The sequence below is a fragment of the Heterodontus francisci genome, chromosome 50 (genome assembly GCF_036365525.1).
Source record: "Heterodontus francisci isolate sHetFra1 chromosome 50, sHetFra1.hap1, whole genome shotgun sequence".
NCBI classification, from domain to species: Eukaryota; Metazoa; Chordata; class Chondrichthyes; order Heterodontiformes; family Heterodontidae; genus Heterodontus; species Heterodontus francisci.
The window spans coordinates 9,921,983-10,066,161 of NC_090420.1; positions in this window are offsets into that span (position 1 = coordinate 9,921,983).

Below are 144,179 nucleotides of genomic sequence, written 5' to 3' on the forward strand. Positions count from 1 at the left end.
ATACACAGGACATGGCATTAGGCGAACAGCATAAGTGAGGAGAGTATGTTCCCCTGATGTTTTAATACACACGGGACATGTTACCAGGTGAACAGTATACGTGAGGAGAGTGTGTTCCCCTAATGTTTTAATAGACACGGGACATGTTACCAGGTGAACAGTATAAGTCAGGAGAGTGTGTTTCGCTGATGTTTTAATACACACGGTACATGTTACCAGGTGAACAGTATAAGTTAGGCGAGTGTGGTCCCCAGATTGTTTAATACATACAGGACATGTTACCAGGTGAGCAGTATAAGTGAGGAGAGTGTGTTCCCCTGATTATTTAATACACACTGGACATGTTACCAGGTGAACAGTATAAGTGAGGAGAGTGTGTCCCCCTGATTCCTTAATACGCACTGGACATGTTACAAGGTGAACAGTATAAGTGAGGAGAGTGTGTTCCCCTGATTGTTTAATATACACAGGACATGTTACCAGGTGAACAGTATAAGTGAGGATAGTGTGTTCCCCTGATTGCTTAATACACACTGGACATGTTACAAGGTGAACAGTATAAGTGAGGAGAGTGTGTTCCCCTGATTGTTTTTTATACACAGGACATGTTACCAGGTGAACAGTATAAGTGAGCAGAGTGTGTTCCCCTGATTGTTTAATACACAAGGGACATGTCACCAGGAGAACAGTATAAGTGAGCAGAGTGTGTTCCCCTGATGTTTTAATGCACACAGGACATGTTACCAAGTGAACAGTATTAGTGAGGCGAATGTGTTCCCCTGATGGTTTAATATACACAGGACATGTTACCATTTGAACAGTATAAGTGAGCAGAGTGTGTTCCCCTGATGGTTTAATGCACACAGGACATGTTACCAGGTGAACAGTATAAGTGAGGAGAGTGTGTTCCCCTGATTGTTTAATGCTCACAGGACATGTTACCAGGTGAACAGTATAAGTGAGGAGAGTGTGTTCCCCTGATGGTTTAATATACACAAGACATGTCAGCAGCAGAACAGTATAGGTGAGGAGAGTGTGTTCCCCTGATGTTTTAATACACACGGGACATTTTGCCAGGTGAACAGTATAAGTGAGGAGAGTGTGTTCCCCAGATTGTTTAATACACACGGGACATGTTACCAGGTCAACAGTATAAGTGAGGAGAGTGTGTTCCACTGATAGTTTAATAGACACGGGACATGTTACCAGGTGATCAGTATAAGTGAGGAGAGTGTGTTCCCCTGACGTTTTAATAGACACGGGACAAGTTACCAGGTGAACAGTATAAGTGAGGAGAGTGTGTTCCCCTGATGTTTTAATAAACACGGGACATGTTACCAGATGAACAGTATAAGTGAGGAGAGTGTCTTCCCCTAATGTTTTAATAGACACGGGACAAGTTACCAGGTGAACAGGATAAGTGAGGAGAGTGTGTTCCCCTGACGGTTTAATATACACGAGACATGTTACCAGGTGAACAGTATAAGTGAGGAGAGAGTGATCCCCTGATTGTTTAATACACACGGGACATGTTACCAGGTGAACAGTATAATTGATGAGAGTGTGTTCCCCTGATTGTTTAATACTGACGGGACATGTTACCAGGTGAACAGTTTAAGTGAGGAGAGTGTGTTTCGCTGATTGTTTAATATACACGGGACATGTTACCAGGTGAGCTGTATAAGTGAGGAGAGTGTGTTCCCCTGATTGTTTAATATACACAGGACATGTTACCAGGTGAACAGTATAAGTGAGGAGAGTGTGTTCCCCTAATTGTTTAATACACACAGGACATGTTACCAGGTGAACATTATAAGAGAGGTGAGTGTGTTCCCCTGATTGTTTAATATACACGGGACATGTTACCAAGTGAACAGTATTAGTGAGGCGAATGTGTTCCCCTGATCGTTTAATATACACAGGACATGTTACCATTTGAACAGTATAAGTGAGCAGAGTGTGTTCCCCTGATGGTTTAATGCACACAGGACATGTTACCAGGTGAACAGTATAAGTGAGGAGAGTGTGTTCCCCTGATTGTTTAATGCTCACAGGACATGTTACCAGGTGAACAGTATAAGTGAGGAGAGTGTGTTCCCCTGATGGTTTAATATACACAAGACATGTCAGCAGCAGAACAGTATAGGTGAGGAGAGTGTGTTCCCCTGATGTTTTAATACACACGGGATATTTTGCCAGGTGAACAGTATAAGTGAGGAGAGTGTGTTCCCCAGATTGTTTAATACACACGGGACATGTTACCAGGTGAACAGTATAATTGATGAGAGTGTGTTCCCCTGATTGTTTAATACTGACGGGACATGTTACCAGGTGAACAGTTTAAGTGAGGAGAGTGTGTTTCGCTGATTGTTTAATATACACGGGACATGTTACCAGGTGAACAGTATAAGTGAGCAGAGTGTGTTCCCCTGATTGTTTAATACACACAGGACATGTTACCAGGTGAACATTATAAGAGAGGTGAGTGTGTTCCCCAGATTGTTTAATATACACGGGACATGTTACCAGGTGAACAGTAGAAGTGTGGAGATTGTGGTCCCCTGATTGTTTAATATACACAGGACATGTCACCAGGTGAACAGAAGAAGTGAGGAGAGTGTGTTCCCCTGATGTTTTAATACACACGGGACATGTTACCAGGTGAACAGTATAAGTGAGGAGAGTGTGTTCCCCTGATGTTTTAATACACACGGGACATGTTACCAGGTGAACAGTATAACTGAGGAGAGTTTGTTCCGCTAATGTTTTAATAGACACGGGACATGTTACCAGGTGAACAGTATAAGTCAGGAGAGTGTGTTTCGCAGATGTTTTAATACACACGGTACATGTTACCAGGTGAACAGTATAAGTTAGGCGAGTGTGGTCCCCAGATTGTTTAATACATACAGGACATGTTACCAGGTGAGCAGTATAAGTGAGGAGAGTGTGTTCCCCTGATTGTTTAATACACACTGGACATGTTACCAGGTGAACAGTATAAGTGAGGAGAGTGTGTTCCCCTGATTCCTTAATGCACACTGGACATGTTACAAGGTGAACAGTATAAGTGAGGAGAGTGTGTTCCCCTGATTGTTTTTTATACACAGGACATGTTAACAGGTGAACAGTATAAGTGAGCAGAGTGTGTTCCCCTGATTGTTTAATACACAAGGGACATGTCACCAGGATAACAATATAAGTGAGCAGAGTGTGTTCCCCTGATGGTTTAATGCACACAGGACATGTTACCAGGTGAACAGTACAAGTGAGGCGAATGTGTTCCCCTGATTGTTTAATATACACAGGACATGTTACCATTTGAACAGTATAAGTGAGCAGAGTGTGTTCCCCTGATGGTTTAATGCACACAGGACATGTTACCAGGTGAACAGTATAATTGAGGAGAGTGTGTTCCCCTGATTGTTTAATACACACAGGACATGTTACCAGGTGAACAGTATAAGTGAGGAGAGTGTGTTCCCCTGATGGTTTAATATACACAAGACATGTCAGCAGCAGAACATTATAGGTGAGGAGAGTGTGTTCCCCTGAAGTTTTAATACACACGGGACATTTTGCCAGGTGAACAGTATAAGTGAGGAGAGTGTGTTCCCCAGATTGTTTAATACACACGGGACATGTTACCAGGTAAACAGTATAAGTGAGGAGAGTGTGTTCCACTGATAGTTTAATAGACACGGGACATGTTACCAGGTGATCAGTATAAGTGAGAAGAGTGTGTTCCCCTGACGTTTTAATAGACACGGGACATGTTACCAGATGAACAGTATAAGTGAGGAGAGTGTGTTCCCCTAATGTTTTAATAGACACGGGACAAGTTACCAGGTGAACAGGATAAGTGAGGAGAGTGTGTTCCCCTGACGGTTTAATATACACGAGACATGTTACCAGGTGAACAGTATAAGTGAGGAGAGAGTGATCCCCTGATTGTTTAATACACACGGGACATGTTACCAGGTGAACAGTATAATTGAGCAGAGTGTGTTCCCCTGATGGTTTAATGCACACAGGACATGTTACCAGGTGAACAGTACAAGTGAGGCGAATGTGTTCCCCTGATTGTTTAATATACACTGGACATGTTACCATTTGAACAGTATAAGTGAGCAGAGTGTGTTCCCCTGATTGTTTAATATACACAGGACATGTTACCAGGTGAACAGTATAAGTGAGGAGAGTTTGTTCCCCTGATTGCTTAATGCACACTGGACATGTTACAAGGTGAACAGTATAAGTGAGGAGAGTGTGTTCCCCTGATTGTTTTTTATACACAGGACATGTTAACAGGTGAACAGTATAAGTGAGCAGAGTGTGTTCCCCTGATTGTTTAATACACAAGGGACATGTCACCAGGATAACAGTATAAGTGAGCAGAGTGTGTTCCCCTGATGGTTTAATGCACACAGGACATGTTACCAGGTGAACAGTACAAGTGAGGCGAATGTGTTCCCCTGATTGTTTAATATACACAGGACATGTTACCATTTGAACAGTATAAGTGAGCAGAGTGTGTTCCCCTGATGGTTTAATGCACACAGGACATGTTACCAGGTGAACAGTATAATTGAGGAGAGTGTGTTCCCCTGATTGTTTAATACACACAGGACATGTTACCAGGTGAACAGTATAAGTGAGGAGAGTGTGTTCCCCTGATGGTTTAATATACACGGGACATTTTGCCAGGTGAACAGTATAAGTGAGGAGAGTGTGTTCCCCAGATTGTTTAATACACACGGGACATGTTACCAGGTAAACAGTATAAGTGAGGAGAGTGTGTTCCACTGATAGTTTAATAGACACGGGACATGTTACCAGGTGATCAGTATAAGTGAGAAGAGTGTGTTCCCCTGACGTTTTAATAGACACGGGACATGTTACCAGATGAACAGTATAAGTGAGGAGAGTGTGTTCCCCTAATGTTTTAATAGACACGGGACAAGTTACCAGGTGAACAGGATAAGTGAGGAGAGTGTGTTCCCCTGACGGTTTAATATACACGAGACATGTTACCAGGTGAACAGTATAAGTGAGGAGAGAGTGATCCCCTGACTGTTTAATACACACGGGACATGTTACCAGGTGAACAGTATAATTGATGAGAGAGTGTTCCCCTGATTGTTTAATACTGACGGGACATGTTACCAGGTGAACAGTTTAAGTGAGGAGAGTGTGTTTCGCTGATTGTTTAATATACACGGGACATGTTACCAGGTGAGCTGTATAAGTGAGGAGAGTGTGTTCCCCTGATTGTTTAATATACACAGGACATGTTACCAGGTGAACAGTATAAGTGAGGAGAGTGTGTTCCCCTGATTATTGAATACACACCCGACATGTTACCAGGTGAACATTATAAGAGAGGTGAGTGTGTTCCCCTGATTGTTTAATATACACGGGACATGTTACCAGGTGAACAGTATAAGTGAGCAGAGTGTGTTCCCCTGATTGTTTAATACACACAGGACATGTTACCAGGTGAACATTATAAGAGAGGTGAGTGTGTTCCCCAGATTGTTTAATATACACGGGACATGTTACCAGGTGAACAGTAGAAGTGTGGAGATTGTGGTCCCCTGATTGTTTAATATACACAGGACATGTCACCAGGTGAACAGAAGAAGTGAGGAGAGTGTGTTCCCCTGATGTTTTAATACACACGGGACATGTTACCAGGTGAACAGTATAAGTGAGGAGAGTGTATTCCCCTGATGTTTTAATACACACGGGACATGTTACCTGGTGAACAGTATAAGTGAGGAGAGTGTGTTCCCCTAATGTTTTAATAGACACGGGACAAGTTACCAGGTGAACAGGATAAGTGAGGAGAGTGTGTACCCCTGACGGTTTAATATACACGAGACATGTTACCAGGTGAACAGTATAAGTGAGGAGAGAGTGATCCCCTGATTGTTTAATACACACGGGACATGTTACCAGGTGAACAGTATAATTGATGAGAGTGTGTTCCCCTGATTGTTTAATACTGACGGGACATGTTACCAGGTGAACAGTTTAAGTGAGGAGAGTGTGTTTCGCTGATTGTTTAATATACACGGGACATGTTACCAGGTGAGCTGTATAAGTGAGGAGAGTGTGTTCCCCTGATTGTTTAATACTGACGGGACATGTTACCAGGTGAACAGTTTAAGTGAGGAGAGTGTGTTTCGCTGATTGTTTAATATACACGGGACATGTTACCAGGTGAGCTGTATAAGTGAGGAGAGTGTGTTCCCCTGATTGTTTAATATACACAGGACATGTTACCAGGTGAACATTATAAGAGAGGTGAGTGTGTTCCCCAGATTGTTTAATATACACAGGACATGTTACCAGGTGAACAGTATAAGTGAGGAGAGTGTGTTCCCCTGATTGTTTAATACACACAGGACATGTTACCAGGTGAACATTATAAGAGAGGTGAGTGTGTTCCCCTGATTGTTTAAAATACACGGGACATGTTACCAGGTGAACAGTATAAGTGAGCAGAGTGTGTTCCCCTGATTGTTTAATACACACGGGACATGTTACCAGGTGAACAGTAGAAGTGCGGAGATTGTGGTCCCCTGATTGTTTAATATACACAGGACATGTCACCAGGTGAACAGAAGAAGTGAGGAGAGTGTGTTCCCCTGATTGTTTAATACACACTGGACATGTTACCAGGTGAACAGTATAAGTGAGGAGAGTGTGTTCCCCTGATTGTTTAATATACACAGGACATGTTACCAGGTGAACAGTATAAGTGAGGAGAGTGTGTTCCCCTGATTGCTTAATACACACTGGACATGTTACAAGGTGAACAGCATAAGTGAGGAGAGTGTGTTCCCCTGATTGTTTTTTATACACAGGACATGTTACCAGGTGAACAGTATAAGTGAGCAGAGTGTGTTCCCCTGATTGTTTAATACACAAGGGACATGTCACCATGAGAACAGTATAAGTGAGGCGAATGTGTTCCCCTGATTGTTTAATATACACAGGACATGTTACCATTTGAACAGTATAAGTGAGGAGAGTGTGTTCCCCTGATGGTTTAATGCACACAGGACATGTTACCAGGTGAACAGTATAAGTGAGGAGAGTGTGTTCCCCTGATTGTTTAATATACACGAGACATGTCAGCAGGTGAACAGTGTCGGTGAGGAGAATGTGTTCCACTGATAGTTTAATAGACACCGGACATGTTACCAGGTGATCAGTATAAGTGAGGAGAGTGTGTTCCACTGATAGTTTAATAGACACGGGACATGTTACCAGGTGATCAGTATAAGTGAGGAGAGTGTGTTCCCCTGATGTTTTAATAGACACGGGACATGTTACCAGGTGATCAGTATAAGTGAGGAGAGTGTGTTCCACTGATAGTTTAATATACACGAGACATGTTACCAGTTGAACAGTATAAGTGATGAGAGTGTGATCCCCTGATTGTTTAATACACACTGGACATGTTACCAGTTGAACAGTATAAGTGAGGAGAGTGTGTTCCCCTGACGGTTTAATATACACGAGACATGTTACCAGGTGAACAGTATAAGTGAGGAGAGTGTGATCCCCTGATTATTTAATACACACGGGACATGTTACCAGGTGAACAGTATAAGTGAGGAGAGTGTGTTCCCCTGATGTTTTAATACACACGGGACATGTTACCAGGTGAACAGTATACGTGAGGAGAGTGTGTTCCCCTAATGTTTTAATAGACAAAGGACATGTTAACAGGTGAACAGTATAAGTCAGGAGAATGTGTTTCGCTGATGTTTTAATACACACGGTACATGTTACCAGGTGAACAGTATAAGTTAGGCGAGTGTGGTCCCCAGATTGTTTAATACATACAGGACATGTTAGCAGGTGAGCAGTATAAGTGAGGAGAGTGTTTTCCCCTGATTGTTTAATACACACTGGACATGTTACCATGTGAACAGTATAAGTGAGGAGATTGTGTTCCCCTGATTGTTTAATATACACAGGACATGTTACCAGGTGAACAGAATAAGTGAGGAGAGTGTTTTCCCCTGATTGTTTAATACACAAGGGACATGTTACCAGGTGAACAGTATAAGTGAGGAGACTGTGTTCCCCTGATTGTTTTTTATACACAGGACATGTTACCAGGTGAACAGTATAAGTGAGCAGAGTGTGTTCCCCTGATTGTTTAATACATAAGGGACATGTCACCAGGAGAACAGTATAAGTGAGGCGAGTGTGTTCCCCTGATTGTTTAATATACACAGGACATGTTACCATTTGAACAGTATAAGTGGGGAGAGTGTGTTCCCCTGATGGTTTAATGCACACAGGACATGTTACCAGGTGAACAGTATAAGTGAGGAGAGTGTGCTCCCCTGATTGTTTAATACACACAGGACATGTTACCAGGTGAACAGTATAAGTGAGGCGATTGTGTTCCCCTGATTGTTTAATACACACAGGACATGTTACCAGGTGAACAGTATATGTGAGGAGAGTGTGTTCCCCTGATTCTTTAATACTGACGGGACATGTTACCAGGTGAACTGGATAAGTGAGGAGAGTGTGTTCCCCTGATTGTTTAATACACACGGGACAGGTCACCAGGCGAACAGTATAAGTGAGGAGAGTGTGCTCCCCTCATGGTTTAATATACACAGGACATGGCATTAGGCGAACAGCATAAGTGAGGAGAGTATGTTCCCCTGATTGTTAAACACACACAGGACATGTTACCAGGTGAACAGTATGAGTGAGGAGACTGTGTTCCCCTGATGGTTTAATATGCACGGGACATGTTGCCAGGTGAACAGGAAGGCGAGGAGAGTGTGTTCCCCTGATTGTTTAATATACACGGGACATGTTACCAGGTGAACACTATAAGTGTGGAGAGTGTGTTCCCCTGATTGTTCAATTTACACGGGACGTGTTACCAGGTGAACAGTATAAGTGAGGAGAGTGTGTTCCCCTGATGGTTTAATATACAAGGAACATGTTACCAGGTGAACAGTATGAGTGAGGAGACTGTGTTCCCCTGATGGTTTAATATACACGGACATGTTACCAGGTGAACAGGAAGGCGAGGAGAGTGTGTTCCCCTGATTGTTTAATATACACGGGACATGTTACCAGGTGAACAGTATAAGTGTGGAGAGTGTGTTCCCCTGATTGTTCAATTTACACGGGACGTGTTACCAGGTGAACAGTATAAGTGAGGAGAGTGTGTTCCCCTGATTGTTTAATATACACGAGACATGTCAGCAGGTGAACAGTGTCGGTGAGGAGAATGTGTTCCACTGATAGTTTAATAGACACGGGACATGTTACCAGGTGATCAGTATAAGTGAGGAGAGTGTGTTCCACTGATAGTTTAATCGACACGGGACATGTTACCAGGTGATCAGTATAAGTGAGGAGAGTGTGTTCCCCTGATGTTTTAATAGACACGGGACATGTTACCAGGTGATCAGTATAAGTGAGGAGAGTGTGTTCCCCTGATTGTTTAATATACACGAGACATGTTACCAGTTGAACAGTATAAGTGATGAGAGTGTGATCCCCTGATTGTTTAATATACACAGGACATGTTACCATTTGAACAGTATAAGTGGGGAGAGTGTGTTCCCCTGATGGTTTAATGCACACAGGACATGTTACCAGGTGAACAGTATAAGTGAGGAGAGTGTGCTCCCCTGATTGTTTAATACACACAGGACATGTTACCAGGTGAACAGTATAAGTGAGGCGATTGTGTTCCCCTGATTGTTTAATACACACAGGACATGTTACCAGGTGAACAGTATATGTGAGGAGAGTGTGTTCCCCTGATTCTTTAATACTGACGGGACATGTTACCAGGTGAACTTGATAAGTGAGGAGAGTGTGTTCCCCTGATTGTTTAATACACACGGGACAGGTCACCAGGCGAACAGTATAAGTGAGGAGAGTGTGCTCCCCTCATGGTTTAATATACACAGGACATGGCATTAGGCGAACAGCATAAGTGAGGAGAGTATGTTCCCCTGATTGTTAAACACACACAGGACATGTTACCAGGTGAACAGTATGAGTGAGGAGACTGTGTTCCCCTGATGGTTTAATATGCACGGGACATGTTGCCAGGTGAACAGGAAGGCGAGGAGAGTGTGTTCCCCTGATTGTTTAATATACACGGGACATGTTACCAGGTGAACACTATAAGTGTGGAGAGTGTGTTCCCCTGATTGTTCAATTTACACGGGACGTGTTACCAGGTGAACAGTATAAGTGAGGAGAGTGTGTTCCCCTGATTGTTTAATATACACGAGACATGTTACCAGGTGAACAGTATGAGTGAGGAGACTGTGTTCCCCTGATGGTTTAATATACACGGACATGTTACCAGGTGAACAGGAAGGCGAGGAGAGTGTGTTCCCCTGATTGTTTAATATACACGGGACATGTTACCAGGTGAACAGTATAAGTGTGGAGAGTGTGTTCCCCTGATTGTTCAATTTACACGGGACGTGTTACCAGGTGAACAGTATAAGTGAGGAGAGTGTGTTCCCCTGATTGTTTAATATACACGAGACATGTCAGCAGGTGAACAGTGTCGGTGAGGAGAATGTGTTCCACTGATAGTTTAATAGACACCGGACATGTTACCAGGTGATCAGTATAAGTGAGGAGAGTGTGTTCCACTGATAGTTTAATCGACACGGGACATGTTACCAGGTGATCAGTATAAGTGAGGAGAGTGTGTTCCCCTGATGTTTTAATAGACACGGGACATGTTACCAGGTGATCAGTATAAGTGAGGAGAGTGTGTTCCACTGATAGTTTAATATACACGAGACATGTTACCAGTTGAACAGTATAAGTGATGAGAGTGTGATCCCCTGATTGTTTAATACACACTGGACATGTTACCAGTTGAACAGTATAAGTGAGGAGAGTGTGTTCCCCTGACGGTTTAATATACACGAGACATGTTACCAGGTGAACAGTATAAGTGAGGAGAGTGTGATCCCCTGATTATTTAATACACACGGGACATGTTACCAGGTGAACAGTATAAGTGAGGAGAGTGTGTTCCCCTGATGTTTTAATACACACGGGACATGTTACCAGGTGAACAGTATACGTGAGGAGAGTGTGTTCCCCTAATGTTTTAATAGACAAAGGACATGTTAACAGGTGAACAGTATAAGTCAGGAGAGTGTGTTTCGCTGATGTTTTAATACACACGGTACATGTTACCAGGTGAACAGTATAAGTTAGGCGAGTGTGGTCCCCAGATTGTTTAATACATACAGGACATGTTAGCAGGTGAGCAGTATAAGTGAGGAGAGTGTTTTCCCCTGATTGTTTAATACACACTGGACATGTTACCATGTGAACAGTATAAGTGAGGAGATTGTGTTCCCCTGATTGTTTAATATACACAGGACATGTTACCAGGTGAACAGAATAAGTGAGGAGAGTGTTTTCCCCTGATTGTTTAATACACAAGGGACATGTTACCAGGTGAACAGTATAAGTGAGGAGACTGTGTTCCCCTGATTGTTTTTTATACACAGGACATGTTACCAGGTGAACAGTATAAGTGAGCAGAGTGTGTTCCCCTGATTGTTTAATACACAAGGGACATGTCACCAGGAGAACAGTATAAGTGAGGCGAGTGTGTTCCCCTGATTGTTTAATATACACAGGACATGTTACCATTTGAACAGTATAAGTGGGGAGAGTGTGTTCCCCTGATGGTTTAATGCACACAGGACATGTTACCAGGTGAACAGTATAAGTGAGGAGAGTGTGCTCCCCTGATTGTTTAATACACACAGGACATGTTACCAGGTGAACAGTATAAGTGAGGCGATTGTGTTCCCCTGATTGTTTAATACACACAGGACATGTTACCAGGTGAACAGGATATGTGAGGAGAGTGTGTTCCCCTGATTCTTTAATACTGACGGGACATGTTACCAGGTGAACTGGATAAGTGAGGAGAGTGTGTTCCCCTGATTGTTTAATACACACGGGACAGGTCACCAGGCGAACAGTATAAGTGAGGAGAGTGTGCTCCCCTCATGGTTTAATATACACAGGACATGGCATTAGGCGAACAGCATAAGTGAGGAGAGTATGTTCCCCTGATTGTTAAACACACACAGGACATGTTACCAGGTGAACAGTATGAGTGAGGAGACTGTGTTCCCCTGATGGTTTAATATGCACGGGACATGTTGCCAGGTGAACAGGAAGGCGAGGAGAGTGTGTTCCCCTGATTGTTTAATATACACGGGACATGTTACCAGGTGAACACTATAAGTGTGGAGAGTGTGTTCCCCTGATTGTTCAATTTACACGGGACGTGTTACCAGGTGAACAGTATAAATGAGGAGAGTGTGTTCCCCTGATGGATTAATATACAAGGAACATGTTACCAGGTGAACAGTATGAGTGAGGAGACTGTGTTCCCCTGATGGTTTAATATACACGGACATGTTACCAGGTGAACAGGAAGGCGAGGAGAGTGTGTTCCCCTGATTGTTTAATATACACGGGACATGTTACCAGGTGAACAGTATAAGTGTGGAGAGTGTGTTCCCCTGATTGTTCAATTTACACGGGACGTGTTACCAGGTGAACAGTATAAGTGAGGAGAGTGTGTTCCCCTGATTGTTTAATATACACGAGACATGTCAGCAGGTGAACAGTGTCGGTGAGGAGAATGTGTTCCACTGATAGTTTAATAGACACGGGACATGTTACCAGGTGATCAGTATAAGTGAGGAGAGTGTGTTCCACTGATAGTTTAATCGACACGGGACATGTTACCAGGTGATCAGTATAAGTGAGGAGAGTGTGTTCCCCTGATGTTTTAATAGACACGGGACATGTTACCAGGTGATCAGTATAAGTGAGGAGAGTGTGTTCCCCTGATTGTTTAATATACACGAGACATGTTACCAGTTGAACAGTATAAGTGATGAGAGTGTGATCCCCTGATTGTTTAATATACACAGGACATGTTACCATTTGAACAGTATAAGTGGGGAGAGTGTGTTCCCCTGATGGTTTAATGCACACAGGACATGTTACCAGGTGAACAGTATAAGTGAGGAGAGTGTGCTCCCCTGATTGTTTAATACACACAGGACATGTTACCAGGTGAACAGTATAAGTGAGGCGATTGTGTTCCCCTGATTGTTTAATACACACAGGACATGTTACCAGGTGAACAGTATATGTGAGGAGAGTGTGTTCCCCTGATTCTTTAATACTGACGGGACATGTTACCAGGTGAACTGGATAAGTGAGGAGAGTGTGTTCCCCTGATTGTTTAATACACACGGGACAGGTCACCAGGCGAACAGTATAAGTGAGGAGAGTGTGCTCCCCTCATGGTTTAATATACACAGGACATGGCATTAGGCGAACAGCATAAGTGAGGAGAGTATGTTCCCCTGATTGTTAAACACACACAGGACATGTTACCAGGTGAACAGTATGAGTGAGGAGACTGTGTTCCCCTGATGGTTTAATATGCACGGGACATGTTGCCAGGTGAACAGGAAGGCGAGGAGAGTGTGTTCCCCTGATTGTTTAATATACACGGGACATGTTACCAGGTGAACACTATAAGTGTGGAGAGTGTGTTCCCCTGATTGTTCAATTTACACTGGACGTGTTACCAGGTGAACAGTATAAGTGAGGAGAGTGTGTTCCCCTGATGGTTTAATATACAAGGAACATGTTACCAGGTGAACAGTATGAGTGAGGAGACTGTGTTCCCCTGATGGTTTAATATACACGGACATGTTACCAGGTGAACAGGAAGGCAAGGAGAGTGTGTTCCCCTGATTGTTTAATATACACGGGACATGTTACCAGGTGAACAGTATAAGTGTGGAGAGTGTGTTCCCCTGATTGTTCAATTTACACGGGACGTGTTACCAGGTGAACAGTATAAGTGAGGAGAGTGTGTTCCCCTGATTGTTTAATATACACGAGACAATTCAGCAGGTGAACAGTGTCGGTGAGGAGAATGTGTTCCACTGATAGTTTAATAGACACCGGACATGTTACCAGGTGATCAGTATAAGTGAGGAGAGTGTGTTCCACTGATAGTTTAATCGACACGGGACATGTTACCAGGTGATCAGTATAAGTGAGGAGAGTGTGTTCCCCTGATGTTTTAATAGACACGGGACATGTTACCAGGTGATCAGTATAAGTGAGGAGAGTGTGTTCCACTGATAGTTTAATATACACGAGACATGTTACCAGTTGAACAGTATAAGTGATGAGAGTGTGATCCCCTGATTGTTTAATACACACTGGACATGTTACCAGTTGAACAGTATAAGTGAGGAGAGTGTGTTCCCCTGACGGTTTAATATACACGAGACATGTTACCAGGTGAACAGTATAAGTGAGGAGAGTGTGATCCCCTGATTATTTAATACACACGGGACATGTTACCAGGTGAACAGTATAAGTGAGGAGAGTGTGTTCCCCTGATGTTTTAATACACACGGGACATGTTACCAGGTGAACAGTATACGTGAGGAGAGTGTGTTCCCCTAATGTTTTAATAGACAAAGGACATGTTAACAGGTGAACAGTATAAGTCAGGAGAGTGTGTTTCGCTGATGTTTTAATACACACGGTACATGTTACCAGGTGAACAGTATAAGTTAGGCGAGTGTGGTCCCCAGATTGTTTAATACATACAGGACATGTTAGCAGGTGAGCAGTATAAGTGAGGAGAGTGTTTTCCCCTGATTGTTTAATACACACTGGACATGTTACCATGTGAACAGTATAAGTGAGGAGATTGTGTTCCCCTGATTGTTTAATATACACAGGACATGTTACCAGGTGAACAGAATAAGTGAGGAGAGTGTTTTCCCCTGATTGTTTAATACACAAGGGACATGTTACCAGGTGAACAGTATAAGTGAGGAGACTGTGTTCCCCTGATTGTTTTTTATACACAGGACATGTTACCAGGTGAACAGTATAAGTGAGCAGAGTGTGTTCCCCTGATTGTTTAATACACAAGGGACATGTCACCAGGAGAACAGTATAAGTGAGGCGAGTGTGTTCCCCTGATTGTTTAATATACACAGGACATGTTACCATTTGAACAGTATAAGTGGGGAGAGTGTGTTCCCCTGATGGTTTAATGCACACAGGACATGTTACCAGGTGAACAGTATAAGTGAGGAGAGTGTGCTCCCCTGATTGTTTAATACACACAGGACATGTTACCAGGTGAACAGTATAAGTGAGGCGATTGTGTTCCCCTGATTGTTTAATATACACAGGACATGTTACCAGGTGAACAGGATATGTGAGGAGAGTGTGTTCCCCTGATTCTTTAATACTGACGGGACATGTTACCAGGTGAACTGGATAAGTGAGGAGAGTGTGTTCCCCTGATTGTTTAATACACACGGGACAGGTCACCAGGCGAACAGTATAAGTGAGGAGAGTGTGCTCCCCTCATGGTTTAATATACACAGGACATGGCATTAGGCGAACAGCATAAGTGAGGAGAGTATGTTCCCCTGATTGTTAAACACACACAGGACATGTTACCAGGTGAACAGTATGAGTGAGGAGACTGTGTTCCCCTGATGGTTTAATATGCACGGGACATGTTGCCAGGTGAACAGGAAGGCGAGGAGAGTGTGTTCCCCTGATTGTTTAATATACACGGGACATGTTACCAGGTAAACACTATAAGTGTGGAGAGTGTGTTCCCCTGATTGTTCAATTTACACGGGACGTGTTACCAGGTGAACAGTATAAATGAGGAGAGTGTGTTCCCCTGATGGATTAATATACAAGGAACATGTTACCAGGTGAACAGTATGAGTGAGGAGACTGTGTTCCCCTGATGGTTTAATATACACGGACATGTTACCAGGTGAACAGGAAGGCGAGGAGAGTGTGTTCCCCTGATTGTTTAATATACACGGGACATGTTACCAGGTGAACAGTATAAGTGTGGAGAGTGTGTTCCCCTGATTGTTCAATTTACACGGGACGTGTTACCAGGTGAACAGTATAAGTGAGGAGAGTGTGTTCCCCTGATGGGTTAACATACAAGGAACATGTCACCAGGCGAACAGTATAAGTGAGGAGATTGTGTTCCCCTGATGGTTTAAGACACACGGGACATGTTAGCAGGCGAACAGTATAAGTGAGGAGAGTGTGTTCCTCTGATGTTTTAATACACACGGGACATGTTACCAGGTGAACAGTATACGTGAGGAGAGTGTGTTCCCCTAATGTTTTAATAGACACGGGACATGTTACCAGGTGAACAGTATAAGTCAGGAGAGTGTGTTTCGCTGATGTTTTAATACACACGGTACATGTTACCAGGTGAACAGTATAAGTTCGGCGAGTGTGGTCCCCAGATTGTTTAATACATACAGGACATGTTACCAGGTGAGCAGTATAAGTGAGGAGAGTGTGTTCCCCTGATTGTTTAATACACACTGGACATGTTACCAGGTGAACAGTATAAGTGAGGAGAGTGTGTTCCCCTGATACCTTAATACGCACTGGACATGTTACAAGGTGAACAGTATAAGTGAGGAGAGTGTGTTCCCCTGATTGTTTAATATACACAGGACATGTTACCAGGTGAACAGTATAAGTGAGGAGAGTGTGTTCCCCTGATTGCTTAATACACACTGGACATGTTACAAGGTGAACAGTATAAGTGAGGAGAGTGTGTTCCCCTGATTGTTTAATATACACAGGACATGTTACCAGGTGAACAGAATAAGTGAGGAGAGTGTTTTCCCCTGATTGTTTAATACACAAGGGACATGTTACCAGGTGAACAGTATAAGTGAGGAGACTGTGTTCCCCTGATTGTTTTTTATACACAGGACATGTTACCAGGTGAACAGTATAAGTGAGCAGAGTGTGTTCCCCTGATTGTTTAATACACAAGGGACATGTCACCAGGAGAACAGTATAAGTGAGGCGAGTGTGTTCCCCTGATTGTTTAATATACACAGGACATGTTACCATTTGAACAGTATAAGTGGGGAGAGTGTGTTCCCCTGATGGTTTAATGCACACAGGACATGTTACCAGGTGAACAGTATAAGTGAGGAGAGTGTGCTCCCCTGATTGTTTAATACACACAGGACATGTTACCAGGTGAACAGTATAAGTGAGGCGATTGTGCTCCCCCTGATTGTTTAATACACACAGGACATGTTACCAGGTGAACAGTATATGTGAGGAGAGTGTGTTCCCCTGATTCTTTAATACTGACGGGACATGTTACCAGGTGAACTGGATAAGTGAGGAGAGTGTGTTCCCCTGATTGTTTAATGCACACGGGACATGTCACCAGGCGAACAGTATAAGTGAGGAGAGTGTGCTCCCCTCATGGTTTAATATACACAGGACATGGCATTAGGCGAACAGCATAAGTGAGGAGAGTATGTTCCCCTGATTGTTAAACACACACAGGACATGTTACCAGGTGAACAGTGTGAGTGAGGAGACTGTGTTCCCCTATGGTTTAATATGCACGGGACATGTTGCCAGGTGAACAGGAAGGCGAGGAGAGTTTGTTCCCCTGATTGTTTAATATACACGGGACATGTTACCAGGTGAACACTATAAGTGTGGAGAGTGTGTTCCCCTGATTGTTCAATTTACACGGGACGTGTTACCAGGTGAACAGTATAAGTGAGGAGAGTGTGTTCCCCTGATGGTTTAATATACAAGGAACATGTTACCAGGTGAACAGTATGAGTGAGGAGACTGTGTTCCCCTGATGGTTTAATATACACGGGACATGTTACCAGTTGAACAGGAAGGCGAGGAGAGTGTGTTCCCCTGATTGTTTAATATACACGGGACATGTTACCAGGTGAACAGTATAAGTGTGGAGAGTGTGTTCCCCTGATTGTTCAATTTACACGGGACGTGTTACCAGGTGAACAGTATAAGTGAGGAGAGTGTGTTCCCCAGATGGGTTAACATACAAGGAACATGTCACCAGGCGAACAGTATAAGTGAGGAGATTGTGTTCCCCTGATGTTTTAATACACACGGGACATGTTACCAGGTGAACAGTATACGTGAGGAGAGTGTGTTCCCCTAATGTTTTAATAGACACGGGACATGTTACCAGGTGAACTGTATAAGTCAGGAGAGTGTGTTTCGCTGATGTTTTAATACACACGGTACATGTTACCAGGTGAACAGTATAAGTTAGGCGAGTGTGGTCCCCAGATTGTTTAATACATACAGGACATGTTACCAGGTGAGCAGTATAAGTGAGGAGAGTGTGTTCCCCTGATTGTTTAATACACACTGGACATGTTACCAGGTGAACAGTATAAGTGAGGAGAGTGTGTTCCCCTGATTCCTTAATACACACTGGACATGTTACAAGGTGAACAGTATAAGTGAGGAGAGTGTGTTCCCCTGATTGTTTAATATACACAGGACATGTTACCAGGTGATCAGTATAAGTGAGGAGAGTGTGTTCCACTGATAGTTTAATAGACACGGGACATGTTACCAGGTGATCAGTATAAGTGAGGAGAGTGTGTTCCCCTGATGTTTTAATAGACACGGGACAACTTACCAGGTGAACAGTATAAGTGAGGAGAGTGTGTTCCCCTGATGTTTTAATACACACGGGACAAGTTACCAGGTGAACAGTATAAGTGAGGAGAGTGTGCTCCACTGATAGTTTAATAGACACGGGACATGTTACCAGGTGATCATTATAAGTGAGGATAGTGTGTTCCCCTGATGTTTTAATAGACACGGGACAAGTTACCAGGTGAACAGTATAAGTGAGGAGAGTGTGTTCCCCTGATGTTTTAATACACACGGGACATGTTACCAGATGAACAGTATAATTGAGGAGAGTGTGTTCCCCTAATGTTTTAATAGACACGGGACAAGTTACCAGGTGAACAGTATAAGTGAGGAGAGTGTGTTCCCCTGACGGTTTAATATACACGAGACATGTTACCAGTTGAACAGTATAAGTGATGAGAGTGTGATCCCCTGATTGTTTAATACACACGGGACATGTTACCAGTTGAACAGTATAAGTGAGGAGAGTGTGTTCCCCTGACGGTTTAATATACACGAGACATGCTACCAGGTGAACAGTATAAGTGAGGAGAGTGTGATCCCCTGATTATTTAATACACACGGGACATGTTACCAGGTGAACAGTATAAGTGAGGAGAGTGTGTTCCCCTGATGTTTTAATACACACGGGACATGTTACCAGGTGAACAGTATACGTGAGGAGAGTGTGTTCCCCTAATGTTTTAATAGGCAAAGGACATGTTAACAGGTGAACAGTATAAGTCAGGAGAGTGTGTTTCGCTGATGTTTTAATACACACGGTACATGTTACCAGGTGAACAGTATAAGTTAGGCGAGTGTGGTCCCCAGATTGTTTAATACATACAGGACATGTTAGCAGGTGAGCTGTATAAGTGAGGAGAGTGTTTTCCCCTGATTGTTTAATACACACTGGACATGTTACCATGTGAACAGTATAAGTGAGGAGATTGTGTTCCCCTGATTGTTTAATATACACAGGACATGTTACCAGGTGAACAGAATAAGTGAGGAGAGTGTTTTCCCCTGATTGTTTAATACACAAGGGACATGTTACCAGGTGAACAGTATAAGTGAGGAGACTGTGTTCCCCTGATTGTTTTTTATACACAGGACATGTTACCAGGTGAACAGTATAAGTGAGCAGAGTGTGTTCCCCTGATTGTTTAATACACAAGGGACATGTCACCAGGAGAACAGTATAAGTGAGGCGAGTGTGTTCCCCTGATTGTTTAATATACACTGGACATGTTACCATTTGAACAGTATAAGTGGGGAGAGTGTGTTCCCCTGATGGTTTAATGCACACAGGACATGTTACCAGGTGAACAGTATAAGTGAGGAGAGTGTGCTCCCCTGATTGTTTAATACACACAGGACATGTTACCAGGTGAACAGTATAAGTGAGGCGATTGTGTTCCCCTGATTGTTTAATACACACAGGACATGTTACCAGGTGAACAGTATATGTGAGGAGAGTGTGTTCCCCTGATTCTTTAATACTGACGGGACATGTTACCAGGTGAACTGGATAAGTGAGGAGAGTGTGTTCCCCTGATTGTTTAATACACACGGGACAGGTCACCAGGCGAACAGTATAAGTGAGGAGAGTGTGCTCCCCTCATGGTTTAATATACACAGGACATGGCATTAGGCGAACAGCATAAGTGAGGAGAGTATGTTCCCCTGATTGTTAAACACACACAGGACATGTTACCAGGTGAACAGTGTGAGTGAGGAGACTGTGTTCCCCTGATGGTTTAATATGCACGGGACATGTTGCCAGGTGAACAGGAAGGCGAGGAGAGTGTGTTCCCCTGATTGTTTAATATACACGGGACATGTTACCAGGTGAACACTATAAGTGTGGAGAGTGTGTTCCCCTGATTGTTCAATTTACACGGGACGTGTTACCAGGTGAACAGTATAAGTGAGGAGAGTGTGTTCCCCTGATGGTTTAATATACAAGGAACATGTTACCAGGTGAACAGTATGAGTGAGGAGACTGTGTTCCCCTGATGGTTTAATATACACGGACATGTTACCAGGTGAACAGGAAGGCGAGGAGAGTGTGTTCCCCTGATTGTTTAATATACACGGGACATGTTACCAGGTGAACAGTATAAGTGTGGAGAGTGTGTTCCCCTGATTGTTCAATTTACACGGGACGTGTTACCAGGTGAACAGTATAAGTGAGGAGAGTGTGTTCCCCTGATGGGTTAACATACAAGGAACATGTCACCAGGCGAACAGTATAATTGAGGAGATTGTGTTCCCCTGATGGTTTAAGACACACGGGACATGTTAGCAGGCGAACAGTATAAGTGAGGAGAGTGTGTTCCCCTGATGTTTTAATACACACGGGACATGTTACCAGGTGAACAGTATACGTGAGGAGAGTGTGTTCCCCTAATGTTTTAATAGACACGGGACATGTTACCAGGTGAACAGTATAAGTCAGGAGAGTGTGTTTCGCTGATGTTTTAATACACACGGTACATGTTACCAGGTGAACAGTATAAGTTAGGCGAGTGTGGTCCCCAGATTGTTTAATACATACAGGACATGTTACCAGGTGAGCAGTATAAGTGAGGAGAGTGTGTTCCCCTGATTGTTTAATACACACTGGACATGTTACCAGGTGAACAGTATAAGTGAGGAGAGTGTGTTCCCCTGATTCCTTAATACGCACTGGACATGTTACAAGGTGAACAGTATAAGTGAGGAGAGTGTGTTCCCCTGATTGTTTAATATACACAGGACATGTTACCAGGTGAACAGTATAAGTGAGGATAGTGTGTTCCCCTGATTGCTTAATACACACTGGACATGTTACAAGGTGAACAGTATAAGTGAGGAGAGTGTGTTCCCCTGATTGTTTTTTATACACAGGACATGTTACCAGGTGAACAGTATAAGTGAGCAGAGTGTGTTCCCCTGATTGTTTAATACACAAGGGACATGTCACCAGGAGAACAGTATAAGTGAGCAGAGTGTGTTCCCCTGATGTTTTAATGCACACAGGACATGTTACCAAGTGAACAGTATTAGTGAGGCGAATGTGTTCCCCTGATGGTTTAATATACACAGGACATGTTACCATTTGAACAGTATAAGTGAGCAGAGTGTGTTCCCCTGATGGTTTAATGCACACAGGACATGTTACCAGGTGAACAGTATAAGTGAGGAGAGTGTGTTCCCCTGATTGTTTAATGCTCACAGGACATGTTACCAGGTGAACAGTATAAGTGAGGAGAGTGTGTTCCCCTGATGGTTTAATATACACAAGACATGTCAGCAGCAGAACAGTATAGGTGAGGAGAGTGTGTTCCCCTGATGTTTTAATACACACGGGACATTTTGCCAGGTGAACAGTATAAGTGAGGAGAGTGTGTTCCCCAGATTGTTTAATACACACGGGACATGTTACCAGGTCAACAGTATAAGTGAGGAGAGTGTGTTCCACTGATAGTTTAATAGACACGGGACATGTTACCAGGTGATCAGTATAAGTGAGGAGAGTGTGTTCCCCTGACGTTTTAATAGACACGGGACAAGTTACCAGGTGAACAGTATAAGTGAGGAGAGTGTGTTCCCCTGATGTTTTAATAAACACGGGACATGTTACCAGATGAACAGTATAAGTGAGGAGAGTGTCTTCCCCTAATGTTTTAATAGACACGGGACAAGTTACCAGGTGAACAGGATAAGTGAGGAGAGTGTGTTCCCCTGACGGTTTAATATACACGAGACATGTTACCAGGTGAACAGTATAAGTGAGGAGAGAGTGATCCCCTGATTGTTTAATACACACGGGACATGTTACCAGGTGAACAGTATAATTGATGAGAGTGTGTTCCCCTGATTGTTTAATACTGACGGGACATGTTACCAGGTGAACAGTTTAAGTGAGGAGAGTGTGTTTCGCTGATTGTTTAATATACACGGGACATGTTACCAGGTGAGCTGTATAAGTGAGGAGAGTGTGTTCCCCTGATTGTTTAATATACACAGGACCTGTTACCAGGTGAACAGTATAAGTGAGGAGAGTGTGTTCCCCTAATTGTTTAATACACACAGGACATGTTACCAGGTGAACATTATAAGAGAGGTGAGTGTGTTCCCCTGATTGTTTAATATACACGGGACATGTTACCAAGTGAACAGTATTAGTGAGGCGAATGTGTTCCCCTGATCGTTTAATATACACAGGACATGTTACCATTTGAACAGTATAAGTGAGCAGAGTGTGTTCCCCTGATGGTTTAATGCACACAGGACATGTTACCAGTTGAACAGTATAAGTGAGGAGAGTGTGTTCCCCTGATTGTTTAATGCTCACAGGACATGTTACCAGGTGAACAGTATAAGTGAGGAGAGTGTGTTCCCCTGATGGTTTAATATACACAAGACATGTCAGCAGCAGAACAGTATAGGTGAGGAGAGTGTGTTCCCCTGATGTTTTAATACACACGGGCCATTTTGCCAGGTGAACAGTATAAGTGAGGAGAGTGTGTTCCCCAGATTGTTTAATACACACGGGACATGTTACCAGGTGAACAGTATAATTGATGAGAGTGTGTTCCCCTGATTGTTTAATACTGACGGGACATGTTACCAGGTGAACAGTTTAAGTGAGGAGAGTGTGTTTCGCTGATTGTTTAATATACACGGGACATGTTACCAGGTGAACAGTATAAGTGAGCAGAGTGTGTTCCCCTGATTGTTTAATACACACAGGACATGTTACCAGGTGAACATTATAAGAGAGGTGAGTGTGTTCCCCAGATTGTTTAATATACACGGGACATGTTACCAGGTGAACAGTAGAAGTGTGGAGATTGTGGTCCCCTGATTGTTTAATATACACAGGACATGTCACCAGGTGAACAGAAGAAGTGAGGAGAGTGTGTTCCCCTGATGTTTTAATACAAACGGGACATTTTCCAGGTGAACAGTATAAGTGAGGAGAGTGTGTTCCCCTGATGTTTTAATACACACGGGACATGTTACCAGGTGAACAGTATAACTGAGGAGAGTTTGTTCCCCTAATGTTTTAATAGACACGGGACATGTTACCAGGTGAACAGTATAAGTCAGGAGAGTGTGTTTCGCAGATGTTTTAATACACACGGTACATGTTACCAGGTGAACAGTATAAGTTAGGCGAGTGTGGTCCCCAGATTGTTTAATACATACAGGACATGTTACCAGGTGAACAGTATACGTGAGGAGAGTGTGTTCCCCTAATGTTTTAATAGACACGGGACATGTTACCAGGTGAACAGTATAAGTCAGGAGAGTGTGTTTCGCTGATGTTTTAATACACACGGTACATGTTACCAGGTGAACAGTATAAGTTAGGCGAGTGTGGTCCCCAGATTGTTTAATACATACAGGACATGTTACCAGGTGAGCAGTATAAGTGAGGAGAGTGTGTTCCCCTGATTGTTTAATACACACTGGACATGTTACCAGGTGAACAGTATAAGTGAGGAGAGTGTGTTCCCCTGATTCCTTAATACGCACTGGACATGTTACAAGGTGAACAGTATAAGTGAGGAGAGTGTGTTCCCCTGATTGTTTAATATACACAGGACATGTTACAAGGTGAACAGTATAAGTGAGGAGAGTGTGTTCCCCTGATTGTTTTTTATACACAGGACATGTTACCAGGTGAACAGTATAAGTGAGGAGAGTGTGCTCCCCTGATTGTTTAATACACACAGGACATGTTACCAGGTGAACAGTATAAGTGAGGCAATTGTGTTCCCCTGATTGTTTAATACACACAGGACATGTTACCAGGTGAACAGTATATGTGAGGAGAGTGTGTTCCCCTGATTCTTTAATACTGACGGGACATGTTACCAGGTGAACTGGATAAGTGAGGAGAGTGTGTTCCCCTGATTGTTTAATACACACGGGACAGGTCACCAGGCGAACAGTATAAGTGAGGAGAGTGTGCTCCCCTCATGGTTTAATATACACAGGACATGGCATTAGGCGAACAGCATAAGTGAGGAGAGTATGTTCCCCTGATTGTTAAACACACACAGGACATGTTACCAGGTGAACAGTGTGAGTGAGGAGACTGTGTTCCCCTGATGGTTTAATATGCACGGGACATGTTGCCAGGTGAACAGGAAGGCGAGGAGAGTGTGTTCCCCTGATTGTTTAATATACACGGGACATGTTACCAGGTGAACACTATAAGTGTGGAGAGTGTGTTCCCCTGATTGTTCAATTTACACGGGACGTGTTACCAGGTGAACAGTATAAGTGAGGAGAGTGTGTTCCCCTGATGGTTTAATATACAAGGAACATGTTACCAGGTGAACAGTATGAGTGAGGAGACTGTGTTCCCCTGATGGTTTAATATACACGGACATGTTACCAGGTGAACAGGAAGGCGAGGAGAGTGTGTTCCCCTGATTGTTTAATATACACGGGACATGTTACCAGGTGAACAGTATAAGTGTGGAGAGTGTGTTCCCCTGATTGTTCAATTTACACGGGACGTGTTACCAGGTGAACAGTATAAGTGAGGAGAGTGTGTTCCCCTGATGGGTTAACATACAAGGAACATGTCACCAGGCGAACAGTATAATTGAGGAGATTGTGTTCCCCTGATGGTTTAAGACACACGGGACATGTTAGCAGGCGAACAGTATAAGTGAGGAGAGTGTGTTCCCCTGATGTTTTAATACACACGGGACATGTTACCAGGTGAACAGTATACGTGAGGAGAGTGTGTTCCCCTAATGTTTTAATAGACACGGGACATGTTACCAGGTGAACAGTATAAGTCAGGAGAGTGTGTTTCGCTGATGTTTTAATACACACGGTACATGTTACCAGGTGAACAGTATAAGTTAGGCGAGTGTGGTCCCCAGATTGTTTAATACATACAGGACATGTTACCAGGTGAGCAGTATAAGTGAGGAGAGTGTGTTCCCCTGATTGTTTAATACACACTGGACATGTTACCAGGTGAACAGTATAAGTGAGGAGAGTGTGTTCCCCTGATTCCTTAATACGCACTGGACATGTTACAAGGTGAACAGTATAAGTGAGGAGAGTGTGTTCCCCTGATTGTTTAATATACACAGGACATGTTACCAGGTGAACAGTATAAGTGAGGATAGTGTGTTCCCCTGATTGCTTAATACACACTGGACATGTTACAAGGTGAACAGTATAAGTGAGGAGAGTGTGTTCCCCTGATTGTTTTTTATACACAGGACATGTTACCAGGTGAACAGTATAAGTGAGCAGAGTGTGTTCCCCTGATTGTTTAATACACAAGGGACATGTCACCAGGAGAACAGTATAAGTGAGGAGAGTGTGTTCCCCTGATGTTTTAATGCACACAGGACATGTTACCAAGTGAACAGTATTAGTGAGGCGAATGTGTTCCCCTGATGGTTTAATATACACAGGACATGTTACCATTTGAGCAGTATAAGTGAGCAGAGTGTGTTCCCCTGATGGTTTAATGCACACAGGACATGTTACCAGGTGTACAGTATAAGTGAGGAGAGTGTGTTCCCCTGATTGTTTAATGCTCACAGGACATGTTACCAGGTGAACAGTATAAGTGAGGAGAGTGTGTTCCCCTGATGGTTTAATATACACAAGACATGTCAGCAGCAGAACAGTATAGGTGAGGAGAGTGTGTTCCCCTGATGTTTTAATACACACGGGACATTTTGCCAGGTGAACAGTATAAGTGAGGAGAGTGTGTTCCCCAGATTGTTTAATACACACGGGACATGTTACCAGGTCAACAGTATAAGTGAGGAGAGTGTGTTCCACTGATAGTTTAATAGACACGGGACATGTTACCAGGTGATCAGTATAAGTGAGGAGAGTGTGTTCCCCTGACGTTTTAATAGACACGGGACAAGTTACCAGGTGAACAGTATAAGTGAGGAGAGTGTGTTCCCCTGATGTTTTAATAAACACGGGACATGTTACCAGATGAACAGTATAAGTGAGGAGAGTGTCTTCCCCTAATGTTTTAATAGACACGGGACAAGTTACCAGGTGAACAGGATAAGTGAGGAGAGTGTGTTCCCCTGACGGTTTAATATACACGAGACATGTTACCAGGTGAACAGTATAAGTGAGGAGAGAGTGATCCCCTGATTGTTTAATACACACGGGACATGTTACCAGGTGAACAGTATAATTGATGAGAGTGTGTTCCCCTGATTGTTTAATACTGACGGGACATGTTACCAGGTGAACAGTTTAAGTGAGGAGAGTGTGTTTCGCTGATTGTTTAATATACACGGGACATGTTACCAGGTGAGCTGTATAAGTGAGGAGAGTGTGTTCCCCTGATTGTTTAATATACACAGGACATGTTACCAGGTGAACAGTATAAGTGAGGAGAGTGTGTTCCCCTAATTGTTTAATACACACAGGACATGTTACCAGGTGAACATTATAAGAGAGGTGAGTGTGTTCCCCTGATTGTTTAATATACACGGGACATGTTACCAAGTGAACAGTATTAGTGAGGCGAATGTGTTCCCCTGATCGTTTAATATACACAGGACATGTTACCATTTGAACAGTATAAGTGAGCAGAGTGTGTTCCCCTGATGGTTTAATGCACACAGGACATGTTACCAGTTGAACAGTATAAGTGAGGAGAGTGTGTTCCCCTGATTGTTTAATGCTCACAGGACATGTTACCAGGTGAACAGTATAAGTGAGGAGAGTGTGTTCCCCTGATGGTTTAATATACACAAGACATGTCAGCAGCAGAACAGTATAGGTGAGGAGAGTGTGTTCCCCTGATGTTTTAATACACACGGGACATTTTGCCAGGTGAACAGTATAAGTGAGGAGAGTGTGTTCCCCAGATTGTTTAATACACACGGGACATGTTACCAGGTGAACAGTATAATTGATGAGAGTGTGTTCCCCTGATTGTTTAATACTGACGGGACATGTTACCAGGTGAACAGTTTAAGTGAGGAGAGTGTGTTTCGCTGATTGTTTAATATACACGGGACATGTTACCAGGTGAACAGTATAAGTGAGCAGAGTGTGTTCCCCTGATTGTTTAATACACACAGGACATGTTACCAGGTGAACATTATAAGAGAGGTGAGTGTGTTCCCCAGATTGTTTAATATACACGGGACATGTTACCAGGTGAACAGTAGAAGTGTGGAGATTGTGGTCCCCTGATTGTTTAATATACACAGGACATGTCACCAGGTGAACAGAAGAAGTGAGGAGAGTGTGTTCCCCTGATGTTTTAATACACACGGGACATGTTACCAGGTGAACAGTATAAGTGAGGAGAGTGTGTTCCCCTGATGTTTTAATACACACGGGACATGTTACCAGGTGAACAGTATAACTGAGGAGAGTTTGTTCCCCTAATGTTTTAATAGACACGGGACATGTTACCAGGTGAACAGTATAAGTCAGGAGAGTGTGTTTCGCAGATGTTTTAATACACACGGTACATGTTACCAGGTGAACAGTATAAGTTAGGCGAGTGTGGTCCCCAGATTGTTTAATACATACAGGACATGTTACCAGGTGAACAGTATACGTGAGGAGAGTGTGTTCCCCTAATGTTTTAATAGACACGGGACATGTTACCAGGTGAACAGTATAAGTCAGGAGAGTGTGTTTCGCTGATGTTTTAATACACACGGTACATGTTACCAGGTGAACAGTATAAGTTAGGCGAGTGTGGTCCCCAGATTGTTTAATACATACAGGACATGTTACCAGGTGAGCAGTATAAGTGAGGAGAGTGTGTTCCCCTGATTGTTTAATACACACTGGACATGTTACCAGGTGAACAGTATAAGTGAGGAGAGTGTGTTCCCCTGATTGTTTAATATACACAGGACATGTTACCAGGTGAACAGTATAAGTGAGGATAGTGTGTTCCCCTGATTGCTTAATACACACTGGACATGTTACAAGGTGAACAGTATAAGTGAGGAGAGTGTGTTCCCCTGATTGTTTTTTATACACAGGACATGTTACCAGGTGAACAGTATAAGTGAGCAGAGTGTGTTCCCCTGATTGTTTAATACACAAGGGACATGTCACCAGGAGAACAGTATAAGTGAGCAGAGTGTGTTCCCCTGATGTTTTAATGCACACAGGACATGTTACCAAGTGAACAGTATTAGTGAGGCGAATGTGTTCCCCTGATGGTTTAATATACACAGGACATGTTAACATTTGAACAGTATAAGTGAGCAGAGTGTGTTCCCCTGATGGTTTAATGCACACAGGACATGTTACCAGGTGAACAGTATAAGTGAAGAGAGTGTGTTCCCCTGATTGTTTAATGCTCACAGGACATGTTACCAGGTGAACAGTATAAGTGAGGAGAGTGTGTTCCCCTGATGGTTTAATATACACAAGACATGTCAGCAGCAGAACAGTATAGGTGAGGAGAGTGTGTTCCCCTGATGTTTTAATACACACGGGACATTTTGCCAGGTGAACAGTATAAGTGAGGAGAGTGTGTTCCCCAGATTGTTTAATACACACGGGACATGTTACCAGGTCAACAGTATAAGTGAGGAGAGTGTGTTCCACTGATAGTTTAATAGACACGGGACATGTTACCAGGTGATCAGTATAAGTGAGGAGAGTGTGTTCCCCTGACGTTTTAATAGACACGGGACAAGTTACCAGGTGAACAGTATAAGTGAGGAGAGTGTGTTCCCCTGATGTTTTAATAAACACGGGACATGTTACCAGATGAACAGCATAAGTGAGGAGAGTGTCTTCCCCTAATGTTTTAATAGACACGGGACAAGTTACCAGGTGAACAGGATAAGTGAGGAGAGTGTGTTCCCCTGACGGTTTAATATACACGAGACATGTTACCAGGTGAACAGTATAAGTGAGGAGAGAGTGATCCCCTGATTGTTTAATACACACGGGACATGTTACCAGGTGAACAGTATAATTGATGAGAGTGTGTTCCCCTGATTGTTTAATACTGACGGGACATGTTACCAGGTGAACAGTTTAAGTGAGGAGAGTGTGTTTCGCTGATTGTTTAATATACACGGGACATGTTACCAGGTGAGCTGTATAAGTGAGGAGAGTGTGTTCCCCTGATTGTTTAATATACACAGGACATGTTACCAGGTGAACAGTATAAGTGAGGAGAGTGTGTTCCCCTAATTGTTTAATACACACAGGACATGTTACCAGGTGAACATTATAAGAGAGGTGAGTGTGTTCCCCTGATTGTTTAATATACACGGGACATGTTACCAGGAGAACAGTATAAGTGAGCAGAGTGTGTTCCCCTGATGTTTTAATGCACACAGGACATGTTACCAAGTGAACAGTATTAGTGAGGCGAATGTGTTCCCCTGATGGTTTAATATACACAGGACATTTTAACATTTGAACAGTATAAGTGAGCAGAGTGTGTTCCCCTGATGGTTTAATGCACACAGGACATGTTACCAGGTGAACAGTATAAGTGAGGAGAGTGTGTTCCCCTGATTGTTTAATGCTCACAGGACATGTTACCAGGTGAACAGTATAAGTGAGGAGAGTGTGTTCCCCTGATGGTTTAATATACACAAGACATGTCAGCAGCAGAACAGTATAGGTGAGGAGAGTGTGTTCCCCTGATGTTTTAATACACACGGGACATTTTGCCAGGTGAACAGTATAAGTGAGGAGAGTGTGTTCCCCAGATTGTTTAATACACACGGGACATGTTACCAGGTCAACAGTATAAGTGAGGAGAGTGTGTTCCACTGATAGTTTAATAGACACGGGACATGTTACCAGGTGATCAGTATAAGTGAGGAGAGTGTGTTCCCCTGACGTTTTAATAGACACGGGACAAGTTACCAGGTGAACAGTATAAGTGAGGAGAGTGTGTTCCCCTGATGTTTTAATAAACACGGGACATGTTACCAGATGAACAGCATAAGTGAGGAGAGTGTCTTCCCCTAATGTTTTAATAGACACGGGACAAGTTACCAGGTGAACAGGATAAGTGAGGAGAGTGTGTTCCCCTGACGGTTTAATATACACGAGACATGTTACCAGGTGAACAGTATAAGTGAGGAGAGAGTGATCCCCTGATTGTTTAATACACACGGGACATGTTACCAGGTGAACAGTATAATTGATGAGAGTGTGTTCCCCTGATTGTTTAATACTGACGGGACATGTTACCAGGTGAACAGTTTAAGTGAGGAGAGTGTGTTTCGCTGATTGTTTAATATACACGGGACATGTTACCAGGTGAGCTGTATAAGTGAGGAGAGTGTGTTCCCCTGATTGTTTAATATACACAGGACATGTTACCAGGTGAACAGTATAAGTGAGGAGAGTGTGTTCCCCTAATTGTTTAATACACACAGGACATGTTACCAGGTGAACATTATAAGAGAGGTGAGTGTGTTCCCCTGATTGTTTAATATACACGGGACATGTTACCAAGTGAACAGTATTAGTGAGGCGAATGTGTTCCCCTGATCGTTTAATATACACAGGACATGTTACCATTTGAACAGTATAAGTGAGCAGAGTGTGTTCCCCTGATGGTTTAATGCACACAGGACATGTTACCAGGTGAACAGTATAAGTGAGGAGAGTGTGTTCCCCTGATTGTTTAATGCTCACAGGACATGTTACCAGGTGAACAGTATAAGTGAGGAGAGTGTGTTCCCCTGATGGTTTAATATACACAAGACATGTCAGCAGCAGAACAGTATAGGTGAGGAGAGTGTGTTCCCCTGATGTTTTAATACACACGGGACATTTTGCCAGGTGAACAGTATAAGTGAGGAGAGTGTGTTCCCCAGATTGTTTAATACACACGGGACATGTTACCAGGTGAACAGTATAATTGATGAGAGTGTGTTCCCCTGATTGTTTAATACTGACGGGACATGTTACCAGGTGAACAGTTTAAGTGAGGAGAGTGTGTTTCGCTGATTGTTTAATATACACGGGACATGTTACCAGGTGAACAGTATAAGTGAGCAGAGTGTGTTCCCCTGATTGTTTAATACACACAGGACATGTTACCAGGTGAACATTATAAGAGAGGTGAGTGTGTTCCCCAGATTGTTTAATATACACGGGACATGTTACCAGGTGAACAGTAGAAGTGTGGAGATTGTGGTCCCCTGATTGTTTAATATACACAGGACATGTCACCAGGTGAACAGAAGAAGTGAGGAGAGTGTGTTCCCCTGATGTTTTAATACACACGGGACATGTTACCAGGTGAACAGTATAAGTGAGGAGAGTGTGTTCCCCTGATGTTTTAATACACACGGGACATGTTACCAGGTGAACAGTATAACTGAGGAGAGTTTGTTCCCCTAATGTTTTAATAGACACGGGACATGTTACCAGGTGAACAGTATAAGTCAGGAGAGTGTGTTTCGCAGATGTTTTAATACACACGGTACATGTTACCAGGTGAACAGTATAAGTTAGGCGAGTGTGGTCCCCAGATTGTTTAATACATACAGGACATGTTACCAGGTGAGCAGTATAAGTGAGGAGAGTGTGTTCCCCTGATTGTTTAATACACACTGGACATGTTACCAGGTGAACAGTATAAGTGAGGAGAGTGTGTTCCCCTGATTCCTTAATACGCACTGGACATGTTACAAGGTGAACAGTATAAGTGAGGAGAGTGTGTTCCCCTGATTGTTTAATATACACAGGACATGTTACCAGGTGAACAGTATAAGTGAGGAGAGTTTGTTCCCCTGATTGCTTAATGCACACTGGACATGTTACAAGGTGAACAGTATAAGTGAGGAGAGTGTGTTCCCCTGATTGTTTTTTATACACAGGACATGTTAACAGGTGAACAGTATAAGTGAGCAGAGTGTGTTCCCCTGATTGTTTAATACACAAGGGACATGTCACCAGGATAACAGTATAAGTGAGCAGAGTGTGTTCCCCTGATGGTTTAATGCACACAGGACATGTTACCAGGTGAACAGTACAAGTGAGGCGAATGTGTTCCCCTGATTGTTTAATATACACAGGACATGTTACCATTTGAACAGTATAAGTGAGCAGAGTGTGTTCCCCTGATGGTTTAATGCACACAGGACATGTTACCAGGTGAACAGTATAATTGAGGAGAGTGTGTTCCCCTGATTGTTTAATACACACAGGACATGTTACCAGGTGAACAGTATAAGTGAGGAGAGTGTGTTCCCCTGATGGTTTAATATACACAAGACATGTCAGCAGCAGAACAGTATAGGTGAGGAGAGTGTGTTCCCCTGAAGTTTTAATACACACGGGACATTTTGCCAGGTGAACAGTATAAGTGAGGAGAGTGTGTTCCCCAGATTGTTTAATACACACGGGACATGTTACCAGGTAAACAGTATAAGTGAGGAGAGTGTGTTCCACTGATAGTTTAATAGACACGGGACATGTTACAAGGTGATCAGTATAAGTGAGAAGAGTGTGTTCCCCTGACGTTTTAATAGACACGGGACATGTTACCAGATGAACAGTATAAGTGAGGAGAGTGTGTTCCCCTAATGTTTTAATAGACACGGGACAAGTTACCAGGTGAACAGGATAAGTGAGGAGAGTGTGTTCCCCTGACGGTTTAATATACACGAGACATGTTACCAGGTGAACAGTATAAGTGAGGAGAGAGTGATCCCCTGATTGTTTAATACACACGGGACATGTTACCAGGTGAACAGTGTAATTGATGAGAGAGTGTTCCCCTGATTGTTTAATACTGACGGGACATGTTACCAGGTGAACAGTTTAAGTGAGGAGAGTGTGTTTCGCTGATTGTTTAATATACACGGGACATGTTACCAGGTGAGCTGTATAAGTGAGGAGAGTGTGTTCCCCTGATTGTTTAATATACACAGGACATGTTACCAGGTGAACAGTATAAGTGAGGAGAGTGTGTTCCCCTGATTATTTAATACACACAGGACATTTTACCAGGTGAACATTATAAGAGAGGTGAGTGTGTTCCCCTGATTGTTTAATATACACGGGACATGTTACCAGGTGAACAGTATAAGTGAGCAGAGTGTGTTCCCCTGATTGTTTAATACACACAGGACATGTTACCAGGTGAACATTATAAGAGAGGTGAGTGTGTTCCCCAGATTGTTTAATATACACGGGACATGTTACCAGGTGAACAGTAGAAGTGTGGAGATTGTGGTCCCCTGATTGTTTAATATACACAGGACATGTCACCAGGTGAACAGAAGAAGTGAGGAGAGTGTGTTCCCCTGATGTTTTAATACACACGGGACATGTTACCAGGTGAACAGTATAAGTGAGGAGAGTGTATTCCCCTGATGTTTTAATACACACGGGACATGTTACCAGGTGAACAGTATAACTGAGGAGAGTTTGTTCCCCTAATGTTTTAATAGACACGGGACATGTTACCAGGTGAACAGTATAAGTCAGGAGAGTGTGTTTCGCTGATGTTTTAATACACACGGTACATGTTACCAGGTGAACAGTATAAGTTAGGCGAGTGTGGTCCCCAGATTGTTTAATACATACAGGACATGTTACCAGGTGAGCAGCATAAGTGAGGAGAGTGTGTTCCCCTGATTGTTTAATACACACTGGACATGTTACCAGGTGAACAGTATAAGTGAGGAGAGTGTGTTCCCCTGATTCCTTAATACACACTGGACATGTTACAAGGTGAACAGTATAAGTGAGGAGAGTGTGTTCCCCTGATTGTTTAATATACACAGGACATGTTACCAGGTGAACAGTAGAAGTGTGGAGATTGTGGTCCCCTGATTGTTTAATATACACAGGACATGTCACCAGGTGAAAAGAAGAAGTGAGGAGAGTGTGTTCCCCTGATGTTTTAATACACACGGGACATGTTACCAGGTGAACAGTATAAGTGAGGAGAGTGTGTTCCCCTGATGTTTTAATACACACGGGACATGTTACCAGGTGAACAGTATAACTGAGGAGAGTTTGTTCCCCTGATTGTTTTTTATACATGGGACATTTCACCAGGTGCACAGTATAAGTGAGGAGAGTGTGTTCCCCTGATGTTTTAATGCACACGGGACATGTTACCAGGTGAACAGTATAAGTGAGGAGAGTGTGTTCCCCTGATGTTTTAATACACACGGGACATTTTGCCAGGTGAACAGCATAACTGAGGAGAGTTCGTTCCCCTGATTGTTTTTTATACATGGGACATTTCACCAGGTGAACAGTATAAGTGAGGAGAGTGTGTTCCCCTGATGTTTTAATACACACGGGACATGTTACCAGGTAAACACTATAAGTGAGGAGAGGGTGTTCCCGTGATGTTTTAATACACACGGGACATGTTACCAGATGAACATTATAAGTGAGGAGAGGGTGTTCCCCTGATGTTTTAATACACACGGGACATGTAACCAGGTGAACAGTGTAAGTGAGGAGAGTGTGTTCCCCTGATGGTTTAATATACACGTGACATGTTACCAGGTGAACAGTATAAGTGAGGAGAGTGTGTTCCCCTGATAGTTTATTACACACGGGACATGTTACCAGGTGAACAGTTTAAGTTAGGAGAGTGTGTTTCACTGATGTTTTAATACACACGGGACATTTTACCAGGTGAACAGTATAAGTGAGGAGAGTGTGTTCCCCAGATTGTTTAATATACACAGGACATGTTCCCAGGCGAACAGTATAAGTGAGGAGAGTGTATTTCGCTGATGTTTTAATACACACGGGACATGTTGCCAGGTGAACAGCATAAGTGAGGAGTGTGTGCTCCCCAGATTGTTTAATATACACAGGACATGTTACCATTTGAACAGTATAAGTGAGCAGAGTGTGTTCCCCTGATGGTTTAATGCACCCAGGACATATTAACAGGTGAACAGTATAAGTGAGGAGAGTGTGTTCCCCTGATTGTTTAATACACACAGGACATGTTACCAGGTGAACAGTATAAGTGAGGAGAGTGTGTTCCCCTGATGGTTTAATGTACACAAGACATGTCAGCAGCAGAACAGTATAGGTGAGGAGAGTGTGTTCCCCTGATGTTTTAATACACATGGGACATTTTGCCAGGTGAACAGTATAAGTGAGGAGAGTGTGTTCCCCACATTGTTTAATACACACGGGACATGTTACCAGGTAAACAGTATAAGTGAGGAGAGTGTGTTCCACTGATAGTTTAATAGACACGGGACATGTTACCAGGTGATCAGTATAAGTGAGAAGAGTGTGTTCCCCTGACGTTTTAATAGACACGGGACAAGTTACCAGGTGAACAGTATAAGTGAGGAGAGTGTGTTCCCTTGATGTTTTAATACACACGGAACATGTTACCAGATGAACAGTATAAGTGAGGAGAGTGTGTTCCCCTAATGTTTTAATAGACACGGGACAAGTTACCAGGTGAACAGGATAAGTGAGGAGAGTGTGTTCCCCTGACGGTTTAATACACACGAGACATGTTACCAGGTGAACAGTATAAGTGAGGAGAGAGTGATCCCCTGATTGTTTAATACACACGGGACATGTTACCAGGTGAACAGTATAATTGATGAGAGTGTGTTCCCCTGATTGTTTAATACTGACGGGACATGTTACCAGGTGAACAGTTTAAGTGAGGAGAGTGTGTTTCGCTGATTGTTTAATATACACGGGACATGTTACCAGGTGAGCTGTATAAGTGAGGAGAGTGTGTTCCCCTGATTGTTTAATATACACAGGACATGTTACCAGGTGAACAGTATAAGTGAGGAGAGTGTGTTCCCCTGTTTGTTTAATACACACAGGACATGTTACCAGGTGAACATTATAAGAGAGGTGAGTGTGTTCCCCTGATTGTTTAATATACACGGGACATGTTACCAGGTGAACAGTATAAGTGAGCAGAGTGTGTTCCCCTGATTGTTTAATACACACAGGACATGTTTCCATGTGAACATTATAAGAGAGGTGAGTGTGTTCCCCAGATTGTTTAATATACACGGGACATGTTACCAGGTGAACAGTAGAAGTGTGGAGATTGTGGTCCCCTGATTGTTTAATATACACAGGACATGTCACCAGGTGAAAAGAAGAAGTGAGGAGAGTGTGTTCCCCTGATGTTTTAATACACACGGGACATGTTACCAGGTGAACAGTATAAATGAGGAGAGTGTGTTCCCCTGATGTTTTAATACACACGGGACATGTTACCAGGTGAACAGTATAACTGAGGAGAGTTTGTTCCCCTGATTGTTTTTTATACATGGGACATTTCACCAGGTGAACAGTATAAGTGAGGAGAGTGTGTTCCCCTGATGTTTTAATGCACACGGGACATGTTACCAGGTGAACAGTATAAGTGAGGAGAGTGTGTTCCCCTGATGTTTTAATACACACGGGACATTTTGCCAGGTGAACAGTATAACTGAGGAGAGTTCGTTCCCCTGATTGTTTTTTATACATGGGACATTTCACCAGGTGAACAGTATAAGTGAGGAGAGTGTGTTCCCCTGATGTTTTAATACACACGGGACATGTTACCAGGTAAACACTATAAGTGAGGAGAGGGTGTTCCCGTGATGTTTTAATACACACGGGACATGTTACCAGATGAACAGTATAAGTGAGGAGAGGGTGTTCCCCTGATGTTTTAATACACACGGGACATGTTACCAGGTGAACAGTGTAAGTGAGGAGAGTGTGTTCCCCTGATGGTTTAACATACACGTGACATGTTACCAGGTGAACAGTATAAGTGAGGAGAGTGTGTTTCCCTGATAGTTTATTACACACGGGACATGTTACCAGGTGAACAGTTTAAGTTAGGAGAGTGTGTTTCACTGATGTTTTAATACACACGGGACATTTTACCAGGTGAACAGTATAAGTGAGGAGAGTGTGTTCCCCAGCTTGTTTAATATACACAGGACATGTTCCCAGGCGAACAGTATAAGTGAGGAGAGTGTATTTCGCTGATGTTTTAATACACACGGGACATGTTGCCAGGTGAACAGTATAAGTGAGGAGAGTGTGTTCCCCAGATTGTTTAATCTACACAGGACATGTTCCCAGGTGAACAGTTTAAGTGAGGAGAGTGTGTTTCGCTGATGTTTTGATGCACACGGGACATGTTCCCAGGTGAACACTTTAAGTGAAGAGAGTGTCTTCCTCTGATTGTTTAATATACACGGGACATGTCACCAGGTGAACAGAAGAAGTGAGGAGAGTGTGTTCCCCTGATGTTTTAATACACACGGGACATGTTACCAGGTGAACAGTATAAGTGAGGAGAGTGTATTCCCCTGATGTTTTAATACACACGGGACATGTTACCAGGTGAACAGTATAAGTGAGGAGAGTTTGTTCCCCTGATAGTTTTTTATACATGGGACATTTCACCAGGTGAACAGTATAAGTGAGGAGAGTGTGTTCCCCTGATTTTTTAATACACACGGGACATGTTACCAGGTGAACAGTATAAGTGAGGAGAGTGTGTTCCCCTGATGTTTTAATACACACGGGACATTTTGCGAGGTGAACAGTATAAGTGAGGAGAGTGTGTTCCCCAGATTGTTTAACACACACGGGACATGTTACCAGGTAAACAGTATTAGTGAGGAGAGTGTGTTCCCCTGATGGTTTAATATACACGAGACATGTTACCAGTTGAACAGTGTAAGTGAGGAGAGTGTGTTCCCCTGATGGTTTAATACACACGGGACATGTTACCAGGTGAACAGTGTAAGTGAGGAGAGTGTGTTCCCCTGATGGTTTAATATACACGTGACATGTTACCAGGTGGACAGTTTAAGTTAGGAGAGTGTGTTTCGCTGATGTTTTAATACACACGGGACATGTTACCAGGTGAACAGTATAAGTGAGGAGAGTGTGTTCCCCAGATTATTTAATACACACGGGACAAGTTACCGGGTGAACAGTATAGGTGAGGAGACTGTGTTCCACTGATAGTTTAATAGACACGGGACATGTTACCAGGTGAAACGTTTCAGTGAGGAGAGGGTGTTCCCCTGTTTGTTTGAAACACACGGGACATGTTACCAGGTGAACAGTATAAGTGAGGAGAGTGTATTTCGCTGATGTTTTAATACACACGGGACATGTTGCCAGGTGAACAGTATAAGTGAGGAGATTGTGTTCCCCAGATTGTTTAATATACACAGGACATGTTCCCAGGTGAACAGTTTAAGTGAGGAGAGTGTGTTTCGCTGATGTTTTAATATACACAGGACATGTTCCCAGGCGAACAGTATAAGTGAGGAGAGTGTATTTCGCTGATGTTTTAATACACACGGGACATGTTGCCAGGTGAACAGTATAAGTGAGGAGAGTGTGATCCTCAGATTGTTTAATATACACAGGACATGTTCCGAGGTGAACAGTTTAAGTGAGGAGAGTGTGTTTCGCTGATGTTTTAATACACGTGGGACATGTTACCAGGTGAACAGTATAAGTGAGGCGAGGGTGTTCCCCAGATTGTTTAATATACACGGGACATGTTACCAGGTGAACAGTATAAGTGAGCAGAGGGTGCTCCCCTGATTGTTTAATACACACGGGACATGTTGCCAGGTGAGCAGTATAAGTGAGGAGAGTGTGTTCCCCAGATTGTTTAATACGCAAGGGACATATTACCAGGTGAACAGTATAAGTGAGGCGAGCGTGTTCCCCAGATTGTTTAATATACACGGGACATGTTCCCAGGTGAACTGTTTCAGTGAGGAGAGTGTGTTCCCCTGTTTGTTTAATACACACGGGACATGTTACCAGGTGAACAGTATAAGTGAGCAGAGTGTGTTCCCCTGATGGTTTAATATACACGAGACATGTTACCAGGTGAACAGTATGAGTGAGGAGAGTGTGTTCCCCAGATTGTTCAATACACACGGGACATGTTACCAGGTGAACAGTATAAGTGAGCTGAGTGTGTTCCCCTGATGTTTTAATACACACGGGACATGTTGCCAGGTGAACAGTATAAGTGAGGAGAGTGTGTTCCCCAGATTGTTTAATACACACGGGACATGTTACCAGGTGAACAGTATAGGTGAGGAGACTGTGTTCCACTGATAGTTTAATAGACACGGGACATGTTACCAGGTGTACAGTAGAAGTGAGGGGAGGGTGTTCCCCTGATGTTTTAATACACACGGGACATGTTACCAGATGAACAGTATAAGTGAGGAGAGTGTGTTCCCCTAATGTTTTAATAGACACGGGACAAGTTAACAGGTGAACAGTATAAGAGAGGAGAGTGTGTTCCCCTGATGGTTTAATATACACGAGACATGTTACCAGGTGAACAGAAAAAGTGAGGAGAGTGTGTTCCCCTGATGTTTTAATACACACTGGACATGTTACCAGGTGAACAGTATAAGTGAGGAGAGTGTGTTCCCCTGATGTTTTAATACACACAGGACATGTTACCAGGTGAACAGTATAAGTGAGGAGAGTTTGTTCCCCTGATTGTTTTTTATACATGGGACATTTCACCAGGTGAACAGTATAAGTGAGGAGAGTGTGTTCCCCTGATGTTTTAATACACACGGGACATGTTACCAGGTGAACAGTATAAGTGAGGAGAGTGTGTTCCCCTGATGTTTTAATACACACTGGACATGTTACCAGATGAACAGAAGAAGTGAGGAGAGTGTGTTCCCCTGATGTTTTAATACACACAGGACATGTTACCAGGTGTACAGTATAAGTGAGGAGAGTTTGTTCCCCTGATTGTTTTTTATACATGGGACATTTCACCAGGTGAACAGTATAAGTGAGGAGAGTGTGTTCCCCTGATGTTTTAATACACACGGGACATGTTACCAGGTGAACAGTATAAGTGAGGAGAGTGTGTTCCCCTGATGTTTTAATACACACGGGACATTTTGCCAGGTGAACAGTATAAGTGAGGAGAGTGTGTTCCCCAGATTGTTTAATACACATGGGACATGTTACTAGGTAAACAGTATTAGTGAGGAGAGGATGTTCCCCTTATGCTTCAATACACACGGGACATGTTACCAGGTGAACAGTATAAGTGAGGAGAGTGTGTTCCCCTGATGGTTTAATATACACGAGACATGTTACCAGTTGAGCAGTGTAAGTGAGGAGAGTGTGTTCCCCTGATGGTTTAAGACACACGGGACATGTTACCAGTTGAACAGTGTAAGTGAGGAGAGTGTGTTCCCCTGATGGTTTAATATACACGGGACATGTTACCAGGTAAACAGTATAAGTGAGGAGAGTGTGTTCCCCAGATTGTTTAATATACACAGGACATGTTCCCAGGCGAAAAGTATAAGTGAGGAGAGTGTATTTCGTTGATGTTTTAATACACACGGGACATGTTGCCAGGTGAACAGTATAAGTGAGGAGAGTGTGTTCCCCAGATTGTTTAATATACACAGGACATGTTCCCAGGTGAACAGTTTAAGTGAGGAGAGTGTGTTTCGCTGATGTTTTAATACACACGGGACATGTTACCAGGTGAACAGTATAAGTGAGGCGAGGGTGTTCCCCAGATTGTTTAATATACACGGGACATGTTACCAGGTGAACAGTATAAGTGAGCAGAGGGTGCTCCCCTGATTGTTTAATACACACGGGACATGTTGCCAGGTGAGCAGTATAAGTGAGGAGAGTGTGTTCCCCAGATTGTTTAATACACACGGGACATGTTGCCAGGTGAGCAGTATAATTGAGGAGAGTGTGTTCCCCAGATTGTTTAATACGCACGGGACATGTTACCAGGTGAACAGTATAAGTGAGGCGAGCGTGTTCCCCAGATTGTTTAATATACACGGGACATGTTACCAGGTGAACTGTTTCAGTGAGGAGAGTGTTTTCCCCTGTTTGTTTAATACACACGGGACATGTTGCCAGGTGAACAGTATAAGTGAGGAGAGTGTGTTCCCCAGATTGTTTAATACACACGGGACATGTTACCAGGTGAACAGTCTAGGTGAGGAGACTGTGTTCCACTGATAGTTTAATAGACACGGGACATGTTACCAGGTGAACAGTATAAGTGAGGAGAGGGTGTTCCCCTGATGTTTTAATACACACGGGACATATTACCAGATGAACAGTATAAGTGAGGAGAGTGTGTTCCCCTAATGTTTTAATAGACACGGGACAAGTTAACAGGTGAACAGTATAAGTGAGGAGAGTGTGTTCCCCTGATGGTTTAATATACACGAGACATGTTACCAGGTGAACAGTATAAGTGAGGAGAGTGTGTTCCCCTGATGTTTTAATACACACGGGACATGTTACCAGGTGAACAGTATAAGTGAGGAGAGTGTGTTCCCCTGATGTTTTCATACACACGGGACATGTTACCAGGTGAACAGTATAAGTGAGGAGAGTGTGTTCCCCTGATGTTTTAATACACACGGGACATTTTGCCAGGTGAACAGTATAAGTGAGGAGAGTGTGTTCCCCAGATTGTTTAATACACACGGGACATGTTACCAGATAAACAGTATTAGTGAGGAGAGGGTGTTCCCCTTATGTTTTAATACACACGGGACATGTTACCAGGTGAACAGTATAAGTGAGGAGAGTATGTTCCCCTGATGGTTTAATATACACGAGACATGTTACCAGTTGAACAGTGTAAGTGAGGAGAGTGTGTTCCCCTGATGGTTTCATACACACGGGACATGTTACCAGGTGAACAGTGTAAGTGAGGAGAGTGTGTTCCCCTGACGATTTAATATACACGTGACATGTTACCAGGTGAACAGTTTAAGTGAGGAGAGTGTGTTCCCCTGATTGTTTATTACACACGGGACATGTTACCAGGTGAACAGTATAAGTGAGGAGAGTGTGTTCCCCAGATTGTTTAATACACACTGGACATGTTATCAGGTGAACAGTATAAGTGAGGAGAGGGTGTTCCCCTGATGTTTTAATACACACGGGACATGTTACCAGATGAACAGTATAAGTGAGGAGAGTTTGTTCCCCTGATTGTTTTTTATACATGGGAGATTTCACCAGGTGAACAGTATAAGTGAGGAGAGTGTGTTCCCCTGATTTTTTAATACACACGGGACATGTTACCAGGTGAACAGTATAAGTGAGGAGAGTGTGTTCCCCTGATGTTTTAATACACACGGGACACTTTGCCAGGTGAACAGTATAAGTGAGGAGAGTGTGTTCCCCAGATTGTTTAACACGCACGGGACATGTTACCAGGTAAACAGTATTAGTGAGGAGAGGGTGTTCCCCTTATGTTTTAATACACACGGGACATGTTACCAGGTGAACAGTATAAGTGAGGAGAGTGTGTTCCCCTGATGGTTTAATATACACGGGACATGTTACCAGGTGAACAGTGTAAGTGAGGAGAGTGTGTTCCCCTGATGGTTTAATATACACGTGACATGTTACCAGGTGGACAGTTTAAGTTAGGAGAGTGTGTTTCGCTGATGTTTTAATACACACGGGACATGTTACCAGGTGAACAGTATAAGTGAGGAGAGTGTGTTCCCCAGATTATTTAATACACACGGGACAAGTTACCAGGTGAACAGTATAGGTGAGGAGACTGTGTTCCACTGATAGTTTAATAGACCCGGGACATGTTACCAGGTGAAACGTTTCAGTGAGGAGAGGGTGTTCCCCTGTTTGTTTGAAACACACGGGACATGTTACCAGGTGAACAGTATACGTGAGGAGAGTGTATTTCGCTGATGTTTTAATACACACGGGACATGTTGCCAGGTGAACAGTATAAGTGAGGAGATTGTGTTCCCCAGATTGTTTAATATACACAGGACATGTTCCCAGGTGAACAGTTTAAGTGAGGAGAGTGTGTTTCGCTGATGTTTTAGTATACACAGGACATGTTCCCAGGCGAACAGTATAAGTGAGGAGAGTGTATTTCGCTGATGTTTTAATACACACGGCACATGTTGCCAGGTGAACAGTATAAGTGAGGAGAGTGTGTTCCTCAGATTGTTTAATATACACAGGACATGTTCCCAGGTGAACAGTTTAAGTGAGGAGAGTGTGTTTCGCTGATGTTTTAATACACACGGGACATGTTACCAGGTGAACAATATAAGTGAGGCGAGGGTGTTCCCCAGATTGTGTAATATACACGGGACATGTTACCAGTGAACAGTATAAGTGAGCAGAGGGTGCTCCCCTGATTGTTTAATACACACGGGACATGTTGCCAGGTGAGCAGTATAAGTGAGGAGAGTGTGTTCCATAGATTGTTTAATACGCAAGGGACATGTTACCAGGTGAACAGTATAAGTGAGGCGAGCGTGTTCCCCAGATTGTTTAATATACACAGGACATGTTCCCAGGTGAACTGTTTCAGTGAGGAGAGTGTGTTCCCCAGATTGTTCAATACACACGGGACATGTTACCAGGTGAACAGTATAAGTGAGCTGAGTGTGTTCCCCTGATGTTTTAATACACACGGGACATGTTGCCAGGTGAACAGTATAAGTGAGGAGAGTGTGTTCCCCAGATTGTTTAATACACACGGGACATGTTACCAGGTGAACAGTGTAGGTGAGGAGACTGTGTTCCACTGATAGTTTAATAGACACGGGACATGTTACCAGGTGAACAGTAGAAGTGAGGGGAGGGTGTTCCCCTGATGTTTTAATACACACGGGACATGTTACCAGATGAACAGTATAAGTGAGGAGAGTGTGTTCCCCTAATGTTTTAATAGACACGGGACAAGTTAACAGGTGAACAGTATAAGAGAGGAGAGTGTGTTCCCTGATGGTTTAATATACACGAGACATGTTACCAGGTGAACAGAAAAAGTGAGGAGAGTGTGTTCCCCTGATGTTTTAATACACACTGGACATGTTACCAGGTGAACAGTATAAGTGAGGAGAGTGTGTTCCCCTGATGTTTTAATACACACAGGACATGTTACCAGGTGAACAGTATAAGTGAGGAGAGTTTGTTCCCCTGATTGTTTTTTATACATGGGACATTTCACCAGGTGAACAGTATAAGTGAGGAGAGTGTGTTCCCCTGATGTTTTAATACACACTGGACATGTTACCAGGTGAACAGAAGAAGTGAGGAGAGTGTGTTCCCCTGATGTTTTAATACACACAGGACATGTTACCAGGTGAACAGTATAAGTGAGGAGAGTTTGTTCCCCTCATTGTTTTTTATACATGGGACATTTCACCAGGTGAACAGTATAAGTGAGGAGAGTGTGTTCCCCAGATAGTTTTAATACACACGGGACATGTTACCAGGTGAACAGTATAAGTGAGGAGAGTGTGTTCCCCTGATGTTTTAATACACACGGGACATTTTGCCAGGTGAACAGTATAAGTGAGGAGAGTGTGTTCCCCAGATTGTTTAATACACATGGGACATGTTACCAGGTAAACAGTATTAGTGAGGAGAGGATGTTCCCCTTATGTTTTAATACACACGGGACATGTTACCAGGTGAACAGTATAAGTGAGGAGAGTGTGTTCCCCTGATGGTTTAATATACACGAGACATGTTACCAGTTGAGCAGTGTAAGTGAGGAGAGTGTGTTCCCCTGATGGTTTAATACACACGGGACATGTTACCAGGTGAACAGTGTAAGTGAGGAGAGTGTGTTCCCCTGATGGTTTAAAATACACGGGACACGTTAATAGGTAAACAGTATAAGTGAGGAGAGTGTGTTCCCCAGATTGTTTAATATACACAGGACATGTTCCCAGGCGAACAGTAGAAGTGAGGAGAGTGTATTTCGCTGATGTTTTAATACACACGGGACATGTTGCCAGGTGAACAGTATAAGTGAGGAGAGTGTGTTCCCCAGATTGTTTAATATACACAGGACATGTTCCCAGGTGAACAGTTTAAGTGAGGAGAGTGTGTTTCGCTGATGTTTTAATACACACGGGACATGTTACCAGGTGAACAGTATAAGTGAGGCGAGGGTGTTCCCCAGATTGTTTAATATACACGGGACATGTTACCAGGTGAACAGTATAAGTGAGCAGAGGGTGCTCCCCTGATTGTTTAATACACACGGGACATGTTGCCAGGTGAGCAGTATAATTGAGGAGAGTGTGTTCCCCAGATTGTTTAATACGCACGGGACATGTTACCAGGTGAACAGTATAAGTGAGGCGAGCGTGTTCCCCAGATTGTTTAATATACACGGGACATGTTACCAGGTGAACTGTTTCAGTGAGGAGAGTGTGTTCCCCTGTTTGTTTAATACACACGGGACATGTTGCCAGGTGAACAGTATAAGTGAGGAGAGTGTGTTCCCCAGATTGTTTAATACACACGGGACATGTTACCAGGTGAACAGTATAGGTGAGGAGACTGTGTTCCACTGATAGTTTAATAGACACGGGACATGTTACCAGGTGAACAGTATAAGTGAGGAGAGTGTGTTCCCCTAATGTTTTAATAGACACGGGACAAGTTAACAGGTGAACAGTATAAGTGAGGAGAGTGTATTCCCCTGATGGTTTAATATACACGAGACATGTTACCAGGTGAACAGTATAAGTGAGGAGAGTGTGTTCCCCTGATGTTTTAATACACACGGGACATGTTACCAGGTGAACAGTATAAGTGAGGAGAGGTTGTTCCCCTGATGTTTTCATACACACGGGACATGTTACCAGGTGAACAGTATAAGTGAGGAGAGTGTGTTCCCCTGATGTTTTAATACACACGGGACATTTTGCCAGGTGAACAGTATAAGTGAGGAGAGTGTGTTCCCCAGATTGTTTAATACACACGGGACATGTTACCAGGTAAACAGTATTAGTGAGGAGAGGGTGTTCCCCTTATGTTTTAATACACACGGGACATGTTTCCAGGTGAACAGTGTAAGTGAGGAGAGTGTGTTCCCCTGATGGTTTCATACACACGGGACATGTTACTAGGTGAACAGGAGAAGTGAGGAGAGTGTGTTCCCCTGACGATTTAATATACACGTGACATGTTACCAGGTGAACAGTATAAGTGAGGAGAGTGTGTTCCCCTAATGTTTTAATAGACACGGGACATGTTAACAGGTGAACAGTATAAGTGAGGAGAGTGTGTTCCACTTATGGTTTAACATACACGAGACATGTTACCAGGTGAACAGTATAAGTGAGGAGAGTGTGTTCCCCTGACGTTTTAATAAACACGGGACATGTTACCAGGTGAAGAGTATAAGTGAGGAGAGTGTGTTCCCCTGATGTTTTAATACACACGGGCATGTTACCAGGTGAACAGTATAAGTGAGGAGAGTTTGTTCCCCTGATTGTTTTTTATACATGGGACATTTCACCAGGTGAACAGTATAAGTGAGGAGAGTGTGTTCCCCAGATTGTTTAATACACACGGGACATGTTACCAGGTAAACAGTATTAGTGAGGAGAGGGTGTTCCCCTTATGTTTTAATGCACACGGGACATTTTACCAGGTGAACAGTATAAGTGAGGAGAGTGTGTTCCCCTGATGGTTTAATATACACGAGACATGTCACCAGGTGAACAGTATAAGTGAGGAGATTGTGTTCCCCTGATGGTTTAATACACACGGGACATGTTACCAGGTGAACAGTGGAAGTGAGGAGAGTGTGTTCCCCTGATGGTTTAATATACACGAGACATGTCACCAGGTGAACAGTATAAGTGAGGAGATTGTGTTCCCCTGATGGTTTAATACACACGGGACATGTTACCAGGTGAACAGTGTAAGTGAGGAGAGTGTGTTCCCCTGATGGTTTAATATACACGTGACATGTTACCAGGTGAACAGTATAAGTGAGGAGAGTGTGTTCCCCTGATTGTTTATTACACACGGGACATGTTACCAGGTGAACAGTTTAAGTTAGGAGTGTGTGTTTCGCTGATGTTTTAATACACACGGGACATGTTACCAGGTGAACAGTAAGAGTGAGGAGAGTGTGTTCCCCAGATTGTTTAATATACACAGGACATGTTCCCAGGCGAACAGTATAAGTGAGGACAGTGTATTTCGCTGATGTTTTAATACACACGGGACATGTTGCCAGGTGAACAGTATAAGTGAGGAGAGTGTGTTCCCCAGATTGTTTAATATACACAGGACATGTTCCCAGGTGAACAGTTTAAGTGAGGAGAATATGTTTCGCTGATGTTTTAATACACACGGGACATGTTACCAGGTGAACAGTATAAGTGAGGCGAGGGTGTTCCCCAGATTGTTTAATATACATGCCACATGTTACCAGGTGAACAGTATAAGAGAGCAGAGGGTGCTCCCCTGATTGTTTAGTACACACGGGACATGTTGCCAGGTGAGCAGTATAAGTGAGGAGAGTGTGTTCCCCAGATTGTTTAATACGCACGGGACATGTTACCAGGTGAACAGTATAAGTGAGGCGAGCGTGTTCCCCAGATTGTTTAATATACACGGGACATGTTCCCAGGTGAACTGTTTCAGTGAGGAGAGTGTGTTCCCCTGTTTGTTTAATACACACGGGACATGTTACCAGGTGAACAGTATAAGTGAGCAGAGTGTGTTCCCCTGATGGTTTAATATACACGAGACATTTGACCAGGTGAACAGTTTGACTGAGGAGAGTGTGTTCCCCAGATTGTTTAATACACACGGGACTTGTTACCAGGTGAACAGTATAAGTGAGCTGAGTGTGTTCCCCTGATGTTTTAATACACACAGGACATGTTGCCAGGTGAACAGTATAAGTGAGGAGAGTGTGTTCCCCAGATTGTTTAATACACACGGGACATGTTACCAGGTGAACAGTATAGGTGAGGAGACTGTGTTCCACTGATAGTTTAATAGACGCGGGACATGTTACCAGGTGAACAGTATAAGTGAGGAGAGTGTGTTCCCCTAATGTTTTAATAGACACGGGACAAGTTAACAGGTGAACAGTATAAGTGAGGAGAGTGTGCTCCCCTGATGGTTTAATATACACGAGACATGTTACCAGGTGAACAGTATAAGTGAGGAGAATGTGTTCCCCTGATGTTTTAATACACACGGGACATGTTACCAGGTGAACAGTATAAGTGAGGAGAGTGTGTTCCCCTGATGTTTTAATACACACGGGACATGTTACCAGGTGAACAGTATAAGTGAGGAGAGTTTGTTCCCCTGATTGTTCTTTATACATGGTACATTTCACCAGGTGAACAGTATAAGTGAGGAGAGTGTGTTCCCCTGATGTTTTAATACACACGGGACATTTTACCAGGTGAACAGTATAAGTGAGGAGAGTGTGTTCCCCTGATGTTTTAATACACACGGGACATTTTGCCAGGTGAACAGTATAAGTGAGGAGAGTGTGTTCCCCAGATTGTTTAATACACACGGGACCAGTTACCAGGTAAACAGTTTATGTTAGGAGAGTGTGTTCCCCTTATGTTTTAATACACACGGGACATGTTACCAGGTAAACAGTATAAGTGAGGAGAGTGTGTTCCCCAGATTGTTTAATATACACAGGACATGTTCCCAGGCGAACAGTATTAGTGAGGAGAGTGTATTTCGCTGATGTTTTAATACGCACGGGACATGTTGCCAGGTGAACAGTATACGTGAGGAGAGTGTGTTCCCCAGATTGTTTAATATACACAGGACATGTTCCCAGGTGAACAGTTTAAGTGATGAGAGTGTATTTCGCTGATGTTTTAATACACACGGGACATGTTACCAGGTGAACAGTATAAGTGAGGCGAGGGTGTTCCCCAGATTGTTTAATATATGCGGGACATGTTACCAGCTGAACTGTTTCAGTGAGGAGAGTGTGTTCCCCTGTTTGTTTAATACACACGGGACATGTTACCAGGTGAACAGTATAAGTGAGCTGAGTGTGTTCCCCTGATGTTTTAATACACACGGGACATGTTGCCAGGTGAACAGTATAAGTGAGGAGAGTGTGTTCCCCAGATTGTTTAATACACACGGGACATGTTACCAGGTGAACAGTATAGGTGAGGAAACTGTGTTCCACTGATGGTTTAATAGACACGGGACATGTTACCAGGTGAACAGTATAAGTGAGGAGAGGGTGTTCACCTGATGTTTTAATACACACGGGACATGTTACCAGATGAACAGTATAAGTGAGGAGAGTGTGTTCCCCAGATTGTTTAATATACACGGGACATGTTACCAGGTGAACAGTGTAAGTGAGCAGAGGGTGCTCCCCTGATTGTTTAATACACACGGGACGTGTTGACAGGTGAGCAGTATAAGTGAGGAGAGTGTGTTCCCCAGATTGTTTAATACGCACGGGAGATGTTACCAGGTGAACAGTATAAGTGAGGCGAGCGTGTTCCCCAGTTTGTTTAATGTACACGGGACATGTTACCAGGTGAACTGTTTCAGTGAGGAGATTGTGTTCCCCTGTTTGTTTAATACACACGGGACATGTTACCAGGTGAACAGTATAAGTGAGCTGAGTGTGTTCCCCTGATGTTTTAATACACACGGGATATGTTGCCAGGTGAACAGTATAAGTGAGGAGAGTGTGTTCCCCAGATTGTTTAATACACACGGGACATGTTACCAGGTGAACAGTATAGGTGAGGAAACTGTGTTCCACTGATTGTTTAATAGACACGGGACATGTTACCAGGTGAACAGTATAAGTGAGGAGAGGGTGTTCCCCTGATGTTTTAATACACACGGGACATGTTACCAGATGAACAGTATAAGTGAGGAGAGGGTGTTCCCCTGATGTTTTAATACACACCGGACATGTTACCAGGTGAACAGTATAAGTGACGAGAGTGTGTTCCCCTGATGTTTTAATACACACGGGACATTTCACCAGGTGAACAGTATACGTGAGGAGAGTGTGTTCCCCTGATGTTTTAATGTACACGGGACATGTTACCAGGTAAACAGTATTAGTGAGGAGAGGGTGTTCCCCTTATGTTTTAATACACACGGGACATGTTACCAGGTGAACAGTATAAGTGAGGAGAGTGTGTTCTCCTGATGGTTTAATATACACGAGACATGTTAGCAGTTGAACAGTGTAGGTGAGGAGAGTGTGTTCTCCTGATGGTTTAATACACACGGGACATGTTACCAGGTGAACAGTGTAAGTGAGGAGAGTGTGTTCCCCTGATGTTTTAATATACACGTGACATGTTACCAGGTGAACAGTGTAAGTGAGGAGAGCGTGTTCCCCTGATTGTTTATTTCACACGGGACATGTTACCAGGTGAACAGTTTAAGTTAGGAGAGTGTGTTTCGCTGTTGTTTTAATACACACGGGACATGTTGCCAGGTGAACAGTATAAGTGAGGAGAGTGTGTTCCCCAGATTGTTTAATATACACAGGACATGTTCCAAGGTGAACAGTTTAAGTGAGGACAGTGTGTTTCGCTGATGTTTTAATACACGCGGGACATGTTACCAGATGAACAGTATAAGTGAGGCGAGAGTGTTCCCCAGATTGTTTAATATACACGGGACATGTTACCAGGTGAACAGTACAAGTGAGCAGAGGGTGCTCCCCTGATAGTTTAATACACACGGGACATGTTGCCAGGTGAGCAGTATAAGTGAGGAGAGTGTGTTCCCCAGATTGTTTAATACGCACGGGACATGTTAACAGGTGAACAGTATAAGTGAGGCGAGCGTGTTCCCCAGATTGTTTAATAAACACGGGACATGTTACCAGGTGAACTGTTTCAGTGAGGAGAGTGTGTTCCCCTGTTTGTTTAATACACACGGGACATGTTACCAGGTGAACAGTGTAAGTGAGGAGAGTGTGTTCCCCTGATGGTTTAATATACACGTGACATGTTACCAGGTGAACAGTATAAGTGAGGAGAGCGTGTTCCCCTTATTGTTTATTACACACGGGACATGTTACCAGGTGAACAGTTTAAGTTAGGAGAGTGTGTTTCGCTGATGTTTTAATACACACGGGACATGTTACCAGGTGAACAGTATAAGTGAGGAGAGTGTGTTCCCCAGATTGTTTAATATACACAGGACATGTTCCCAGGCGAACAGTATAATTGAGGAGAGTGTATTTCGCTGATGTTTTAATACACACGGGACATGTTGCCAGGTGAACAGTATAAGTGAGGAGAGTGTGTTCCCCAGATTGTTTAATATACACAGGACATGTTCCCAGGTGAACAGTTTAAGTGAGGAGAGTGTGTTTCGCTGATGTTTTAATACACACGGGACATGTTACCAGGTGAACAGTATAAGTGAGGCGAGGGTGTTCCCCAGATTGTTTAATATACACGGGACATGCGACCATGTGAACAGTATAAGTGAGCAGAGGGTGCTCCCCTGATTGTTTAATACACACGGGACATGTTGCCAGGTGAGCAGTATAAGTGAGGAGAGTGTGTTCCCCAGATTGTTAAATACGCACGGGACATGTTACCAGGTGAACAGTATAAGTGAGGCGAGCGTGTTCCCCAGATTGTTTAATATACACGGGACATGTTACCAGCTGAACTGTTTCAGTGAGGAGAGGGTGTTCCCCTGTTTGTTTAATACACACGGGACATGTTACCAGGTGAACAGTATAAGTGAGCAGAGTGTGTTCCCCTGATGGTTTAATATACACGAGACATGTTACCAGGTGAACAGTATGAGTGAGGAGAGTGTGTTCCCCAGATTGTTTAATACACACGCGACATGTTACCAGGTGAACAGTATAAGTGAGCTGAGTGTGTTCCCCTGATGTTTTAATACACACGGGACATGTTGCCAGGTGAACAGTATAAGTGAGGAGAGTGTGTTCCCCAGATTGTTTAATACACACGGGACATGTTACCAGGTGAACAGTATAGGTGAGGAGACTGTGTTCCACTGATAGTTTAATAGACACGGGACATGTTACCAGGTGAACAGTATAAGTGAGGAGAGGGTGTTCCCCTGATGTTTTAATACACACGGGACATGTTACCAGATGAACAGTATAAGTGAGGAGAGTGTGTTCCCCTAATGTTTTAATAGACACGGGACAAGTTAACAGGTGAACAGTATAAGTGAGGAGAGTGTGTTCCCCTGATGGTTTAATATACACGAGACATGTTACCAGGTGAACAGTATAAGTGAGGAGAGTGTGTTTCCCTGATGTTTTAATACACACGGGACATGTTACCATGTGAACAGTATAAGTGAGGAGAGTGTGTTCCCCTGATGGTTTGATATACACGAGACATATTACCAGGTGAACAGTATACGTGAGGAGAGTGTGTTCCCCAGATTGTTTAATACGCACGGGACATGTTACCAGGTGAACAGTATAAGTGAGGAGAGGGTGTTCCCCTGATGTTTTAATACACACGGGACATGTTACCAGATGAACAGTATAAGTGAGGAGAGTGTGTTCCCCTAATGTTTTAATAGACACGGGACAAGTTAACAGGTGAACAGTATAAGTGAGGAGAGTGTGTTCCCCTGATGGTTTAATATACACGAGACATGTTACCAGGTGAACAGTATAAGTGAGGAGAGTGTGTTTCCCTGATGTTTTAATACACACGGGACATGTTACCATGTGAACAGTATAAGTGAGGAGAGTGTGTTCCCCTGATGGTTTGATATACACGAGACATATTACCAGGTGAACAGTATACGTGAGGAGAGTGTGTTCCCCAGATTGTTTAATACGCACGGGACATGTTACCAGGTGAACAGTATAAGTGAGGCGAGCGTGTTCCCCAGATTGTTTAATAAACACGGGACATGTTACCAGGTGAACTGTTTCAGTGAGGAGAGTGTGTTCCCCTGTTTGTTTAATACACACGGGACATGTTACCAGGTGAACAGTGTAAGTGAGGAGAGTGTGTTCCCCTGACTGTTTAATATACACGGGACATGTCACCAGGTGAACAGTATAAGGGAGGAAGTGTTTTCCCCTGTTTGTTTAATATACATGGGACATGTTACAAGGCGAACAGTAAAGTGAGGAGAGTGTGTTCCCCTGATGGTTCAATATACACGGGACATGTTACCAGGTGAACAGTAAAGTGAGGAGAGTGTGTTCCCCTGATGTTTTAATACACACGGGACATGTTACCAGACAAACAGAATAAGTGAGGACACTGTGTTCCCCTGATGGTTTAATATACACAGGACATGTTACCAGGTGAACAGTAAATGTGAGGAGAGTGTGTTCCCCTGATTGTTTAACACACACAGACATGTTACCAGGTGAACATTATAAGTGAGGAAGTGTGTTCCCCTGATGGTTTAATACAAACCGGACATGTCACGAGGTGAACAGTATAAACAAGGAGGGTGTGTTCCCCTGTTTGTTTAATGCACACAGAACATGTTACCAGGTGAACAGTATAAGTGAGGAGAATGTTTTCGCCTGATGGTTTAATACACACGGGACATGTTACCAGGTGAACAGTATAAGTGAGGAGAGTGTGTTCCCCAGATTGTTTAATATACACGGGACATGTCACCAGGTGAACAGTATAAGTGAGGAGAGTGTTTACCCCTGATGGCTTAATATAGACGGGACATGTTACCAGGTGAACAGTATAAGTGAGGAGAGTGTGTTCCCCTGATGGTTTAATATGAACAGCGCATGTTACCAGGTGAACAGTGTAAGTGAGGAGAGTGTGTTCCCCTGATTGTTTAATACTGACGGGATGGGAGTGGTGGAGGGCAGTGGGGGAGTGGAGTGGGGGAGTGGAGTGGGAGGGCAGTGGGGGAATGGAGTGGGAAGGGAGTGGGGGAGTGCAGTGGGAGGCGGCTGGGAGGGGGAGTGGGAGGCGAGTGGGAGGGGGAGTGGGAGGGGTAGTGGGAGGGGAGTCGGGGGGAGTGGGAGGAGGTAGGGGAGAGGAGGAGGGGAGGGGGGAAGGGGCGGGGTGAGGGTGAGGGGGAGGGGATTGCGATGGGAGGGGGTAGGTGAGCATTAAGGGGAGTGGGAGAGGGGAGTGACGGAGTGAGGGAGGGGAGTGGGGAAGTGGCAGGGGTAGGGGAGTGGGAGTGGGAGATGGGTGGCGGACGGGTGTGGGAAGTGGGTGGAGGCGGGGTTGGGAAGGTGAGTGGGGGAGGGGAGTGGGGGTGGTGAGTGGGAAGGGGGTGTTGGAGAGGTTGGGAAGGTGATTGGGGGAGGGGAGTGGGGGCGGGTTGTTCGGGAGGGGAGTGGTGGAGGGGTATGCAGGAGGGGATTGGGAGAGGGGAGAGGGGGAGGGAAGTGGGGGATCGGAGTGGGAAGGGGGTGGGGGAGGGGTTGGGGAGGTGATTGGGGGAGGGGTCTGGGGGAGGGGTGTGCGGGTGGGGAGGGGGGGAATTGATTGGGAAGGGGAGTGGGGGAGGGGAGAGGAGGGGAGTAGGGGCGGCAGTGGGAGAGGGGAGTGGGAAGGGGAGTGGAGTAGGGGAGAGGAGGGTAGGAGGGTAGAGTAGGGGAGGAGGGGGGAGGAGGGTAGAGGAGGGGAGTAGGGGTGGCTGTGGGAGAGGGGAGTGGGAATGGGAGTGGAGGAGGGGAGGAGGATAGAGTAGGGGAGGAGGGGAGAGGAGGGGAGTAGGGGGGAGGGGATGGGAGAGGAGAGTGGGAAGAGGAGTGGTGGAGGGGAGAGGAGGGGAGTCGGGTAGGCTGTGGGAGATTGGAGTGGGAAGGGTAGTGGGGGAGGGAAGAGGTGGGGAGAGGAGGCTGTGAGAGAGGGGAATGGCAAGGGGAGTGTGGAGGGGAGAGGATGGGAATGGGGAGGCTGTGGGAGAGGGGCGTGGTAAGCGGAAGGTGGATGGGAGCGGAGGGAGGAGAGGGGTAGCGAGTGGGAGTGGCAGAGGGAAGTGTGTGAAGGGAGTGTGGGAGGGTTGAAGGGGAGCGGAGTGGAGGAGGGATGTGGGGGACGGTGAGTGGCTGAGGGGAGTGGGACAGGGGAGTGGAAAGGGAGTGGGATAGGGTAGTGGGGGAGGGGAGTGGAAGCGGAGTGGGGAGGGGAGTGGAATGGGAGTGGGGGAGGGGAGTGGAAGGGGAGTGGGGGAGGTGAGTGGAAGGGGAGTGGGGGGGAGTGGAGTGGAAGGGGAGTGGGGGAGGGGAGTAGGGAGGGGAGTGGAAGTGGAGTGGGCGAGCAAAGTTGGAAGGACTGTGGGAGGGGAGTTTGAGGGGAGTTGGAAGGGGAGGGGAGTGGGAGAGGGGAGTGGAAGGGGAGTGGAGGAAGGGAGGGGAAGGTGGAGGGGAGCGGAAGGAGGAGAGGGGTAGCGAGTGGGAGTGGCGGAGGGAAGTGTTTGATGGGAGTGCGGGAGGGTTGAAGGGGAGCGGAGTGGAGGAGGGATGTGGGGTACGGTGAGTGGGTGAGGGGAGTGGGGCAGGGGAGTGCAAAGGGAGTGGGAAAGGGTAGTGGGGGAGGGGAGTGGAAGCGGAGTGGGGAGGGAGTGGAAGGGGGGAATGGGAGTGGAGGAGGGGAAGTGGGGGAGGGGGTGTGGGGGAGTGGAGTGGTGGAGGGGAGTGGGGGAGTGGGGGAGGGGACTGTGGGAGGAGCGTGGGGAGGGTACTGGGGGAGCGAAGTGGAAAGGAGAGTGGGTGAGGGGAGTGGGACAGCAGAGTGGAAGGGGAGTGGGAAAGGGTAGTTGGGAGGGGAGTGGAAGCGGAGTGGGGAGCGGAGTGGAAGGGGATTTGGGGAGGGGAGTGAAAGGGGAGTGGGGGGAGGGGAGTGGAAGGGGAGTGGGGGAGGGGAGTGGGGGAGGGGAGTGGAAGGGGAGTGGGCGAGCAAAGTGGGAAGGAGAGTGGGGGAGGGGAGTGGAGGTGGGATTTTGGGGACGGGAGTGGGGTTGAGGAGTGTGGGAGGGGAGTGATGTAGGGTAGTGGTGGAGGGTGGTTGGGGCAGGGGAGTTGGGGAGGGTCGTGTGTTAGGGGAATGGGGAGGGGGTTTGGGGAGCGGAATGGAGGAGCGAAGTTTGGGAGGCGAGTGGGGAGGGGAGTGGACGGGGAGTGGGTGAGTGAAGTGGGAAGGAGAGTGGGGGAGGGGTGTGGGAAGGGGAGTGGGGGAGGGGAGTTGGAAGGGGAGTGGGGGAGGGGAGTGGGGAAGTGGGGGAGCGAAGTGGGTAGGAGAGTGGGGGAGGGGAGTGCGAAGGAGAGTGGGGAGGGGAATGCGAAGGAGAGTGGGGGAGGGGAGTGCGTAGGGGTGTGGGAAGGGGAGTGAGGGAGGGGAGTGGGAATGGGAGTGGGGGAGGGGAGTGGAAGGGCAGTGGGGGCGGGGAGTGGAGTAGTGGAGAGGAGAGGAGTGGAGAGGAGGAGAGTGGGGTCGTGGAGTTGGGGAGGGGATTGGGAAAGGGGAGTGGGGAGGAGAGAGAAGGGGGAGAGGAGAGGGGTAGAGAGTGGGAGTGGTGGAGGGAAGTGGGGGAGGAGAGTGTGGGAGGAGAGAAGGGAAGGGGACTGGGGTAGGGGAGTGGGAGTGGGGTGTGGAAAAGTGGAGTGGGGGTGGGGTGTGGTGCAGGGGAGTGGGTGTGTGGGGGGAGTGGGGTAGGGGAGTTGGTGAGGGGTGTGGAGGAAGGGAGTGGGTGTGTGTAGGGGAGTGGGGTCGGGGAGTGGGTGTGGGGTGTGGAGGAGGGGAGTGGGGGAGGAGATTGGGGAGGGGAGTGGGGGAGGGGAGTGTGGGAGGAGCGTGGAGTAAGGGAGTGGTGGAGGGGAGTGGGGTAGGGGAATGGGGAGGGGGGTTGGGGATCGGAGTGGAGTAAGGACGTTTGGGAGGGGAGTGGGGGAGGGGAGTGATATAGGGGAGTGGTGGAGGGGTGTGGGGTAGGGGAATTGGGGCGGGGAGTGGGCAAGGGGAGCTGGGGAGCGCAGTGGGGTAGGGGCGTCGGGGAGTGAGTTTGGGGAGGGGAGTGGGTTAGGGATGTGGGGGTGGAGAGTGGGGGTGAGCGGGGGAGGGGAGAGGGATAGGGGAGTGGGGGATGTGTGTGGGAGGGAGCTGGGCAGGGGAATGGGAGTGGGAAGTTGGGGAGGGGAGTGGGGGATGGGAGTTAGGGAGGGGAGTGGGGGAGGTGAGTGGGAGGGAGTTGGTGGGGGGAGTTGGAAGGGGAGTGGGGGAGGGGAGTGGGTGGGGTGTGGGGGAGGGGCGTAGAAGGAATGCGGGGTAGGGGAGTGGAAATGGTGTGGAGGAGGGGAGTGGGGGAGGGCATGTGGGGACGGGAGTGGGGGAGGGGAGTGCGGGTGGGGAGTGGAAGGGGAGTGGGGGAGGGGAGTGGGAAGGAGAGTGGGGGAGGGGAGTTGGAAGGGGAGAGGGAAGGGGAGTGGAAATGGAGTGGGGTAGGGGAGTGGGGGAGGGGTGTGGGTATGGGGAGTAGGGGAGGGGAGTGGAGGAGGAGATTGGGGTTGGGAGTGGGGGAGGGGAGTGGGGGAGGAGCGTGGAGTAAGGGAGTGGTGGAGGGGAGTGGGGTAGGGGAATGGGGGAGGGGGGTTGGGGAGCGGAGTGGAGTAAGGACGTTTGGGAGGGGAGTGGGGGAGGGGAGTGATATAGGGGAGTGGTGGAGGGGTGTGGGGTAGGGGAATTGGGGCGGGGAGTGGGCAAGGGGAGCTGGGGAGCGCAGTGGGGTAGGGGAGTCGGGGAGTGATTTTGGGGAGGGGAGTGGGTTAGGGATGTGGGGGTGGAGAGCGGGGGTGAGCGGGGGAGGGGAGAGGGATAGGGGAGTGGGGGATGTGTGTGGGAGGGAGTTGGGCAGGGGAATGGGTGTGGGAAGTTGGGGAGGGGAGTGGGGGATGGGAGTTAGGGAGGGGAGTGGGGGAGGTGAGTGGGAGGGAGTTGGTGGGGGGAGTTGGAAGGGGAGTGGGGGAGGGGAGTGGGTGGGGTGTGGGGGAGGGGCGTAGAAGGAATGCGGGGGAGGGGAGTGGAAATGGTGTGGAGGAGGGGAGTGGGGGAGGGGATGTGGGGAGGGGAGTGGGGGAGGGGAGTGCGGGTGGGGAGTGGAAGGGGAGTGGGGGAGGGGAGTGGGAAGGAGAGTGGGGGAGGGGAGTTGGAAGGGGAGAGGGAAGGGGAGTGGAAATGGAGTGGGGTAGGGGAGTGGGGGAGGGGTGTGGGTATGGGGAGTAGGGGAGGGGAGTGGAGGAGGAGATTTGGGGATGGGAGTGGGGTTGGGGAGTGGGGGAGGGGTGTGATGTAGGGTAGTGGTGGAGGGGGGTTGGGGAGGGGAGTTGGGGAGGGGAGTGGGGTAGGGGAATGGGGAGGGGGGTTGGGGAGCGGAATGGAGGAGGGAAGTTTATGAGGCGAGTGGGGGAGGGGATTGGAGAGGAGGGGAGTGGGGGAGGGGTGTGATGTCGGGTAGTGGTGGAGGGGGGTTGGGGAGGGGAGTTGGGGAGGGGAGTGGGGTAGGGGAAGGGGGAGGGGGTTTGGGGAGCGGAATGGTGGAGGGAAGTTTGGGAGGCAAGTGGGGGAGGGGAGTGGAGAGGAGTGGAGAGGAGGGGAGTGGGGGAGGGGATTGGGAAGGGGAGTGGGGAGGAGAGATGAGGGGGAGAGGAGAGGGGTCGAGAGTGGGAGTGGTGGAGGGAAGTGGGGGAGGAGATTGTGGGAGGAGAGAAGGAGAGGACTGTGGTAGGGGAGTGGGAGTGGGGAGTGGTGCAGGGGATTGGGTGTGTGGAGGGGAGTGGGGTAGGGGAGAGGGAGTGGAGTGTGGAGGAAGGGTGTGGGTGTGTGGAGGGGAGTGAGGGAGGTGAGTGCGGGAGGGGAGTGGGGGAGGGATTTGGGGGAGGGCAGATGGGGAGGTGAGTGGGGTTGGGGAGTGGGGGAGTGGCATGGGGGAGTCGAGTGGAGGGGAGAGTTTGGGGAGGGGATTTGGGTCGGAGAATGGGGGAGGGTGTTGGGGAGCGGAGTAGGGGAGTGGAGTGAGGGAGGGGAGTGGAGTGGGGGAGGAGATTGGGGGAGGGGAGTGGGGGAGGAGATTGGGGGAGGGGAATGGGGGAGGAGTGTGGAGTAGGGGTTTGGGGGAGGGGAGTGGGATAGGGGAAGGGGAGGGGTATTGGAGAACGGGGTGGGGGAGCGGAGTGGAGTAGGGAAGTTTGGGAGGCGAGTGGGGGAGCTGAGTGGGGGAGGGGAGTGATATAGGGGAGTGGGGGAGGGGAGTGGGGTAGGGGAGTTGGGGCGGGGAGTGGGCAAGGGGAGCTGGGGAGTGCAGTGGGGTAGAGGAGTGGGGGTGGAGAGTGGGAGTGAGCGGGGGGAGGGGAGTGGGACTGGGGAGTGGGGGAGGTGAGTGTGAGGAAGTTGGTGGGGGGATTTGGGGAGATGAGTGGGGGAGGGAAGTTGGGGAAGTAAGTGGGGTTGGGGTGTGAGGGAGGGGAGTTAGGGAGGGGAGTGGGGAGTTGAGTGGAAGGGAGTTAGTGAGGGGAGTTGGGGAGGTGAGGGGGAGGGGAGTGGGGGAGGGGAGTTAGGGAGGGGAGTTAGGGAGGTGAGTGGGAGGGAGTTAGTGAGGGGAGTTGGGGAGTTGAGTGGGGGAGGGGAGTGGGGGTGCGGAGTTAGGGAGGTGGGTGGGGTAGGGGAGTGGGGGAGGGGGGTTGGGGAGCGGAATGGAGGAGGGCAGTTTGGGAGGCGAGTGTGGGAGGGGAGTGGAGAGGAGTGGAGAGGAGGGGAGGTGAGTGAGAGGGAGTTAGTGAGGGGAGTTGGTGAGGTGAGGGGGAGGGAGTTGGTGAGGGGGATTGGGGAGGTAAGTGGGGTGGGGGAGTGAGGGAGGGGAGTTAGGGAGGGGAGGTGAGTGGGAGGGAGTTAGTGAGGGGAGTTGGGGAGGTGAGCGGGAGGGGAGCGGGGGAGGCGAGTTAGGGAGGGGAGTTAAGGAGGTGAGTGGGAGGGAGTTGGTGAGAGGAGTTGGGGAGGTGAGTAGTGGAGGGGTGTGGGCTTGCGGAGTTAGGGATGTGAGTGGGGTTGGGGTGTGGGGGAGTGGAGTGGGTAAGGGGAGCTGGGGATGGGATTTGGGTAGGGGAATGGGGGAGGGTGTTTGGGGAGCGGAGTGGAGTAGGGAAGTTTGGGAGGCGAGTGGGGGATGGGAGTGGTGTCGGGGAGTGGGGGAGGGGTGTGATATAGGCGAGTGGGGGAGGGGAGTGGGGTAGGGGAGTTGGGGCGGTGAGTGGGCAAGGGGAGCTGGGGAGCGCAGTGGGGTGGGGAGTGGGGGTGGAGAGTGGGGGTGAGTGGGGGAGGGGAGTGGGATAGGGGAGTGGGGACCGTGAGTGGGAGGGAGTTGGGCAGGGGAGTGAGTGAGGGGAGTTGGGGAGGGGTGTGAGGGAGGGGAGTTAGGGAGAGGAGTGGGGGAGGTGAGTGGGAGGGAGTTGGTGGGGAGAGTTGGAGAGATGAGTGGGGGAGGGGAATGGGGGAGGGAAGTTGGTGATCTGAGAGGGGTAGGGGAGTGAGGGAGGGGAGTTAGGGAAGGAGGTGGGGGAGGTGAGTGGGAGGGAGTTAGTGAGTGGAGTTATGGAGGTGAGTGGTAGGGAGTTGGGAAGGTGAATGGGGGAGGGGAGTTGGGTTAGGGGAGTGGGGGAGGGGAGTGGGTAAGGGGTGCTGGGAAGGGGATTTGGGTAGGGGAATGGGGGCGTGGGTTTGGGGAGCGGGGTGGAGTATTGAAGTTTGGGAGGCGAGTGGGGAATGGGAGTGGTGTAGGGGAGGGGGGAGGAGAATGACAGAGGGGAGTGGGGGAAGGGATCTGGTGAGGGGAGTGGGGTAGTGGAGTGGGGGAGCGGTGTGATATAGGGGAGTGTGGGAGGGGAGTGGGGTAGGGGAGTTGGGGCGGGGAGTGGGAAATGGGAGCTGGGGAGTGCAGTGGGGTAGGGGAGTGGGGGTGGAGAGTGGGGGTGAGCGGTGGATTGGAGTGGGATAGGGGAGTGGGGGAGGTGAGTGGGAGGGAGTTGGGCAGGTGAGTGGGTAAGAGGAGTTGGGGAGGGGAGTTAGGGAGGGGAGTGGGAGAGGTGACTAGGAGGGAGTTGTTGGGGGGAGTTGGGGAGATGTGGGGGAGGGGAGTGAGGGAGGGGAGTTAGGGAGGGGAGTGGGGGAGGTGACTGGGAGTGAGTTAGTGAGTGGAGTTGTGGAGGTGAGGGGGTGGGGAGTGGGGGAGGGGAGTTATGCTGGTGAGTGGGAGGGAGTTGGGAAGGTGAGTTGGGGAGGGGAGTTGGCGTGCGGAGTTAGGGAGGTGAGTGACGTCGGGGAGTTGGGGAGGGGAGTTAGGGAGGGGAGTGGGGGAGGTGACTAGGAGGGAGTTGTTGGGGGGAGTTGAGGAGATGTGGGGGAGGGGAGTGAGGGAGGGGAGTTAGGGAGGGGAGTGGGGGAGGTGACTGGGAGTGAGTTAGTGAGTGGAGTTGTGGAGGTGAGGGGCTGGGGAGTGGGGGAGGGGAGTTATGCTGGTGAGTGGGAGGGAGTTGGCAAGGTGAGTTGGGGAGGGGAGTTGGCGTGCGGAGTTAGGGAGGTGAGTGACGTCGGGGAGTTGGGGAGGGGAGTTAGGGAGGGGAGTGGGGGAGGTGAGTGGGAGGGAGTTGTTGGGGGGAGTTGGGGAGATGAGAGGGGGAGGGGAGTGGGGGAGGGAAGTTGGTGACGTGAGTGGGGTAGGGGAGTGAGGGAGGGGATTTAGGGAGGGGAGTGGGGGAGGTGAGTGGGAGGACTTAGTGAGGGGAGTTGGGGAGGTGAGGGGGAGGGGAGTGGGGGAGGGGAGTTAGGGATGTGAGTGGGGCAGGGGAGTAGGGGAGGGGAGTGGGTAAGGGGAGCTGGGGAGGGGATATGGGTAGGGGAATAGGGGAGGGGGTTTGGGGAGCGGAGTGGAGTAGGGAAGTTTGGGAGGCGAGTGGGGGATGGGAGTGGTGTAGGGGAATGGGGGATTGGAGTGGGGGAGGGGAGTGGGGTAGGGGTGTTGGGGATGGGAGTGGGGGAGGGGAGTGATATTGTGCTGTGAGGAAGTGGAGAGGGAGGAGTGGAGTGGGGGAGTGGAGTGGGGGAGGGGAGTGGGGTGGGGGTGTGGGGGAGGGGAGTGGGGGAGGGGTGTTGGGGAGGTGAGTGGGGGAGGGGAGTGGGGTAGGGGTATTGGGGATGGGAGTGGGGGAGGGGAGTGATATTGCGCTGTGGGGAAGTGGAGTGGGAGGAGTAGAGTGGGGGAGTGGAGTGGGGCAGGGGAGTGGGGTAGGGGTGTTGGGGATGGGAGTGGGGAGGGGAGTGATATTGCGCTGTGGGGAAGTGGAGTGGGAGGAGTAGAGTGGGGGAGTGGAGTGGGGGAGGGGAGTGGGGTAGTGGTGTTGGGGATGGGAGTGGGGTAGGGGTGTTGGGGAGGGGAATGGGGGAGGGGAGTGGTGGAGAGGAGTGGGGGAGTGGAGTGGGGGAGGGGAGTGGGGGAGGGGAGTGGGGGAGGGGAGTGGGGTAGGGGTGTTGGGGAGGGGAGTGGGGGAGGGGAGTGGGGGAGGGGAGTGGGGTAGGGGTGTTGGGGAGGGGAGTGGGGGAGGGGAGTGGTGGAGAGGAGTGGGGTAGGGGAGTGGGAGGAGTGGAGTGGGGGAGTGGAGTGGGGGAGGGGAGTGGGGTAGGGGTGTTGGGGAGGGGAAAGGGGGAGGGGAGTGGGGGAGGGGAGTGGGGGAGGGAGTTTGGGGAGTGGAGTGGGGGAGGGGAGTGGGGGAGGGGAGTGGGGTAGGGGTGTTGGGGAGGGGAGTGGGCGAGGGGAGTGGTGGAGAGGAGTGGGGGAGGGGAGTGGTGGAGGGGAGTGGGGGAGGGGAGTGGGGTAGGGGTGTTGGGGAGGGGAGTGGGGGAGGGGAGTGGGGGAGGGGAGTGGGGTAGGGGTGTTGGGGAGGGGAGTGGGGGAGGGGAGTGGTGGAGAGGAGTGGGGGAGGGGAGTGGGGTAGGGGTGTTGGGGAGGGGAGTGGGGGAGGGGAATGGGGTAGGGGTGTTGGGGAGGGGGGTGGGGGAGGGGAGTGGTGGAGAGGAGTGGGGGAGGGGAGTGGGGTAGGGGTGTTGGGGAGGGGAGTGGGGGAGGGGAGTGGGGGAGGGGTGTTGGGGAGGGGAGTGGGGGAGGGGAGTGGGGGAGTGGAGTGGGTGAGGGGAGTGGGGGAGGGGAGTGGGGGAGGGAGTTTGGGGAGGGGAGTGGGGGAGGGGAGTGGGGTAGGGGTGTTGGGGAGGGGAGTGCGGGAGGGGAGTGGGGGAGTGGAGTGGGGGAGTGGAGTGGGGGAGTGGAGTGGGGGAGGGGAGTGGGGGAGGGGAGTGGTGTAGGGGTGTTGGGGAGGGGAGTGGGGGAGGGGAGTGGGGTAGGGGTGTTGGGGAGGGGAGTGGGGGAGGGGAGTGGGGGAGGGGAGTGGGGGAGGGGAGTGGGGTAGGGGTGTTGGGGAGGGGAGTGGGGGAGGGGAGTGGGAGGGGAGTGGGGGAGTGGAGTGGGGCAGGGGAGTGGGGGAGGGGAGTGGGGTAGGGGTGTTGGGGATGGGAGTGGGGGAGGGGAGTGGGGGAGTGGAGTGGGGTAGTGGAGTGGGGTAGGGGAGTGGGGGAGGGGAGTGGGGTAGGGGTGTTGGGGAGGGGAGTGGGGGAGGGGAGTGGGGTAGGGGTGTTGGGGAGGGGAGTGGGGGAGGGGAGTGGGGGAGGGGAGTGGGGTAGGGGTGTGGGGGAGGGGAGTGGGGGAGGGGAGTGGTGGAGAGGAGTGGGGGAGTGGAGTGGGGGAGTGGAGTGGGTGAGGGGAGTGGGGGAGGGGAGTGGGGGAGGGAGTTTGGGGAGGGGAGTGGGGGAGGGGAGTGGGGTAGGGGTGTTGGGGAGGGGAGTGGGGAGGGGAGTGGGGGAGGGGAGTGGGGTAGGGGTGTTGGGGACGGGAGTGGGGGAGGGGAGTGGTGGAGAGGAGTGGGGGAGTGGAGTGGGGGAGTGGAGTGGGGGAGTGGAGTGGGGGAGGGGAGTGGGGGAGGGGAGTGGTGTAGGGGTGTTGGGGAGGGGAGTGGGGGAGGGGAGTGGGGTAGGGGTGTTGGGGAGGGGAGTGGGGGAGGGGAGTGGGAGGGGAGTGGGGGAGTGGAGTGGGGCAGGGGAGTGGGGGAGGCGAGTGGGGTAGGGGTGTTGGGGATGGGAGTGGGGGAGGGGAGTGGGGGAGTGGAGTGGGGGAGTGGAGTGGGGGAGGGGAGTGGGGGAGGGGAGTGGGGTAGGGGTGTTGGGGAGGGGAGTGGGGGAGGGGAGTGGGGTAGGGGTGTTGGGGAGGGGAGTGGGGGAGGGGAGTGGGGAGGGGAGTGGGGTAGGGGTGTGGGGGAGGGGAGTGGGGGAGGGGAGTGGTGGAGAGGAGTGGGGGAGTGGAGTGGGGGAGTGGAGTGGGGGAGGGGAGTGGGGGAGGGGAGTGGGGGAGGGGAGTGGGGTAGGGGTGTTGGGGAGGGGAGTGGGGGAGGGGAGTGGGATAGGGGTGTTGGGGAGGGGAGTGGGGGAGGGGAGTGGGGGAGGGGAGTGGGGTAGGGGTGTTGGGGAGGGGAGTGGGGGAGGGGAGTGGTGGAGAGGAGTGGGGGAGTGGAGTGGGGGAGTGGAGTGGGGGAGTGGAGTGGGGGAGTGGAGTGGGGGAGGGGAGTGGGGGAGGGGAGTGGGGTAGGGGAGTTGGGGAGGGGAGTGGGGGAGGGGAGTGGGGTAGGGGTGTTGGGGAGGGGAGTGGGGGAGGGGAGTGGGGGAGGGGAGTGGGGTAGGGGTGTTGGGGAGGGGAGTGGGGGAGGGGAGTGGTGGAGAGGAGTGCCTTGGAACATGTACTGACATTAATGGTGCTATATAAATACAAGTTGTTGTTGTGTTGGACATATATCACCTTTCCTTCATCATGACTGGGTAAAAATGCTGTAACTCCTTCTCCAACACCATTGTGAGATGACCTTCACCACACAGACTGCAGAGGTTCAAGGTAATGGACCAGCATCACCTTCTCAATGGACAACTGGGGATGGACAATATCTGCTGGTCTAGTGACAGACACATCCTAACAATGAAGACAAATATCTGTCTGTGTAAAATGGATGAAAAGTCTTTGCACAAATAGAATCATAGAGAGATACTGCACTGAAACAGACCCTTTGGCCCATCGAGTCTGTGCTGACCAACAGCCACCCATTTATATATCCGGCATTAATCCCATATTCCCTACCACATCCCCACCATCCTCCAACCACCTAACGAGACTAGGGACATTTACAATGGCCAATTTATCAATCAAACTGCAAGTCTTTGTCTGTGGGAGGAAACCAGAGCACCCGGCAGAAACCCACATGGTCACAGAGAAAACTTGCAAACTCCACACAGGCAGCACCCAGAACAGAACCCGGGAAACTGGAGCTGTGAGGCTGTGGCAGTACGCAGAACCGAACCCAGGTCACTGGAGCTGTGAGACTGTGGCAGTGAACAGAAACGAACCCGGGTCACTGGAGCTGTGAGACTGTGGCAGTAAACAGAACCGAACCCAGGTCACTGGAGCTGTGAGGCTGTGGCAGTCTCCAGAACCGAACCCAGGTCACTGGAGCTGTGAGGCTGTGGCAGTAAACAGAACAGAACCCAGGTCACTGGAGCTGTGAGACTGTGGCAGTAAACAGAACCGAACCCAGTTCACTGGAGCTGTGAGACTGTGGCAGTAAACAGAAACGAACCCGGGTCACTGGAGCTGTGAGACTGTGGCAGTAAACAGAACCGAACCCAGGTCACTGGAGCTGTGAGGCTGTGGCAGTAAACAGAACCGAACCCGGGACACTGGAGCTGTGAGACTGTGGCAGTAAACAGAACCGAACCCAGGTCACTGGAGCTGTGAGGCTGTGGCAGTAAACAGAACCGAACCCGGGACACTGGAGCTGTGAGACTGTGGCAGTAAACAGAACCAAACCCAGGTCACTGGAGCTGTGAGGCTGTGGCAGTAAACAGAACCGAACCCAGGTCACTGGAGCTGTGAGACTGTGGCAGTAAACAGAACCGAACCCAGGTCACTGGAGCTGTGAGGCTGTGGCAGTAAACAGAACCGAACCCGGGACACTGGAGCTGTGAGATTGTGGCAGTAAACAGAACCGAACCCGGGACACTGGAGCTGTGAGACTGTGGCAGTAAACAGAACCGAACCCAGGTCACTGAAGCTGTGAGGCTGTGGCAGTAAACAGAACCGAACCCGGGTCACTGGAGCTGTGAGACTGTGGCAGTAAACAGAACCGAACATAGGTCACTGGAGCTGTGAGACTGTGGCAGTAAACAGAACCGAACCCAGGTCACTGGAGCTGTGAGGCTGTGGCAGTAAACAGAACCGAACCCGGGACACTGGAGCTGTGAGACTGTGGCAGTAAACAGAACCAAACCCATGTCACTGGAGCTGTGAGACTGTGGCAGTAAACAGAACCGAACCCGGGTCACTGGAGCTGTGAGACTGTGGCAGTAAACAGAACCGAACTCGGGTCACTGGAGCTGTGAGACTGTGGCAAAAAACAGAACCGAACCCAGGACACTGGAGCTGTGAGACTGTGGCAGTAAACAGAACCGAACCATGGTCACTGGAGCTGTGAGACTGTGGCAGTAAACAGAAGCGAACCCAGGTCACTGGAGCTGTGAGGCTGTGGCAGTAAACAGAACCGAACCCAGGTCACTGGAGCTGTGAGACTGTGGCAGTAAACAGAACTGAACCCGGGAAACTGGAGCTGTGAGACTGTGGCAGTAAACAGAACCGAACACGGGTCACTGGAGCTCTGAGGCTGTGGCAGTAAAGAGAACAGAACCCAGGTCACTGGAGCTGTGAGACTGTGGCAGTAAACAGAACCGAATCCAGGTCACTGGAGCTGTGAGACTGTGGCAGTAAACAGAACCGAACCCAGGTCACTGAAGCTGTGAGGCTGTGGCAGTAAACAGAACCGAACCCAGGTCACTGGAGCTGTGAGGCTGTGGCAGTAAACAGAACCGAACCCGGGACACTGGAGCTGTGAGACTGTGGCAGTAAACAGAACCAAACCCATGTCACTGGAGCTGTGAGACTGTGGCAAAAAACAGAACCGAACCCAGGACACTGGAGCTGTGAGACTGTGGCAGTGAACAGAACCGCACCCGGGTCTCTGGAGCTGTGAGACTGTGGCAGTAAACAGAACCGAACCCGGGTCACTGGAGCTGTGAGACTGTGGCAGTAAACAGAACCGAACCCAGGTCACTGGAGCTGTGAGACTGTGGCAAAAAACAGAACCGAACCCAGGACACTGGAGCTGTGAGACTGTGGCAGTGAACAGAACCGAACCCAGGTCACTGGAGCTGTGAGGCTGTGGCAGTAAACAGAACCGAACCCAGGTCACTGGAGCTGTGAGACTGTGGCAGTAAACAGAACTGAACCCGGGACACTGGAGCTGTGAGGCTGTGGCAGTAAACAGAACCGAACCCGGGACACTGGAGCTGTGAGGCTGTGGCAGTAAACAGAACCGAACCCAGGTCACTGGAGCTGTGAGACTGTGGCAGTAAACAGAACCGAACCAAGGTCACTGGACCTGTGCGGCTGTGGCAGTACGCAGAACAGAACCCTGATCACTGGAGCTGTGAGGCTGTGGCAGTAAACAGAACCGAACCCAGGTCACTGGAGCTGTGAGACTGTGGCAGTAAACAGAACTGAACCCAGGTCACTGAAGCTATGAGACTGTGGCAGTAAACAGAACCGAACCCTGGTCACTGGAGCTGTGAGACTGTGGCAGTAAACAGAACCGAACCCAGGTCACTGAAGCTGTGAGGCTGTGGCAGTAAACAGAACCGAACCCAGGTCACTGGAGCTGTGAGGCTGTGGCAGTAAACAGAACCGAACCCAGGTCACTGGAGCTGTGAGACTGTGGCAGTAAACAGAACCGAACCCGGGACACTGGAGCTGTGAGACTCTGGCAGTAAACAGAACCGAACAGAGGTCACTGGAGCGGTGAGGCTGTGGCAGTAAACAGAACCGAACCCAGGACACTGGAGCTGTGAGACTGTGGCAGTAAACAGAACCGAACCCAGGTCACTGGAGCGGTGAGGCTGTGGCAGTAAACAGAACCGAACCCAGGACACTGGAGCTGTGAGACTGTGGCAAAAAACAGAACCGAACCCAGGACACTGGAGCTGTGAGACTGTGGCAAAAAACAGAACCGAACCCAGTTCACTGGAGCTGTGAGACTGTGGCAGTAAACAGAACCGAACCCAGGTCACTGGAGCTGTGAGACTGTGGCAAAAAACAGAACCGAACCCGGGACACTGGAGCTGTGAGACTGTGGCAGTAAACAGAACCGAACCCTGGTCACTGGAGCTGTGAGACTGTGGCAGTAAACAGAACCGAACCCGGGTCACTGGATCTGTGAGACTGTGGCAGTAAACAGAACCGAACCCAGGTCACTGAAGCTGTGAGACTGTGGCAGTAAACAGAACCGAACCCGGGACACTGGAGCTGTGAGACTGTGGCAAAAAACAGAACCGAACAGAGGTCACTGAAGCTGTGAGGCTGTGGCAGTAAACAGAACCGAACCCTGGTCACTGGAGCTGTGAGACTGTGGCAGTAAACAGAACCGAACCCAGGACACTGGAGCTGTGAGACTGTGGCAGTAAACAGAACCGAACCCTGGTCACTGGAGCTGTGAGACTGTGGCAGTAAACAGAACCGAACCCAGGTCACTGGTCTGTGAGACTGTGGCAAAAAACAGAACCGAACCCAGGTCACTGAAGCTGTAAGGCTGTGGCAGTAAACAGAACCGAACCCAGGTCACTGGAGCTGTGAGACTGTGGCAGTAAACAGAACTGAACCCGGGACACTGGAGCTGTGAGACTGTGGCAGTAAACAGAACCGAACCCAGGTCACTGAAGCTGTGAGGCTGTGGCAGTAAACAGAACCGAACCCGGGACGCTGGAGCTGTGAGACTGTGGCAGTAAACAGAACCGAACCCAGGTCACTGGGGCTGTGAGACTGTGGCAGTAAACAGAACCGAACCCAGGTCACTGAAGCTGTGAGACTGTGGCAGTAAACAGAACCGGACCCAGGTCACTGGAGCTGTGAGACTGTGGCAGTAAACAGAACCGAACCCAGGTCACTGGAGCTGTGAGACTGTGGCAGTAAACAGAACCGAACCCGGGACACTGGAGCTGTGAGACTGTGGCAGTAAACAGAACCGAACCCAGGTCACTGGAGCTGTGAGACTGTGGCACTAATACTTGTTACAAAAACAATACTCTGTTACATTGAGAGGCTGATTGACAGCGTCTCCAGACAGGGTTCGTAAAAACAGAGAGTGCTGGAAATATTCAGCAGGTCGGGCAACATCTGTGGAGAGAGAAACAGAGTTCATAAAAACAGAGAGTGCTGGAAATATTCAGCAGGTCGGGCAACATCTGTGGAGAGAGAAACAGAGTTAATAAAAACAGAGAGTGCTGGAAATATTCAGCAGGTCGGGCAACATCTGTGGAGAGAGAAACAGAGTTAATAAAAACAGAGTGCTGGAAATATTCAGCAGGTCGGGCATCATCTGTGGAGAGAGCAACAGAGTTAATAAAAACAGAGAGTGCTGGAAATATTCAGCAGGTCGGGCAACATCTGTGGAGAGAGAAACAGAGTTAATAAAAACAGAGAGTGCTGGAAATATTCAGCAGGTCGGGCAACATCTGTGGAGAGAGAAACAGAGTTTATAAAAACAGCGAGTGCTGGAAATACTCAGCAGGTCGGGCAACATCTGTGGAGAGAGAAACAGAGTGAATAAAAACAGAGAGTGCTGGAAATATTCAGCAGGTCGGGCAACATCTGTGGAGAGAGAAACAGAGTTAATAAAAACAGCGAGAGCTGGAAATACTCAGCAGGTCGGGCAACATCTGTGCAGAGAGAAATAGAGTTCATAAAAACAGAGAGTGCTGGAAATATTCAGCAGGTCGGGCAACATCTGTGGAGAGAGAAACGGAGTTAATAAAAACAGAGAGTGCTGGAAATACTCAGCAGGTCGGGCAACATCTGTGGAGAGAGAAACAGAGTTCATAAAAACAGAGAGTGCTGGAAATACTCAGCAGGTCGGGCAACATCTGTGGAGAGAGAAACAGAGTTAATAAAAACAGAGAGTGCTGGAAATATTCAGCAGGTCGGGCAACATCTGTGGAGAGAGAAACAGAGTTAATAAAAACAGAGAGTGCTGGAAATATTCAGCAGGTCGGGCAACATCTGTGGAGAGAGAAACAGAGTTAATAAAAACAGAGAGTGCTGGAAATATTCAGCAGGCCGGGCAACATCTGTGGAGAGAGAAACAGAGTTAATAAAAACAGCGAGTGCTGGAAATATTCAGCAGGTCAGGCAACATCTGTGGAGAGAGAAACGGAGTTAATAAAAACAGCGAGTGCTGGAAATATTCAGCAGGTCGGGCAACATCTGTGGAGAGAGAAACAGAGTTAATAAAAACAGCGAGTACTGGAAATATTCAGCAGGTCGGGCAACATCTGTGGAGAGAGAAACAGAGTTAACAAAAACAGAGAGTGCTGGAAATACTCAGCAGGTTGGGCAGCATCTGTGGAGAGAGAAACAGAGTTAATAAAAACAGAGAGTGCTGGAAATATTCAGCAGGTCGGGCAACATCTGTGGAGAGAGAAACAGAGTTAATAAAAACAGAGAGTGCTGGAAATATTCAGCAGGTTGGGCAACATCTGTGGAGAGAGAAACAGAGTTAATAAAAACAGCGAGTACTGGAAATGCTCAGCAGGTCGGGCAACATCTGTGGAGAGAGAAACAGAGTTAATAAAAACAGAGAGTGCTGGAAATACTCAGCAGGTCGGGCAACATCTGTGGAGAGAGAAACAGAGTTAATAAAAACAGAGAGTGCTGTAAATATTCAGCAGGTCGGGCAACATCTGTGGAGAGAGAAACAGAGTTCATAAAAACAGAGAGTGCTGGAAATATTCAGCAGGTCGGGCAACATCTGTGGAGAGAGAAACAGAGTTAATAAAAACAGAGAGTGCTGGAAATATTCAGCAGGTTGGGCAGCATCCGTGGAGAGAGAAACAGAGTTAATAAAAACAGAGAGTGCTGGAAATATTCAGCAGGTCGGGCAACATCTGTGGAGAGAGAAACAGAGTTAATAAAAACAGCGAGTGCTGGAAATATTCAGCAGGTCGGGCAACATCTGTGGAGAGAGAAACAGAGTTAATAAAAACAGAGAGTGCTGGAAATATTCAGCAGGTCGGGCAGCATCTGTGGAGAGAAAAACAGAGTTAATAAAAACAGAGAGTGCTGGAAATATTCAGCAGGTCGGGCAACATCTGTGGAGAGAGAAACAGAGTTAATAAAAACAGAGAGTGCTGGAAATATTCAGCAGGTCGGGCAACATCTGTGGAGAGAGAAACAGAGTTAATAAAAACAGAGAGTGCTGGAAATATTCAGCAGGTCGGGCAACATCTGTGGAGAGAGAAACAGAGTTAATAAAAACAGAGAGTGCTGGAAATATTCAGCAGGCCGGGCAACATCTGTGGAGAGAGAAACAGAGTTAATAAAAACAGCGAGTGCTGGAAATATTCAGCAGGTCAGGCAACATCTGTGGAGAGAGAAACGGAGTTAATAAAAACAGCGAGTGCTGGAAATATTCAGCAGGTCGGGCAACATCTGTGGAGAGAGAAACAGAGTTAATAAAAACAGCGAGTACTGGAAATATTCAGCAGGTCGGGCAACATCTGTGGAGAGAGAAACAGAGTTAACAAAAACAGAGAGTGCTGGAAATACTCAGCAGGTTGGGCAGCATCTGTGGAGAGAGAAACAGAGTTAATAAAAACAGAGAGTGCTGGAAATATTCAGCAGGTCGGGCAACATCTGTGGAGAGAGAAACAGAGTTAATAAAAACAGAGAGTGCTGGAAATATTCAGCAGGTTGGGCAACATCTGTGGAGAGAGAAACAGAGTTAATAAAAACAGCGAGTACTGGAAATACTCAGCAGGTCGGGCAACATCTGTGGAGAGAGAAACAGAGTTAATAAAAACAGAGAGTGCTGGAAATACTCAGCAGGTCGGGCAACATCTGTGGAGAGAGAAACAGAGTTAATAAAAACAGAGAGTGCTGGAAATATTCAGCAGGTCGGGCAACATCTGTGGAGAGAGAAACAGAGTTCATAAAAACAGAGAGTGCTGGAAATATTCAGCAGGTCGGGCAACATCTGTGGAGAGAGAAACAGAGTTAATAAAAACAGAGAGTGCTGGAAATATTCAGCAGGTCGGGCAACATCTGTGGAGAGAGAAACAGAGTTAAAAAAAACAGCGAGTGCTGGAAATATTCAGCAGGTCAGGCAACATCTGTGGAGAGAGAAACGGAGTTAATAAAAACAGCGAGTGCTGGAAATATTCAGCAGGTCGGGCAACATCTGTGGAGAGAGAAACAGAGTTAACGTTTCAGGTCTGTGACCCTTCATCAGAACTAACAGATATAAGAAATGTAAAAGATTTTAAGCAAGTAAAGCGGGGGTGGGGTAAGAGATAACAAAAGAGAAGGTGTTGATAGGACAAGGTCACAGAGTAACAGACCAGAAGGTCATGGAGCAAAGACTAACAATATGTTAATGTTTTGCTGAAAGACACTTTAATGCAAAGCTGCGTTATCTTGTACCTCCTGGAAGCAGACACTCTGCTCTCTGACCCATGGTGACTGCACTGTGACCCAGAATATGGTGACTTCACATCTTCTTTCTTTCAGTAGGAGATATTCAATTCAGGAATGTTTTAGCATGGTATAGGATGTGTTCATTTGACACCTGTTAGCTTTGACCATTTGTCCTTTGTCCTTGTCAGACAGTTTCAACACACAAAGACCAAGATTTGTTTTCTTTCAATGCCATTTTGGATACATTGTTCATTTTGTAAATTAAAGGCTGATTTTTTTTCCTTAAAGACAAAGATGGTTTCTGCAGCTCTTTGGAGTTATTTTCACGATTGTTGTATTATCACAGCTGTGGTTTGTGTGACAACTCCATGTGGATGTTAAACTGCAAGGGTGATTGCACTGTCAAAGGCCTCTCCAGTCCTTAAACTGTCAGTGTATCCTGCATTGCAAGGTGCTGTCACCGTGCAAGAGGTGATTGAATTACAAAGGACTATTAAACTGTCATTGTATCCTGCATTGCACGGTGCTGTCACCGTGCAAGAGGTGATTGAATTACAAAGGACTATTAAACTGTCATTGTATCCTGCATTGTAAGGTGCTGTCACCGTGCAAGAGGTGATTGAATTCCAAAGGACTATTAAACTGTCATTGTATCCTGCATTGCAAGGTGCTGTCACCGTGCAAGAGGTGATTGAATTACAAAGGACTATTAAACTGTCAGTGCATCCTGCATTGCAAGGTGCTGTCACCGTGCAAGAGGTGATTGAATTACAAAGGACTATTAAACTGTCAGTGTATCCTGCATTGCAAGGTGCTGTCACCGTGCAAGAGGTGATTGAATTACAAAGGACTATTAAACTGTCAGTGTATCCTGCATTGCAAGGTGCTGTCACCGTGCAAGAGGTGATTGAATTACAAAGGACTATTAAACTGTCAGTGTATCCTGCATTGCAAGGTGCTGTCACCGTGCAAGAGGTGATTGAATTACAAAGGACTATTAAACTGTCATTGTATCCTGCATTGCACGGTGCTGTCACCGTGCAAGAGGTGATTGAATTATAAAGGACTATTAAACTGTCAGTGTATCCTGCATTGCAAGGTGCTGTCACCGTGCAAGAGTTGATTGAATTACAAAGGACTATTAAACTGTCAGTGTATCCTGCATTGCAAGGTGCTGTCACCGTGCAAGAGGTGATTGAATTATAAAGGACTATTAAACTGTCATTGTATCCTGCATTGCAAGGTGCTGTCACCGTGCAAGAGGTGATTGAATTATTCTTTTCTTTTGGGCCTCCTTATCTCGAGAGACAATGGATACGCGCCTGGAGGTGGTCAGTGGTTTGTGAAGCAGCGCCTGGAGTGGCAATAAAGGCCAATTCTGGAGTAACAGGCTCTTCCACAGGTGCTGCAGAGAAATTTGTTTGTTGGGGCTGTCGCACAGTTGGCTCTCCCCTTGCGCCTCTGTCTTTTTTCCTGCCAACTACTAAGTCTCTTCGACTCGCCACAATTTAGCCCTGTCTTTATGGCTGCCCGCCAGCTCTGGCGAATTATAAAGGACTATTAAACTGTCAGTGTATCCTGCATTGCAAGGTGCTGTCACCGTGCAAGAGGTGATTGAATTACAAAGGACTATTAAACTGTCATTGTATCCTGCATTGCAAGGTGCTGTCACCGTGCAAGAGGTGATTGAATTACAAAGGGTATTTCTTTGCAAGAGGCTTCTGCTTTCCAGCACGTAGCTATTGAACTGCAAGAGTGTTCACACTACAAGAAGATATTAGAGTGTAAGAGGCCATTGTAATGCAAAGTGTTATTGTATTAATTATGGATACTGTATTGTAAGCCCCCAATGTACTGCTTCAGGTTATTGCATTGCAAAGGGCAATTGCACTCCGATGAGCTATTGCTCTGTAAAAGTCCATTACTTTGCCAGTGTGCAATGTTATCAATGGGCTATTGCATGACTTAGCCCTTTTGCATTGCAAGTAGTTGTTTCAGTGCATTGCCAAACATTCTTGGTTTTCTTGCGTTGCATGTGGATGTTGTATTGAAAGGGGCTCTGACATTGCAAGGATAATAGTCTGCAAGGGAGGGACTGTTGGATTGCAAGCGCTATTGCAATGAAATGCGTGTTGCATTGCTGGAGTTTTTGCTCTGCAAATAGTTCTTGTATTGCAAGGTGCCTTTGCATTTTCATTGCAAGTGGATGTTGCACACCACGCTCCATTGCAAACTCAAAGACCTTTGCATTGGAAGGAGTTATTGCACTACCAAAGGTCCCTGCATTGCAAGCTGCTATTGCACTGCAAGAGGCTATTGCAATACAAGGATCATGCACACTAATGGTTCCATTACATTGCAACTGGATGTTACATGGCAAGTGCCTATTGTATTGAAAGTCACAATTGCAAAACAAATAGCTATTGCACTGCAGGGAAATTTTGTATTGCGAGATGGTTTCCATTGTGAGAGGATATTATATTTCAATAGGGTATCAAAAGACAATTTGCTCTTGGACTGCACCTGGCTTTTGTACCATAAGCATGTTATGCAAAGCATAGAACTGTTGCACTGTAAGGGGAAAATACATTGTCAGGGTCTATTGCACACCAAAGAGCTTTTGCACTGCAAGAGGCTATTGAATTGTCATGGTCTGTTGTGTTCAAAAGGCTACAGCATTTCTTCACGTTATTACTATGTCACTCTTAGAGACTATTACATTGCATGTTGTTTTTGCACTGTGAGTGGAGATTGCACTGCATGGGGCTATTGCTTTGTTAGTGGATGTTGTACTGCAAAGGCTATTGTACTACAAGTTTTTGTGTTGCATTGTAAGGGTCTAGTGCACCATAACTTCAATGGGATTTCAAATGCTTGTTGCATTGCAACATTCTATGACATCTCAAGGTGCTTTTTGCACTACAAGGGGCTGCAGCACTGCATGGGAAATTTGCATTACAATTGGATTTTACATAGCAAGTCCCATTGCATTACATGGGCAAATGCACAGGAAAGGCCTCTGCATTGCAAGATGCTATTGTGCTGCTAGAGGTTCCTGCACTGCGAGGGACAATTACCCTGTCAGAGGTTCCTGTACTGCGAGGTACAATTACCCTGTCAGAGGTTCCTGTACTGCGAGGTACAATTACCCTGTCAGAGGTTCCTGTACTGCGAAGTACAATTAACCTGTCAGAGGTTCCTGTACTGCGAGGTACAATTACCCTGTCAGAGGTTCCTGCACTGCGAGGTACAATTACACGGTCAGAGGTTCCTGTACTGCGAGGTACAATTACCCTGTCAGAGGTTCCTGCACTGCGAGGTACAATTACCCTGTCAGAGGTTCCTGTACTGCGAGGTACAATTACCCTGTCAGAGGTTCCTGCACTGCGAGGTACAATTACCCTGTCAGAGGTTCCTGTACTGCGAGGTACAATTACCCTGTCAGAGGTTCCTGTACTGCGAGGTACAATTACACTGCAATAGGCCTTTGCATTCCAATAGTCAAGCATGCTAAAAAGGTCCAGGGCATTGTAAGTGAATGGTGTGTTAAACGTTTCTATTACTTTGCACTTATAAATGTCTATGGCACTACCAGAGTGAGCGTGTTAATATTAATCTGTGTCCTCTGTCAGTGTGTTAATATTACTGAGGACAGTGGGGGTGTTTTACACTTCACAGGGTGTATCTGACTGTGGGTCATGATATACACAGTGTGTCAGTGAGTGTGTTAATATTAATCTGTGTTCTCTGTCAGTGTGTTAATATTACTGAGGACAGTGGGGGTGTTTTACACTTCACAGGGTGTATCTGACTGTGGGATATGATATACACAGTGTGTCAGTGAGTGTGTTAATATTAATCTGTGTTCTCTGTCAGTGTGTTAATATTACTGAGGACAGTGGGGGTGTTTTACACTTCACAGGGTGTATCTGACTGTGGGTCATGATATACACAGTGTGTCAGTGAGTGTGTTAATATTAATCTGTGTTCTCTGTCAGTGTGTTAATATTACTGAGGACAGTGGGGGTGTTTTACACTTCACAGGGTGTATCTGACTGTGGGTCATGATGGACACAGTGTGTCAGTGAGTGTGTTAATATTAATTGGTGTTCTCTGTCAGTGTGTTAATATTACTGAGGACAGTGGGGGTGTTTTACACTTCACAGGGTTTATCTGACTGTGGATCATGATATACACAGTGTGTCAGTGAGTGTGTTAATATTAATCTGTGTTCTCTGTCAGTGTGTTAATATTCCTGAGGACAGTGGGGGTGTTTTACACTTCACAGGGTGTATCTGACTGTGGGTCATGATGTACACAGTGTGTCAGTGAGTGTGTTAATATTAATCTGTGTTCTCTGTCAGTGTGTTAATATTACTGAGGACAGTGGGGGTGTTTTACACTTCACAGGGTGTATCTGACTGTGGGTCATGATGTACACAGTGTGTCAGTGAGTGTGTTAATATTAATCTGTGTTCTCTGTCAGTGTGTTAATATTCCTGAGGACAGTGGGGGTGTTTTACACTTCACAGGGTGTAACTGACTGTGGGTCATGATGTACACAGTGTATCAGTGAGTGTGTTAATATTAATCTGTGTTCTCTGTCAGTGTGTTAATATTACTGAGGACAGTGGGGGTGTTTTACACTTCACAGGGTGTATCTGACTGTGGGTCATGATGTACACAGTGTGTCAGTGAGTGTGTTAATATTAATCTGTGTTCTCTGTCAGTGTGTTAATATTCCTGAGGACAGTGGGGGTGTTTTACACTTCACAGGGTGTATCTGACTGTGGGTCATGATGTACACAGTGTGTCAGTGAGTGTGTTAATATTAATCTGTGTTCTCTGTCAGTGTGTTAATATTACTGAGGACAGCGGGGGTGTTTTACACTTCACAGGGTGTATCTGACTGTGGGTCATGATATACACAGTGTGTCAGTGAGTGTGTTAATATTAATCTGTGTTCTCTGTCAGTGTGTTAATATTACTGAGGACAGTGGGGGTGTTTTACACTTCACAGGGTGTATCTGACTGTGGGTCATGATGTACACAGTGTGTCAGTGAGTGTGTTAATATTAATCTGTGTTCTCTGTCAGTGTGTTAATATTACTGAGGACAGTGTCGGTGTTTTACACTTCACAGGGTGTATCGGACTGTGGGTCATGATATACACAGTGTGTCAGTGAGAGTGTTAATATTAATCTGTGTTCTCTGTCAGTGTGTTAATATTCCTGAGGACAGTGGGGGTGTTTTACACTTCACAGGGTGTATCTGACTGTTGGTCATGATGTACACAGTGTGTCAGTGAGTGTTTTAATATTAATCTGTGTTCTCTGTCAGTGTGTTAATATTACTGAGGACAGTGGGGGTGTTTTACACTTCACAGGGTGTATCTGACTGTGGGTCATGATGTACACAGTGTGACAGTGAGTGTGTTAATATTAATCAGTGTTCTCTGTCAGTGTGTTAATATTCCTGAGGACAGTGAGGGTGTTTTACACTTCACAGGGTGTATCTGACTGTGGGTCATGATGTACACAGTGTGTCAGTGAGTGTGTTAATATTAATCTGTGTTCTCTGTCAGTGTGTTAATATTACTGAAGACAGCGGGGGTGTTTTACACTTCACCGGGTGTATCTGACTGTGGGTCATGATATACACAGTGTGTCAGTGAGTGTGTTAATATTAATCTGTGTTCTCTGTCAGTGTGTTTATATTACTGAGGACAGTGGGGATGTTTTACACTTCACAGGGTGTATCTGACTGTGGGTCATGATGTACACAGTGTGTCAGTGAGTGTGTTAATATTAATCTGTGTTCTCTGTCAGTGTGTTAATATTACTGAGGACAGTGTGGGTGTTTTACACTTCACAGGGTGTATCAGACTGTGGGTCATGATATACACAGTGTGTCAGTGAGAGTGTTAATATTAATCTGTGTTCTCTGTCAGTGTGTTAATATTCCTGAGGACAGTGGGGGTGTTTTACACTTCACAGGGTTTATCTGACTGTGGGTCATGATATACACAGTGTGTCATGAGTGTGTTCATATTAATCTGTGTTCTCTGTCAGTGTGTTAATATTCCTGAGGACAGTGGGGGTGTTTTACACTTCACAGGGTGTATCTGACTGTGGGTCATGATGTACACAGTGTGTCAGTGAGTGTGTTAATATTAATCTGTGTTCTCTGTCAGTGTGTTAATATTACTGAGGACAGTGGGGGTGTTTTACACTTCACAGGGTTTATCTGACTGTGGGTCATGATATACACAGTGTGTCAGTGAGTGTGTTAATATTAATCTGTGTTCTCTGTCAGTGTGTTAATATTACTGAGGACAGTGGGGGTGTTTTACACTTCACAGGGTGTATCTGACTCTGGGTCATGATATACACAGTGTGTCAGTGAGTGTGTTAATATTAATCTGTGTTCTCTGTCAGTGTGTTAATATTCCTGAGGACAGTGGGGATGTTTTACACTTCACAGGGTTTATCTGACTGTGGGTCATGATATACACAGTGTGTCAGTGAGTGTGTTAATATTAATCTGTGTTCTCTGTCAGTGTGTTAATATTACTGAGGACAGTGGGGGTGTTTTACACTTCACAGGGTGTATCTGACTGTGGGTCATGACATACACAGTGTGTCAGTGAGTGTGTTAATATTAATCTGTGTTCTCTGTCAGTGTGTTAATATTACTGAGGACAGTGGGGGTGTTTTACACTTCACAGGGTTTATCTGACTGTGGGTCATGATATACACAGTGTGTCAGTGAGTGTGTTAATATTAATCTGTGTTCTCTGTCAGTGTGTTAATATTACTGAGGACAGTGGGGGTGTTTTACACTTCACAGGGTGTATCTGACTGTGGGTCATGATATACACAGTGTGTCAGTGATTGTGTTAATATTAATCTGTGCTCTCTGTCAGTGTGTTAATATTCCTGAGGACAGTGGGGGTGTTTTACACTTCACAGGGTGTATCTGACTGTGGGTCATGATGTACACAGTGTGTCAGTGAGTGTGTTAATATTAATCTGTGTTCTCTGTCAGTGTGTTAATATTCCTGAGGACAGTGGGGGTGTTTTACACTTAACAGGGTGTATCTGACTGTGGGTCATGATGTACACAGGGTGTCAGTGAGTGTGTTAATATTAATCTGTGTTCTCTGTCAGTGTGTTAATATTCCTGAGGACAGTGGGGGTGTTTTACACTTCACCGGGTGTATCTGACTGTGGGTCATGATGTACACAGTGTGTCAGTGAGTGTGTTTATATTAATCTGTGTTCTCTGTCAGTGTGTTAATATTACTGAGGACAGTGGGGGTGTTTTACACTTCACAGGGTGTATCTGACTGTGGGTCATGATGTACACAGTGTGTCAGTGAGTGTGTTAACATTAATCTGTGTTCTCTGTCAGTGTGTTAATATTCCTGAGGACAGTGGGGGTGTTTTATACTTCACAGGGTGTATCTGACTGTTGGTCATGATGTACACAGTGTGTCAGTGAGTGTGTTAATATTAATCTGTGTTCTCTGTCAGTGTGTTAATATTACTGAGGACAGTGGGGGTGTTTTACACTTCACAGGGTGTATCTGACTGTGGGTCATGATGTACACAGTGTGTCAGTGAGTGTGTTAATATTAATCTGTGTTCTCTGTCAGTGTGTTAATATTACTGAGGACAGTGTGGGTGTTTTACACTTCACAGGGTGTATCGGACTGTGGGTCATGATATACACAGTGTGTCAGTGAGAGTTTTAATATTAATCTGTGTTCTCTGTCAGTGTGTTAATATTCCTGAGGACAGTGGGGGTGTTTTACACTTCACAGGGTGTATCTGACTGTGGGTCATGATGTACACAGTGTGTCAGTGAGTGTGTTAATGTTAATCTGTGTTCTCTGTCAGTGTGTTAATATTACTGAGGACAGAGGGGGTGTTTTACACTTCACAGGGTGTATCTGACTGTGGGTCATGATGTACACAGTGTGTCAGTGAGTGTGTTAATATTAATCTGTTTTCTCTGTCAGTGTGTTAATATTCCTGAGGACAGCGGGGGTGTTTTACACTTCACAGGGTGTATCTGACTGTGGGTCATGATGTACACAGTGTGTCAGTGAGTGTGTTAATATTAATCTGTGTTCTCTGTCAGTGTGTTAATATTACTGAGGACAGCGGGGGTGTTTTACACTTCACAGGGTGTATCTGACTGTGGGTCATGATATACACAGTGTGTCAGTGAGTGTGTTAATATTAATCTGTGTTCTCTGTCAGTGTGTTAATATTACTGAGGACAGTGGGGGTGTTTTACACTTCACAGGGTGTATCTGACTGTGGGTCATGATGTACACAGTGTGTCAGTGAGTGTGTTAATATTAATCTGTGTTCTCTGTCGGTGTGTTAATATTACTGAGGACAGTGTGGGTGTTTTACACTTCACAGGGTGTATCGGACTGTGGGTCATGATATACACAGTGTGTCAGTGAGAGTGTTAATATTAATCTGTGTTCTCTGTCAGTGTGTTAATATTGCTGAGGACAGTGGGGGTGTTATACACTTCACAGGGTGTATCTGACTGTGGGTCATGATATACACAGTGTGTCAGTGAGTGTGTTCATATTAATCTGTGTTCTCTGTCAGTGTGTTAATATTCCTGAGGACATGGGGATGTTTTACACTTCACAGGGTGTATCTGACTGTGGGTCATGATATACACGGTGTGTCAGTGAGTGTGTTAATATTAATCTGTGTTCTCTGTCAGTGTGTTAATATTCCTGAGGACAGTGGGGGTGTTTTACACTTCACAGGGTTTATCTGACTGTGGGTCATGATATACACAGTGTGTCAGTGAGTTTGTTAATATTAATCTGTGTTCTCTGTCAGTGTGTTAATATTACTGAGGACAGTGGGGGTGTTTTACACTTCACAGGGTGTATCTGACTGTGGGTCATGATGTACACAGTGTGGCAGTGAGTGTGTTAATATTAATCTGTGTTCTCTGTCAGTGTGTTAATATTACTGAGGACAGTGGGGGTGTTTTACACTTCACAGGGTTTATCTGACTGCGGGTCATGATATACACAGTGTGTCAGTCAGTGTGTTAATATTAATCTGTGTTCTCTGTCAGTGTGTTAATATTACTGAGGACAGTGGGGGTGTTTTACACTTCACAGGGTGTATCTGACTCTGGGTCATGATATACACAGTGTGTCAGTGAGTGTGTTAATATTAATCTGTGTTCTCTGTCAGTGTGTTAATATTCCTGAGGACAGTGGGGATGTTTTACACTTCACAGGGTTTATCTGACTGTGGGTCATGATATACACAGTGTGTCAGTTGGTGTGTTAATATTAATCTGTGTTCTCTGTCAGTGTGTTAATATTACTGAGGACAGTGGGGGTGTTTTACACTTCACAGGGTGTATCTGACTGTGGGTCATGATATACACAGAGTGTCAGTGAGTGTGTTAATATTAATCTGTGTTCTCTGTCAGTGTGTTAATATTACTGAGGACAGTGGGGGTGTTTTACACTTCACAGGGTTTATCTGACTGTGGGTCATGATATACACAGTGTGTCAGTGAGTGTGTTAATATTAATCTGTGTTCTCTGTCAGTGTGTTAATATTACTGAGGACAGTGGGGGTGTTTTACACTTCACAGGGTGTATCTGACTGTGGGTCATGATATACACAGTGTGTCAGTGAGTGTGTTAATATTAATCTGTGTTCTCTGTCAGTGTGTTAATATTCCTGAGGACAGTGGGGGTGTTTTACACTTCACAGGGTGTATCTGACTGTGGGTCATGATATACACAGTGTGTCAGTGAGTGTGTTAATATTAATCTGTGTTCTCTGTCAGTGTGTTAATATTGCTGAGGACAGTGGGGTGTTTTACACTTCACAGGGTTTATCTGACTGTGGGTCATGATATACACAGTGTGTCAGTGAGTGTGTTAATATTAATCTGTGTTCTCTGTCAGTGTGTTAATATTACTGAGGACAGTGGGGATGTTTTACACTTCACAGGGTGTATCTGACTGTGGGTCATGATATACACAGTGTGTCAGTGAGTGTGTTAATATTAATCTGTGTTCTCTGTCAGTGTGTTAATATTACTGAGGACAGTGGGGGTGTTTTACACTTCACAGGGTGTATCTGACTGTGGGTCATGATGTACACAGTGTGTCAGTGAGTGTGTTAATATTAATCTGTGTTCTCTGTCGGTGTGTTAATATTACTGAGGACAGTGTGGGTGTTTTACACTTCACAGGGTGTATCGGACTGTGGGTCATGATATACACAGTGTGTCAGTGAGAGTGTTAATATTAATCTGTGTTCTCTGTCAGTGTGTTAATATTGCTGAGGACAGTGGGGGTGTTATACACTTCACAGGGTGTATCTGACTGTGGGTCATGATATACACAGTGTGTCAGTGAGTGTGTTCATATTAATCTGTGTTCTCTGTCAGTGTGTTAATATTCCTGAGGACATGGGGATGTTTTACACTTCACAGGGTGTATCTGACTGTTGGTCATGATATACACGGTGTGTCAGTGAGTGTGTTAATATTAATCTGTGTTCTCTGTCAGTGTGTTAATATTCCTGAGGACAGTGGGGGTGTTTTACACTTCACAGGGTTTATCTGACTGTGGGTCATGATATACACAGTGTGTCAGTGAGTTTGTTAATATTAATCTGTGTTCTCTGTCAGTGTGTTAATATTACTGAGGACAGTGGGGGTGTTTTACACTTCACAGGGTGTATCTGACTGTGGGTCATGATGTACACAGTGTGGCAGTGAGTGTGTTAATATTAATCTGTGTTCTCTGTCAGTGTGTTAATATTACTGAGGACAGTGGGGTGTTTTACACTTCACAGGGTTTATCTGACTGCGGGTCATGATATACACAGTGTGTCAGTCAGTGTGTTAATATTAATCTGTGTTCTCTGTCAGTGTGTTAATATTACTGAGGACAGTGGGGGTGTTTTACACTTCACAGGGTGTATCTGACTCTGGGTCATGATATACACAGTGTGTCAGTGAGTGTGTTAATATTAATCTGTGTTCTCTGTCAGTGTGTTAATATTCCTGAGGACAGTGGGGATGTTTTACACTTCACAGGGTTTATCTGACTGTGGGTCATGATATACACAGTGTGTCAGTTGGTGTGTTAATATTAATCTGTGTTCTCTGTCAGTGTGTTAATATTACTGAGGACAGTGGGGGTGTTTTACACTTCACAGGGTGTATCTGACTGTGGGTCATGATATACACAGTGTGTCAGTGAGTGTGTTAATATTAATCTGTGTTCTCTGTCAGTGTGTTAATATTACTGAGGACAGTGGGGGTGTTTTACACTTCACAGGGCGTATCTGACTGTGGGTCATGATATACACAGTGTGTCAGTGAGTGTGTTAATATTAATCTGTGTTCTCTGTCAGTGTGTTAATATTACTGAGGACAGTGGGGGTGTTTTACACTTCACAGGGTGTATCTGACTGTGGGTCATGATATACACAGTGTGTCAGTGAGTGTGTTAATATTAATCTGTGTTCTCTGTCAGTGTGTTAATATTCCTGAGGACAGTGGGGGTGTTTTACACTTCACAGGGTTTATCTGACTGTGGGTCATGATATACACAGTGTGTCAGTGAGTGTGTTAATATTAATCTGTGTTCTCTGTCAGTGTGTTAATATTGCTGAGGACAGTGGGGTGTTTTACACTTCACAGGGTTTATCTGACTGTGGGTCATGATATACACAGTGTGTCAGTGAGTGTGTTAATATTAATCTGTGTTCTCTGTCAGTGTGTTAATATTACTGAGGACAGTGGGGATGCTTTACACTTCACAGGGTGTATCTGACTGTGGGTCATGATGTACACAGTGTGTCAGTGAGTGTGTTAATATTAATCTGTGTTCTCTGTCAGTGTGTTAATATTCCTGAGGACAGTGGGGATGTTTTACACTTCACAGGGTGTATCTGACTGTGGGTCATGATGTACACAGTGTGTCAGTGAGTGTGTTAATATTAATCTGTGTTCTCTGTCAGTGTGTTAATATTACTGAGGACAGTGGGGGTGTTTTACACTTCACAGGGTATATCTGACTGTGGGTCATGATATACACAGTGTGTCAGTGAGTGTGTTAATATTAATCTGTGTTCTCTGTCAGTGTGTTAATATTACTGAGGACAGTGGGGGTGTTTTACACCTCACATTGTGTATCTGACTGTGGGTCATGATTTACACAGTGTGTCAGTGAGTGTGATAATATTAATCTGTGTTCTCTGTCAGTGTGTTAATATTCCTGAGGACAGTGGGGGTGTTTTACACTTCACAGGGTGTATCTGACTGTGGGTCATGATATAAACAGTGTGTCAGTGAGTGTGTTAATATTAATCTGTGTTCTCTGTCAGTGTGTTAATATTACTGAGGACAGTGGGGGTGTTATACACTTCACAGGGTGTATCTGACTGTGGGTCATGATGTACACAGTGTGTCAGTGAGTGTGTTAATATTAATCTGTGTTCTCTGTCAGTGTGTTAATATTCCTGAGGAAAGTGGGGATGTTTTACACTTCACAGGGTGTATCTGACTGTGGGTCATGATATACACAGTGTGTCAGTGAGTGTGTAAATATTAATCTGTGTTCTCTGTCAGTGTGTTAATATTACTGAGGACAGTGGATGTGTTTTTCACTTCACAGGGTGTATCTGACTGTGAGTCATGATATACACAGTGTGTCAGTGAGTGTGTTAATATTAATCTGTGTTCTCTGTCAGTGTGTTAATATTCCTGAGGACAGTGGGGGTGTTTTACACTTCACAGGGTGTATCTGACTGTGGGTCATGATACACACAGTGTGTCAGTGAGTGTGTTAATATTAATCTGTGTTCTCTGTCAGTGTGTTAATATTACTGAGGACAGTGGGGGTGTTTTACACTTCACAGGGTGTATCTGACTGTGGGTGATGATACACACAGTGTGTCAGTGAGTGTGTTAATATTAATCTGTGTTCTCTGTCAGTGTGTTAATATTCCTGAGGACAGTGGGGGTGTTTTACACTTCACAGGGTGTATCTGGCTGTGGGTCATGATATACACAGTGTGTCAGTGAGTGTGTTAATATTAATCTGTGTTCTCTGTCAGTGTGTTAATATTCCTGAGGACAGTGGGGGTGTTTTACACTTCACAGGGTTTATCTGACTGTGGGTCATGATATACACAGTGTGTCAGTGAGTGTGTTAATATTAATCTGTGTTCTCTGTCAGTGTGTTAATATTCCTGAGGACAGTGGGGATGTTTTACACTTCACAGGGTGTATCTGGCTGTGGGTCATGATATACACAGTGTGTCAGTGAGTGTGTTAATATTAATCTGTATTCTCTGTCAGTGTGTTAATATTACTGAGGAAAGTGGGGGTGTTTTACACTTCACAGGGTGTATCTGACTGTGGTTCATGATATACACAGTGTGTCAGTGAGTGTGTTAATATTAATCTGTGTTCTCAGTCAGTGTGTTAATATTACTGAGGACAGTGGGGGTGTTTCACACTTCACAGGGTTTATCTGACTGTGGGTCATGATATACACAGTGTGTCAGTGAGCGTGTTAATATTAATCTGTGTTCTCTGTCAGTGTGTTAATATTACTGAGGACGGTGGGGTTGTTTTACACTTCACAGGGTTTATCGGACTGTGGGTCATGATGTACTCAGTGTGTCAGTGAGTGTGTTAATATTAATCTGTGTTCTCTGTCAGTGTGTTAATATTACTGAGGACAGTGGGGGTGTTTTACACTTCACAGGGCGTATCTGACTGTGGGTCATGATATACACAGTGTGTCAGTGAGTGTGCTAATATTAATCTGTGTTCTCTGTCAGTGTGTTAATATTACTGAGGACAGTGGGGGTGTTTTACACTTCACAGGGCGTATCTGACTGTGGGTCATGATATACACAGTGTGTCAGTGAGTGTGTTAATATTAAGCTGTGTTCTCGGTCAGTGTGTTAATATTCCTGAGGAAAGTGGGGGTGTTTTACACTTCACAGGGTGTATCTGACTGTGGGTCATGATATACACAGTGTGACAGTGAGTGTGTTAATATTAATCTGTGTTCTCTGTCAGTGTGTTAATATTACTGAGGACAGTGGGGGTGTTTTACACTTCACCGGGTGTATCTGACTGTGGGTCATGATATACACAGTGTGTCAGTGAGTGTGTTAATATTAATCTGTGTACTCTGTCAGTGTGTTAATATTACTGAGGACAGTGGGGTGTTTTACACTTCACAGGGTGTATCTGACTGTGGGTCATGATATACACAGTGTGTCAGTGAGTGTGTTAATATTAATCTGTGTTCTCTGTCAGTGTGTTAATATTACTGAGGACAGTGGGGGTGTTTTACACTTCACAGGGTGTATCTGACTGTGGGTCATGATATACACAGTGTGTCAGTGAGTGTGTTAGTATTAATCTGCTTTCTCTGTCAGTGTGTTAATATTACTGAGGACAGTGGGGGTGTTTTACACTTCACAGGGTGTATCTGACTGTGGGTGATGATACACACAGTGTGTCAGTGAGTGTGTTAATATTAATCTGTGTTCTCTGTCAGTGTGTTAATATTACTGAGGACAGTGGGGGTGTTTTACACTTCACAGGGTGTATCTGGCTGTGGGTCATGATATACACAGTGTGTCAGTGAGTGTGTTAATATTAATCTGTGTTCTCTGTCAGTGTGTTAATATTCCTGAGGACAGTGGGGGTGTTTTACACTTCACAGGGTTTATCTGACTGTGGGTCATGATATACACAGTGTGTCAGTGAGTGTGTTAATATTAATCTGTGTTCTCTGTCAGTGTGTTAATATTCCTGAGGACAGTGGGGATATTTTACACTTCACAGGGTGTATCTGGCTGTGGGTCATGATATACACAGTGTGTCAGTGAGTGTGTTAATATTAATCTGTGTTCTCTGTCAGTGTGTTAATATTACTGAGGAAAGTGTGGGTGTTTTACACTTCACAGGGTGTATCTGACTGTGGTTCATGATATACACAGTGTGTCAGTGAGTGTGTTAATATTAATCTGTGTTCTCAGTCAGTGTGTTAATATTACTGAGGACAGTGGGGGTGTTTTACACTTCACAGGGTTTATCTGACTGTGGGTCATGATATACACAGTGTGTCAGTGAGTGTGTTAATATTAATCTGTGTTCTCTGTCAGTGTGTTAATATTACTGAGGACGGTGGGGGTGTTTTACACTTCACAGGGTTTATCGGACTGTGGGTCATGATGTACACAGTGTGTCAGTGAGTGTGTTAATATTAATCTGTGTTCTCTGTCAGTGTGTTAATATTACTGAGGACAGTGGGGGTGTTTTACACTTCACAGGGCGTATCTGACTGTGGGTCATGATATACACAGTGTGTCAGTGAGTGTGTTAATATTAATCTGTGTTCTCTGTCAGTGTGTTAATATTACTGAGGACAGTGGGGGTGTTTTACACTTCACAGGGCGTATCTGACTGTGGGTCATGATATACACAGTGTGTCAGTGAGTGTGTTAATATTAATCTGTGTTCTCTGTCAGTGTGTTAATATTCCTGAGGAAAGTGGGGGTGTTTTACACTTCACAGGGTGTATCTGACTGTGGGTCATGATATACACAGTGTGACAGTGAGTGTGTTAATATTAATCTGTGTTCTCTGTCAGTGTGTTAATATTACTGAGGACAGTGGGGGTGTTTTACACTTCACCGGGTGTATCTGACTGTGGGTCATGATATACACAGTGTGTCAGTGAGTGTGTTAATATTAATCTGTGTACTCTGTCAGTGTGTTAATATTACTGAGGACAGTGGGGTGTTTTACACTTCACAGGGTGTATCTGACTGTGGGTCATGATATACACAGTGTGTCAGTGAGTGTGTTAATATTAATCTGTGTTCTCTGTCAGTGTGTTAATATTACTGAGGACAGTGGGGGTGTTTTACACTTCACAGGGTGTATCTGACTGTGGGTCATGATATACACAGTGTGTCAGTGAGTGTGTTAATATTAATCTGTGTTCTCTGTCAGTGTGTTAATATTACTGAGGACAGTGGGGAAGTTTTACACTTCACAGAGTTTATCTGACTGTGGGTCATGATGTACACAGTGTGTCAGTGAGTGTGTTAATATTAATCTGTGTTCGCTGTCAGTGTGTTAATATTGCTGAGGACAGTGGGGATGCTTTACACTTCACAGAGTTTATCTGACTGTGGGTCATGATATACACAGTGTGTCAGTGAGTGTGTTAATATTAATCTGTGTTCGCTGTCAGTGTGTTAATATTGCTGAGGACAGTGGGGATGCTTTACACTTCACAGGGTGTATCTGACTGTGGGTCATGATGTACACAGTGTGTCAGAGAGTGTGTTAATATTAATCTGTGTTCTCTGTCAGTGTGTTAATATTCCTGAGGACAGTGGGGTGTTTTACACTTCACAGGGTGTATCTGACTGTGGGTCATGATATACACAGTGTGTCAGTGAGTGTGTTAATATTAATCTGTGTTCTCTGTCAGTGTGTTAATATTCCTGAGGAAAGTGGGGTGTTTAACACTTCACAGGGTGTATCTGTCTGTGGGTCATGATATACACTGTGTGTCAGTGAGAGTGTTAATATTAATCTGTGTTCTCTGTCAGTGTGTTAATATTCCTGAGGACAGTGGGGGTGTTTTACACTTCACAGGGTGTATCTGACTGTGGGTCATGATATACACAGTGTGTCAGTGAGTGTGTTGATATTAATCTGTGTTCTCTGTCAGTGTGTTAATATTCCTGAGGACAGTGTGGGTCTTTTACACTTCACAGGGTGTATCTGACTGTGGGTCATGATATAAACAGTGTGTCAGTGAGTGTGTTAATATTAATCTGTGTTCTCTGTCAGTGTGTTAATATTCCTGAGGACAGTGGGGGTGTTTTGCACTTCACAGGGTATATCTGACTGTGGGTCATGATATACACAGTGTGTCAGTGAGTGTGTTAATATTAATCTGTGTTCTCTGTCAGTGTGTTAATATTACTGAGGACAGTGGGGGTGTTTTACACCTCACATTGTGTATCTGACTGCGGGTCATGATTTACACAGTGTGTCAGTGAGTGTGATAATATTAATCTGTGTTCTCTGTCAGTGTGTTAATATTCCTGAGGACAGTGGGGGTGTTTTACACTTCACAGGGTGTATCTGACTGTGGGTCATGATATACACAGTGTGTCAGTGAGTGTGTTAATATTAATCTGTGTTCTCTGTCAGTGTGTTAATATTACTGAGGACAGTGGGGGTGTTTTACACTTCACAGGGTTTATCGGACTGTGGGTCATGATGTACACAGTGTGTCAGTGAGTGTGTTAATATTAATCTGTGTTCTCTGTCAGTGTGTTAATATTACTGAGGACAGTGGGGGTGTTTTACACTTCACAGGGCGTATCTGACTGTGGGTCATGATATACACAGTGTGTCAAATAGTGTGTTAATATTAATCTGTGTTCTCTGTCAGTGTGTTAATATTCCTGAGGACAGTGGGGGTGTTTTGCACTTCACAGGGTATATCTGACTGTGGGTCATGATATACACAGTGTGTCAGTGAGTGTGTTAATATTAATCTGTGTTCTCTGTCAGTGTGTTAATATTACTGAGGACAGTGGGGGTGTTTTACACCTCACATTGTGTATCTGACTGCGGGTCATGATTTACACAGTGTGTCAGTGAGTGTGATAATATTAATCTGTGTTCTCTGTCAGTGTGTTAATATTCCTGAGGACAGTGGGGGTGTTTTACACTTCACAGGGTGTATCTGACTGTGGGTCATGATATACACAGTGTGTCAGTGAGTGTGTTAATATTAATCTGTGTTCTCTGTCAGTGTGTTAATATTACTGAGGACAGTGGGGGTGTTTTACACTTCACAGGGTTTATCGGACTGTGGGTCATGATGTACACAGTGTGTCAATGAGTGTGTTAATATTAATCTGTGTTCTCTGTCAGTGTGTTAATATTACTGAGGACAGTGGGGGTGTTTTACACTTCACAGGGCGTATCTGACTGTGGGTCATGATATACACAGTGTGTCAGTGAGTGTGTTAATATTAATCTGTGTTCTCTGTCAGTGTGTTAATATTACTGAGGACAGTGGGGGTGTTTTACACTTCACAGGGCGTATCTGACTGTGGGTCATGATATACACAGTGTGTCAGTGAGTGTGTTAATATTAATCTGTGTTCGCTGTCAGTGTGTTAATATTGCTGAGGACAGTGGGGATGCTTTACACTTCACAGAGTTTATCTGACTGTGGGTCATGATATACACAGTGTGTCAGTGAGTGTGTTAATATTAATCTGTGTTCGCTGTCAGTGTGTTAATATTGCTGAGGACAGTGGGGATGCTTTACACTTCACAGGGTGTATCTGACTGTGGGTCATGATGTACACAGTGTGTCAGAGAGTGTGTTAATATTAATCTGTGTTCTCTGTCAGTGTGTTAATATTCCTGAGGACAGTGGGGTGTTTTACACTTCACAGGGTGTATCTGACTGTGGGTCATGATATACACAGTGTGTCAGTGAGTGTGTTAATATTAATCTGTGTTCTCTGTCAGTGTGTTAATATTCCTGAGGAAAGTGGGGTGTTTAACACTTCACAGGGTGTATCTGTCTGTGGGTCATGATATACACAGTGTGTCAGAGAGAGTGTTAATATTAATCTGTGTTCTCTGTCAGTGTGTTAATATTCCTGAGGACAGTGGGGGTGTTTTACACTTCACAGGGTGTATCTGACTGTGGGTCATGATATACACAGTGTGTCAGTGAGTGTGTTGATATTAATCTGTGTTCTCTGTCAGTGTGTTAATATTCCTGAGGACAGTGTGGGTGTTTTACACTTCACAGGGTGTATCTGACTGTGGGTCATGATATAAGCAGTGTGTCAGTGAGTGTGTTAATATTAATCTGTGTCCTCTGTCAGTGTGTTAATATTCCTGAGGACAGTGGGGGTGTTTTGCACATCACAGGGTATATCTGACTGTGGGTCATGATATACACAGTGTGTCAGTGAGTGTGTTAATATTAATCTGTGTTCTCTGTCAGTGTGTTAATATTACTGAGGACAGTGGGGGTGTTTTACACCTCACATTGTGTATCTGACTGCGGGTCATGATTTACACAGTGTGTCAGTGAGTGTGATAATATTAATCTGTGTTCTCTGTCAGTGTGTTAATATTCCTGAGGACAGTGGGGGTGTTTTACACTTCACAGGGTGTATCTGACTGTGGGTCATGATATACACAGTGTGTCAGTGAGTGTGTTAATATTAATCTGTGTTCTCTGTCAGTGTGTTAATATTACTGAGGACAGTGGGGGTGTTTTACACTTCACAGTGTGTATCTGACTGTGGGTCATGATGTACACAGTGTGTCAGTGAGTGTGTTAATATTAATCTGTGTTCTCTGTCAGTGTGTTAATATTGCTGAGGACAGTGGGGATGTTTTACACTTCACAGGGTGTATCTGACTGTGGGTCATGATATACACAGTGTGTCAGTGAGTGTGTTAATATTAATCTGTGTTCTCTGTCAGTGTGTTAATATTACTGAGGACAGTGGAGGTGTTTTTCACTTCACAGGGTGTATTTGACTGTGAGTCATGATATACACAGTGTGTCAGTGAGTGTGTTAATATTAATCTGTGTTCTCTGTCAGTGTGTTAATATTCCTGAGGACAGTGGGGGTGTTTTACACTTCACTGGGTGTATCTGACTGTGGGTCATGATATACACAGTGTGTCAGTGAGTGTGTTAATATTAATCTGTGTTCTCTGTCAGTGTGTTAATATTACTGAGGACAGTGGGGGTGTTTTACACTTCACAGGGTGTATCTGACTGTGGGTCATGATATACACAGTGTGTCAGTGAGTGTGTTAATATTAATCTGTGTTCTCTGTCAGTGTGTTAATATTACTGAGGACAGTGGGGGTGTTTTACACTTCACAGGGTGTATCTGACTGTGGGTGATGATACACACAGTGTGTCAGTGAGTGTGTTAATATTAATCTGTGTTCTCTGTCAGTGTGTTAATATTACTGAGGACAGTGGGGGTGTTTTACACTTCACAGGGTGTATCTGGCTGTGGGCCATGATATACACAGTGTGTCAGTGAGTGTGTTAATATTAATCTGTGTTCTCTGTCAGTGTGTTAATATTCCTGAGGACAGTGGGGGTGTTTTACACTTCACAGGGTTTATCTGACTGTGGGTCATGATATACACAGTGTGTCAGTGAGTGTGTTAATATTAATCTGTGTTCTCTGTCAGTGTGTTAATATTCCTGAGGACAGTGGGGATGGTTTACACTTCACAGGATGTATCTGGCTGTGGGTCATGATATACACAGTGTGTCAGTGAGTGTGTTAATAGTAATCTGTGTTCTCTGTCAGTGTGTTAATATTACTGAGGACAGTGGGGGTGTTTTACATTTCACAGGGTGTATCTGACTGTGGGTCATGATATACACAGTGTGTCAGTGAGTGTGTTAATATTAATCTGTGTTCTCAGTCAGTGTGTTAATATTACTGAGGACAGTGGGGGTGTTTTACACTTCACAGGGTGTATCTGACTGTGGGTCAAGATATACACAGTGTGTCAGTGAGTGTGTTAATATTAATCTGTGTTCTCTGTCAGTGTGTTAATATTACTGAGGACGGTGGGGGTGTTTTACACTTCACTGGGTTTATCGGACTGTGGGTCATGACGTACACAGTGTGTCAGTGAGTGTGTTAATATTAATCTGTGTTCTCTGTCAGTGTGTTAATATTACTGAGGACAGTGGGGGTGTTTTACACTTCACAGGGCGTATCTGACTGTGGGTCATGATATACACAGTGTGTCAGTGAGTGTGTTAATATTAATCTGTGTTCTCTGTCAGTGTGTTAATATTCCTGAGGAAAGTGGGGGTGTTTTACACTTCACAGGGTGTATCTGACTGTGGGTCATGATATACACAGTGTGACAGTGAGTGTGTTAATATTAATCTGTGTTCTCTGTCAGTGTGTTAATATTACTGAGGACAGTGGGGGTGTTTTACACTTCACCGGGTGTATCTGACTGTGGGTCATGATATACACAGTGTGTCAGTGAGTGTGTTAATATTAATCTGTGTACTCTGTCAGTGTGTTAATATTACTGAGGACAGTGCGGTGTTTTACACTTCACAGGGTGTATCTGACTGTGGGTCATGATATACACAGTGTGTCAGTGAGTGTGTTAATATTAATCTGTGTTCGCTGTCAGTGTGTTAATATTGCTGAGGACAGTGGGGATGCTTTACACTTCACAGAGTTTATCTGACTGTGGGTCATGATATACACAGTGTGTCAGTGAGTGTGTTAATATTAATCTGTGTTCGCTGTCAGTGTGTTAATATTGCTGAGGACAGTGGGGATGCTTTACACTTCACAGGGTGTATCTGACTGTGGGTCATGATGTACACAGTGTGTCAGAGAGTGTGTTAATATTAATCTGTGTTCTCTGTCAGTGTGTTAATATTCCTGAGGACAGTGGGGTGTTTTACACTTCACAGGGTGTATCTGACTGTGGGTCATGATATACACAGTGTGTCAGTGAGTGTGTTAATATTAATCTGTGTTCTCTGTCAGTGTGTTAATATTCCTGAGGAAAGTGGGGTGTTTAACACTTCACAGGGTGTATCTGTCTGTGGGTCATGATATGCACAGTGTGTCAGTGAGAGTGTTAATATTAATCTGTGTTCTCTGTCAGTGTGTTAATATTCCTGAGGACAGTGGGGGTGTTTTACACTTCACAGGGTGTATCTGACTGTGGGTCATGATATACACAGTGTGTCAGTGAGTGTGTTGATATTAATCTGTGTTCTCTGTCAGTGTGTTAATATTCCTGAGGACAGTGTGGGTGTTTTACACTTCACAGGGTGTATCTGACTGTGGGTCATGATATAAGCAGTGTGTCAGTGAGTGTGTTAATATTAATCTGTGTTCTCTGTCAGTGTGTTAATATTCCTGAGGACAGTGGGGGTGTTTTGCACTTCACAGTGTATATCTGACTGTGGGTCATGATATACACAGTGTGTCAGTGAGTGTGTTAATATTAATCTGTGTTCTCTGTCAGTGTGTTAATATTACTGAGGACAGTGGGGGTGTTTTACACCTCACATTGTGTATCTGACTGCGGGTCATGATTTACACAGTGTGTCAGTGAGTGTGATAATATTAATCTGTGTTCTCTGTCAGTGTGTTAATATTCCTGAGGACAGTGGGGGTGTTTTACACTTCACAGGGTGTATCTGACTGTGGGTCATGATATACACAGTGTGTCAGTGAGTGTGTTAATATTAATCTGTGTTCTCTGTCAGTGTGTTAATATTACTGAGGACAGTGGGGGTGTTTTACACTTCACAGGGTGTATCTGACTGTGGGTCATGATGTACACAGTGTGTCAGTGAGTGTGTTAATATTAATCTGTGTTCTCTGTCAGTGTGTTAATATTGCTGAGGACAGTGGGGATGTTTTACACTTCACAGGGTGTATCTGACTGTGGGTCATGATATACACAGTGTGTCAGTGAGTGTGTTAATATTAATCTGTGTTCTCTGTCAGTGTGTTAATATTACTGAGGACAGTGGAGGTGTTTTTCACTTCACAGGGTGTATCTGACTGTGAGTCATGATATACACAGTGTGTCAGTGAGTGTGTTAATATTAATCTGTGTTCTCTGTCAGTGTGTTAATATTCCTGAGGACAGTGGGGGTGTTTTACACTTCACTGGGTGTATCTGACTGTGGGTCATGATATACACAGTGTGTCAGTGAGTGTGTTAATATTAATCTGTGTTCTCTGTCAGTGTGTTAATATTACTGAGGACAGTGGGGGTGTTTTACACTTCACAGGGTGTATCTGACTGTGGGTCATGATATACACAGTGTGTCAGTGAGTGTGTTAATATTAATCTGTGTTCTCTGTCAGTGTGTTAATATTACTGAGGACAGTGGGGGTGTTTTACACTTCACAGGGTGTATCTGACTGTGGGTGATGATACACACAGTGTGTCAGTGAGTGTGTTAATATTAATCTGTGTTCTCTGTCAGTGTGTTAATATTACTGAGGACAGTGGGGGTGTTTTACACTTCACAGGGTGTATCTGGCTGTGGGCCATGATATACACAGTGTGTCAGTGAGTGTGTTAATATTAATCTGTGTTCTCTGTCAGTGTGTTAATATTCCTGAGGACAGTGGGGGTGTTTTACACTTCACAGGGTTTATCTGACTGTGGGTCATGATATACACAGTGTGTCAGTGAGTGTGTTAATATTAATCTGTGTTCTCTGTCAGTGTGTTAATATTCCTGAGGACAGTGGGGATGGTTTACACTTCACAGGGTGTATCTGGCTGTGGGTCATGATATACACAGTGTGTCAGTGAGTGTGTTAATAGTAATCTGTGTTCTCTGTCAGTGTGTTAATATTACTGAGGACAGTGGGGGTGTTTTACACTTCACAGGGTGTATCTGACTGTGGGTCATGATATACACAGTGTGTCAGTGAGTGTGTTAATATTAATCTGTGTTCTCAGTCAGTGTGTTAATATTACTGAGGACAGTGGGGGTGTTTTACACTTCACAGGGTGTATCTGACTGTGGGTCAAGATATACACAGTGTGTCAGTGAGTGTGTTAATATTAATCTGTGTTCTCTGTCAGTGTGTTAATATTACTGAGGACGGTGGGGGTGTTTTACACTTCACTGGGTTTATCGGACTGTGGGTCATGATGTACACAGTGTGTCAGTGAGTGTGTTAATATTAATCTGTGTTCTCTGTCAGTGTGTTAATATTACTGAGGACAGTGGGGGTGTTTTACACTTCACAGGGTGTATCTGACTGTGGGTCATGATATACACAGTGTTTCAGTGAGTGTGTTAATATTAATCTGTGTTCTCTGTCAGTGTGTTAATATTACTGAGGACAGTGGGGGTGTTTTACACTTCACAGGGCGTATCTGACTGTGGGTCATGATATACACAGTGTGTCAGTGAGTGTGTTAATATTAATCTGTGTTCTCTGTCAGTGTGTTAATATTCCTGAGGACAGTGGGGGTGTTTTACACTTCACAGGGTGTATCTGACTGTGGGTCATGATATACACAGTGTGACAGTGAGTGTGTTAATATTAATCTGTGTTCTCTGTCAGTGTGTTAATATTACTGAGGACAGTGGGGGTGTTTTACACTTCACCGGGTGTATCTGACTGTGGGTCATGAAATACACAGTGTGTCAGTGAGTGTGTTAATATTAATCTGTGTTCTCTGTCAGTGTGTTAATATTACTGAGGACAGTGGGGGTGTTTTACACTTCACAGGGTGTATCTGACTGTGGGTCATGATATACACAGTGTGTCAGTGAGTGTGTTAATATTAATCTGTGTTCTCTGTCAGTGTGTTAATATTACTGAGGACAGTGGGGGTGTTTTACACTTCACCGGGTGTATCTGACTGTGGGTCATGATATACACAGTGTGTCAGTGAGTGTGTTAATATTAATCTGTGTACTCTGTCAGTGTGTTAATATTACTGAGGACAGTGGGGTGTTTTACACTTCACAGGGTGTATCTGACTGTGGGTCATGATATACACAGTGTGTCAGTGAGTGTGTTAATATTAATCTGTGTTCTCTGTCAGTGTGTTAATATTACTGAGGACAGTGGGGGTGTTTTACACTTCACAGGGTGTATCTGACTGTGGGTCATGATATACACAGTGTGTCAGTGAGTGTGTTAATATTAATCTGTGTTCTCTGTCAGTGTGTTAATATTACTGAGGACAGTGGGGAAGTTTTACACTTCACAGGTTTTATCTGACTGTGGGTCATGATATACACAGTGTGTCAGTGAGTGTGTTAATATTAATCTGTGTTCTCTGTCAGTGTGTTAATATTACTGAGGACAGTGGGGGTGTTTCACACTTCACAGGGTGTATCTGACTGTGGGTCATGATATACACAGTGTGTCAGTGAGTGTGTTAATATTAATCTGTGTTCTCTGTCAGTGTGTTAATATTCCCGAGGACACTGGGGGTGTTTTACACTTCACAGGGTGTATCTGACTGTGGGTCATGATGTACACAGTGTGTCAGTGAGTGTGTTAATATTAATCTGTGTTCTCTGTCAGTGTGTTAATATTCCAGAGGACAGTGGGGTTGATTTACACTTCACAGGGTGTATCTGTCTGTGGGTCATGATGTCACAGTGTGTCAGGGAGTGTGTTAATATTAATCTGTGTTCTCTGTCAGTGTGTTAATATTACTGAGGACAGTGGGGATGTTTTACAATTCACAGGGTGTATCTAACTGTGGGTCATGAGATACACAGTGTGTCAGTGAGTGTGTTAATATTAATCTGTGTTCTCTGTCAGTGTGTTAATATTCCTGAGGACAGTGGGGGTGTTTTACACTTCACAGCGTGTATCTGACTGTGGGTCATGATATACAGAGTGTGTCAGTGAGTGTGTTAATATTAATCTGTGTTCTCTGTCAGTGTGTTAATATTCCTGAGGACAGTGGGGGTGTTTTGCACTTCACACGGTGTATCTAACTGTGGGTCATGATATACACAGTGTGTCAGTGAGTGTGTTAATATTAATCTGTGTTCTCTGTCAGTGTGTTAATATTCCTGAGGACAGTGGGGGTGTTTTACACTTCACTGGGTGTATCTGACTGTGGGTCATGATATACGCAGTGTGTCAGTGAGTGTGTTAATATTAATCTGTGTTCTCTGTCAGTGTGTTAATATTACTGAGGACAGTGGGGGTGTTTTACACTTCACAGGGTGTATCTGACTGTGGGTCATGATGTACACAGTGTGTCAGTGAGTGTGTTAATATTAATCTGTGTTCTCTGTCAGTGTGTTAATATTCCTGAGGACAGTGGGGTTGATTTACACTTCACAGGGTGTATCTGTCTGTGGGTCATGATGTCACAGTGTGTCAGGGAGTGTGTTAATATTAATCTGTGTTCTCTGTCAGTGTGTTAATATTACTGAGGACAGTGGGGATGTTTTACAATTCACAGGGTGTATCTAACTGTGGGTCATGAGATACACAGTGTGTCAGTGAGTGTGTTAATATTAATCTGTGTTCTCTGTCAGTGTGTTAGTATTCCTGAGGACAGTGGGGGTGTTTTACACTTCACAGGGTGTATCTGACTGTGGGTCATGATATACAGAGTGTGTCAGTGAGTGTGTTAATATTAATCTGTGTTCTCTGTCAGTGTGTTAATATTCCTGAGGACAGTGGGGGTGTTTTGCACTTCACACGGTGTATCTAACTGTGGGTCATGATATACACAGTGTGTCAGTGAGTGTGTTAATATTAATCTGTGTTCTCTGTCAGTGTGTTAATATTTCTGAGGACAGTGGGGGTGTTTTACACTTCACTGGGTGTATCTGACTGTGGGTCATGATATACGCAGTGTGTCAGTGAGTGTGTTAATATTAATCTGTGTTCTCTGTCAGTGTGTTAATATTACTGAGGACAGTGGGGGTGTTTTACACTTCACAGGGTGTAACTGACTGTGGGTCGTGATATACACAGTGTGTCAGTGAGTGTGTTAATATTAATCTGTGTTCTCTGTCAGTGTGTTAATATTACTGAGGACAGTGGGGGTGTTTTGCACTTCACAGGGTTTATCTGACTGTGGGTCATGATATACACAGTGTGTCAGTGAGTGTGTTAATATTAATATGTGTTCTCTGTCAGTGTGTTAATATTACTGGGGACAGTGGGGATGTTTTACCCTTCACAGGGTGTATCTGACTGTGGGTCATGATATACACAGTGTGTCAGTGAGTGTGTTAATATTAATCTGTGTTCTCTGTCAGTGTGTTAATATTACTGAGGACAGTGGGGGTGTTTTACACTTCACAGGGTGTATCTGACTGTGGGTCATGATATACACAGTGTGTCAGTGAGTGTGTTAATATTAATCTGTGTTCTCTGTCAGTGTGTTAATATTCCCGAAGACACTGGGGGCGTTTTACACTTCACAGGGTGTATCTGACTGTGGGTCATGATGTACACAGTGTGTCAGTGAGTGTGTTTATATTAATCTGTGTTCTCTGTCAGTGTGTTAATATTCCTGAGGACAGTGGGGGTGATTTACACTTCACAGGGTGTATCTGACTGTGGGTCATGATGTACACAGTGTGTCAGTGAGTGTGTTAATATTAATCTGTGTTCTCTGTCAGTGTATTAATATTACTGAGGACAGTGGGGTGTTTTACACTTCACAGGGTGTATCTGACTGTGGGTCATGATGTACACAGTGTGTCAGTGAGTGTGTTAATATTAATCTGTGTTCTCTGTCAGTGTGTTAATATTCCTGAGGACAGTGGGGGTGATTTACACTTCACAGGGTGTATCTGTCTGTGGGTCATGATGTCACAGTGTGTCAGTGAGTGTGTTAATATTAATCTGTGTTCTCTGTCAGTGTGTTAATATTACTGAGGACAGTGGGGATGTTTTGCACTTCACACGGTGTATCTAACTGTGGGTCATGATATACACAGTGTGTCAGTGAGTGTGTTAATATTAATCTGTGTTCTCTGTCAGTGTGTTAATATTCCTGAGGACAGTGGGGGTGTTTTACACTTCACAGGGTGTATCTGACTGTGGGTCATGATATACACAGTGTGTCAGTGAGTGTGTTGATATTAATCTGTGTTCTCTGTCAGTGTGTTAATATTACTGAGGACAGTGGGGGTGTTTTACACTTCACAGGGTGTAACTGAAAGTGGGTCATGATATACACAGTGTGTCAGTGAGTGTGTTAATATTAATCTGTGTTCTCTGTCAGTGTGTTAATATTACTGAGGACAGTGGGGGTGTTTTGCACTTCACAGGGTTTATCTGACTGTGGGTCATGATATACACAGTGTGTCAGTGAGTGTGTTAATATTAATCTGTGTTCTCTGTCAGTGTGTTAATATTCCTGAGGACAGTGGGGATGTTTTACCCTTCACAGGGTGTATCTGACTGTGGGTCATGATATACACAGTGTGTCAGTGAGTGTGTTAATATTAATCTGTGTTCTCTGTCAGTGTGTTAATATTGCTGAGGACAGTGGGGGTGTTTTAAAATTCACAGGGTGTATCTGACTGTGGGTCATGATATACACAGTGTGTCAGTGAGTGTGTTAATATTAATCTGTGTTATCTGTCAGTGTGTTAATATTCCTGAGGACAGTGGGGGTGTTTTACACTTCACAGGGTGTATCTGACTGTCGGTCATGATATACACAGTGTGTCAGTGAGTGTGTTAATATTAATCTGTGTTCTCTGTCAGTGTGTTAATATTCCTGAGGACAGTGGGGGAGTTTTACACTTCACAGGGTTTATCTGACTGTGGGTCATGATATACACAGTGTGTCAGTGAGTGTGTTAATATTAATCTGTGTTCTCTGTCAGTGTGTTAATATTACTGAGGACAGTGGGGATGGTTTACCCTTCACAGGGTGTATCTGACTGTGGGTCATGATATACACAGTGTGTCAGTGAGTGTGTTAATATTAATCTGTGTTCTCTGTCAGTGTGTTAATATTGCTGAGGACAGTGGGGGTGTTTTACACTTCACAGGGTGTATCTGACTGTGGGTCATGATATACACAGTGTGTCAGTGAGTGTGTTAATATTAATCTGTGTTATCTGTCAGTGTGTTAATATTCCTGAGGACAGTGGGGGTGTTTTACACTTCACAGGGTGTATCTGACTGTCGGTCATGATATACACAGTGTGTCAGTGAGTGTGTTAATATTAATCAGTGTTCTCTGTCAGTGTGTTAATATTCCTGAGGACAGTGGGGGTGTTTTACACTTCACAGGGTTTATCTGACTGTGGGTCATGATATACACAGTGTGTCAGTGAGTGTGTTAATATTAATCGGTGTTCTCTGTCAGTGTGTTAATATTACTGAGGACAGTGGGGGTGTTTTACACTTCACAGGGTGTAACTGACTGTGGGTCATGATATACACAGTGTGTCAGTGAGTGTGTTAATATTAATATGTGTTCTCTGTCAGTGTGTTAATATTACTGAGGACAGTGGGGATGTTTTAACCTTCACAGGGTGTATCTGACTGTGGGTCATGATATACACAGTGTGTCAGTGAGTGTGTTAATATTAATCTGTGTTCTCTGTCAGTGTGTTAATATTACTGAGGACAGTGGGGGTGTTTTACACTTCACAGGGTGTATCTGACTGTGGGTCATGATATAGACAGTGTGTCAGTGAGTGTGTTAATATTAATCTGTGTTCTCTGTCAGTGTGTTAATATTCCCGAGGACACTGGGGGCGTTTTACACTTCACAGGGTGTATCTGACTGTGGGTCATGATGTACACAGTGTGTCAGTGAGTGTGTTAATATTAATCTGTGTTCTCTGTCAGTGTGTTAATATTCCTGAGGACAGTGGGGGTGATTTACACTTCACAGGGTGTATCTGACTGTGGGTCATGATGTACACAGTGTGTCAGTGAGTGTGTTAATATTAATCTGTGTTCTCTGTCAGTGTATTAATATTACTGAGGAAAGTGGGGTGTTTTAAACTTCACAGGGTGTATCTGACTGTGGGTCATGATGTACACAGTGTGTCAGTGAGTGTGTTAATATTAATCTGTGTTCTCTGTCAGTGTGTTAATATTCCTGAGGACAGTGGGGGTGATTTACACTTCACAGGGTGTATCTGTCTGTGGGTCATGATGTCACAGTGTGTCAGTGAGTGTGTTAATATTAATCTGTGTTCTCTGTCAGTGTGTTAATATTACTGAGGACAGTGGGGATGTTTTACAATTAACAGGGTGTATCTAACTGTGGGTCATGAGATACACAGTGTGTCAGTGAGAGTGTTAATATTAATCTGTGTTCTCTGTCAGTGTGTTAATATTCCTGAGGACAGTGGGGGTGTTTAACACTTCACAGGGTGTATCTGACTGTGGGTCATGATATACAGAGTGTGTCAGTGAGTGTGTTAATATTAATCTGTGTTCTCTGTCAGTGTGTTAATATTTCTGAGGACAGTGGGGGTGTTTTGCACTTCACACGGTGTATCTAACTGTGGGTCATGATATACACAGTGTGTCAGTGAGTGTGTTAATATTAATCTGTGTTCTCTGTCAGTGTGTTAATATTCCTGAGGACAGTGGGGGTGTTTTACACTTCACAGGGTGTATCTGACTGTGGGTCATGATATACACAGTGTGTCAGTGAGTGTATTGATATTAATCTGTGTTCTCTGTCAGTGTGTTAATATTACTGAGGACAGTGGGGGTGTTTTACACTTCACAGGGTGTAACTGAAAGTGGGTCATGATATACACAGTGTGTCAGTGATTGTGTTAATATTAATCTGTGTTCTCTGTCAGTGTGTTAATATTACTGAGGACAGTGGGGGTGTTTTGCACTTCACAGGGTTTATCTGACTGTGGGTCATGATATACACAGTGTGTCAGTGAGTGTGTTAATATTAATCTGTGTTCTCTGTCAGTGTGTTAATATTACTGAGGACAGTGGGGATGTTTTACCCTTCACAGGGTGTATCTGACTGTGGGTCATGATATACACAGTGTGTCAGTGAGTGTGTTAATATTAATCTGTGTTCTCTGTCAGTGTGTTAATATTGCTGAGGACAGTGGGGGTGTTTTACACTTCACAGGGTGTATCTGACTGTGGGTCATGATATACACAGTGTGTCAGTGAGTGTGTTAATATTAATCTGTGTTATCTGTCAGTGTGTTAATATTCCTGAGGACAGTGGGGGTGTTTTACACTTCACAGGGTGTATCTGACTGTCGGTCATGATATACACAGTGTGTCAGTGAGTGTGTTAATATTAATCTGTGTTATCTGTCAGTGTGTTAATATTCCTGAGGACAGTGGGGGTGTTTTACACTTCACAGGGTGTATCTGACTGTCGGTCATGATATACACAGTGTGTCAGTGAGTGTGTTAATATTAATCTGTGTTCTCTGTCAGTGTGTTAATATTCCTGAGGACAGTGGGGGTGTTTTACACTTCACAGGGTGTATCTGACTGTGGGTCATGATATACACAGTGTGTCAGTGAGTGTGTTAATATTAATCTGTGTTCTCTGTCAGTGTGTTAATATTACTGAGGACAGTGGGGATGTTTTACCCTTCACAGGGTGCATCTGACTGTGGGTCATGATATACACAGTGTGTCAGTGAGTGTGTTAATATTAATCTGTGTTATCTGTCAGTGTGTTAATATTCCTGAGGACAGTGGGGGTGTTTTACACTTCACAGGGTGTATCTGACTGTCGGTCATGATATACACAGTGTGTCAGTGAGTGTGTTAATATTAATCTGTGTTCTCTGTCAGTGTGTTAATATTGCTGAGGACAGTGGGGGTGTTTTACACTTCACAGGGTGTATCTGACTGTGGGTCATGATATACACAGTGTGTCAGTGAGTGTGTTAATATTAATCTGTGTTATCTGTCAGTGTGTTAATATTCCTGAGGACAGTGGGGGTGTTTTACACTTCACAGGGTGTATCTGACTGTCGGTCATGATATACACAGTGTGTCAGTGAGTGTGTTAATATTAATCTGTGTTCTCTGTCAGTGTGTTAATATTCCTGAGGACAGTGGGGGTGTTTTACACTTCACAGGGTTTATCTGACTGTGGGTCATGATATACACAGTGTGTCAGTGAGTGTGTTAATATTAATCTGTGTTCTCTGTCAGTGTGTTAATATTACTGAGGACAGTGGGGGTGTTTTACACTTCACAGGGTGTAACTGACTGTGGGTCATGATATACACAGTGTGTCAGTGAGTGTGTTAATATTAATATGTGTTCTCTGTCAGTGTGTTAATATTACTGAGGACAGTGGGGATGTTTTACCCTTCACAGGGTGTATCTGACTGTGGGTCATGATATACACAGTGTGTCAGTGAGTGTGTTAATATTAATCTGTGTTCTCTGTCAGTGTGTTAATATTACTGAGGACAGTGGGGGTGTTTTACACTTCACAGGGTGTATCTGACTGTGGGTCATGATATACACAGTGTGTCAGTGAGTGTGTTAATATTAATCTGTGTTCTCTGACAGTGTGTTAATATTCCCGAGGACACTGGGGGCGTTTTACACTTCACAGGGTGTATCTGACTGTGGGTCATGATGTACACAGTGTGTCAGTGAGTGTGTTAATATTAATCGGTGTTCTCTGTCAGTGTGTTAATATTCCTGAGGACAGTGGGGGTGACTTACACTTCACAGGGTGTATCTGACTGTGGGTCATGATGTACACAGTGTGTCAGTGAGTGTGTTAATATTAATCTGTGTTCTCTGTCAGTGTATTAATATTACTGAGGACAGTGGGGTGTTTTACACTTCACAGGGTGTATCTGACTGTGGGTCATGATGTACACAGTGTGTCAGTGAGTGTGTTAATATTAATCTGTGTTCTCTGTCAGTGTGTTAATATTCCTGAGGACAGTGGGGGTGATTTACACTTCACAGGGTGTATCTGTCTTTGGGTCATGATGTCACAGTGTGTCAGTGAGTGTGTTAATATTAATCTGTGTTCTCTGTCAGTGTGTTAATATTGCTGAGGACAGTGGGGGTGTTTTACACTTCACAGGGTGTATCTGACTGTGGGTCATGATATACACAGTGTGTCAGTGAGTGTGTTAATATTAATCTGTGTTATCTGTCAGTGTGTTAATATTCCTGAGGACAGTGGGGGTGTTTTACACTTCACAGGGTGTATCTGACTGTCGGTCATGATATACACAGTGTGTCAGTGAGTGTGTTAATATTAATCTGTGTTATCTGTCAGTGTGTTAATATTCCTGAGGACAGTGGGGGTGTTTTACACTTCACAGGGTGTATCTGACTGTCGGTCATGATATACACAGTGTGTCAGTGAGTGTGTTAATATTAATCTGTGTTCTCTGTCAGTGTGTTAATATTCCTGAGGACAGTGGGGGTGTTTTACACTTCACAGGGTGTATCTGACTGTGGGTCATGATATACACAGTGTGTCAGTGAGTGTGTTAATATTAATCTGTGTTCTCTGTCAGTGTGTTAATATTACTGAGGACAGTGGGGATGTTTTACCCTTCACAGGGTGCATCTGACTGTGGGTCATGATATACACAGTGTGTCAGTGAGTGTGTTAATATTAATCTGTGTTATCTGTCAGTGTGTTAATATTCCTGAGGACAGTGGGGGTGTTTTACACTTCACAGGGTGTATCTGACTGTCGGTCATGATATACACAGTGTGTCAGTGAGTGTGTTAATATTAATCTGTGTTCTCTGTCAGTGTGTTAATATTGCTGAGGACAGTGGGGGTGTTTTACACTTCACAGGGTGTATCTGACTGTGGGTCATGATATACACAGTGTGTCAGTGAGTGTGTTAATATTAATCTGTGTTATCTGTCAGTGTGTTAATATTCCTGAGGACAGTGGGGGTGTTTTACACTTCACAGGGTGTATCTGACTGTCGGTCATGATATACACAGTGTGTCAGTGAGTGTGTTAATATTAATCTGTGTTCTCTGTCAGTGTGTTAATATTCCTGAGGACAGTGGGGGTGTTTTACACTTCACAGGGTTTATCTGACTGTGGGTCATGATATACACAGTGTGTCAGTGAGTGTGTTAATATTAATCTGTGTTCTCTGTCAGTGTGTTAATATTACTGAGGACAGTGGGGGTGTTTTACACTTCACAGGGTGTAACTGACTGTGGGTCATGATATACACAGTGTGTCAGTGAGTGTGTTAATATTAATATGTGTTCTCTGTCAGTGTGTTAATATTACTGAGGACAGTGGGGATGTTTTACCCTTCACAGGGTGTATCTGACTGTGGGTCATGATATACACAGTGTGTCAGTGAGTGTGTTAATATTAATCTGTGTTCTCTGTCAGTGTGTTAATATTACTGAGGACAGTGGGGGTGTTTTACACTTCACAGGGTGTATCTGACTGTGGGTCATGATATACACAGTGTGTCAGTGAGTGTGTTAATATTAATCTGTGTTCTCTGACAGTGTGTTAATATTCCCGAGGACACTGGGGGCGTTTTACACTTCACAGGGTGTATCTGACTGTGGGTCATGATGTACACAGTGTGTCAGTGAGTGTGTTAATATTAATCGGTGTTCTCTGTCAGTGTGTTAATATTCCTGAGGACAGTGGGGGTGACTTACACTTCACAGGGTGTATCTGACTGTGGGTCATGATGTACACAGTGTGTCAGTGAGTGTGTTAATATTAATCTGTGTTCTCTGTCAGTGTATTAATATTACTGAGGACAGTGGGGTGTTTTACACTTCACAGGGTGTATCTGACTGTGGGTCATGATGTACACAGTGTGTCAGTGAGTGTGTTAATATTAATCTGTGTTCTCTGTCAGTGTGTTAATATTCCTGAGGACAGTGGGGGTGATTTACACTTCACAGGGTGTATCTGTCTTTGGGTCATGATGTCACAGTGTGTCAGTGAGTGTGTTAATATTAATCTGTGTTCTCTGTCAGTGTGTTAATATTACTGAGGACAGTGGGGATGTTTTACAATTCACAGGGTGTATCTAACTGTGGGTCATGAGATACACAGTGTGTCAGTGAGAGTGTTAATATTAATCTGTGTTCTCTGTCAGTGTGTTAATATTCCTGAGGACAGTGGGGGTGTTTTACACTTCACAGGGTGTATCTGACTGTGGGTCATGATATACAGAGTGTGTCAGTGAGTGTGTTAATATTAATCTGTGTTCTCTGTCAGTGTGTTAATATTCCTGAGGACAGTGGGGGTGTTTTGCACTTCACACGGTGTATCTAACTGTGGGTCATGATAAACACAGTGTGTCAGTGAGTGTGTTAATATTAATCTGTGTTCTCTGTCAGTGTGTTAATATTCATGAGGACAGTGGGGGTGTTTTACACTTCACAGGGTGTATCTGACTGTGGGTCATGATATACACAGTGTGTCAGTGAGTGTATTGATATTAATCTGTGTTCTCTGTCAGTGTGTTAATGTTACTGAGGACAGTGGGGGTGTTTTACACTTCACAGGGTGTAACTGAAAGTGGGTCATGATATACACAGTGTGTCAGTGAGTGTGTTAATATTAATCTGTGTTCTCTGTCAGTGTGTTAATATTACTGAGGACAGTGGGGGTGTTTTGCACTTCACAGTGTTTATCTGACTGTGGGTCATGATATACACAGTGTGTCAGTGAGTGTGTTAATATTAATCTGTGTTCTCTGTCAGTGTGTTAATATTACTGAGGACAGTGGGGATGTTTTACCCTTCACAGGGTGTATCTGACTGTGGGTCATGATATACACAGTGTGTCAGTGAGTGTGTTAATATTAATCTGTGTTCTCTGTCAGTGTGTTAATATTGCTGAGGACAGTGGGGGTGTTTTACACTTCACAGGGTGTATCTGACTGTGGGTCATGATATACACAGTGTGTCAGTGAGTGTGTTAATATTAATCTGTGTTATCTGTCAGTGTGTTAATATTCCTGAGGACAGTGGGGGTGTTTTACACTTCACAGGGTGTATCTGACTGTCGGTCATGATATACACAGTGTGTCAGTGAGTGTGTTAATATTAATCTGTGTTCTCTGTCAGTGTGTTAATATTCCTGAGGACAGTGGGGGAGTTTTACACTTCACAGGGTTTATCTGACTGTGGGTCATGATATACACAGTGTGTCAGTGAGTGTGTTAATATTAATCTGTGTTCTCTGTCAGTGTGTTAATATTACTGAGGACAGTGGGGGTGTTTTACACTTCACAGGGTGTAACTGACTGCGGGTCATGATGTACACAGTGTGTCAGTGAGTGTGTTAATATTAATCTGTGTTCTCTGTCAGTGTGTTAATATTACTGAGGACAGTGGGGGTGTTTTACACTTCACAGGGTGTATCTGACTGTGGGTCATGATGTACACAGTGTGTCAGTGAGTGTGTTAATATTAATCTGTGTTCTCTGTCAGTGTGTTAATATTACTGAGGACAGTGGGGGTGTTTTACACTTCACAGGGTGTATCTGACTGTGGGTCATGATGTACACAGTGTGTCAGTGAGTGTGTTAATATTAATCTGTGCTCTCTGTCAGTGTGTTAATATTACTGAGGACAGTGGGGGTGTTTTACACTTCACCGGGTGTATCTGACTGTGGGTCATGATATACACAGTGTGTCAGTGAGTGTGTTAATATTAATCTGTGTTCTCTGTCAGAGTGTTAATATTCCTGAGGACAGTGGGGGTGTTTTACACTTCACAGGGTGTATCTGACTGTGGGTCATTATGTACACAGTGTGTCAGTGAGTGTGTTAATATTAATCTGTGTTCTCTGTCAGTGTGTTAATATTACTGAGGACAGTGGGGGTGTTTTACACTTCACAGGATGTATCTGACTGTGGGTCATGGCATACACAGTTTGTCAGTGAGTGTGTTAATATTAATCTGTGTTCTCTGTCAGTGTGTTAATATCACTGAGGACAGTGGGGGTGTTTTACACTTCACAGGGTGTATCTGACTGTGGGTCATGATGTACACAGTGTGTCAGTGAGTGTGTTAATATTAATCTGTGTTCTCTGTCAGTGTGTTAATATTCCTGAGGACAGTGGGGGTGTTTTACACTTCACCGGGTGTATCTGACTCTGGGTCATGATATACACAGTGTGTCAGTGAGTGTGTTAATATTAATCTGTGTTCTCTGTCAGTGTGGTAACATTACTGAGGACAGTGGGGATGTTTTACACTTCACAGGGTGTATCTGACTGTGGGTCATGATATACACAGTGTGTCAGTGAGTGTCTTAATATTAATCTGTGTTCTCTGTCAATGTGTTAATATTCCTGAGGACAGTGGGTATGTTTTACACTTCACAGAGTGTATCTGACTGTGGATCATGATATACACAGTTTGTCAGTGAGTGTGTTAATATTAATCTGTGTTCTCTGTCAGTGTGTTAATATTACTGAGGACAGTGGGGGTGTTTTACACTTCACAGGGTGTATCTGACTGTGGGTCATGATGTACACAGTGTTTCAGTGAGTGTGTTAATATTAATCTGTGTTCTCTGTCAGTGTGTTAATATTACTGAGGACAGTGGGGGTGTTTTACACTTCACAGGGTGTATCTGACTGTGGGTCATGATGTACACAGTGTGTCAGTGAGTGTGTTAATATTAATCTGTGTTCTCTGTCAGTGTGTTAATATTACTGAGGACAGTGGGGGTGTTTTACACTTCACAGGGTGTATCTGACTGTGGGTCATGATGTACACAGTGTGTCAGTGAGTGTGTTAATATTAATCTGTGCTCTCTGTCAGTGTGTTAATATAACTGAGGACAGTGGGGGTGCTTTACACTTCACCGGGTGTATCTGACTGTGGGTCATGATATACACAGTGCGTCAGTGAGTGTGTTAATATTAATCTGTGTTCTCTGTCAGTGTGTTAATATTCCTGAGGACAGTGGGGGTGTTTTACACTTCACAGGGTGTATCTGACTGTGGGTCATTATGTACACAGTGTGTCAGCGAGTGTGTTAATATTAATCTGTGTTCTCTGTCAGTGTGTTAATATTACTGAGGACAGTGGGGGTGTTTTACACTTCACAGGATGTATCTGACTGTGGGTCATGGCATACACAGTTTGTCAGTGAGTGTGTTAATATTAATCTGTGTTCTCTGTCAGTGTGTTAATATCACTGAGGACAGTGGGGGTGTTTTACACTTCACAAGGTGTATCTGACTGTGGGTCATGATGTACACAGTGTGTCAGTGAGTGTGTTAATATTAATCTGTGTTCTTTGTCAGTGTGTTAATATTACTGAGGACAGTGGGGGTGTTTTACACTTCACCGGGTGTATCTGACTCTGGGTCATGATATACACAGTTTGTCAGTGAGTGTGTTAATATTAATCTGTGTTCTCTGTCAGTGTGGTAACATTACTGAGGACAGTGGGGGTGTTTTGCACTTCACACGGTGTATCTAACTGTGGGTCATGATATACACAGTGTGTCAGTGAGTGTGTTAATATTAATCTGTGTTCTCTGTCAGTGTGTTAATATTCCTGAGGACAGTGGGGGTGTTTTACACTTCACAGGGTGTATCTGACTGTGGGTCATGATATACACAGTGTGTCAGTGAGTGTATTGATATTAATCTGTGTTCTCTGTCAGTGTGTTAATGTTACTGAGGACAGTGGGGGTGTTTTACACTTCACAGGGTGTAACTGAAAGTGGGTCATGATATACACAGTGTGTCAGTGAGTGTGTTAATATTAATCTGTGTTCTCTGTCAGTGTGTTAATATTACTGAGGACAGTGGGGGTGTTTTGCACTTCACAGGGTTTATCTGACTGTGGGTCATGATATACACAGTGTGTCAGTGAGTGTGTTAATATTAATCTGTGTTCTCTGTCAGTGTGTTAATATTACTGAGGACAGTGGGGATGTTTTACCCTTCACAGGGTGTATCTGACTGTGGGTCATGATATACACAGTGTGTCAGTGAGTGTGTTAATATTATTCTGTGTTCTCTGTCAGTGTGTTAATATTGCTGAGGACAGTGGGGGTGTTTTACACTTCACAGGGTGTATCTGACTGTGGGTCATGATATACACAGTGTGTCAGTGAGTGTGTTAATATTAATCTGTGTTATCTGTCAGTGTGTTAATATTCCTGAGGACAGTGGGGGTGTTTTACACTTCACAGGGTGTATCTGACTGTCGGTCATGATATACACAGTGTGTCAGTGAGTGTGTTAATATTAATCTGTGTTCTCTGTCAGTGTGTTAATATTCCTGAGGACAGTGGGGGAGTTTTACACTTCACAGGGTTTATCTGACTGTGGGTCATGATATACACAGTGTGTCAGTGAGTGTGTTAATATTAATCTGTGTTCTCTGTCAGTGTGTTAATATTACTGAGGACAGTGGGGGTGTTTTACACTTCACAGGGTGTATCTGACTGTGGGTCATGATGTACACAGTGTTTCAGTGAGTGTGTTAATATTAATCTGTGTTCTCTGTCAGTGTGTTAATATTACTGAGGACAGTGGGGGTGTTTTACACTTCACAGGGTGTATCTGACTGTGGGTCATGATGTACACAGTGTGTCAGTGAGTGTGTTAATATTAATCTGTGTTCTCTGTCAGTGTGTTAATATTACTGAGGACAGTGGGGGTGTTTTACACTTCACAGGGTGTATCTGACTGTGGGTCATGATGTACACAGTGTGTCAGTGAGTGTGTTAATATTAATCTGTGCTCTCTGTCAGTGTGTTAATATTACTGAGGACAGTGGGGGTGTTTTACACTTCACCGGGTGTATCTGACTGTGGGTCATGATATACACAGTGCGTCAGTGAGTGTGTTAATATTAATCTGTGTTCTCTGTCAGTGTGTTAATATTCCTGAGGACAGTGGGGGTGTTTTACACTTCACAGGGTGTATCTGACTGTGGGTCATTATGTACACAGTGTGTCAGTGAGTGTGTTAATATTAATCTGTGTTCTCTGTCAGTGTGTTAATATTACTGAGGACAGTGGGGGTGTTTTACACTTCACAGGATGTATCTGACTGTGGGTCATGGCATACACAGTTTGTCAGTGAGTGTGTTAATATTAATCTGTGTTCTCTGTCAGTGTGTTAATATCACTGAGGACAGTGGGGGTGTTTTACACTTCACAGGGTGTATCTGACTGTGGGTCATGATGTACACAGTGTGTCAGTGAGTGTGTTAATATTAATCTGTGTTCTCTGTCAGTGTGTTAATATTCCTGAGGACAGTGGGGGTGTTTTACACTTCACCGGGTGTATCTGACTCTGGGTCATGATATACACAGTTTGTCAGTGAGTGTGTTAATATTAATCTGTGTTCTCTGTCAGTGTGGTAACATTACTGAGGACAGTGGGGATGTTTTACACTTCACAGGGTGTATCTGACTGTGGGTCATGATATACACAGTGTGTCAGTGAGTGTGTTAATATTAATCTGTGTTCTCTGTCAATGTGTTAATATTCCTGAGGACAGTGGGGATGTTTTACACTTCACAGATTGTATCTGACTGTGGATCATGATATACACAGTTTGTCAGTGAGTGTGTTAATATTAATCTGTGTTCTCTGTCAGTGTGTTAATATTCCTGATGACAGCGGGGGTGTTTTACACTTCACAGGGTGTATCTGACTGTGAGTCAAGATGTACACAGTGTGTCAGTGAGTGTGTTAATATTAATCTGTGTTCTCTGTCAGTGTGTTAATATTACTGAGGACAGTGGGGGTGTTTTACACTTCACCGGGTGTATCTAACTGTGGGTCATGATGTACACAGTGTGTCAGTGAGAGTGTTAATATTAATCTGTGTTCTCTGTCAGTGTGTTAATATTACTGAGGACAGTGGGCGTGTTTTACACTTCACAGGGTGTATCTGGCTGTGGGTCATGATATACACAGTGTGTCAGTGAGTGTGTTAATATTAATCTGTGTTCTCTGTCAGTGTGTTAATATTCCTGATGACAGTGGGGATGTTTTACACTTCACAGGGTGTATCTGGCTGTGGATCATGATATACACAGTGTGTCAGTGAGTGTGTTAATATTAATCTGTGTTCTCTGTCAGTGTGTTAATATTCCTGATGACAGTGGGGATGTTTTACACTTCACAGGGTGTATCTGACTGTGGGTCATGATATACACAGTGTGTCAGTGAGTGTGTTAATATTAATCTGTGTTCTCTGTCAGTGTGTTAATATTCCTGAGGACAGTGGGGGTGTTGTACACTTCACAGGGTGTATCTGACTGTGGGTCATGATATGCACAGTGTGTCAGTGAGTGTGTTAATATTAATCTGTGTTCTCTGTCAGTGTGTTAATATTACTGAGGACAGTGGGGGTGTTTTACACTTCACAGGGTGTATCTGACTGTGGGTCATGATATACACAGTGTGTCAGTGAGTGTGTTAATATTAATCTGTGTTCTCTGTCAATGTGTTAATATTCCTGAGGACAGTGGGGATGTTTTACACTTCACAGAGTGTATCTGACTGTGGGTCATGATATACACAGTTTGTCAGTGAGTGTGTTAATATTAATCTGTGTTCTCTGTCAGTGTGTTAATATTACTGAGGACAGTGGGGGTGTTTTACACTTCACAGGGTTTATCTGACTGTGGGTCATGATGTACACAGTGTGTCAGTGAGTGTGTTAATAGTAATCTGTGTTCTCTGTCAGTGTGTTAATATTACTGAGGACAGTGGGGGTGTTTTACACTTCACCGGGTGTATCTAACTGTGGGTCATGATGTACACAGTGTGTCACTGAGAGTGTTAATATTAATCTGTGTTCTCTTTCAGTGTGTTAATATTACTGAGGACAGTGGGGGTGTTTTACACTTCACAGGGTGTATCTGGCTGTGGGTCATGATATACACAGTGTGTCAGTGAGTGTGTTAATAATAATCTGTGTTCTCTGTCAGTGTGTTAATATTCCTGATGACAGTGGGGATGTTTTACACTTCACAGGGTGTATCTGACTGTGGGTCATGATATACACAGTGTGTCAGTGAGTGTGTTAATATTAATCTGTGTTCTCTGTCAGTGTGTTAATATTCCTGAGGACAGTGGGGGTGTTTTACACTTCACAGGGTGTATCTGACTGTGGGTCATGATATACACAGTGTGTCAGCGAGTGTGTTAATATTAATCTGTGTTCTCTGTCAGTGTGTTAATATTACTGAGGACAGTGGGGGTGTTTTACACTTCACAGGGTGTATCTGACTGTGGGTCATGATGTACACAGTGTGTCAGTGAGTGTGTTAATATTAATCTGTGTTCTCTGTCAGTGTGTTAATATTACTGAGGACAGTGGGGGTGTTTTACACTTCACAGGGTTTATCTGACTGTGGGTCATGATATACACAGTGTGTCAGTGAGTGTGTTAATATTAATCTGTGTTCTCTGTCAGTGTGTTAATATTACTGAGGACAGTGGGGGTGTTTTACACTTCACAGGGTGTATCTGGCTGTGGGTCATGATATACACAGTCTGTCAGTGAGTGTGTTAATATTAATCTGTGTTCTCTGTCAGTGTGTTAATATTACTGAGGACAGTGGGGGTGTTTTACACTTCAAAGGGTTTATCTGACTGTGGGTCATGATATACACAGTGTGTCAGTGAGTGTGTTAATATTAATCTGTGTTCTCTGTCAGTGTGTTAATATTACTGAGGACAGTGGGGGTGTTTTACACTTCACAGGGTGTATCTGACTGCGGGTCATGATGTACACAGCGTGTCAGTTAGTGTGTTAATATTAATCTGTGTTCTCTGTCAGTGTGTTAATATTACTGAGGACAGTGGGGGTGTTTTACACTTCACAGGGTGTATCTGACTGTGAGTCATGATATACACAGTGTGTCAGTGAGTGTGTTAATATTAATCTGTGTTCTCTGTCAGTGTGTTAATATTACTGAGGACAGTGGGGATGTTTTACACTTCACAGGGTGTATCTGACTGTGGGTCATGATATACACAGTGTGTCAGTGAGTGTGTTAATATTAATCTGTGTTCTCTGTCAGTGTGTTAATATTACTGAGGACAGTGGGTGTGTTTTACACTTCACAGGGTGTATCTGACTGTGGGTCATGATACACACTGTGTGTCAGTGAGTGTGTTAATATTAATCTGTGTTCTCTGTCAGTGTGTTAATATTCCTGAGGACAGTGGGGGTGTTTTACACTTCACCGGGTGTATCTGACTCTGGGTCATGATATACACAGTGTGTCAGTGAGTGTGTTAATATTAATCTGTGTTCTCTGTCAGTGTGTTAACATTACTGAGGACAGTGGGGATGTTTTACACTTCACAGGGTGTATCTGACTGTGGGCCATGATATACACAGTGTGTCAGTGAGTGTGTTAATATTAATCTGTGTTCTCTGTCAATGTGTTAATTTTCCTGAGGACAGTGGGGATGTTTTACACTTCACAGAGTGTATCTGACTGTGGATCATGATATACACAGTTTGTCAGTGAGTGTGTTAATATTAATCTGTGTTCTCTGTCAGTGTGTTAATATTCCTGAGGACAGCGGGGGTGTTTTACACTTCACAGGGTGTATCTGACTGTGAGTCATGATGTACACAGTGTGTCAGTGAGTGTGTTAATATTAATCTGTGTTCTCTGTCAGTGTGTTAATATTACTGAGGACAGTGGGGTGCTTTACACTTCACCGGGTGTATCTAACTGTGGGTCATGATGTACACAGTGTGTCAGTGAGAGTGTTAATATTAATTTGTGTTCTCTGTCAGTGTGTTAATATTACTGAGGACAGTGGGCGTGTTTTACACTTCACAGGGTGCATCTGGCTGTGGGTCATGATATACACAGTGTGTCAGTGAGTGTGTTAATATTAATCTGTGTTCTCTGTCAGTGTGTTAATATTCCTGATGACAGTGGGGATGTTTTACACTTCACAGGGTGTATCTGACTGTGGGTCATTATATACACAGTGTGTCAGTGAGTGTGTTAATATTAATCTGTGTTCTCTGTCAGTGTGTTAATATTCCTGAGGACAGTGGGGGTGTTTTACACTTCACAGGGTGTATCTGACTGTGGGTCATGATATACACAGTGTGTCAGTGAGTGTGTTAATATTAATCTGTGTTCTCTGTCAGTGTGCTAATATTACTGAGGACAGTGGGGGTGTTTTACACTTCACCGGGTGTATCTGACTGTGGGTCATGATGTACACAGTGTGTCAGTGAGTGTGTTAATATTAATCTGTGTTCTCTGTCAGTGTGTTAATATTACTGAGGACAGTGGGGGTGTTTTACACTTCACAGGGTGTATCTGACTGTGGGTCATGATATACACAGTGTGTCAGTGAGTGTGTTAATATTAATCTGTGTTCTCTGTCAATGTGTTAATATTCCTGAGGACAGTGGGGATGTTTTACACTTCACAGAGTGTATCTTACTGTGGGTCATGATATACACAGTTTGTCAGTGAGTGTGTTAATATTAATCTGTGTTCTCTGTCAGTGTGTTAATATTACTGAGGACAGTGGGGGTGTTTTACACTTCACAGGGTTTATCTGACTGTGGGTCATGATGTACACAGTGTGTCAGTGAGTGTGTTAATATTAATCTGTGTTCTCTGTCAGTGTGTTAATATTACTGAGGTCAGTGGTGTTGTTTTACACTTCACAGGGTGTATCTGACTGTGGGTCATGATATACACAGTGTGTCAGTGAGTGTGTTAATATTAATCTGTGTTCTCTGTCATTGTGTTAATATTACTGAGGACAGTGGGGGTGTTTTACACTTCACAGGGTGTATCTGACTGTGGGTCATGATATACACAGTGTGTCAGTGAGTGTGTTAATATTAATCTGTGTTCTCTGTCAGTGTGTTAATATTCCTGAGGACAGCGGGGGTGTTTTACACTTCACAGGGTGTATCTGACTGTGAGTCATGATGTACACAGTGTGTCAGTGAGTGTGTTAATATTAATCTGTGTTCTCTGTCAGTGTGTTAATATTACTGAGGACAGTGGGGGTGTTTTACACTTCACCGGGTGTATCTAACTGTGGGTCATGATGTACACAGTGTGTCAGTGAGAGTGTTAATTTTAATCTGTGTTCTCTGTCAGTGTGTTAATATTACTGAGGACAGTGGGGGTGTTTTACACTTCACAGGGTGTATCTGGCAGTGGGTCATGATATACACAGTGTGTCAGTGAGTGTGTTAATATTAATCTGTGTTCTCTGTCAGTGTGTTAATATTCCTGATGACAGTTGGGATGTTTTACACTTCACAGGGTGTATCTGACTGTGGGTCATGATATACACAGTGTGTCAGTGAGTGTGTTAATATTAATCTGTGTTCTCTGTCAGTGTGTTAATATTCCTGAGGACAGTGGGGGTGTTTTACACTTCACAGGGTGTATCTGACTGTGGGTCATGATATACACAGTGTGTCAGCAAGTGTGTTAATATTAATCTGTGTTCTCTGTCAGTGTGTTAATATTACTGAGGACAGTGGGGGTGTTTTACACTTCACAGAGTGTATCTGACTGTGGATCATGATATACACAGTTTGTCAGTGAGTGTGTTAATATTAATCTGTGTTCTCTGTCAGTGTGTTAATATTCCTGAGGACAGCGGGGGTGTTTTACACTTCACAGGGTGTATCTGACTGTGAGTCATGATGTACACAGTGTGTCAGTGAGTGTGTTAATATTAATCTGTGTTCTCTGTCAGTGTGTTAATATTACTGAGGACAGTGGGCGTGTTTTACACTTCACAGGGTGTATCTGGCTGTGGGTCATGATATACACAGTGTTTCAGTGAGTGTGTTAATATTAATCTGTGTTCTCTGTCAGTGTGTTAATATTCCTGATGACAGTGGGGATGTTTTACACTTCACAGGGTGTATCTGACTGTGGGTCATGATATACACAGTGTGTCAGTGAGTGTGTTAATATTAATCTGTGTTCTCTGTCAGTGTGTTAATATTCCTGAGGACAGTGGGGGTGTTTTACACTTCACAGGGTGTATCTGACTGTGGGTCATGATATACACAGTGTGTCAGTGAGTGTGTTAATATTAATCTGTGTTCTCTGTCAATGTGTTAATATTCCTGAGGACAGTGGGGATGTTTTACACTTCACAGAGTGTACCTTACTGTGGGTCATGATATACACAGTTTGTCAGTGAGTGTGTTAATATTAATCTGTGTTCTCTGTCAGTGTGTTAATATTACTGAGGACAGTGGGGGTGTTTTACACTTCACAGGGTTTATCTGACTGTGGGTCATGATGTACACAGTGTGTCAGTGAGTGTGTTAATATTAATCTGTGTTCTCTGTCAGTGTGTTAATATTACTGAGGTCAGTGGGGGTGTTTTACACTTCACAGGGTGTATCTGACTGTGGGTCATGATATACACAGTGTGGCAGTGAGTGTGTTAATATTAATCTGTGTTCTCTGTCAGTGTGTTAATATTACTGAGGACAGTGGGGGTGTTTTACACTTCACAGGGTGTATCTGACTGTGGGTCATGATATACACAGTGTGTCAGTGAGTGTGTTAATATTAATCTGTGTTCTCTGTCAGTGTGTTAATATTCCTGAGGACAGCGGGGGTGTTTTACACTTCACAGGGTGTATCTGACTGTGAGTCATGATGTACACAGTGTGTCAGTGAGTGTGTTAATATTAATCTGTGTTCTCTGTCAGTGTGTTAATATTACTGAGGACAGTGGGGGTGTTTTACACTTCACCGGGTGTATCTAACTGTGGGTCATGATGTACACAGTGTGTCAGTGAGAGTGTTAATTTTAATCTGTGTTCTCTGTCAGTGTGTTAATATTACTGAGGACAGTGGGGGTGTTTTACACTTCACAGGGTGTATCTGGCAGTGGGTCATGATATACACAGTGTGTCAGTGAGTGTGTTAATATTAATCTGTGTTCTCTGTCAGTGTGTTAATATTCCTGATGACAGTGGGGATGTTTTACACTTCACAGGGTGTATCTGACTGTGGGTCATGATATACACAGTGTGTCAGTGAGTGTGTTAATATTAATCTGTGTTCTCTGTCAGTGTGTTAATATTCCTGAGGACAGTGGGGGTGTTTTACACTTCACAGGGTGTATCTGACTGTGGGTCATGATATACACAGTGTGTCAGCAAGTGTGTTAATATTAATCTGTGTTCTCTGTCAGTGTGTTAATATTACTGAGGACAGTGGGGGTGTTTTACACTTCACCGGGTGTATCTGACTGTGGATCATGATATACACAGTTTGTCAGTGAGTGTGTTAATATTAATCTGTGTTCTCTGTCAGTGTGTTAATATTACTGAGGACAGTTGGCGTGTTTTACACTTCACAGGGTGCATCTGGCTGTGGGTCATGATATACACAGTGTGTCAGTGAGTGTGTTAATATTAATCTGTGTTCTCTGTCAGTGTGTTAATATTCCTGATGACAGTGGGGATGTTTTACACTTCACAGGGTGTATCTGACTGTGGGTCATTATATACACAGTGTGTCAGTGAGTGTGTTAATATTAATCTGTGTTCTCTGTCAGTGTGTTAATATTCCTGAGGACAGTGGGGGTGTTTTACACTTCACAGGGTGTATCTGACTGTGGGTCATGATATACACAGTGTGTCAGTGAGTGTGTTAATATTAATCTGTGTTCTCTGTCAGTGTGCTAATATTACTGAGGACAGTGGGGGTGTTTTACACTTCACCGGGTGTATCTGACTGTGGGTCATGATGTACACAGTGTGTCAGTGAGTGTGTTAATATTAATCTGTGTTCTCTGTCAGTGTGTTAATATTACTGAGGACAGTGGGGGTGTTTTACACTTCACAGGGTGTATCTGACTGTGGGTCATGATATACACAGTGTGTCAGTGAGTGTGTTAATATTAATCTGTGTTCTCTGTCAATGTGTTAATATTCCTGAGGACAGTGGGGATGTTTTACACTTCACAGAGTGTATCTTACTGTGGGTCATGATATACACAGTTTGTCAGTGAGTGTGTTAATATTAATCTGTGTTCTCTGTCAGTGTGTTAATATTACTGAGGACAGTGGGGGTGTTTTACACTTCACAGGGTTTATCTGACTGTGGGTCATGATGTACACAGTGTGTCAGTGAGTGTGTTAATATTAATCTGTGTTCTCTGTCAGTGTGTTAATATTACTGAGGTCAGTGGTGTTGTTTTACACTTCACAGGGTGTATCTGACTGTGGGTCATGATATACACAGTGTGTCAGTGAGTGTGTTAATATTAATCTGTGTTCTCTGTCATTGTGTTAATATTACTGAGGACAGTGGGGGTGTTTTACACTTCACAGGGTGTATCTGACTGTGGGTCATGATATACACAGTGTGTCAGTGAGTGTGTTAATATTAATCTGTGTTCTCTGTCAGTGTGTTAATATTCCTGAGGACAGCGGGGGTGTTTTACACTTCACAGGGTGTATCTGACTGTGAGTCATGATGTACACAGTGTGTCAGTGAGTGTGTTAATATTAATCTGTGTTCTCTGTCAGTGTGTTAATATTACTGAGGACAGTGGGGGTGTTTTACACTTCACCGGGTGTATCTAACTGTGGGTCATGATGTACACAGTGTGTCAGTGAGAGTGTTAATTTTAATCTGTGTTCTCTGTCAGTGTGTTAATATTACTGAGGACAGTGGGGGTGTTTTACACTTCACAGGGTGTATCTGGCAGTGGGTCATGATATACACAGTGTGTCAGTGAGTGTGTTAATATTAATCTGTGTTCTCTGTCAGTGTGTTAATATTCCTGATGACAGTTGGGATGTTTTACACTTCACAGGGTGTATCTGACTGTGGGTCATGATATACACAGTGTGTCAGTGAGTGTGTTAATATTAATCTGTGTTCTCTGTCAGTGTGTTAATATTCCTGAGGACAGTGGGGGTGTTTTACACTTCACAGGGTGTATCTGACTGTGGGTCATGATATACACAGTGTGTCAGCAAGTGTGTTAATATTAATCTGTGTTCTCTGTCAGTGTGTTAATATTACTGAGGACAGTGGGGGTGTTTTACACTTCACAGAGTGTATCTGACTGTGGATCATGATATACACAGTTTGTCAGTGAGTGTGTTAATATTAATCTGTGTTCTCTGTCAGTGTGTTAATATTCCTGAGGACAGCGGGGGTGTTTTACACTTCACAGGGTGTATCTGACTGTGAGTCATGATGTACACAGTGTGTCAGTGAGTGTGTTAATATTAATCTGTGTTCTCTGTCAGTGTGTTAATATTACTGAGGACAGTGGGCGTGTTTTACACTTCACAGGGTGTATCTGGCTGTGGGTCATGATATACACAGTGTTTCAGTGAGTGTGTTAATATTAATCTGTGTTCTCTGTCAGTGTGTTAATATTCCTGATGACAGTGGGGATGTTTTACACTTCACAGGGTGTATCTGACTGTGGGTCATGATATACACAGTGTGTCAGTGAGTGTGTTAATATTAATCTGTGTTCTCTGTCAGTGTGTTAATATTCCTGAGGACAGTGGGGGTGTTTTACACTTCACAGGGTGTATCTGACTGTGGGTCATGATATACACAGTGTGTCAGTGAGTGTGTTAATATTAATCTGTGTTCTCTGTCAATGTGTTAATATTCCTGAGGACAGTGGGGATGTTTTACACTTCACAGAGTGTACCTTACTGTGGGTCATGATATACACAGTTTGTCAGTGAGTGTGTTAATATTAATCTGTGTTCTCTGTCAGTGTGTTAATATTACTGAGGACAGTGGGGGTGTTTTACACTTCACAGGGTTTATCTGACTGTGGGTCATGATGTACACAGTGTGTCAGTGAGTGTGTTAATATTAATCTGTGTTCTCTGTCAGTGTGTTAATATTACTGAGGTCAGTGGGGGTGTTTTACACTTCACAGGGTGTATCTGACTGTGGGTCATGATATACACAGTGTGGCAGTGAGTGTGTTAATATTAATCTGTGTTCTCTGTCAGTGTGTTAATATTACTGAGGACAGTGGGGGTGTTTTACACTTCACAGGGTGTATCTGACTGTGGGTCATGATATACACAGTGTGTCAGTGAGTGTGTTAATATTAATCTGTGTTCTCTGTCAGTGTGTTAATATTCCTGAGGACAGCGGGGGTGTTTTACACTTCACAGGGTGTATCTGACTGTGAGTCATGATGTACACAGTGTGTCAGTGAGTGTGTTAATATTAATCTGTGTTCTCTGTCAGTGTGTTAATATTACTGAGGACAGTGGGGGTGTTTTACACTTCACCGGGTGTATCTAACTGTGGGTCATGATGTACACAGTGTGTCAGTGAGAGTGTTAATTTTAATCTGTGTTCTCTGTCAGTGTGTTAATATTACTGAGGACAGTGGGGGTGTTTTACACTTCACAGGGTGTATCTGGCAGTGGGTCATGATATACACAGTGTGTCAGTGAGTGTGTTAATATTAATCTGTGTTCTCTGTCAGTGTGTTAATATTCCTGATGACAGTGGGGATGCTTTACACTTCACAGGGTGTATCTGACTGTGGGTCATGATATACACAGTGTGTCAGTGAGTGTGTTAATATTAATCTGTGTTCTCTGTCAGTGTGTTAATATTCCTGAGGACAGTGGGGGTGTTTTACACTTCACAGGGTGTATCTGACTGTGGGTCATGATATACACAGTGTGTCAGCAAGTGTGTTAATATTAATCTGTGTTCTCTGTCAGTGTGTTAATATTACTGAGGACAGTGGGGGTGTTTTACACTTCACCGGGTGTATCTGACTGTGGATCATGATATACACAGTTTGTCAGTGAGTGTGTTAATATTAATCTGTGTTCTCTGTCAGTGTGTTAATATTCCTGAGGACAGCGGGGGTGTTTTACACTTCACAGGGTGTATCTGACTGTGAGTCATGATGTACACAGTGTGTCAGTGAGTGTGTTAATATTAATCTGTGTTCTCTGTCAGTGTGTTAATATTACTGAGGACAGTGGGGTGCTTTACACTTCACCGGGTGTATCTAACTGTGGGTCATGATGTACACAGTGTGTCAGTGAGAGTGTTAATATTAATCTGTGTTCTCTGTCAGTGTGTTAATATTACTGAGGACAGTGGGCGTGTTTTACACTTCACAGGGTGTATCTGGCTGTGGGTCATGATATACACAGTGTGTCAGTGAGTGTGTTAATATTAATCTGTGTTCTCTGTCAGTGTGTTAATATTCCTGATGACAGTGGGGATGTTTTACACTTCACAGGGTGTATCTGACTGTGGGTCATGATATACACAGTGTGTCAGTGAGTGTGTTAATATTAATCTGTGTTCTCTGTCAGTGTGTTAATATTCCTGAGGACAGTGGGGGTGTTTTACACTTCACAGGGTGTATCTGACTGTGGGTCATGATATACACAGTGTGTCAGTGAGTGTGTTAATATTAATCTGTGTTCTCTGTCAGTGTGTTAATATTACTGAGGACAGTGGGGGTGTTTTACACTTCACCGGGTGTATCTGACTGTGGGTCATGATGTACTCAGTGTGTCAGTCAGTGTGTTAATATTAATCTGTGTTCTCTGTCAGTGTGTTAATATTACTGAGGACAGTGGGGGTGTTTTACACTTCACAGGGTGTATCTGACTGTGGGTCATGATATACACAGTGTGTCAGTGAGTGTGTTAATATTAATCTGTGTTCTCTGTCAATGTGTTAATATTCCTGAGGACAGTGGGGATGTTTTACACTTCACAGAGTGTATCTGACTGTGGGTCATGATATACACAGTTTGTCAGTGAGTGTGTTAATATTAATCTGTGTTCTCTGTCATTGTGTTAATATTACTGAGGACAGTGGGGGTGTTTTACACTTCACAGGGTTTATCTGATTGTGGGTCATGATGTACACAGTGTGTCAGTGAGTGTGTTAATATTAATCTGTGTTCTCTGTCAGTGTGTTAATATTACTGAGGTCAGTGGGGGTGTTTTACACTTCACAGGGTGAATCTGACTGTGGGTCATGATATACACAGTGTGTCAGTGAGTGTGTTAATATTAATCTGTGTTCTCTGTCAGTGTGTTAATATTACTGAGGACAGTGGGGGTGTTTTACACTTCACAGGGTGTATCTGACTGTGGGTCATGATATACACAGTGTGTCAGTGAGTGTGTTAATATTAATCTGTGTTCTCTGTCAGTGTGTTAATATTCCTGAGGACAGCGGGGGTGTTTTACACTTCACAGGGTGTATCTGACTGTGAGTCATGATGTACACAGTGTGTCAGTGAGTGTGTTAATATTAATCTGTGTTCTCTGTCAGTGTGTTAATATTACTGAGGACAGTGGGGGTGTTTTACACTTCACCGGGTGTATCTAACTGTGGGTCATGATGTACACAGTGTGTCAGTGAGAGTGTTAATTTTAATCTGTGTTCTCTGTCAGTGTGTTAATATTACTGAGGACAGTGGGGGTGTTTTACACTTCACAGGGTGTATCTGGCTGTGGGTCATGATATACACAGTGTGTCAGTGAGTGTGTTAATATTAATCTGCGTTCTCAGTCAGTGTGTTAATATTCCTGATGGCAGTGGGGATGTTTTACACTTCACAGGGTGTATCTGACTGTGGGTCATGATATACACAGTGTGTCAGTGAGTGTGTTAATATTAATCTGTGTTCTCTGTCAGTGTGTTAATATTCCTGAGGACAGTGGGGGTGTTTTACACTTCACAGGGTGTATCTGACTGTGGGTCATGATATACACAGTGTGTCAGCGAGTGTGTTAATATTAATCTGTGTTCTCTGTTAGTGTGTTAATATTACTGAGGACAGTGGGGGTGTTTTACACTTCACAGGGTGTATCTGACTGTGGGTCATGATGTACACAGTGTGTCAGTGAGTGTGTTAATATTAATCTGTGTTCTCTGTCAGTGTGTTAATATTACTGAGGACAGTGGGGGTGTTTTACACTTCACAGGGTTTATCTGACTGTGGGTCATGATATACACAGTGTGTCAGTGAGTGTGTTAATATTAATCTGTGTTCTCTGTCAGTGTGTTAATATTACTGAGGACAGTGGGGGTGTTTTACACTTCACAGGGTGTATCTGGCTGTGGGTCATGATATACACAGTCTGTCAGTGAGTGTGTTAATATTAATCTGTGTTCTCTGTCAGTGTGTTAATATTACTGAGGACAGTGGGGGTTTTTTACACTTCACAGGGTTTATCTGACTGTGGGTCATGATATACACAGTGTGTCAGTGAGTGTGTTAATATTAATCTGTGTTCTCTGTCAGTGTGTTAATATTACTGAGGACAGTGGGGGTGTTTTACACTTCACAGGGTGTATCTGACTGTGGGTCATGATGTACACAGCGTGTCAGTTAGTGTGTTAATATTAATCTGTGTTCTCTGTCAGTGTGTTAATATTACTGAGGACAGTGGGGGTGTTTTACACTTCACAGGGTGTATCTGACTGTGAGTCATGATATACACAGTGTGTCAGTGAGTGTGTTAATATTAATCTGTGTTCTCTGTCAGTGTGTTAATATTACTGAAGACAGTGGGGATGTTTTACACTTCACAGGGTGTATCTGACTGTGGGTCATGATATACACAGTGTGTCAGTGAGTGTGTTAATATTAATCTGTGTTCTCTGTCAGTGTGTTAATATTCCTGAGGACAGTGGGGGTGTTTTACACTTCACAGGGTTTATCTGACTGTGGGTCATGATATACACAGTGTGTCAGTGAGTGTGTTAATATTAATCTGTGTTCTCTGTCAGTGTGTTAATATTACTGAGGACAGTGGGGGTGTTTTACACTTCACAGGGTGTATCTGACTGTGGGTCATGATATACACAGTGTGTCAGTGAGTGTGTTAATATTAATCTGTGTTCTCTGTCAGTGTGTTAATATTCCTGAGGACAGCGGGGGTGTTTTACACTTCACAGGGTGTATCTGACTGTGAGTCATGATGTACACAGTGTGTCAGTGAGTGTGTTAATATTAATCTGTGTTCTCTGTCAGTGTGTTAATATTACTGAGGACAGTGGGGGTGTTTTACACTTCACCGGGTGTATCTAACTGTGGGTCATGATGTACACAGTGTGTCAGTGAGAGTGTTAATTTTAATCTGTGTTCTCTGTCAGTGTGTTAATATTACTGAGGACAGTGGGGGTGTTTTACACTTCACAGGGTGTATCTGGCTGTGGGTCATGATATACACAGTGTGTCAGTGAGTGTGTCAATATTAATCTGTGTTCTCTGTCAGTGTGTTAATATTCCTGATGACAGTGGGGATGTTTTACACTTCACAGAGTGTATCTGACTGTGGGTCATGATATACACAGTGTGTCAGTGAGTGTGTTAATATTAATCTGTGTTCTCTGTCAGTGTGTTAATATTCCTGAGGACAGTGGGGGTGTTTTACACTTCACAGTGTGTATCTGACTGTGGGTCATGATATACACAGTGTGTCAGCGAGTGTGTTAATATTAATCTGTGTTCTCTGTCAGTGTGTTAATATTACTGAGGACAGTGGGGGTGTTTTACACTTCACAGGGTGTATCTGACTGTGGGTCATGATGTACACAGTGTGTCAGTGAGTGTGTTAATATTAATCTGTGTTCTCTGTCAGTGTGTTAATATTACTGAGGACAGTGGGGGTGTTTTACACTTCACAGGGTTTATCTGACTGTGGGTCATGATATACACAGCGTGTCAGTGAGTGTGTTAATATTAATCTGTGTTCTCTGTCAGTGTGTTAATATTACTGAGGACAGTGGGGGTGTTTTACACTTCACAGGGTGTATCTGGCTGTGGGTCATGATATGCACAGTCTGTCAGTGAGTGTGTTAATATTAATCTGTGTTCTCTGTCAGTGTGTTAATATTACTGAGGACAGTGGGGGTGTTTTACACTTCACAGGGTGTATCTGACTGTGGGTCATGATATATACAGTGTGTCAGTGAGTGTGTTAATATTAATCTGTGTTCTCTGTCAGTGTGTTAATATTACTGAGGACAGTGGGGGTGTTTTACACTTCACAGGGTGTATCTGACTGTGGGTCATGATGTACACAGCGTGTCAGTTAGTGTGTTAATATTAATCTGTGTTCTCTGTCAGTGTGTTAATATTACTGAGGACAGTGGGGGTGTTTTACACTTCACAGGGTGTATCTGACTGTGAGTCATGATATACACAGTGTGTCAGTGAGTGTGTTAATATTAATCTGTGTTCTCTGTCAGTGTGTTAATATTACTGAGGACAGTGGGGATGTTTTACACTTCACAGGGTGTATCTGACTGTGGGTCATGATATACACAGTGTGTCAGTGAGTGTGTTAATATTAATCTGTGTTCTCTGTCAGTGTGTTAATATTACTGACGACAGTGGGGGTGTTTTACACTTCACAGGGTGTATCTGACTGTGGGTCATGATATACACAGTGTGTCAGTGAGTGTGTTAATATTAATCTGTGTTCTCTGTCAGTGTGTTAATATTCCTGAGGACAGTGGGGGTGTTTTACACTTCACAGGGTTTATCTGACTCTGGGTCATGATATACACAGTGTGTCAGTGAGTGTGTTAATATTAATTTGTGTTCTCTGTCAGTGTGTTAATATTCCTGAGGACAGTGGGGGTGTTTTACACTTCACAGGGTGTATCTGACTGTGGGTCATGATATACACAGTGTGTCAGTGAGTGTGTTAATATTAATCTGTGTTCTCTGTCAGTGTGTTAATATTGCTGACGACAGTGAGGATGTTTTACACTTCACAGGGTGTATCTGACTGTGGGTCATGATATACACAGTGTGTCAGTGAGTGTGTTAATATTAATCTGTGTTCTCTGTCAGTGTGTTAATATTCCTGAGGACAGTGGGGGTGTTTTACACTTCACAGGGTTTATCTGACTCTGGGTCATGATATACACAGTGTGTCAGTGAGTGTGTTAATATTAATCTGTGTTCTCTGTCAGTGTGTTAATATTCCTGAGGACAGTGGGGGTGTTTTACACTTCACAGGGTGTATCTGACTGTGGGTCATGATATACACAGTGTGTCAGTGAGTGTGTTAATATTAATCTGTGTTCTCTGTCAGTGTGTTAATATTGCTGACGACAGTGAGGATGTTTTACACTTCACAGGGTGTATCTGACTGTGGGTCATGATATACACAGTGTGTCAGTGAGTGTGTTAATATTAATCTGTTTTCTCTGTCAGTGTGTTAATATTGCTGAGGACAGTGGGGGTGTTTTACACTTCACAGGGTGTATCTGACTGTGGGTCATGATATACACAGTGTGTCAGTGAGTGTGTTAATATTAATCTGTGTACTCTGTCAGTGTGTTAATATTCCTGAGGACAGCGGGGGTGTTTTACACTTCACAGGGTGTATCTGACTGTGAGTCATGATGTACACAGTGTGTCAGTGAGTGTGTTAATATTAATCTGTGTTCTCTGTCAGTGTGTTAATATTACTGAGGACAGTGGGGGTGTTTTACACTTCACCGGGTGTATCTAACTGTGGGTCATGATATACACAGTGTGTCAGCGAGTGTGTTAATATTAATCTGTGTTCTCTGTCAGTGTGTTAATATTACTGAGGACAGTGGGGGTGTTTTACACTTCACAGGGTGTATCTGACTGTGGGTCATGATGTACACAGTGTGTCAGTGAGTGTGTTATTATTAATCTGTGTTCTCTGTCAGTGTGTTAATATTACTGAGGACAGTGGGGGTGTTTTACACTTCACAGGGTTTATCTGACTGTGGGTCATGATATACACAGTGTGTCAGTGAGTGTGTTAATATTAATCTGTGTTCTCTCTCAGTGTGTTAATATTACTGAGGACAGTGGGGGTGTTTTACACTTCACAGGGTATATCTGGCTGTGGGTCATGATATACACAGTCTGTCAGTGAGTGTGTTAATATTAATCTGTGTTCTCTGTCAGTGTGTTAATATTACTGAGGACAGTGGGGGTGTTTTACACTTCACAGGGTGTATCTGACTGTGGGTCATGATGTACACAGCGTGTCAGTTAGTGTGTTAATATTAATCTGTGTTCTCTGTCAGTGTGTTAATATTACTGAGGACAGTGGGGATGTTTTACACTTCACAGGGTGTATCTGACTGTGAGTCATGATATACACAGTGTGTCAGTGAGTGTGTTAATATTAATCTGTGTTCTCTGTCAGTGTGTTAATATTACTGAGGACAGTGGGGATGTTTTACACTTCACAGGGTGTATCTGACTGTGAGTCATGATATACACAGTGTGTCAGTGAGTGTGTTAATATTAATCTGTGTTCTCTGTCAGTGTGTTAATATTACTGAGGACAGTGGGGGTGTTTTACACTTCACAGGGTGTATCTGACTGTGAGTCATGATATACACAGTGTGTCAGTGAGTGTGTTAATATTAATCTGTGTTCTCTGTCAGTGTGTTAATATTACTGAGGACAGTGGGGGTGTTTTACACTTCACAGGGTGTATCTGGCTGTGGGTCATGATATACACAGTGTGTCAGTGAGTGTGTTAATATTAATCTGTGTTCTCTGTCAGTGTGTTAATATTACTGAGGACAGTGGGGGTGTTTTACACTTCACAGGGTTTATCTGACTGTGGGTCATGATATACACAGTGTGTCAGTGAGTGTGTTAATATTAATCTGTGTTCTCTGTCAGTGTGTTTATATTCCTGAGGACAGTGGGGGTGTTTTACACTTCACAGGGTGTATCTGACTGTGGGTCATGATATACACAGTGTGTCAGTGAGAGTGTTAATATTAATCTGTGTTCTCTGTCAGTGTGTTAATATTCCTGAGGACAGTGGGGATGTTTTACACTTCACAGGGTTTATCTGACTGTGGGTCATGATATACACAGTGTGTCAGTGAGTGTGTTAATATTAATCTGTGTTCTCTGTCAATGTGTTAATTTTACTGACGACAGTGGGGGTGTTTTACACTTCACAGGGTGTATCTGACTGTGGGTCATGATATACACAGTGTGTCAGTGAGTGTGTTAATATTAATATGTGTTCTCTGTCAGTGTGTTAATATTCCTGAGGACAGTGGGGGTGTTTTACACTTCACAGGGTTTATCTGACTCTGGGTCATGATATACACAGTGTGTCAGTGAGTGTGTTAATATTAATCTGCGTTCTCTGTCAGTGTGTTAATATTCCTGAGGACAGTGGGGGTGTTTTACACTTCACAGGGTGTATCTGACTGTGGGTCATGATATACACAGTGTGTCAGTGAGTGTGTTAATATTAATCTGTGTTCTCTGTCAGTGTGTTAATATTGCTGACGACAGTGAGGATGTTTTACACTTCACAGGGTGTATCTGACTGTGGGTCATGATATACACAGTGTGTCAGTGAGTGTGTTAATATTAATCTGTTTTCTCTGTCAGTGTGTTAATATTGCTGAGGACAGTGGGGGTGTTTTACACTTCACAGGGTGTATCTGACTGTGGGTCATGATATACACAGTGTGTCAGTGAGTGTGTTAATATTAATCTGTGTACTCTGTCAGTGTGTTAATATTCCTGAGGACAGTGGGGGTGTTTTACACTTCACAGGGTGTATCTGACTCTGGGTCATGATATACACAGTGTGTCAGTGAGTGTGTTAATATTAATCTGTGTTCTCTGTCAGTGTGTTAATATTCCTGAGGACAGTGGGGGTGTTTTACACTTCACAGGGTGTATCTGACTGTGGGTCATGATATACACAGTGTGTCAGTGAGTGTGTTAATATTAATCTGTGTTCTCTGTCAGTGTGTTAATATTCCTGAGGACAGTGGGGGTGTTTTACACTTCACAGGGTTTATCTGACTCTGGGTCATGATATACACAGTGTGTCAGTGAGTGTGTTAATATTAATCTGTGTTCTCTGTCAGTGTGTTAAAATTCCTGAGGACAGTGGGGGTGTTTTACACTTCACAGGGTGTATCTGACTGTGGGTCATGATATACACAGTGTGTCATTGAGTGTGTTAATATTAATCTGTGTTCTCTGTCAGTGTGTTAATATTGCTGACGACAGTGAGGATGTTTTACACTTCACAGGGTGTATCTGACTGTGGGTCATGATATACACAGTGTGTCAGTGAGTGTGTTAATATTAATCTGTTTTCTCTGTCAGTGTGTTAATATTGCTGAGGACAGTGGGGGTGTTTTACACTTCACAGGGTGTATCTGAATGTGGGTCATGATATACACAGTGTGTCAGTGAGTGTGTTCATATTAATCTGTGTACTCTGTCAGTGTGTTAATATTTCTGAGGACAGTGGGGGTGTTTTACACTTCACAGGGTGTATCTGACTCTGGGTCATGATATACACAGTGTGTCAGTGAGTGTGTTAATATTAATCTGTGTTCTCTGTCAGTGTGTTAATATTCCTGAGGACAGTGGGGGTGTTATACACTTCACAGGGTGTATCTGACTGTGGGTCATGATATACACAGTGTGTCAGTGAGTGTGTTAATATTAATCTGTGTTCTCTGTCAGTGTGTTAATATTCCTGAGGACAGTGGGGGTGTTTTACACTTCACAGGGTGTATCTGACTGTGGATCATGATATACACAGTGTGTCAGTGAGTGTGTTAATATTAATCTTTGTTCTCTGTCAGTGTGTTAATATTCCTGAGGACAGTGGGGGTGTTTTACACTTCACAGGGTTTATCTGACTGTGGGTCATGATATACACAGTGTGTCAGTGAGTGTGTTAATATTAATCTGTGTTCTCTGTCAGTGTGTTAATATTGCTGACGACAGTGAGGATTTTTTACACTTCACAGGGTGTATCTGACTGTGGGTCATGATATACACAGTGTGTCAGTGAGTGTGTTAATATGAATCTGTTTTCTCTGTCAGTGTGTTAATATTCCTGAGGACAGTGGGGGTGTTTTACACTTCACAGGGTGTATCTGACTGTGGGTCATGATATACACAGTGTGTCAGTGAGTGTGTTAATATTAATCTGTGTACTCTGTCAGTGTGTTAATATTCCTGAGGACAGTGGGGCTGTTTTACACTTCACAGGGTGTATCTGACTCTGGGTCATGATATACACAGTGTGTCAGTGAGTGTGTTAATATTAATCTGTGTTCTCTGTCAGTGTGTTAATATTCCTGAGGACAGTGGGGGTGTTTTACACTTCACAGGGTGTATCTGACTGTGGGTCATGATATACACAGTGTGTCAGTGAGTGTGTTAATATTAATCTGTGTTCTCTGTCAGTGTGTTAATATTCCTGAGGACAGTGGGGGTGTTTTACACTTCACAGGGTTTATCTGACTCTGGGTCATGATATACACAGTGTGTCAGTGAGTGTGTTAATATTAATCTGTGTTCTCTGTCAGTGTGTTAAAATTCCTGAGGACAGTGGGGGTGTTTTACACTTCACAGGGTGTATCTGACTGTGGGTCATGATATACACAGTGTGTCAGTGAGTGTGTTAATATTAATCTGTGTTCTCCGTCAGTGTGTTAATATTGCTGACGACAGTGAGGATGTTTTACACTTCACAGGGTGTATCTGACTGTGGGTCATGATATACACAGTGTGTCAGTGAGTGTGTTAATATTAATCTGTTTTCTCTGTCAGTGTGTTAATATTGCTGAGGACAGTGGGGGTGTTTTACACTTCACAGGGTGTATCTGACTGTGGGTCATGATATACACAGTGTGTCAGTGAGTGTGTTAATATTAATCTGTGTTCTCTGTCAGTGTGTTAATATTGCTGACGACAGTGAGGATGTTTTACACTTCACAGGGTGTATCTGACTGTGGGTCATGATATACACAGTGTGTCAGTGAGTGTGTTAATATTAATCTGTTTTCTCTGTCAGTGTGTTAATATTGCTGAGGACAGTGGGGGTGTTTTACACTTCACAGGGTGTATCTGACTGTGGGTCATGATATACACAGTGTGTCAGTGAGTGTGTTAATATTAATCTGTGTACTCTGTCAGTGTGTTAATATTCCTGAGGACAGTGGGGGTGTTTTACACTTCACAGGGTGTATCTGACTCTGGGTCATGATATACACAGTGTGTCAGTGAGTGTGTTAATATTAATCTGTGTTCTCTGTCAGTGTGTTAATATTCCTGAGGACAGTGGGGGTGTTTTACACTTCACAGGGTGTATCTGACTGTGGGTCATGATATACACAGTGTGTCAGTGAGTGTGTTAATATTAATCTGTGTTCTCTGTCAGTGTGTTAATATTCCTGAGGACAGTGGGGGTGTTTTACACTTCACAGGGTTTATCTGACTCTGGGTCATGATATACACAGTGTGTCAGTGAGTGTGTTAATATTAATCTGTGTTCTCTGTCAGTGTGTTAAAATTCCTGAGGACAGTGGGGGTGTTTTACACTTCACAGGGTGTATCTGACTGTGGGTCATGATATACACAGTGTGTCATTGAGTGTGTTAATATTAATCTGTGTTCTCTGTCAGTGTGTTAATATTGCTGACGACAGTGAGGATGTTTTACACTTCACAGGGTGTATCTGACTGTGGGTCATGATATACACAGTGTGTCAGTGAGTGTGTTAATATTAATCTGTTTTCTCTGTCAGTGTGTTAATATTGCTGAGGACAGTGGGGGTGTTTTACACTTCACAGGGTGTATCTGAATGTGGGTCATGATATACACAGTGTGTCAGTGAGTGTGTTCATATTAATCTGTGTACTCTGTCAGTGTGTTAATATTTCTGAGGACAGTGGGGGTGTTTTACACTTCACAGGGTGTATCTGACTCTGGGTCATGATATACACAGTGTGTCAGTGAGTGTGTTAATATTAATCTGTGTTCTCTGTCAGTGTGTTAATATTCCTGAGGACAGTGGGGGTGTTATACACTTCACAGGGTGTATCTGACTGTGGGTCATGATATACACAGTGTGTCAGTGAGTGTGTTAATATTAATCTGTGTTCTCTGTCAGTGTGTTAATATTCCTGAGGACAGTGGGGGTGTTTTACACTTCACAGGGTGTATCTGACTGTGGATCATGATATACACAGTGTGTCAGTGAGTGTGTTAATATTAATCTTTGTTCTCTGTCAGTGTGTTAATATTCCTGAGGACAGTGGGGGTGTTTTACACTTCACAGGGTTTATCTGACTGTGGGTCATGATATACACAGTGTGTCAGTGAGTGTGTTAATATTAATCTGTGTTCTCTGTCAGTGTGTTAATATTGCTGACGACAGTGAGGATTTTTTACACTTCACAGGGTGTATCTGACTGTGGGTCATGATATACACAGTGTGTCAGTGAGTGTGTTAATATGAATCTGTTTTCTCTGTCAGTGTGTTAATATTCCTGAGGACAGTGGGGGTGTTTTACACTTCACAGGGTGTATCTGACTGTGGGTCATGATATACACAGTGTGTCAGTGAGTGTGTTAATATTAATCTGTGTACTCTGTCAGTGTGTTAATATTCCTGAGGACAGTGGGGCTGTTTTACACTTCACAGGGTGTATCTGACTCTGGGTCATGATATACACAGTGTGTCAGTGAGTGTGTTAATATTAATCTGTGTTCTCTGTCAGTGTGTTAATATTCCTGAGGACAGTGGGGGTGTTTTACACTTCACAGGGTGTATCTGACTGTGGGTCATGATATACACAGTGTGTCAGTGAGTGTGTTAATATTAATCTGTGTTCTCTGTCAGTGTGTTAATATTCCTGAGGACAGTGGGGGTGTTTTACACTTCACAGGGTTTATCTGACTCTGGGTCATGATATACACAGTGTGTCAGTGAGTGTGTTAATATTAATCTGTGTTCTCTGTCAGTGTGTTAAAATTCCTGAGGACAGTGGGGGTGTTTTACACTTCACAGGGTGTATCTGACTGTGGGTCATGATATACACAGTGTGTCAGTGAGTGTGTTAATATTAATCTGTGTTCTCCGTCAGTGTGTTAATATTGCTGACGACAGTGAGGATGTTTTACACTTCACAGGGTGTATCTGACTGTGGGTCATGATATACACAGTGTGTCAGTGAGTGTGTTAATATTAATCTGTTTTCTCTGTCAGTGTGTTAATATTGCTGAGGACAGTGGGGGTGTTTTACACTTCACAGGGTGTATCTGAATGTGGGTCATGATATACACAGTGTGTCAGTGAGTGTGTTAATATTAATCTGTGTACTCTGTCAGTGTGTTAATATTCCTGAGGACAGTGGGGGTGTTTTACACTTCACAGGGTTTATCTGACTGTGGGTCATGATATACACAGTGTGTCAGTGAGTGTGTTAATATTAATCTGTGTTCTCTGTCAGTGTGTTAATATTACTGAGGACAGTGGGGGTGTTTTACACTTCACAGGGTGTATCTGACTGTGAGTCATGATATACACAGTGTGTCAGTGAGTGTGTTAATATTAATCTGTGTTCTCTGTCAGTGTGTTAATATTCCTGATGACAGTGGGGGTGTTTTACACTTCACAGGGTGTATCTGACTGTGGGTCATGAAATACACAGTGTGTCAGTGAGTGTGTTAATATTAATCTGTGTTCTCTGTCAGTGTGTTAATATTCCTGATGACAGTGGGGGTGTTTTACACTTCACAGGGTGTATCTGACTGTGGGTCATGATATACACAGTGTGTTAGTGAGTGTGTTAATATTAATTTGTGTTCTCTGTCAGTGTGTTAATATTACTGAGGACAGTGGGGATGTTTTACACTTCACAGGGTGTATCTAACTGTGGGTCGTGATGTACACAGTGTGTCAGTGAGTGTGTTAATATTAATCTGTGTTCTCTCTCAGTGTGTTAATATTCCTGAGGACAGTGGGGATGTTTTACTCTTCACAGGGTTTATCTGACTGTGGGTCATGATATACACAGTGTGTCAGTGAGTGTGTTAATATTAATCCGTGTTCTCTGTCAGTGTGTTAATATTGCTGAGGACAGTGGGGGTGTTTTACACTTCACAGGGTGTATCTGACTGTGGGTCATGATATACACAGTGTGTCAGAGAGTGTGTTAATATTAATCTGTGTTCTCTGTCAGTGTGTTAATATTACTGAGGACAGTGGGGGTGTTTTACACTTCACAGGGTGTATCTGACTCTGGGTCATGATATACACAGTGTGTCAGTGAGTGTGTTAATATTAATCTGTGTTCTCTGTCAGTGTGTTAATATTCCTGAGGACAGTGGGGGTGTTATACACTTCACAGGGTGTATCTGACTGTGGGTCATGATATACACAGTGTGTCAGTGAGTGTGTTAATATTAATCTGTGTTCTCTGTCAGTGTGTTAATATTCCTGAGGACAGTGGGGGTGTTTTACACTTCACAGGGTGTATCTGACTGTGGATCATGATATACACAGTGTGTCAGTGAGTGTGTTAATATTAATCTGTGTTCTCTGTCAGTGTGTTAATATTCCTGAGGACAGTGGGGGTGTTTTACACTTCACAGGGTTTATCTGACTGTGGGTCATGATATACACAGTGTGTCAGTGAGTGTGTTAATATTAATCTGTGTTCTCTGTCAGTGTGTTAATATTACTGAGGACAGTGGGGGTGTTTTACACTTCACAGGGTGTATCTGACTGTGAGTCATGATATACACAGTGTGTCAGTGAGTGTGTTAATATTAATCTGTGTTCTCTGTCAGTGTGTTAATATTCCTGATGACAGTGGGGGTGTTTTACACTTCACAGGGTGTATCTGACTGTGGGTCATGAAATACACAGTGTGTCAGTGAGTGTGTTAATATTAATCTGTGTTCTCTGTCAGTGTGTTAATATTCCTGATGACAGTGGGGGTGTTTTACACTTCACAGGGTGTATCTGACTGTGGGTCATGATATACACAGTGTGTTAGTGAGTGTGTTAATATTAATTTGTGTTCTCTGTCAGTGTGTTAATATTACTGAGGACAGTGGGGATGTTTTACACTTCACAGGGTGTATCTAACTGTGGGTCGTGATGTACACAGTGTGTCAGTGAGTGTGTTAATATTAATCTGTGTTCTCTCTCAGTGTGTTAATATTCCTGAGGACAGTGGGGATGTTTTACTCTTCACAGGGTTTATCTGACTGTGGGTCATGATATACACAGTGTGTCAGTGAGTGTGTTAATATTAATCCGTGTTCTCTGTCAGTGTGTTAATATTGCTGAGGACAGTGGGGGTGTTTTACACTTCACAGGGTGTATCTGACTGTGGGTCATGATATACACAGTGTGTCAGTGAGTGTGTTAATATTAATCTGTGTTCTCTGTCAGTGTGTTAATATTACTGAGGACAGTGGGGGTGTTTTACACTTCACAGGGTGTATCTGACTCTGGGTCATGATATACATAGTGTGTCAGTGAGTGTGTTAATATTAATCTGTGTTCTCTGTCAGTGTGTTAATATTGATGAGGACAGTGGGGGTGTTTTACACTTCACAGGGTGCATCTGACTGTGGGTCATGATGTACACAGTGTGTCAGTGAGTGTGTTAATATTTATCTGTGTTCTCTGTCAGTGTGTTAATATTACTGAGGACAGTGGGGGTGTTTTACACTTCACAGGGTGTATCTGACTGTGGGTCATGATATACACAGTGTGTCAGTGAGTGTGTTAATATTAATCTGTGTACTCTGTTAGTGTGTTAATATTCCTGAGGACAGTGGGGGTGTTTTACACTTCACAGGGTGTATCTGACTGTGGGTCATGATGTACACAGTGTGTCAGTGAGTGTGTTAATATTAATCTGTGTTCTCTGTCAGTGTGTTAATATTACTGAGGACAGTGGGGGTGTTTTACACTTCACAGGGTGTATCTGACTGTGGGTCATGATATACATAGTGTGTCAGTGAGTGTGTTAATATTAATCTGTGTTCTCTGTCAGTGTGTTAATATTCCTGAGGACAGTGGGGGTGTTTTACACTTCACAGGGTGTATCTGACTGTGGGTCATGATGTACACAGTGTGTCAGTGAGTGTGTTAATATTAATCTGTGTTCTCTGTCAGTGTGTTAATATTCCTGATGACAGTGGGGGTGTTTTACACTTCACAGGGTGTATCTGACTGTGGGTCATGATATACACAGTGTGTTAGTGAGTGTGTTAATATTAATCTGTGTTCTCTGTCAGTGTGTTAATATTCCTGAGGACAGTGGGGGTGTTTTACACTTCACAGGGTTTATCTGACTCTGGGTCATGATATACACAGTGTGTCAGTGAGTGTGTTAATATTAATCTGTGTTCTCTGTCAGTGTGTTAAAATTCCTGAGGACAGTGGGGGTGTTTTACACTTCACAGGGTGTATCTGACTGTGGGTCATGATATACACAGTGTGTCAGTGAGTGTGTTAATATTAATCTGTGTTCTCTGTCAGTGTGTTAATATTGCTGACGACAGTGAGAATGTTTTGCACTTCACAGGGTGTATCTGACTGTGGGTCATGATATACACAGTGTGTCAGTGAGTGTGTTAATATTAATCTGTTTTCTCTGTCAGTGTGTTAATATTGCTGAGGACAGTGGGGGTGTTTTACACTTCACAGGGTGTATCTGAATGTGGGTCATGATATACACAGTGTGTCAGTGAGTGTGTTAATATTAATCTGTGTACTCTGTCAGTGTGTTAATATTCCTGAGGACAGTGGGGGTGTTTTACACTGCACAGGGTGTATCTGACTCTGGGTCATGATATACACAGTGTGTCAGTGAGTGTGTTAATATTAATCTGTGTTCTCTGTCAGTGTGTTAATATTCCTGAGGACAGTGGGGGTGTTATACACTTCACAGGGTGTATCTGACTGTTGGTCATGATATACACAGTGTGTCAGTGAGTGTGTTAATATTAATCTGTGTTCTCTGTCAGTGTGTTAATATTCCTGAGGACAGTGGGGGTGTTTTACACTTCACAGGGTGTATAATTGACTGTGGGTCATGAAATACACAGTGTGTCAGTGAGTGTGTTAATATTAATCTGTGTTCTCTGTCAGTGTGTTAATATTCCTGATGACAGTGGGGGTGTTTTACACTTCACAGGGTGTATCTGACTGTGGGTCATGATATACACAGTGTGTTAGTGAGTGTGTTAATATTAATTTGTGTTCTCTGTCAGTGTGTTAATATTACTGAGGACAGTGGGGATGTTTTACACTTCACAGGGTGTATCTAACTGTGGGTCGTGATGTACACAGTGTGTCAGTGAGTGTGTTAATATTAATCTGTGTTCTCTCTCAGTGTGTTAATATTCCTGAGGACAGTGGGGATGTTTTACACTTCACAGGGTTTATCTGACTGTGGGTCATGATATACACAGTGTGTCAGTGAGTGTGTTAATATTAATCTGTGTTCTCTGTCAGTGTGTTAATATTGCTGAGGACAGTGGGGGTGTTTTACACTTCACAGGGTGTATCTGACTGTGGGTCATGATATACACAGTGTGTCAGTGAGTGTGTTAATATTAATCTGTGTTCTCTGTCAGTGTGTTAATATTACTGAGAACAGTGAGGGTGTTTTACACTTCACAGGGTGTATCTGACTCTGGGTCATTATATACATAGTGTGTCAGTGAGTGTGTTAATATTAATCTGTGTTCTCTGTCAGTGTGTTAATATTGATGAGGACAGTGGGGGTGTTTTACACTTCACAGGGTGTATCTGACTGTGGGTCATGATGTACACAGTGTGTCAGTGAGTGTGTTAATATTTATCTGTGTTCTCTGTCAGTGTGTTAATATTACTGAGGACAGTGGGGGTGTTTTACACTTCACAGGGTGTATCTGACTGTGGGTCATGATATACACAGTGTGTCAGTGAGTGTGTTAATATTAATCTGTGTACTCTGTTAGTGTGTTAATATTCCTGAGGACAGTGGGGGTGTTTTACACTTCACAGGGTGTATCTGACTGTGGGTCATGATGTACACAGTGTGTCAGTGAGTGTGTTAATATTAATCTGTGTTCTCTGTCAGTGTGTTAATATTACTGAGGACAGTGGGGGTGTTTTACACTTCACAGGGTGTATCTGACTGTGGGTCATGATATACATAGTGTGTCAGTGAGTGTGTTAATATTAATCTGTGTTCTCTGTCAGTGTGTTAATATTCCTGAGGACAGTGGGAGTGTTTTACACTTCACAGGGTGTATCTGACTCTGGGTCATGATATACACAGTGTGTCAGTGAGTGTGTTAATATTAATCTGTGTTCTCTGTCAGTGTGTTAATATTACTGAGGACAGTGGGGGTGTTTTACACTTCACAGGGTGTATCTGACTGTGGGTCATGATATACACAGTGTGTCAGTGAGTGTGTTAATATTAATCTGCGTTCTCTGTCAGTGTGTTAATATTACTGAGGACAGTGGGGGTGTTTTACACTTCACAGGGTGTATCTGACTGTGGATCATGATATACACAGTGTGTCAGTGAGTGTGTTAATATTAATCTCTGTTCTCTGTCAGTGTGTTAATATTCCTGAGGAGAGTGGGGGTGTTTTACACTTCACAGGGTGTATCTGACTGTGGGTCATGATGTACTCAGTGTGTCAGTCAGTGTGTTAATATTAATCTGTGTTCTCTGTCAGTGTGTTAATATTACTGAGGACAGTGGGGGTGTTTTACACTTCACAGGGTGTATCTGACTGTGGGTCATGATATACACAGTGTGTCAGTGAGTGTGTTAATATTAATCTGTGTTCTCTGTCAGTGTGTTAATATTACTGAGGACAGTGGGGGTGTTTTACACTTCACAGGGTGTATCTGACTGTGGATCATGATATACACAGTGTGTCAGTGAGTGTGTTAATATTAATCTGTGTTCTCTCTCAGTGTGTTAATATTCCTGAGGACAGTGGGGGTGTTTTACACTTCACAGGGTGTATCTGACTGTGGGTCATGATGTACACAGTGTGTCAGTGAGTGTGTTAATATTAATCTGTGTTCTCTGTCAGTGTGTTAATATTACTGAGGACAGTGGGGGTGTTTTACACTTCACAGGGTGTATCTGACTGTGGGTCATGATATACACTGTGTGTCAGTGAGTGTGTTAATATTAATCTGTGTTCTCTGTCAATGTGTTAATATTACTGAGGACAGTCGGGGTGTTTTACACTTCACAGGGTGTATCTGACTGTGGGTCATGATGTACACAGTGTGTCAGTGAGTGTGTTAATATTAATCTGTGTTCTCTGTCAGTGTGTTAATATTCCTGAGGACAGTGGGGGTGTTTTACACTTCACAGGGTGTATCTGACTGTGGGTCATGATATACACAGTGTGTCAGTGAGTGTGTTAATATTAATCTGTGTTCTCTGTCAGTGTGTTAATATTCCTGAGGACAGTGGGGATGTTTTACACTTCACAGGGTGTATCTGACTGTGGGTCATGATATACACAGTGTGTCAGTGAGTGTGTTAATATTAATCTGTGTTCTCTGTCAGTGTGTTAATATTCCTGAGGACAGTGGGGGTGTTCTACACTTCACAGGGTGTATCTGACTGTGGGTCATGATGGACACAGTGTGTCAGTGAGTGTGTTAATATTAATCTGTGTTCTCTGTCAGTGTGTTAATATTCCTGAGGACAGTGGGGGTGTTTTACACTTCACAGGGTGTATCTGACTGTGGGTCATGATATACACAGTGTGTCAGTGAGTGTGTTAATATTAATCTGTGTTCTCTGTCAGTGTGTTAATATTACTGAGGACAGTGGGGGTGTTTTACACTTCACAGGGTGTATCTGACTGTGGGTCATGATATACACAGTGTGTCAGTGAGTGTGTTAATATTAATCTGTGTTCTCTGTCAGTGTGTTAATATTCCTGAGGACAGTGGGGGTGTTTTACACTTCACAGGGTGTATCTGACTGTGGGTCATGATATACACAGTGTGTCAGTGAGTGTGTTAATATTAATCTGTGTTCTCTGTCAGTGTGTTAATATTCCTGAGGACAGTGGGGATGTTTTACACTTCACAGGGTGTATCTGACTGTGGGTCATGATATACACAGTGTGTCAGTGAGTGTGTTAATATTAATCTGTGTTCTCTGTCAGTGTGTTAATATTCCTGAGGACAGTGGGGGTGTTTTACACTTCACAGGGTGTATCTGACTGTGGTTCATGATATACACAGTGTGTCAGTGAGTGTGTTAATATTAATCTGTGTTCTCTCTCGGTGTGTTAATATTACTGAGGACAGTGGGGGTGTTTTACACTTCACAGGGTGTATCTGACTGTGGGTCATGATGTCCACAGTGTGTCAGTGAGTGTGTTAATATTAATCTGTGTTCTCTGTCAGGTGTTAATATTCCACCCTAGCCAAATCGCTCCTATCATATTTTGCTCTCTCTCTCCCCCCACAACTCCTCTCCCACCCTTCTCCTCCTTTGAGCTCATCACTTTGTTCCCCAAATCCCCACCCCGACTCCCGTACACCATTCCCCGATACAACTACACCGTAACACCCCTCCCTCACTCCCATACCCCACATCCCACCCAGCCACCCCTCCCCCACACCCCTTCCCCACACCCCTCCCAACTTCCCTCCATCATTCCCCTCCCCCACTCCCCAACCCCTCCCCCAACCACACTCCCCTATCCCAATGCTTCCCCCACTGCCCTCCCCCACTCTCCTACCCCACTCCCCCACTCCCCTCCCCAACTCCCCTCAACCGCTCCACGCCCCAACTCCACCACCATCTCCCCTCCCCCACTCCCCTCCCCAACTCCCCTCTGCAAATCACCTCCCCCAGTCCCGTCCCCACTCTCCTCCCCAACTCCACTCCCCTACTCCCCTCTCCCCTCCCCTCCCACACTACCCGCCCTCACTCCCCAGCCCACTTCCCTCCCCCACTCCCCTACCCCATTCCTGCTGGCACTCCCCTACCCCACTCCCCTCCCCCACTCCACACCCCTCTCACTGCCCCCACTCCCCTACCCCAGTCCCCTCCCCAGTCCCCTTACCACTCCACCCCCCCACTCCCCGACATCACTCCCCTACCCCACTCCCCTACCCCACTCCCACACCCCACTTACCTACCGCAGCCCCCTTCCCTACTCCCTTCCCACACTCCCCCTACCGAACTCCCCTCCCACACTCCCCTGCCACACGCCCCTCCCCCACACCCCTCTCCCCGCCCCGACTCACCTACCGCACTCCCCTGCACCACTTGCTGTCCCCCATTTCCCTCCCCCACTCCCTTCACTCACTCCCCTACCCCACTCCCCTACCCCACTTCTCTCACCCACTGCTGTCCCCACTCCCATATATCACACCCCTACCCCACTCCCTGTCCCCCACTCGCCTCCCCCACTCCCCTACCTCACTCCCCTATCCCACTCCCCTCACCCACATCCCTACCCCACTCCACTTTATCACTCCCCTACCCCACTCCCTGTCCCCAACTCCCTGTCCCCCACTCCCCTCCCCAACACCCCTCCCCCACTCCCCTACCCCACTCCCTGTCCCCCACTCCCTTTCCCCCACTCCCTGTCCCCCACTCCCCTGACCTACGTCCCTCCCCCACACCCGTACCCCACTCCCCCACCCCACTCCCAAACCCACTCCTCTACCCAACTCCTCTC